This window comes from Cinclus cinclus, chromosome 11 (genome assembly GCF_963662255.1).
Source record: "Cinclus cinclus chromosome 11, bCinCin1.1, whole genome shotgun sequence".
Classification (NCBI taxonomy): domain Eukaryota; kingdom Metazoa; phylum Chordata; class Aves; order Passeriformes; family Cinclidae; genus Cinclus; species Cinclus cinclus.
In genome coordinates, this window is record NC_085056.1 from 14297428 (window position 1) to 14410186 (window position 112759).

Below are 112759 nucleotides of genomic sequence, written 5' to 3' on the forward strand. Positions count from 1 at the left end.
ATAGCATTATTACCTAACAGACCTGATTTTTGCTGACCATCTTGACGTACTGCCCTTTCTTTTGGGTGATGGAGGGGAATGTACAGGAGCACAAATATATGATAGTCCATAAATATAACACTCCTCACTTAAATGATCTTTTCTAAAAGTAAAAACTTTCCTAAAAATGCTTCAATACCATATAATCTATTTCATTCCCTCAGTAAAAGCAGAAGCAGCTTAAAAATTTCAATAATTTTGTGTAGAATATTCCCAAGCAAGTCATTTGTATGCTGGATTTCCACTTGATGCAATATGAAACCACAGAGATACCTTATCATACTCCAAAGGCTGACATTATAAGGCACTACTGGAAATATTGCAGAGCTCTGCATAGCAAAGAACATTCAGCCAAGCACCTGGTGAGAGTCCTGTGTACTTAAACATGGATACCTTTGCTGCTTCAGTATTATTACTTCAGGAGACCAGAACCTAGCCCATAATATTTATATCGTTTTTAAGTGTCATGGGGGAAAAAAATTCCAAAATGAAGGAAAAAAAAAAAAAAAAGCAGGGGTTTGAAAAAGCAATCTAGCTGGGAAAGCTCCAGGGACTCAGTTCTTGCATACTGACATTTTCTCCACAGTGAAAGCTTCTTTTAATGCTGGGCTGTGCAAACAAACAGAGGGATGCTTCTGCCTTAGAGAAATTAGAGGCTGATCTGATCTAGCCCATCGTCTCTCTCACCCCAGCAGAGCACTTGCACAGGGTGCTGGCAAAGGCAGTGTCCCCAGCATGGCAGGTGGGTGGCACTGGTGGCACCATTATCTATCAAAACACAGTGTAAAAAAAAAACCCAGGGCTGATCTCTATAAACTGCTGGGTTTCGTACAAGGTGTGGGTTGGTTCTGAGTTTTTGTCTTTCTTCCTTGTCTAAAACTTGATATTTAAATTGTGGCTTCCTTAGGGAAGGCTGCACTTCCAGATACCTCTTGTTTTCAAGTAAGATCTCAAGCTTTTATGCCTGGTTTTCCTGAAGCCTTTGGAACTGGATATGATTTTCCCATGGAATCAGAAATAGTGTTTATGTAGGTTTTAAAATAATTCATTTTAAAATATCTCCCAGTGGCTAAGTCCTTTGCTTGCAGATGATAAGGAAACATTTTTTGCTGGATGTTTACTGCTGTTTTTACGGCTGTATGAATCTAAGCTTTAATTTTTCTTCCCATTTGTGCTTATGTCCAAAGGTGTTAAAGTTGAACTATTGTAAAACTAATTGCACTGGGAAACACAGTGTTATTTTTCACCCATATCTGATGCTCATATCGTAGCTAAGGGAGGGAGGGAGATGGAAGGGGAGGTTTCTGAATGTTGTAGCAGACAAGCTGCTTGTTTCCTTCACTGATAAAGAGAGTGATTCCTTCAAAGTGGAGTAGAAAGATGGCTTGGGGCTTTGGCTGTGAATAGCATCACACACAGCTGCACCAGGAGCAGAGTCAATATCATGCTTTGTGGCCTCTGAGTGTCTGGGAATGAATGCTTTATGGTCACGTTTAGAGCAGGCTGAACCACATCCAAATGAGCAAAATATTCTGAAAACTCAAACCTTTGCAGAACGCCTTATATATTCTGTACTAATAAGAACTGTAATAAAAAATGACTCTGAAGATGTACGCTGACACATAAACACATACAGATGCTAATGTGTATAAGGAACAGTGGAAAAGAGGAGCCAGATTTAGATGTGAATGCAGGAAGGAAAAACTAAACACAGTTGGACTGTTGTAGCCAGAAAATGAATTAGTACTGCATTTCTCTGCCAAACACAGAATATCCATCTCATTTTTAATTTTTTCCTGAGCCATGGATATAGAGCTAAATAGATGTGATAAAAGGTCAGGGGTTTTAAACTCCACACTGAAACAATAAAAAAGACAGGACTAATTGTCCTGAGACCTTTTGCAGCTCACAGGAAGGACAAAGACAATTTTGGTGTGGTAATTTAGATTTGATCCTGTTTCATGGAGTTCAGGGAAGTATTGCCCTCATCTTGTCCCTCAGAGGAAGAGATTTCATCCTCACCTGGACAAACTTTCTGCTCCAGTACTTTCCAGGCATGACAGGAAGTTACAATGATACTGCTAAACTTGGTGTGATTTTCAGACCTCCCCATCTTAATTATCAGAGTCTCTCAAGATTTATTTATATCTTGAGGCTTGCTGTTTTCTCAAAATCTAATAAATCCCATTCCCCTGCCAGTAATGACAAAACTATAAGGGGAAGAATGGGATGGGGTGGGATGGGATGGGATGGGATGGGATGGGATGGGATGGGATGGGATGGGATGGGATGGGATGGGATGGACCAAAAAAACCCACATAAAATAACACTGTGAAAAAGTAAAGGGCCAAAAGTCCACACAAATTTCTGAGATTATAAGAGTTGTTCCTCTCTGCAGACAGATTTACCCCCAGCCGCAGAGAAACCACGAAACCATAATCTGGTTCTTCCACTTGCTTGTCGAGGGCCCCAGCTCTCCTTCCCCTGCTGCCCATCCCAGAGGGTGTCTCATGCCTGGGCAGTGCCTGTCTCACTTGCCATGACCTTCCCCTGATGCCCAGCTTTCCCCTTGCTGCTGCCTCCCCACGGGGCTTTTCCCCTGCCCATTGCCCCTGCACAAGTGCTGAGAGTTTGGCAGGGCAGAGGGGACAAGGCTGGGCTCTGTCCCACCTTGCTGGCCCTGGAGCGGGTCCTGGCTGGACCTTGGTGTGCTGCCAAGGAGAGGGAGCTCGGGCAGACTGTGTCAGCTCCATGGCAGCACGCAGGGCTTGTTCTGCTCCAGACTGCTCTAATAAATGTGATTTATGAGGGCTTCTTTTCCCAAGATGGTTTTGAAGAAATGACGTTGATATCTATATCATATATAAAAAACAGAGTGTGGTGGTTTTTTGTTGTTTAGTTTTTGTTTGATTATTTTTTCTTAATATCAGATATCTCTGTGGAACAAGTACAGAATTTCTCTTTTTTTTTTTTTTTCTGTTTTTAAAATGTGGTCTTATTCCTTGGATTAAATTTCAACATTACCATACAATATTTCACTTATCCTGTGCCATGTTGCAGTGGTGAATACTGAGATAAAGCCACAGAAATCTGAAATCAAGAAGTTTTTCATCTATTTTAAAACTGCTCAAAGTCATTCTAAAGTTAGGAATAAAGAAGTTATATTCTCTAGAAAAAGAGCAGACATTCACCACAGTTTGTTTATTCTTCTTTGTTTGCAAAATATTCTTCCTTTCACCTTAATAAATAGAAGAATTAATGGAAGCTTTTTTTGGCACCCTGGCTATTGCTTGTATATAGCCATCAAAAGGAAATGTGAACAGGATTGACAATTTCATTTATCTTTGTGATAGAAATGCAAAGTAAAGAATTTGTAGCAAGTTCTGTGCACTTCATAATAAAAGGGCAGCAAGAAACCCTTTTCCAGCCAGTGCAATTTATTTACCTCTTTTCAAAATCAACTTCTTATTGTGTGCCTACAAATCTGCCTGCTCTGAATACGCATTCAAAGGGAAAGAAAACAGGGCAACTTTCAAAAGGATATTACATAGGAAATTGCAAAAAGTACTTTGTAATTAGTTGGAAGTTTTGTCAAATTGGACAGTTCATTTTTGTGCATTTCAATAAGGTATAAAAACGCACTCAGCTGATGACCATGGGAAAGGGAGCCAGCATGAGACCAGCAAGGTCCATTCCTGCCTTCAGCAACACCAGCTGCTGTGGCCATCCAGTGTCCATCCCCAGGAAAGGGGCAAAGGCTCTCATCTGCACAGGGTCAAAGAACAGAGGAAATGATGGCTCTGAGGCAGAACTGATTCATATACGTTGTGATTAGATACTGCTAAGTGAAAAGGAGCCTAAGATGAAAGAGCTGAAATGAAGACTTTGAAGTCTCCTCCATCACAAGGGCTTTTCCCTTTGCATTCCCTGAGGATGGAGATTGTTAGCTGTCTACTGTGGGTGATTCCAAAGAATCAAAACCACTGCTTTAAAAGACACACTTTTATACAATAGCTTGGAAGAAATGACCTAAACCTATCTGCCCCCACCTGCTGTGTCCCACCTGCTCAGGTACACTGGGTGTGTTGGGTCCCACTGGTGCAGGCAGGGGCTGCAGCTCCACGTGTGCATCTGTGTGAATTCCTGGCTCATCCAAAGCTGGGGGAAGGCCCTAGTGGGACTTAGCCAATATCTGGTGCCCTGAAAGCCATTTCTTGCTAAGATGGCTGGGGAAAGGAGCCATTCAATTCTATGAGCAGGTGATTCCAGCACTTCCCAATCAGAACAAATGTCAGTAATAACTTTTATAAAAAATGTAATTAGGGTTTGTTACAGGAATGGAAGAAAAATTTACTTCTTGGGTTGGAGAGAAAATCATCAGCCAAAGTTCTAGAAATAATTCATTATGGGCACAAGCGAGTTAAGTTTTCCAAACACAAATGCTACAGTGCCCATCGAGCAACCTGCCAGGGAATTCCAGATAATCAGCCATGAGAGGTGACTAATGACAGTGAGCAGCTGGAGGAAAACAACACTCTCCATGCCACTCCAAGCTGGTATTTCCACAAGGTCCTAATCAAAGAATGGATCCCCACCACTACTGTTTAACTAAACCAAAGGTTTATGTGGCTCTTTGTCGTGGAGATAAGGTACAGTCTCTTCACAGATATTGTTAAACTCAACTCACAAAACCTCCAGTCCAAAGACAGGGGTAAAACCAAAGGCATTGCTGAGTCCAAGAAAGAAAAGATTCTTGGCATTCAGTTTGGCAGCATGAGCATGTGGTATCAGGAACACCTTCTTCCTTTCCTCTGTCTCTAAGCACCAGCACAAATCAAATGTGGAAAAAAATAATTCTTCAGTAGAAACAACACTGTGTTTCATGTGCTTTCTCCATTTGGCATTTCATTGAATTTGCAAAAATCTGACAAATCTAACCAACCATTAAAGTGTGTAATAACAGTGATAACTAAAAAGCATGCTTTGAGGGAGTATACACAAGCAAATGCAGACGATGAAGAAACATAAGTAGAATTTTTGACTCATGATGAAGAGATTAAATAATTTGGTCAGACAGTTTTAGTAATTCGTCATTTATTCATTAGCTTGTACTGCAGCATACTCCTATTTATTTTGAGTGCAATGGCAAAGAACAGCTGCACAGAATGTAGGCAGGAGCTAGATAAAGGATAGTTTTAGGACAGGTGCTACCCTAGATTTATAAGCAGACATTTCTATAATTAACAGTGGATTCACCACATCCAAAACATTCACTTGTGTAAAATGCCCTCATATATTATCAAGGTTATACTAAAGCCTATCAATAACTTTGGAGAATTTTTTAAAAATTGTAGGCTAATGTATGTGTAGACTAAAAGGTGAATTATTAGGTTTATCAACAAATTTAACTTTATTAATAAGACCTTTTCTGCAGACTATAATTTCTAATCACGTATCTATAGAAATTCATGCTATAGTATTTACATTTCATAAACTACAAAGGTGGTTTTCATTGTGTGTGGCATATTGTGTCAAACTCTCTGTGCAGTACAATTCAATAGCATAGAAAGTTGTAGGCCAATCACTTGCTCAATATTTTGGAAGCAGGTCTCTGTCAAAAAGTGCAACTTGTTTTTTCTACCTGAGTAAGCCCCATGTTCAAATGTGATCAGATGAACATTTTAATCTTAGCTTAAAGTCTCCCATTAGCCAAAGAGTCTGGAAAGCTATCAGCAGTTCTCAGGAAAAGGTCAGAAATAACTGCCATAACTGCCAGCAGCTGTGGCTGGATATATAGGTTGAACCAAGTGCAGCCAAAACAACAAAAAGGATCTTGGAAGAAAAACTAAGTACATATGACAGTATCTTCAAAATGTAAATTGTTTCAGTAGCCACATTAGAGGAAAAATCCACCTGCTTTTTTAGTCATCTCTGGTTATTAATTTAACCCTGAAAAGGTGAGATGTTTTGGAGGCTTCATGACAGCAGTGCTGGGGAGGCCACCCTGGCCTCACTGCCTGTGTCCTTTTAGCCATAATTGTCATCACCAGTTTCAGGCATCTGCTTTCCACAGATCTGCTTTTGACTTGACGGCATCACGTTGACAGAGAACTGATAGACAAAAGAAGAGCTTCCTAATGCAAAAATATATTGCTTGTTTTTATCAGAATTTTCAATAAGCATGTGATTCACTGCCAGGAACTTCACCATAGTCTCATCAGCCGGCCAGTCCTGCCAGTCCTTGACTTGGCTTTTCTAACCCACAAAACAAGGCCATGCAGTTGGACTTTAAAAGACACCTTTCCTGAAAAGGAAATCTTTTTGTAGAAAATCATAAGCAGCAGTAAGGAATCGTCACCCATGAGATAAGAGGATGCTCTGTGAAGCAGATAATATAATCCTAGTAATCGGGATAAGATGAAGCATGGTGAGGTTATGATTTGAAATCCAACGAGAGGTTTCCCATTCAGAGCTTTCCTTGAAACGCTGGGCATAGTGTATATAGCAGATACCATGGAATAAAACACAGACAACATTTTCATGGAGGTTTTGGCTTTAGAATACATTTTGGTGAGATTTTGGCTTTTAGGAGCTGGTCTCAGAGGCACAGCTGGGTAGTTCAGGCAGAGTAGCCTGGGGATTGTCCCCAGAGGGATGTTCTTTGTCCCCAGAGGGGTGTTCTTTGTTCCCAGAGGGATGTTCTTTGTCCCCAGAGGGGTGTTCTTTGTTCCCAGAGGGATGTTCTTTGCCCCCAGGGGGATGTTCTTTGTTCCCAGAGGGGTGTTCTTTGTCCCCAGGGGGATGTTCTTTGTCCCCAGAGGGGTGTTCTTTGTCCCCAGGGGGATGTTCTTTGTCCCTGTGCAGAGCAGTGAGGTGTGCCAGCCCCGTGTCCCTGCGAGGGGCAGCGTGTGCGCCTCAGTGCCCAGGTACACAAAAGCATTTCTGACATCTCTCCCCACTGGTTCCAGCCACCATCTGGCCAAAGGACTTGTTCTGAGGTGTAAAGCACAGCTCAGAGAGGCTTTATTGCCGAGCAAGAGGCAATAAAAATAGGTAAGCAGAAAACATCACACGTCGAGGTTTTACACAGAATAACGCTGGGAAATGACTGAACTTCACATATGGAGGTTTAAGTTGGAAGCAGTGGAACAGACTGCAAATGCACACCCAGCTCTAAGAAAAACACTGGTTTTGCTGGGATAGAAAACTCAATCAGTGCTTAGGTTTGTCCTCACGGTGTTCATCTGCTAATAGTATTGTGGCTGAATCCATTCTGGTTATCACCACAGTTAACGTCTTCATAACTTCTTCCCAGTTCCCTCCTGAAAACCTGAACCCCACAGTAGCCAAAACTAGTGAGTGGTGGCAGGATCACAGCTGAATGCAAAGAGCTCTAAGAGAGAACAAATTTTGTAGTCAACTTTATACAGGATTATGGAGATTATCTCCTAAAAATATATCAAAATAAGGCAGACCTTATGAACAATGGAAATCTCTAACTAGCAGTGTGGTCAATTATTTAAACAAATGTCTATTTTTACATGGTGGATTAATCTCAGATTAGTGAAGTGAAAGCCTTAATATTTAAGCATCTGTAAACACCTGAATTCCAGAATTTTTACAAAGTTGTAACTGTTTGAGTCAAATACCTTTCTGCTCATGAAACCTTTATCTTTCCCTGTCACTGCAAAGCACTGAAGGCAGGTGAGGCTCTGAGCAGGCTCTGGACCCTGGGCTGGGCAGGACATTCCTGGACACAGCTGGGCTGGAGCTGCACACCCCCAGCATTGAGACCATTGCCCTGCAAAGCCTCACAAATGTCACCCACACAGCCCGAGTCCCAAAAACCAAATCAATTCCCAGCATGCCGTGGAGCCTGTCCCTCCTAGTTCACCTGGATACCTGCTCCACACTGAATGGCTGCCTGCAATGAGCTGCACATGGCTGAAGGGCAGCCTGAGCATTCTGCTCAACATTTGTCACTGTGTGGAAGGTCTAAGTCAGGAAAAAGTCACATCCAAGCATCAGGACTCTCGTTCAGATAAGAGACCAGGAAGGGAGAAACACGTTGATGTGTTTGAGTTCTGGTGTCTATGTGTTATCACCTAAATGAGCCACCTGACAGGAGAGCTTTCATGGAGGAGCACCTGAATTCAGCCACACGCTTATCCCTACGAGCAGCCACTGTGAACAACTGTGTGTCACAGGTTTTTTCTAAAAATCTGAAAATAGAACTATTTGTCTGTGAAACTCTTTGTTAGAACAATTTGCTCACCTCTAAAAATTCATTTAACGAAGACATTTTGTCTCAGACTCTTCCAGGACACTTTTGTAGATTAATTGCTGGGACTTATGTATTTTTGCAGTGGTCATTATTATTTTAAGCTGACAAAACCTTATTTAAAATTTTGTAAAAGTCAAACTCTTCTGGGCATTTCCTTGAATCCATCTTCCCACATGTTAAATATTTCTTCTGAGTATAGGGCTTTGTCTACAGCCAGTGTTTTCCGCCCACCCTTTTTGTATCTAACATACTCCTGTCTGATGAAAATTAATAGTTACCAGTCTGTAATGCAGAGCTTCTAATCCACACCTACCAAAGGAGCTGCTGAGATTAGGTTTTGGTGTTTCCTACTAGAATCTGTACAAAAGGATGACCTGTCAGAAGTTAACCACTTCAGATCTTGGGATAAGGGAGGTGAGAAATAATTATTTTTAATCTGATTTCCCTGAGAACACTGAGAAAAAACATCAGAGTCTGCGCATGAAGGATGTGGAATCAAGAACAATCTGCCTTTTAGTTTCCATCTTCATTCCTCTGCTTTTGGCAGTATCTCCCCAGGTCTTCTAGTGCCACAAACTCTTTGGCAAATGGGGAAAGGATCCTCTTCCTGGAGGTTGCTGATCCTTTGGGGCTCTGCAACTCTTCTTCTTTGGAAAAAATTCCTTTATCCTTTAGGGCCATGGGCTGCAGGAAAATTATGCAAGAGCAAATTCATCCTGGCCAGGAGTGGGCTCCAACCTTGCCAGCCAGAAGTCGAGAGGCATCCCTCACATCTCAGTCTCCCAGGGCAGTGGCTGAAGCTCTGAACCCAGCCCCTCCCAGCTGAGTGCCAGCAGCTGCCTGATACACCCCCCCCCAACCCCGACCAGTTCCACTCATTTTGGGGGATAAGCAGTTCAGTTTTCTGGATGGATTTTTCTTCAGTCTGAGTCTTTTCTACCACAAAGTATTGATGTGTCAACAGGCCATTCCAAACTTCCCCAGTGTCACCTCCCAGTCCAGCACTCACTCCTACACATCCATCAGCCATTCAGCTTTGCAGCTAGAGTGGGCACTGAGGACACATCAGCAAGTGATTGATCCTGCTTGGGCCAAAGGGTCATTTCAGCTCTCATTTAGGAGCCGTGGTCTCTCACAGGCCTGGCACAGTGGGTAATGGATGGACTCACCAACACACTGAAGAGGCACGCTGATATCTGCAAACTGAAAAGCACTCGCATTCCCTTCTCCTTTCCACAAATGCATGCTGTGATGGGAGGGGTGTGGAGGGAGCCCCTCTCATCAGGCTGCTCCATCCACAGCTCCTGAGAGGAATGAGAACAGAATAGGGAATCAGGGCCAAATTTTCTTTCTTTTTCCTACAAAGAAAAGTAATATAAATGATTAAGTCAGAGCATCTGATTCATCTGTACAGCATGAGGTCAGGTGTTTCGCTTGATAAACGAAGACATCGACTTATTAGCTCAGTTTTGGCAGAATTATTAACAGCGTGTTTACATTCAAGCTCATTAAGAGAGACATCTGAAACCAGAAGCATCCAAAATTAATGGATACTTTTTGAGACTGTTGGCTTCAATGAGTTGTGTTGCATTCTTTTATTAAGTGGATAGGTTTTTGTGGTTTAGGCAGAAAGCAGCTGCAGACAGCTCCTTAAAAAATATAAATGTATTCTTGATCTGTAAGGGAAAATTAACTGAATACCTAGAAGCCTTTCTGTGCATCAGTCCACATATTAGCACCCAAAATGATTTCCCATGTTGTATGTGTTTAATGTGTACTATAAGATTCTTGTGTTACTTGAACTTTTCCTTGCACTCTGATCTTTTGTGCACTAGTATTAATTGGAAAGATGGGATTTCTGTACATTACCTGATTACATTGATTTAACAAAGGTTATGATTTTGGCTTTACCAAGTGACCAGATTCGCACTGTCAACACCTTTTCTCTTGCTGTCTCACTCACCCATGATTCAAAGACATGGTACATTGATGTGCTCTGGACTTAAACCCCAAACTGCCAGCTGCAGTAATCCACATCCATTTGGACTATTCCCTTATGCTCTCACAGCTTAAGTGCCATTTATAAAGGTATTCAATATAGAAAATCGTATAAATCATTTAAAGCACAACAACTCTGAATACCACATATATATACAGAGACACTATGTCTCTCTCTATAAATATAGATCTACATAAAATAAAATGTATCATAAACAGATTTTAAAACAACTGGTGCTGGTGAAAGGCCCACAGGTGAGCACATGAGGGTTGCTGTACCTGTACCTGGGTGAGGCCATGAATCAGAGGCCATCACGCTGCAAAGGATGCTGCAAGTCCTGCTGGCCCATCTTACTCCCTGTCCTCTGCAGGAGCAGATTCCTCTCACCACAGTGCTTCATTTCTGAGCTACCTGGCAGCCACATCAGGAAACCTAACTCATCCATGTTTAAACTAAAAGCTTTTCTATCAATTTTAGTTTCAGCTTGACCAGAGGGATGCAAGAGATGACTTTCTAATGGCAACTGTTTCCCTTCCAATTGTTTATCAAGTATTTATTATTAAAAAAACAAAAGGGAAAGGAAAATAAATCATGTATCTTAAGCAAATAAAACTCACCTCCCCACTTCTACTCAATCAGGCTTTATTTTCTTAGTATCTGTGACGTAGCAGTAATCATACTAATTCTCCAGTCATTCACTGAATCTTTCTCAAAGAACTGGATAGATGTGACTTGAATTTCTAATCCTTTAGATTTTCTAGCTTTGTACTAGTGGAGTGCCCAGCATGGTGTGATCCTGGCAATGCAAATAACGTATAGGAAAGATGAAACAATCTTAGCTTTTTTAGAAAGTAAAGGCAACTCCCTGGTTTAATACATGGGAAAACATACATTCTTCTTTGTAATATTGCACAGCAGGATCATCTCCTCCCCCTTTACATTTGGTTGAGGTTGTTGAGACATTTACATTTCAGGTCACAGAAACACTTGCAGAACTGACAGGCCTAAGTGTTTCAGAGTTTGCTGCAGATCTTGTCTGATCTCTTGGTTTCTTACGTGGATTTCTTTCCCTATGAGGTACTGGGAGTTCTTTGAGGTCAAATATATGTTGGTTTTCTGTGGGGAGATGTTATGAATATCTGTGAGCACAGTAGGAAATACAAGGTATTGCCAAACTCAGTGGTGTTCTCTCTTGGACTTAGATATGGTGATCTAATATAATTTCTAAAGATCCTGGAGTTAAGTAAAGCATTTTACTCCCAGAAACTAACCACAGTGTGTAGGTAGAGACATTTCAGATTAAAAAAGTTTCACCTCCGTTCTGTTGGGCACTTCTGGGACATCTTGGAGTCAGAGCTTCTCATGGTAACATGGAATTTTGGCTGCTACCCTGTATTTAGCATACTTCTGCAAAGCAGAGTATTTTTTCTAATTCCCAAGACTGAGCTGGGTTGGCTTTTACTCCACTCTGCCTCTGGGTGATCCACCTCATTCAAGCTCTTCCCAGTACATTTGCTCAATCCCTTTCATATGCAGGGGTTGCACTGAGCAGTGGAGGAGCAGCAGCTCCCATCTGCTGCAGGTTGAGCTGCCAAATGCCAACCCCATGTGCTGATGGACCTGGCAGATGACAAATTTTACATGTTTTCTTCTCATGCCATCTTATGTTCCTGTCTGTTAGGCAGACAGCATCATGTCTTTTATCAAAATAGGCTGTATGCTATAAATTTCAGATGCATTTTACCGTGTGGAACAACCTGGCTTTCTGATTGTTTTTGATTTTGTTGTAAGCATGGTATACTAGAATGTGAGATTTTGTTGCATTATTATGAATATGTTGTCTTCTCTTTCCATGTTTCTGCACAAGTGTCTCATCCTGTTAGATCATTTAACAAAGAATGTCAGATAAGAAAGCAAAAGTAGAAACTAAAGTTAATTAAAAACACATTTGGTGCATAAAGTGAGAACCCTGCCTGGCCAGAATGCAGAAATATGCTTTCTACCTTAATCAGTTTCAGGGAAAGTTAAATGGAGTTTTGTGGTGGAAAGGTCACTTGTCCAGAGTTAGGATAAATAAACCAAAGAGGTAGCACAGTCTGCCAGTTTTAACCCTGAATTTCCTCATATGACACCAAACAGTTCTTCCTCTGATACTGACTTAGACTTCTCACTATCACCTGGATCCTGGAATAACTTCAAGGCAGCGTAGTCCCTGCTTAGAGATGGGAAATAGGAAATTCATGGGGCATATTGAAACCAATCCAGCCCTTTGAACTTGCAGTTTTTATGACCTTTTACAAACTCCTTCCAGGAACACAAATATGTTGTTTTTATTTGATCGGGACCAAAACAGAGCTTGTTTTGGGGCTGATCAGGACTGGAGTTTTAGGGGGTGGGGAGAAGGCAGAAACGAGGCAATTATACCTCTTGATTTGATGTTAAACCAGTGACATTTTAAAGGCAACCAGGGTGGCAGTTGCCAGGCTGTTTTTATGAGCTGCTCTGAGATAGAAGCTCCACAGTGAAGGTCACTGTGCTGGAAGCAGAGATATGAACATTTTAGTATCTCTCCGCTTTTGCTTTTTCGGGTCTCTTGACATCCAGTATTCTCTTGCACCCCTCACCTATTTTCTACAGAAAATGCAGTTTGCAGCAGCCCCTCAGCATGCCATCAGCATGCTCGGGTTCCAGGGGGGCACCCCAAGCCCCAGAGTGGGCTGGAACCCCTCGTGTGAGCTGTGAGAGACACCACTGTCTGCTCCAGCCCTCCATGTCCACAGGAGTCATGTGCAAAAGCATCTCCTTTCTGTGACTAGAAGCAAAATTGGCCCCTGTGACTACAAAAACATGTCAGCCTAATGAGAAAAATGAGAAGGGGAAAAAAAAAAAGCCTGGCAAAAGTCTAAGAATAGAGTGTTGAACAGGACTTATTTCTGCCAGAGGATTTAGGGGAGAGATGAATATTACTTAAATATGGTAGGAATAAGATGTCACATCAAGTATGTTACAGTGCTTTAACATCAGCTCAAAGTATGTCTCATCCCACGTGCTTTGTGTGTGTAAATTTGGATGTTTTTTTCAGCTTTCTTCTTTCAAAAGGTAATCTGCACTGTCCTAATTTCTGGGTGGATTAACTCCAAACAGGAGTGAAGGCTCCTCAAGCAGCCATTAGAAAGTATTTTGGTCATTCAAATAGAGGAGCTGCTAGTCATTTAAAAATATTACAGGAAGAATTTACAGACATTCTTAAATGCAATCAGCTACACAGTGCTGGAACCACTTAGGGGATTTCATGAGTTCCTGTAAAACACAATCCAGCAGCATCAAAAGAGGTCTGCCACTACCAGCCCTGTGAGTGACACTGTCTGCCTAAAGCAGCAGGCACTTATCCATCCCCTCCTGGGGTCAGTGGTGCTCCTGGATGTCATACCAGGTGGATTTGGGTTCATAGTGGAGTATGAGAATGGGACTCAGAGATGACAGAGATGGCTGTCCCTTCAGGAGGAATTCTGCTGGGTTCACCCAATGCTCCCTTCAGACTCCTCCTGGATTACCTGGAAAGATACTCAGGAGTCAGGGAAGGGAATTCAGAGCTTTCCCTGCCACCATCCCCTCAAAGATGGCCTAGGAATGAAGCCACTTGTACAAAGTGATGGACAGTCCTGTTACAGAACAAATGCTCCTGTGTTTTGGTCTATCCTACATTAGAGGGATTTTTTTCTAGTCAAATCTGATTCGGAAGTGAAATGCTATGGAAATGCCATCGAATTTCTCCATAAAAACAACTAACTTTGCCCAAGTGTAAAATATTGTTACCTGTCTGCCATACAGACAGCTGCAGCTAAAAAATAAGGTCATCAACTAAACACGGCCTTTACTTTAAGCACCTGAATAGTTTCCCTGGTGTCTGAGAATTGCTGGATGATGCTGCAGAATCAGCTACTGCAAAGTGAGCTTCTCCCTATGACATTCCTGCCATTTATCACCCGTTTGGGGTAAGAGCGCAGGCAGGTGAGAGCTTGTGCTGTAGAAGTCCCTTTTGCTAGCAGGATTGAATCAATAAATGACTTCAAATGATGTTATGATCTTAAGAGCAAGATGATTTGCACAGACCACTTGCTACTGAGTGCAGAGCACCATAGTCCCTCATTATAGTTTTAGTAGAACAGGAGAACATAAAAACAGTCTTGAATTACTCTAACTTAAGACTGTGAAAAACATGCTCTTGTGTTTCTTACTCTTTACTTTAATTGAACACAAAGATATCAGCACTTCAGTGTCAGCTGCTACACATAAAATCAAACTTGGAGGGTAGTAAATACAGCAGAACTGAAGGTTTAGTGTTATATATTGAGAGAACTATTCAAGATAGAATTGTCTTAACCAACACTAATGCTACAATAACAACCTTAAATTTATTAAAATAGAACTAAGCTTAAATGCATTGGCCTTTCCTTTTCATTTTTATTACGTATTTTTTATCTCTAAGAAACAAAACTCACTTAACATAAACTGGGTATTTTCGCTTTCCCAGCTGTTGTAAATTTTCACAATGTTGCAATCTCAGAAGAAATTTTTAAACATCAAGTTTAATAAAAACTTGAGCAAAAGTGTTTAAAACTTGATTTGTCACTGGTCATTTGATATAAAAATTACGTGTTTTGATCCTGTTTATCCAATAGGAGCTTTCTAATCAATCCTTGTGTGGAGGACAAAGTTGTGGAATTGCCTCTCTAGCAGAAGACCAACTTAACCCATTCCTGGGATTAGGATGAAAGACTTGTGCTGTTGTGCAGACTGGCTGCTGGATTTTGTTCCTGGGGTATGTCTGTCCTAATGGTCTTTCCCTGCCCTCTTCATGTCCTGGTAGGTGGAGCACTGTGTGGGGACTCTGGCAAAGTGACAATAAAACCCCCTGCAGTGGCAAGTGGCCTGAGGCCACATGTGAAAAAAGAAATAATGCTGGATGAAGCACACTGAGCTTTTGGGTGAAAAAGCAAAGTGTCAGTAAATATTAGACGATTTAATTAAATGGTGTTTACTAGTTGCTACAGTAAGTTTCTATGATTGACGGGGGCTAACTCCACCTGCCAGGGGAACTGGGCCCTGCCTGGGGCAGGATTTTGGCTCCCAGTAACCAATCTGGAGAAAGGCAAGTTGGTCTACAGGCAAATTGTCATAGACCTGCCAGAGGACTGTCACAGGATTTAAGTCATGGTAAGATCAGTAGGAATGGCTGAAAATGCTCTGAAGAAAAAAATTCCAGCAAGAAATATTGATTTGATGCAGTTTGAGTATTCTTCAAGACTGTGTGAATTTCACTGGAACTTCCTGAAAGAAATCTTGCAAAGGTGGGTTTTCCTAGCAGGGAGCCAGCAGCTGGCAGGGTCCAACCTCCGCCAGAGATTTTTCTGACAGGACAGGGAGGTAGCTGGGGAGCTAGAGACTAGATCAAAGCTGGTCTAATTTAGTTATTCAAACAGTGAACGTTCCCAAATATTTTGTTCCATAGAAATCTTCATGTATTCAGTTAACACATCATGCATCTTTTTTATGGTATAGAATAAAACCATTTAAAATAGAATGGAAATTTTCTGCAGTTCTTGAAACACACGTCTCAGGCCATCACAGTGACTAAATAAAGTTGTGGCTGAACAAAATGGTGACTTTTAATGGCATTTCCGGGGGGGGGGGTGGGCAAATGTTTTAGAAATGCACCTCAAATTTATTAAAGTACTGCTCCCTCAGATTACTTACTGAAAACATCAAAATTCTGCTTGTCATTTATACTCACTGTAATGACTTTACTGATGACTTTTGACGCTTCTATTTTTTTAATTGGGACATTTTCCTGAGAAACAGCTGATCCACGGAAACGTTTTCTTGTTATGATACTGTTTTCTACATCAATAGGAGTGGTTGGGGGTTTTTTTGTGGGTTTTTTTGTTTTGTTTTTTTTTTCTCCTTAATGTATTTTAACAAGTAACAAACACAGTGAGTTCGGAAGCCTGATAGCAACCGAGCAATCCTCCGCGGGCACGCAGCCCAGGAGGAGCCCCGGGCGCGGACGGGGATGCCGCAAACAGCAGCGGGTTGATTGAAGCGGGCTCCGGCGCCGCACAGGTACTTCCAGCGGCAGCCGGGGGCTGGAGCGGAGCGGGACGGGCGGGGAGCGAGCCCGAGCGGCCCCGCAGGTCCCCGGGGCTGCGCCGGGCGGGGCCTGGCGCGGGGGGCGGTGCGGGACGCGGGCGGGGCCGGGCCCGCGGGGCAGCTGCGGCCGGGGCCGCGCATCCATCGGGTCCATCGGATCCATATCGGGTCCATCGGGTCCATATCGGGTCCATCGGCCGGGCGGGGAAGGCGGGCTCGGGCTGCCGCCGCCCCCGCCGCGCAGGGGCAGAGCCCGCGACGGGCGCACGGCGGGCGCTGCCCGGGCGCAGGAAGGGAGGGGAGCGGAGGGAAGGGAAGGGAAGGAAAGGGAAAGGAAAGGAAGGGGAGGCTCGTCCCCGCTGTCGCCGCCGCCTCGCTGGACCTCGCGGCGAGCTCCCGGCGCGGAGCGCTCCGTGGGATGGGGCTCGGAGGGGCGCCCGGCGCCGCCTGCTCGCTCTCGGGCTGCGGGAAGCCCCCGGCAGCGCAGGGCAGCTGAATCCCGCCCGCGGCGGAGCGGAGGAGCGGGACGCGATTTATTGCTGCATTCCCAGAAACGTCGCTTCCACCTGCGAGCGAGTTTGAGCAGCCGGCCGTGGATTTTATATTTGCTTCTTCGCAAACCGAGGTCAGCCGGGAGGCTTTGGCTTTTTGGGAAGGAGCCCTGCCCCGGCCCGCTGTGTGCGATGGATTGAGGCGTGCCCGGCTGCGCGCCCAGCCAGGTCCCCGCCCGCAGCCCATATAGATGCGATGGAAAGTCGGGGGCTGTTCTGCACCCTCTGTTACCTGATGTTCAACGCTCCTCTGCTGTTCATTGTCACCGGTGAGTAAGAAACTTCGGCCTCTTCCCGCGGCGATGCGCCGCTCCGGGCACAACTTGGCGGCGGGAGGCGGCGGGGCCGTCGGGGCTGCGGGGCCGCCCGTCCGCACCGAGCTGCAGCCGCCCCGCTGCTGCCAGGCCCGGCCTCCCCGGCGCGTTCCCAGCGCGGGGCTGGGAGCAGGGAGCAGGGAGCAGGGAGCAGGGAGCTGCCCTGCCCGGCGGGCTCTGGCAGAACAAGGTGGCACTGTTGGGCCGCAGCTGCCGGCAGAGCGCAGCGGAACGGAGCGGGGCGCGGCGGGCGCGCAGCCCGGGACGGTCCCGGCGGGAAGGGACAGTGGGACACCGGTGGCCCTGTTGTCAAACAGAGGGCTTTCTTAGAAGAACCAGGGGATTTTAAAGTCCTCTGCAAACTTTCCACTGAAGCTGCGGCTGCAGCGTGACGGGGCCCGGCTCGGCCCTGCCCCGGGTGCACAGTCCTGGATGCTCTGTGGTACCTGGGCTCCAGGAAACCTGTGTCGCGGTCAGCCCTTAGCTCTTGAGCTGATGCAGCTCACGTTAGCCTGAAAAGGACTGATCTTGTCTTTTAATCTCTCTCGTTGACCACCCCTTGTAACTCTATCTTCCCCCTCCCCCAGCTACCTTTACTGAAGTTCCCAAAGATGTGACTGTTAGGGAGGGAGATGATATTGAGATGCCTTGTGCTTTCCGAGCCAGCGGATCCACCTCTTACTCCTTGGAAATCCAGTGGTGGTACCTTAAAGAACCAGCCAGAGAACTTGCACACGAATTAGCCATCAGTGTCCCCGGCAGCAGGAGCAAGGTAATACATTGCTATGGAGATATATATCTTCATCAAATGCAACATGCTTAGACAGTGATCAGAATAAACAAAGCATTCCCAGAGTGCTTCCTCTGCCCAGTGCCAGCCACCAGTAGGAAAGACCAGCGTGCCCAGGCCCTCCAAGGAATGCAGGAGTACAGGGCATGCACCATGAGGGACTTCATGTCAGGAAAAAATCATCAGTGCTTTAAGGACTGTAAACAGGAAATGATAAATGTTCCACTGCAAAATCAGCAATGAGGTCCCAAGAAAAGCTGTAGTATGAAGTGTGGACAGGCAAAAACCAGTGTTTCTGTGGACTGAGCTAGGAATCACTGTAAAAGGTGAGAGAACCCCTGCTCAGTGATAGTGCAGAGAAAGGCTCGCGAGATGCACCTCTCTGTTAGTACATTAACGTGGTATCAGTCTGCATCTACAAACGCACAGTTACTTGTACACGTCCACACTTGTGTCCATCTCTGAAGCTCAGCGAGATGTTTTCAGTCAGATGTAGCAATTAAAATGCATGAGGCAGAGTTAAATCTTGCGTGCCTTTTCCCCTCCCCCTAGGAAGCCGCTTGGTGTAAGGGTAGGCTTTAGACTAAATTTTTCAGCTGCATTTCCCCAGCATAAGCCAGTTTATTCTACAGCCCCCCCACCAGAGCAAAGACAACTTGGAGGTGCCAAACGGGGCCGTACACGGAGCGGGGTAAAGCAGGACTTTGAGGCTGTGTTGCCCTACTGTGCAGGACATGTCATCCTGTCCAGCCCCCGTCCTCTGCGCCAGCAGGGTGGCCCGCAGCAGCCTCTGTGCCTGTGCCAGCTCCCCTCTCTGTGGCACGCTTGTTTTCCTGCAGAGCTCAAATAGAGATGCAAAGCATATAGACACTGAGCTAATGCGATGCCGCCTAGCTAGGGAAAGTGTAAGTCAGTTGTCAGACTGGGAAATAAATCGCTTGGATTTAAATGTCTTCTTTAACCTTATATAAAAACTGTGAGCTGCTTTTACAATAAATGATGACAGAGCAAGCCTGGAGAATGATGACCATCTCCCTGAGAGGCGTATCAGTGAGGTCTGAGGCATCACTTAGGTTTACAGTGGTTGGCTGGAGACAAAAACATAACCAAATATGAAACCTGCTGCGTGATACCTGCTCCCAGGGAGTTTCAGGACTGAACTCTGCCCTGAGCCATGCAGGATCCAGCTTGCCCAAGCCCTTCACTGCTGCGCTGCTGGAAAAGCATCTTCCCCAGTGTTTGTCAGTGACTGTGAGCAGCAGAGCATGCAACAAGCATTTCTTTGGCTGCTGTTCACACCCCTGGGGAAGGTGCACTTCTGTGGGCCAGCATGGGAACTTTACCAAAACAGTCCCCCCGGCTGAGCACTGGTTTGCTGCCTTCCCCGTCACCCGGAGGACTGCCCTGGGCCACACAGCTGCGTGAATGGCGAGCGGAGAAAGTTACATCTATCCATGTCCTGTCCTTCCGCTGGGGTGGGAATATGAGCATCCCGTTGATGTGCTGGCAGCACTGAGTCTAACTGCCCTTTTTTTCTGTTCTTTTAGGTAGCAAATAAGGATGCAACCAAAATCAGTGTAAGTGCAGCTCGAGCTGGGTGCACACCCCTCCTCCCCACGCACGTGGGATTTACTGCATGCCCCCCTCATTTCCTGACACACGAGTGCAGCTGGTCTCACTGGCAGCCGCGCTCCTGCAGCACGGCGGGAGTGTGGCACGTTTCCCCTCCTCGGTGTGCCGCGGCTCAAGACGTTGTTACCATCTGTTGCTGGTTTTGCAGTCACGTCTCATTGCTTGCAAATCCAGAGGAAGTGACGCTGGCCTTACAGCCCTTCCTTAGCCACGTTGGAGAAGGACTGTGGGCCAAGTCAGAGGAGAATCTTGCATTTTCCCCCAGCCTCCTGCAACCCCCAGTCGCCTGAGGCGGCCCCCATCTCTGGCTGTCCTGCAGGAAACACGCCCCTTTTCCTTTGATGCTGCCCGCTGTCTCTCTCCGCGGTGCTGAGCGCACGGGGCAGCTCCTGGAGCCGGAGAGGGGCTCTGCGCCCAGCCGGCCTTGGCTCGCCGCAGCCGGCGGGGGGCGACCCCGGGGACTGCGCTTTCCCCAGGGAGGGAGGGGGGCTCGGGGCGGTTCGTGAGACCTGGGGGCTGCCAGAGCCCTGGGACCGGCCGGGGGACGAGAGAACACCGGGGGAGAGAGAACGCGGGGGCCGGTGGCACAGCGCGGGTGGTGACAGCTGGGAGGTGGCGTGGGGGGACAGGGGCTGGTTCTGGATATGCCCCGAGAAATGGAGCTTTAGCAGCGAGGTGCTGGGCTCCGCGTCCGCCGATTCGGGGGAATCGGCCCCGGCTCCGTGCTCTTGGCAGCAAAGCGCACGGCGCCGGAGCCGGGGCAGGGTCGCTGCCTCCGCTGAGGCCGTGCCGGCCGTGCGCTCTCTTGCAGACCGTCCGCGTCCAGGGCAATGACATCTCGCACCGGCTGCGCCTGTCGGGCGTGCGGCGGCAGGACGAGGGCGTCTACCAGTGCCGCGTGTCGGACTACAGCGACGACGAGACGCAGGAGCACAAGGCTCAGGCTCTGCTGCGCGTCCTGTCCCGCTTCGCCCCGCCCGACGTGCAGGCGGCCGAGGCGGTGTCGCACATCCAGAGCGGGGCCGCCCCGCGCCGCCACGGCCCCGCCGCCCGCCCCACGCCGCCGCCCGGCCCCGCCAAGCGCCCGCCGGACCCCGCCCCGGGCGGCGCCGCCACCGCCGCCAGCGCCACCGCCGCCACCGCAGCCTCGACGGCCGCCGCCGCCTCCTCGGCCTCGCCGCCGCCCGGGCAGGCCGCCATCCTCCGCCAGCAGCACGGGTCAGGTAGGGCGGGGGGCGGCAGGGGACCGCTGCTCCCGCACGGCACGGAGCCCCGGCACTGCCGCTGCTTGCGGGTCGGGCGCCGTGAGCCCTCTGCAAGGGGGGGTCAGCTCCCACGCTGCAACTGAGCGGTCGCGCCCGAGTCTGTTGAAAAAGTGTGCTTAGGCTGTCCCAGAGGCCGGGAGTGGTGCCTTGCCCCAGCCTGGACAGCGGTGAGCGCAGGCACGGGGCTGGGGAGGTGGGTCCGAGTACAAAGCGTACCTGCATCCCTTTGGTAGGTGCGGTGGGAGGCCCCACGTTCAGAACCCGCTTGCGGCTTTTTGGGTGAGGTGTTTGAAACGGTAGCTGCAGCCTCAGGTGAGCGAAATGCCATGGATGTTCTGCGGAGAATTCAGATCAGCGAGTGGCTTTACAGGGCTGGTGGTCCCAGGCGCATACGAGGCCTGTGCAGGGAAGGGTGCAGATGGAGAAGGGAAATGGCAATTGCTGTGTAATGAGCTCCACATCTGAATTAATGGCAGGATAAGAATTGGAGGTACAGTGGTCTATAATGTTTTCCAAATGTAAACATCATGCTAATACTGATTGCCTATCAGTTAATACTGTATTAAGTTATTAATGGCACATTACCATACTGTGGTTTGCCAGAGAAGGCAGTTATAAACCTTTTTTTATCCAGTGGCAGGAATGTCTGGGATAAAGAATATAGTCTTAAATCTGCATTGCAAAAGTATTTCAAGCTTCAGAGGTGTGGTGCTGCTCTGGCTGGGCTTCAGCACAGCTCTCAGCCACTGTCATTTAGCTAATGTTGAACAAACTTCCTGCCAAGTTTTCTGGGGAAGAAGGGAAACAATTTTATGCCACTGACTGTGCAGGGAAGGTCCTGAGCTCCCCTCTCTGTTGAGTCTCTTCTGACGCAGATTCATGATCTTCACACAGGGATGTTCGCGCTTCTTCCCGATACCTCTTCACACTTTCTGGGCAAACAGTTGCAGGTTTTGGCTCACTCTAGTGGAAATCATTCCTATCTGGGTCACTGTGACCTGCTGGTGCTTCACAGGTGCTGTGTTTCATCTGGCTACTACCTTTTCCTGTTTGCTGAATAATTTAGTTTCTTTCTTCTGTAGAAATACATGTGAAAGTTAGAGTTTACTCCTTATCATTCCCAAACTGAGCTGGTGTCTAGTGGACAGATAAGGAGACAGTTCCTGAGATCTAACTACAGGTGTTTGTGGGCATTTAAAGAAGTTCATTTTGCTTTTGTTGAATCCACTGACCCCAAGAAATTAAACCGAACAGTGTAATGCTCATGATCTATGATTTTTTGCTTGGAAATACTTGCTTTCCTCCTGGGACCCCAGGGCTGGAGCTTGTTCTCATGTTTCCTCTCCACTCCATGACTGTGAGAATTCTTGCAGTGTTTCCTATGCTGGCAGTAGAGGCTGAGTTTAGGACTTGCAGCACTGTGCACCCTGCCTGCTGAACCCAGAGCTTATGTGGTGCATATGAGCTAAAATCAGGACTGTGGAAGTGCAGTGGGCTCGGTTCCACATCAACAGATGGATGTGAGCATGTGCTGCCAAGACAGCATGTCACATATGCCTGTTAGGGCAAGACCTCCTGCCCAGATCAGCTAAACTGCTGTCTGTCCCAATTTTTTACATGTCTGTGGTTTGGAATATGGCACTTCTGCATCATTTCTAGGCTGCATTAAATTCTGAAAATAAACTGGTAGCGTTGGGGTCAGCAGTGGAGGTAATAAAATTATTTAAATCGGTGAAAAAGGTAGCAGAATACCGAAAAATATCTAGTGGAGGTCTCCAGGTGGAGATTGATGCTGAGAGCTACAAAACTGGCGAAACAAAGATTTGGTGCTGTGAGCTCCCTGTTGGGCACACTGGTCTCTGTGAACAGTGCCACTCTGTGGCAGCTCCAGTGCTGGAGAAAGCCAAGTCAGACTGTTCCTGTACTGACTTAGTAAAGTGTAAACCAGTACCTGCTTTTGTCCCCGTAAGAAGGAGGTAATTCGTGTACCTTGGTGTGGTCCTCTTACAGAAATAATGCCTTTTTACTCTGCTTGCATCAAGTCCTCCCTGAATAAAAGGCTTCTCCATGTTTTGTTGTAATTTCTGTACCTATGGTAGTTTGGAGCTACCTGTAATTATGAATCAATAGAACATCAGTTACAGCATGGCTTAGGACATTTGCAGCTGAGAGACTTCACCCTCAAAAATTCTTGATTTGGGTGCCTTCTGGACCAGAACTGTCTGAGTCTTGTTACCACGAGATGTCTCTTTGGCTGTTTCTGTGAAGCAGCTCAGTCCCCATCTCCTGGGTATTTTAGAAAGGCTGTCTGGGCCAGGGATTTGGTCTGAAGCAGAGAGACAGCTTGGTGTAGAGGCAAGAAGTCTCCATTAGACATGAATGTTGCATAGAGACCTGGATAAAATACTAACGTGGCAGTCAGTGTGATGAGGGCTTGCAAGAGTATCACCTGCTTTTGTGAGGAAAGGGAAGACTGGGGTCTCCAGTGCTGCCAGTCAGGTTGGATAAGCACTAAACTTCCTTCAAAATGTCCTAAAAGACCTTCTGAGTTTCCCATTTGTATGTTAAAGTGGTGTTCCTTAGCGCTACATCAGGTACAGTGATTCCTGTTCTCCATAAATAATGCAGTTGCTTTACAGGAAATGGGTTTTTTTCCCTTTTATTTACTTCTGGGAACTAGAAGCCCTGTTTCAAGTGCATCCCCCAGCCCCTCCAAGGCAGTGTCATAACTGGTTTTCCACTCAGTAGGGCCAACAAATCCAACCAAGTCTTTGTTCACGTGTTGTTTGAGATTGCAGGACCTAACCTTGTGTTACTGGATGAGTTACATCTGCATAGCAGCATAATGCATACCCTTCATTATCCTATTTTGAGCTCTGTAACACAGATAAGTACTTGCACCAAACCTGTGTCTAATAATTGAATAGTCTAATACATTTAAAGTATTTATCATTCCTATGTCTTTTCATTGTACACAGAGACATTTCCTCTGTATAAAAGCAGAAACATGGTCAAATAATGGATTTGCTATCAGTGATTAAGAAACATCCTCATTTAAGACACTGGAGAGCTCTGCCTAAGAGCATGGCACTAGCCAGAATGTCCTGCATGAATTGGCCTCTAATCCTATTTTCCTTGCAATAGAAATCTTCCCAGTACTTTCAGTGTAGTAAGAGAGGGCCTCTATGTACTTGAATTCCAATAAACATGATTATAGATCAAATGCTACATTGGGGTGTGCCTCCAGGGCTCTCGTTGACTTTGACTGCTGCTCCAGTCATGCACCCTGGAAAAGTGTGATTCTTTACATCTTCTAAGTGAACTGAGAGATGAATTTATTAGGATAAATGTGTCTGTTACTGAGATTATCTAAAGAGCAGAGAGTCTCATCGGACAAGCCAGGTATAAATAGGAATTCCATTGTTTTGGACATCATCAGAAATGGTATTTGGCTGAAGTTTGTGTCAGCATTATTGTAGATAAGGCAATAGATCCATGTAACTGAAAATTTACTAATATGCCACAAATATTAGCTACTTAAACAGAATTTTATCTGTGGTGTTTGAACAACCATATAAAAACTTGGTGCTGTGTTCTCATGAGTCAGAAAGAGTAGCTTGTCTGCCAGCAAAGAGAACTGAAGTGGAAACCTAGAAAATGGGATTTGGGCTGTGGGGAGACAAAGATCTGCTGGCAAGACCACTTTTAACACTATCAGAGAAGCAGTCATCCATGTGATTCTAAATGAAATAATATTGAGCTTTTAGCTTAAATGCTTGTACACAAATGGAATCTTACACTGTGGTCAAAAAAAAATTGGGGTGAGCAAGTGAAAGTGTGCAGAGTTGTTTCTGTTTGGAAGTGCTCCTGGTTTTTGCTGGGTAGGGTAGGGGGACGCAGGAGCATCACTGGATGAAACGCACGGTATCTCTGTCTCAGGAAGTGTGTAGTCCAAGTGTTTGAGACAGATAAATGACAAAAGAACAATAACTGACTTTGTTGAGTCGTGTGACAGCTGTGAAATTAAATATGAAAACTTAATTTCAAATCTTCTAAATTTAAGTCCAGTGCCTTAGTAGTGAGACCAACTTTGTCATCTGATGGTAAAGTAATAAACAAGGATCTTCATCGTGACCTCCTGGGAGGGAAATTGACTGCATTATATCCTACCAAATGGCCTCCAAAATGAGTGTCTGTGTATTGGCTTGGGGGCAATTTTTAGCTTAACTTCTGAGCAGAATGTAGATCAGACATTGCAGCTTCCAAATTCCCTTTTATTTGTTTGATCTCTAGCCTCAAAGCTCAGAAGTGAAAGCTTTAAATAAAATAAACAAAGATGGGAATGTGAAACAAGAAGCTCTAGGAGGGACACAGGCTGATGTGTTATGCTCGGATGAAGCGGTCATCGCAATGAAGAACATAAATCTTCACTCCATGCCTGTCCCTCCCCTCCTCAAAGCCTTTCATGTCTGAGGCAGAAGGAGCTCTGCTCCTGGGCTGCCTGGCCAAGATAAAGTAGCAGGTCGCAGTCCTGCAGGCTGTGTGCCCATGGTGCTCAGCAGAGCACAGCCAGCCCACCTTGAGGCAGGAGGCCATGGGGAGACTCGGATCTGAGACCTGAGACCTTGCAAGAGACCTGTCTTTGCAGCTTAGAGACAGCAGAGGAAGGAGCTCAGTGCTTGAGTGCCAAGCTGTGGCTGCTGAGGGGGACTCTGTTTGGAGGGGCTGTGATTGGGTTGGGACTAACTTTGGGTTAGGGTTTGAGTTCAGGGCTCTCCTGGCTTTGTCAGAGCTTGAGTGACTCTCTGCTAGTTCGAGACACAGCCTGTGGAGCTCGTTTATGTTTGATAGATGAACATTACATGAAATAGCAAGAAAGGAAAGTCTATGAGGCTGCTCAGCTCAGGCTCCCTGCCTTTCCTACTCAGTAATGTCTGTCTACTCCACTTCCCCTGTGCTTTTTATGAGACCATGTATGAGCTCAATTCTGTTGTTACTTGTAGTTAAATGCAACCTGGGTCACATCACATTTTCCTTTACATTAAATAAAGTAGCAAGACAGAGGCCATAACTGAATTATCAGGCTGACCTCCTAAATGTCACTGGATAATAAACATGCAAAAAGAATTCTCATTAAACACACATCACTAGCACTTTAATATCTAGGCAAATTAGACTGCTTTGGGGACAAGTGAGGTCAAATATCTTCCTTTGTGTCTGTGTAATATGGATTAATTCTCAAACTGGACAGAAGCACTAACTGCTGTACTGTGTCACCTCATTATCTAGGGCAGAAACAAGCTGTGCCTGGGTGTTTCTGTACTGTGGAAATGCAATTTATTTGAGTAACCTCCTTTCAGTGGTTCTGGCTTGTTCCCCAGAGGACAGACAAAACTGTACTAACCTATTCTACTCCAGCCTGTTCAGTGCCCTTGAAGAAATCTGAATATTATTTGAATTTCTTTGATATCTTTAAGTTATAGATGAAAAAATCTTCTAAAAATATTACTAAACCAAATGAAGGGGGTATTCCAGATCTTTTTAATGAATGTGGAAGCTGTACCTAACCGTGGTGTAGATTTCTATATAAGATTGATTAATTAGTGAGTGAAGATTAGAAATTTATGTGAAGAAAGGCTCAATGCACCCACATGTGTTTTTGCATGAGCAAACAGCATTTGGGGCAGGAATATACATATAGTGCTAGCTCTTTATACACTATTTCAATAGGTAATTTGCAAAAGGGAGTCTTAGTTTGCAGAACCAGCTAACTTTGCATCTTTTACGAGAGGCAGTAATTGTTATGCACTCCCCAGCTCTGCTATACTGGTGCAGCTTTACTGATGTATAAACTAATGCTTGAACTGTGTTGTCGATTTATATAGGTCCCTAACAGTTTAAAACTTAGTAGTCGTGGCACAAAGAAATGCCCAGCCAGCCTTACTGGTACTGGTTTTGAGAAGGCTTTTAGTAGTGTGGGCTGTAGTTGGAAAGCAAACACAAGGTAGCCTCTGTCTGGAAATTAGTCTTACAGTAGTCCTGTGTAGGTGTTTCTTTTTTACTTAAGAGAGCCTGACAGGACTGTGCTGGCAATAAAAGGAGGCTGCTTTGGATTTTGATTTAACTTTGCTAAAGCAGTAAGAATGCTGTCAGGCTCACTATTGCTGTTTACTATGTGTTTTTTTAAAATTAGATAATGGTAGAGCAGTCCCATATGTCAATAATAAACAGTTCAAGTAGGTTTGTATTGGAAAAAATGGGGTTGTCAGCAGAATGGTATTATTTGTCACAACAGCAGCTAACAACTGAGCACTTTATATTGCTAGGCTGTTATCAGCTGGGAGGCAATTTTATTAGCTGGAAAGAAGAGAGGTTTGGCAGAGCAGCAGCCGTGCTCAGCAGAGGGGTCTGTGTGAGCCAGCACGAGCTGGAGCAGGGAGCTGTGCTCACACAACAAGGGACCCCGAGCACTCCCTGCAGTATCTGCTCTCCCCTGCCCCTCATCCCTGGCTGTGCAGGGAGAGGCTGCTGACTTCCAAAGCAGGCAGGGCACAGGCAGGTCTCTCATGGACATGGTCTTGTACAGCTGTTGTTTTGTTACCGTGCTGCTGGAGGTGTTCAGGAGATGTGGGAATGTGTCACCTGAGCACACGGGTTAGTGCTAGACAGCGTGGTGGTGCCGAGTTCATGGCTGGACTCGGTGATCTTGGAGCTCTTTTCCAGCCTCGCCAATTCTGTGATTCTAAGGGTAAAATTCATCAAAGTGACATAATTAGAAATAGTTTGCCGCTTTATAATTTTTTTTAATTGGCTTGTTAATCTTGTTAGCTGGAGATTTCACATGTACAGAGGGTATTGAGGAATATCCCATGTCCACAGTTTGGCCAAATAACCCCTTGCAACCTTATTCTACAAAGCTTGGCCTCCCTTACATCTAGGGCATAGCAGAGTCTTTAGTTACCTAACACCTAGCAAATATCAGTCATTGGAAATGTTTGGAGTATATTTGTGGGTCAGTCCCATAATGCTGATGTTTGCAGCAAAAAGGTGATCCCTTCTCTGTGGGAATCACAGGCTCTGCTTTTTTTTTCAGGCACATGGCTCTCAATACAGCCATTTTTCATGTCTCATCATGCATTCTGCTAATGCACTTACCTCTGTTCTTTAAGTATGGACAGGGTTGGGTTATTTTTCAAAAAAATCCTTAATCTGCCCTTGCATCTGCATAAGTTTAGTAATTCTGATTGGAGATAATTGCAACGACATTGGTAGCTTGCTCCTAATGCTGATCAAGTCAAGAATACTCTAAAAACAGTGAAGTGAGAACCACAGTGTCATTGCCTTTATTTTGGGGTTGCAAATATTTACAGTTTGTGTTACAGGATGTGAAACCTGTGGTTCAGTCCAGTGGAACTTTTATTGTAAGTCTTTTCATAAAGTTCCAGCCTATGGAATTGTGTGACCATATCTAGCTTGCCTGCTTTTCTGCAATATGACTTTTTAGTCCTCCTACTTACAATGAAAAACCTGAGAATATGCCTGAAACCAGCTCCCAGTATTCTTCATTGCCTTGTGATCTGGGCAGTTTGAGTTGTGCTTTTGCTGCTTGTGATGAATATGCTCTGGAATTGCTCACATAATGGTACAGAAGAAGGAAGTGTAGGACTGGCTGCTTATTTGCCACCTGAACTACCACTAATGCAGTTGCTTGTTTTTCTCTGTATTTTAGTTTAGAATTCATTTTACACCAAATTTCATTCCAAAGAATTTTGTATCTCTTGTTATTCAACTTTCAGGGAATGAATTAATGGTTCTTGGTTTTGTTAAATTAATTTTAGATCATGGAACTGAAGAGAATTCTTGAAATTAAAACAAATTCATAGTTGTATGGTTTGAGTGTCTTAATAAGATGTTTGGTATCTTATTGATACCAAAGCAGAAATCTGATTATGTGAGGGTAATACAAAGTAGAGACCAGCTGCAGGTCTTAAAAGAGGAAAGTTACTGGCTTATTTAAATGCAAACCAATAGAAAGTATTTAAACTGTGTAATCTATATACAATGAATTACTCATTTTAAGCATTCAGGATGCATGTCTATTCTCCATTGACACCATCTAGGGCAGTGTTTCCTTTTGGAACTTTTTATTAATTACTGCTGGTGTTGTCTTGAAGTTCCTCTTTAGTGTTTCCTGAGTACTTGGAGTGGTTGAGTGGTCTGTTTGGCTCTCTCCAGTGCAGAAGAGACCCCAAGAGCAGCCCCTCAAGGGCCTGGCTCCCTCAGCTCAGCTGCTGCTCTGCATGTGGGCGCTGCCTGCCCTCAGCACAGAGGTGTTCACAGGCACATGCAGTGTTTGAAGAAGCAAAGGGAGGCTTAGGTAAGAATGCTGATTGCTCTGTACACTTCTGGCTACCACAGAAGGGAAAATATCCCCCTATTGTGTTATCCCTGTTTCTTGTAACTTTAGTGGAAGATGTTTTTTTGCCAGTCTTTTGGCAGTGAAACGGCATATTTCTCTGGGAACCAAACAAACAGAAGTATTTCTTTGTAAAAGTAGAAGTATTTCTTGCTTCATAGCAGATGCATTTCCCTACATTCATCAAATCCACGAGTTCAGCAGATCCTCTCTGATAGCTGTGGCTAATGCAAAAATGTCACGCCTTGCAGACCTGCAGCAGCTGTGGAATGGCTCAGATCAATTGTCCATGTAATCCTCTACCTCATGTCTGATGATGTCCTTGTGATCCAGGAGAGGGAAGAGCCCCTGTAGAGGATAACAGAGCACTTGGCTGGTCTGTGTACCATGAGCGTGTTTGGCAGGGATTGTCAGCACTAACATTTTAAGGAAAATTTGGCCTTAATGTGACTCAGTTAAAATGAGCTCTGTTGAGATCAAAATCCACCTCAGTAGTTGCAGGTGCCTTAAGAAGCACATCCTGAACTCCTCTGCCAATGCCTGTGTCTGTCGTGTCCCACAGGCACTCACACATTGACTTCCAGCAGAGCACTGCAGTGCTTCAGAAAATCAATACTGCAGAAGAAATATTTTTCTTCTCTTAGCTTCTCATCAGAACCAAACTTTTATTTCTGCATCATTTCCTTGCATGACTACACCCCTCTCTATCACCATCCAATTTATTTGCTTTCTAGTCCGTAGCCTTCCTGCTACCGTGCTAAAACACCAAAGTCTAAAACATCAAACCACTAAAACACCAGTTTTCTGTCTTAGGTGAGCTTTCTGAGTTGTCACATCAAGAACAGTCAAAATTAAGGACCAGGCTGCTACAAGGAACTGGCTTTTTCCTCAAATGCACATATTTATTTTTCTACCTAATCAGGAATTTTGCATTATGCTGCTCTGTATGCAGCTTCTGGAGAGCTTTCAAGCCTTAAATTCTGCCTCACCTCATTGTTTTCAGGTGAGTTTAGCCTAGCAGGTAAATAGGTACAGGTGTGGTTGAGTAAGACACGTTCATTTCAGGACTGCTAAATACTCCAAATGCAAATGGAATCTTATTTGAAACACTAAAACCCGTTGAGTTTCTCAAATGGAGACAGGGGAGGCTTTTGGTTACTCTTGTAATGGGGGATTTTGGCAATTCACCTCTAAATACAGGCCTGAATATTGCAGTGGATATCTTGAGAGAGAAGGTAGAGAAACGGTGAAACTCAGGTGTATTGGAGAAGACCTAAAACGATGGCAGAGTTTTACAGAACTCTGGTCAGTGTCTTCTGGCCAGTAGAATTGTTTTCATGTTCATGGAGAGTTTGAGGCTCTGGTGTGGATAAGCAAAGTGAAATGTGGGCAGGAACATGAAGAGTGAGGAGGGCAGTGCTGGTAGTTTCACCTGGCTGTGTGAGAAGATTTACTCCTGACCTTAAAAACCTTGATGTCATGGATGAAGAAACATAGCAGAATCACAGGCTTCTACCTGCATGGCTGTGTAGAAATAACAACATATGCTGACTTCTGTGAGGCATTTTCTTAAGATGAGTTATGGAAAGCTGTTCCAAAACTCAGTGAATCATAAATAAAAACTGTAGTGGATAGAAAACTAATTTTGTCATCATGCCTTCTAGGCAGGTTCAGTGGCAAGCAGATCCCATGCAGTTGCTCGTAAGTATGTGGGTAGTCACCACTGCTGAAATTAGATATGGCAAAAGGCAGCTGAGGAGCTGTTTCTGGTTGTGCCCGGGCAGGATGATCCACAGCCAGCCAAAAGGCAGGAGCAGTGGGAACACCATAGTTCAGTGGTTTTCTGTGGTAGCAATACTTCTTTGAGCAACACCACCTCCTGTTCCACGCAGTGCTCTAGGGTTGAGCTGGGAGGGTCTGCTAAAGTCAGCACAGGCTGTGCATGCACTTCTGCACAGCATCCTGGAGAATTAGCTCTTGGGGAGGAGTGGGAATTTTAAGGCATTGGGTACCAAAAAAAAAAAAAAAAAGATAATAGCAAGCAAAAATGCAGTGTGTGGATTGTGCTGGAAGTACTTAAGAGTGAAGTGTGCAGACAGTTTATAAGATCTTGTCTCAAAGTGTGGAATAGTTCTAATGGGGTGTATCTTATTATCTCTTTGGTTCAGCAAGTGTATAGTGACTTTTGTAATTTCAATTAAAAACTTCTAAGAAGCTCTTAGGTCTGAAGTTGCACAAATTCCCTTCAATTCAGTGCAAGTGCTCCAGATGTATGCCAGTGAGTGAGAAACTGTTTTATCTAGGAGGTTATTGCTTGTAATGATCCTTGACCAGCAACCCATTTTCTATAGATACCAGAACAAGAACATGCATCAAGCATAGTCTATAGTTTCTGGACTGAGAGAATAGATCAGTCTATGTGGTCAGTTTGGTCCCTCACCTCTTAATGAGATGCCAGGACTGAGGGCTTTAATTGGGCATTGTTCTGTAAGGAAATAGGCCAAGGCTAACAGGTCACTGCATAGAAGGCAGTACAGAGAAATGTCTCGTGACACTGCCAACCAGGGCCCCAGCTCCATCATCAATAGGCAGTCAGATTTTAGGTGCTATCTCATCTTTCAAGGAAAATAGGCTACTGATGTCTTTCAGCTTTTTATTATATGGGCCACTGCATTTTACCACCATCTCAGAAAGAGACATCAAAGGACTTTTCAGATTCTTTCTAGTAAGAAAAATAGGTGACTGCTGGAAACTGTGGGTTTTGACCATTGGTTAAATATAGCTTGTAAAAGAATCATCCCATTTTTTCTGGGTGTCACAAGTCACTTGGCTAATTAATGTTTGTTTTCGATTTAACTGTTTTAAGTCAAACTATGATTAATTCTGGCATTAAAAAAAAAATATTAAATAGAAAATTGCAGTAAAACACTATTATGTCATAAATCGCAAAGAAGGATGAATGATGCCAGAGAGCAATTCACCATACACAAAGAGAACAATTTGTTCTTGTTCTGCATGGTGATAGACTTTCCCTTTTGGCCATGGGCATATAAATATTTTAAAAGCAAAGTTGTAAGTCTGTGTAGTGATAAATAAGCTTGTAATAACAGAACATCAAATGAATATTCAAAATATCAGTGAAATGTTTTCTTGCAAGTGTCTGTAGTTTGCAAGTAACTGTGTACTCCTGATTTAGGGTGTCTGGATAAGAATCCTCTGTTCTCACACCTGGGTCAATCGTGTGTCCAGATTCTTATGCTCAAGCCCAGGTTTCCTTCGTTTACCTCTACAGATGTAGCAATTTATTAATTAAAAGTCAAGGCTTCCACTACAGCAATAACAGCTGAACTGAGGATACTAAGTTCAGTTTGTTTATAATCAATGATTCAGGTTAACTTATCAGGGAGAAAATACTGGAAATTATTTTTCTAGTCTGCTTATATTTAGAGGGAGGAGAATTCTGAAGTTTTGTGTGTCCAATACTGTCTGAAGTCTTAGAGCAGAACAGTACTGAATCAGTATGAAAAAATAAGCTTGTATGTGATGTTCTGTAAGAATAATTGCTCTCAAACAATTTTTTAAAAAATATATTTCATTTAACTGCTGAGATTCTGTTAACAGAGTCTGAACCCACATTCTGCCGTCAGAGAAGATGGAAAATATAGGTTAAGAACAACAGTAGTTTCTACAGAAGGAAAAGACAAAATTTGGACTGTTGAATTCACAGTTTTGCATTGAAATTTAAACTAAAACTAGTACATAAAGGTAAAACCAACATAGGAATGATTTTGATAAGCAGGCACACAGGTGCTGCAAGGAGTTGTGACTAATACTGCTTTCCCTTCAAAGCAGGAATGATGCTAAGCTGGTGTTCCCGCAGCCCTTCAGCACCATGGTTGTAAGAGCACTTGAGCTTCAAGAGCCCATTTCTCCAGGTTGAGTTCCTCAGTGTTTCCAGGGGAATTCCCCCTCACAAAAGCCCATCTTGCTGTCTGAGTAACTGGCAGCATCTCAGACTCGAGTCCTGCTCATCGCAAAAAGTTCAGCCCCAGCAGGGAAAGAGGTTCTCAGCACCCTCAAGTTTGAGAATAATAAATATCCAAGACCAGCTCTTCCCTGCAGTGCTGGGCAGGTGTGAATTGCCACCAGTTTGGCACCATTGAGCTGTGTGCAGCTGCCAGGAGTGTTGGCTGCTGCCGGGCTGCCCCTGCCATCGCCGGGCTCAGGGGACAGTGACAGCACGTGGGGACTGTCCTGGGCTGGCCTTCCTGCAGCTGTGCCATGTCCCCAGAGAGACGACTTGCCTGCACACATTTCTAGTGTCTTTTTGCAATGAGTTGCAACTAACTCCTTTAGATGCTGGAGTAAATTGTGTTTATTAATGATTTTTCAACTTTCAAATCAAAAATCCTGTATTTGTCTTAATACCTTGCTGTTGCTTAGCAGTCCTTAGCACGTGTTTGTGCATGCAGGGATTTAATTAAAACCTTAATAACTAAGTAATCACCACACAGTCTGGGCGTCTGTGAGATAGCACTGTGGGGACACCTCAATTGCACACCACATTGCTATGTACTATTTTTGATGCTGGGTAATCGTAGTCCAGCATTGCTGGTGAGGTGTACAGAGATTAAGAGGCAGCTGGAGCAGCGAGCCCGAGAGCAGTGCTTTGCTCAGGCAGTTTGAGGCATTTCCTTTGATCGTGCCACAGCTGGGAGGCTCTCACATCTCCTAGAGACCAAGACTAAAGTATTCACATTACAGTGCCTGAAGTGAGTTTCCTCAACAGAAGTGCCCTGATTACTTTTCCAGAGATACCAAACACAGAAAACTCATTTTTAAAGTTTTCGTGCTTCGCAGAGTGTCTCTCACGGTCTGGGTGGCAGTCAGTGTTTTTGGCCATTGGTTACTCCTGTAGGTCGGGCGTTCAGCAGAGAGGAGGTCTCTCCCCAGGTGCCCCTCTGCACTTCAGCTGCAGGGCAAATTGCCCCTGGACTCCTGCTTTTGCACGGCAGTGTCCCACATCCATCACGTCCATGCTGTGCTGCTGGCAGCCACACACACTGGTCCTCTCATGGCTCGGGAAGGTGTCCCTGGGGGCATTTGGGTCCAGGCGGCTGCAGTGGCCCAGCACGACCTTGTCTGTGTGGGCACCTGTGTCCTGCCCTGCAGCGGCGGCGTGGCGGCACCGGGGCTGGACTGACTTTGCCTTTCCTTTGCCTTTTGCCTATCCTTTGCCTTTGCCTTTCCCGTTGCCTTTGCCTATCCTTTGCCTTTGCCTATCCTTTGCCTTGCCATTGCCTTTCCCTTTGCCTCTGCCTTGCCTTTGCCTTTGCCTTTCCCTTTCCCTCTGCCTTGCCTTTGCCTTTGCCTTTGCCTTTCCCTTTCCCTCTGCCTTGCCTTTCCCTTTGCCTTTGCCTTTCCTTTGCCTTTGCTGGAAGCACAGCGGTGACACTGCAGAGGTGGCACAGCCAGAGCCTCGTGCCTGTCTCCTTCTCTCTTGGCTGAGTATTGCTGAGAGACCTGGGCCCTCCCATGCCACAGAGAGGGGCCACACCAGGGTCACACGGCTGAGGGAGTACCTGGGTATGAATGGATGTGAGGCAGGGACAGCCTGGGCAGCTGCAGCATGGACGTGGCTGCCCCTGGTTGCTGTGAGCAGTTGCCTCAGTGTGTTCTGCCCAGGGAGAGCTGTGTCCTGCCCCATGAGTTAGCTGACAGGAACAGATGTGTTCCACACCTGACCTCTGTTTTTCTATAGCTCCTGAGCACATTTTTAATTTAAAATTCTGTTCTTTCCTATAAAAGGTAAAGAAGATGTCAAGGGCTTGCTGTTCCCATTCCAAATGAAATGGGTTCATGTCCTGTTAATCAAGAAGTACAGATGCAGCATTTGTCATTTCCCTTTAAAGTAATGGGTGGTTGATACCTGTCATTTCTCAAGAAGCTATATACCAGATTATGGTGTATTTATAGAAATCTCAATTGCTGGTAACTTGGCTGAAGCCAAGTTTAGGCATACCATTAGTAACACATAATGAAATGACCTAAGAGGAGTCAGATTTGCAAGGGGGAGGAAAAAGCTATTTGAGTTGGATAGCTTGAGGATGCTGTTTTACTATTAAAATTAAGCTTCTGACCCCTGGCACTGAAGTGATAAAAATGAATCTTGCTATATTTCTCTTCTGCATTTAATCTTCTATATTGGATAAGATAAAAAAATCAAATCTCCTTCTCTCCCTTGTCTCTTTCTTTTCTAGGTACAGGACCTATTTATGCTACAGACCCACTCCTATACATGTCCCTGTTAATACTGCATAAGCTTGTACATTTATTAGTAAACCACTGACGGACTGCTCTCTCCACTCCTCCTCAGCCAAACAGAAAGGAACCTATTTAATAAAAAACAAAACCCCTGACAAAGACATCCCTGCCATTTTAAAGATGGACAGAAAGAGACTGAAAGAAGCATGATAAATTCTACATGGGGGGAAAAACATATTTTTGGGGATGCCACAGAAAAGTAAACCACATAGAATAATGCATCTAGTTTCCAGACTCTATGGTGTAAAGCCCTGCTCTGTGCATGGCACTTATGATTTCTCTATTTTAATGTAATATTTTTTCTTTTCTAAACCTTTCCTCTGACTCTTCATTTTGCACGAACTGTTGAGCAGTTATCTTTATGACAATATGTAAAGATGTTGGGTCAAACCTTTCCTAAGAAAGGAAATATTTTTAGTAGATTATTGTGTTTAGGTTTTTTGGATTTCCTTTTTCTTTTTTAATTAAATTATTTCTTTTGGAGACATTAAAAAGATACATCTTACCATAATTAATATTCACTGTCAATAATATTTATTTTTAAATGAAGATTGGAAACAAGGTAAGACATTTGTTTATAAACTGTATTGTATATTGCTGAATAACAGTTGAATAAAAAGATTTTGAAATAAAGTTTTTACAGATGTGTGTGCCTTTCCCTGTGTCCTGAATGTCCCTGAGAAGGTTTGATGGCTGCCTGCCTTCCCTACCTTGTCACAGCACAGAGACCTGAAGAGAGATGCAGCACAAACAAGATACAATTGAAATCAGTTATTTTTCAGACACCCTGATGCCAAAGCCCATAGCAGAACATGTAGGCAGCCAGTCCCAGCCTGCAGCTGCCTTTTCCTTGGTGCCACCAGTTATCTCTAAGCAGTCAAGGCAAGAACTGGCAGATGGACAGTGGGACACTGTGTGGTATTCAGTGTAAATTGCTTTGGTTTGCCTGAGGCCTTTCTGAAAAAAGGAGAATCAAGCAATGGAAAACCAAAATAAATGATCCTGGAATGCTGTGTTCCCTAGTTGCAAGGTTTGTTTAAAATATGTTCAGATTTTAAAAAATGCCTAATTGTGTCACGTTTCTCATCCAGGTGAGCTCTCTCTAAAGAAGCTTCTTTACAGTAAATAGAGTAGTTATTTTTCTGTTGCTAAATGCCTATTTTTCAAGCGACCCAGTAAGGTGACTTGGTAAAGAAACGTGACCTTCGTTAGCTGAATTTAGTGAAGCACCTTAAAATTTCCTGTGCCCGACTATGACTCTTACCCTGTCATTTGTGTGGCATTTTAGAAAGGAGCTTCCCTGTGGGAAAGGCAGAGTGACAGCTCCAGTGGCAGCAGACTGTGCCTGCAGGAGCTGCAGGGCAATCGCAGGACATGCCACTGCCTCACCTCCTACCCGAGTCCTGTTCTAGAAGGAGGGCAGGAAAGGATTGGCATTTCCCAGCTGATCAGGATTTCCTTTTTCTAGGACTGCCAGTGACAGCCAGGGATTTGTGCCACTTGCACTCGCTGGGTTTGGGACCAAGCAGATCTGTGTTTGGTGTGTGTACTGCACTGTGGTGGTGAAAGCCTCTTGCACTGGGGCAAACTCACCATGGGGATCCAAAGGGGATAAAGTCGTCACAGTGATGTTCATCCCTTTACTGCCAGCTGTAGGACTGGGGAACAAGCCCTAATCCTCCCACAAAAAGCTGAACTGCTCTTTGGGAGAACTTGGGAAGAGGTGGTCATTGTGAGCCTGGAAGTGCATCAGAGCATGAGACACTGAAGAGCACAGTCCTTGGCTTCCATGTGCACAAGGGAGGGCTTCCAAACCTGGAAAGAAAAGATAGGTGGAAAAAAGATTTGCATGCTGGACCATGTCTAAACAAATATGAGCATTCCTGTCTGGGAATTTTGTCAAGGACACTTACCCCAGCAGAGGTGTGCATGGAATCTGCAGTGCCAGGAGAGTTCTAATCCTTCCACCAAGGACTGGTCACACAAGTGAAACCTGCCTGTGTTTGGGCTGGGGGTCCTCTGGCCACCTCTTCATTGCTGCTGCTGCTGTTTTCTCAAGGGCAGAGAATATTTCAGAGCCTCAACTTCCTTCCAAGGGAGAAAACTAAATTTTTTCCACAAGAGGAAGAAAATCTGCCTAAATTGATCTAAATAAGTAGCAGAGGAAGCAGCGAATCAAGTCTATCTAAGAGTAGCTATGCTTCTATTTCAACTTCAGCCCTATCCCACCTGGTGTCCAAATAAACAGGTATCTGCTTTGGTTTGATACTTTTGTTACATCACTTACAGAGTACATTGGCTCTTGAATTACAGACTGTGGGGTTTGGAGGAAATGTATCAATCATCTTGAGTTTGCCCTTCCCTTCCTTTTGTAGCCTGTTACCTGCAAAGGGATGCAGCAGCAAGTTTTGTATGCAATGACAGGAGTAGAATTACCAAGGTCTTTTAAACTTCAATCACATTAAAGGTGAAAAAATATTAAATCTACAACTAAAAGTAATTTTTTTATCCTTTCTGAGATCAGAATTAAGTGTGCCACAGTAGGAATAACAATTCTTATATTCCAATTCACCACAAAACCTCAGAAATACTAAAAAGCAACCTGAGGATTTGATGAAAAAATCTCTTCTAGCAAGAGCAACAGGCATCTTTGCTTTCCAGTGAAGATCTGTACCCAGGCAGAGAGAGCTCATTCCCAGCACACAGGAGAACTTCAACAAGTGAGATTGCCTTGCTTTACCTTTACCTCCCCCTTCACTATATGTCTGCCTTCAAATATGTGTAAAATGAGTCCTTCAGGTTTTGGGGCCATGGTTTCCACATTCAGCCCAGCTTTTAATTTTTTTTTTCTTTTTTTTTTTTTTTGCAAAATACACAGCCTATAATTTGCCCCATATTCCTGTAGTGCAGGGAAAATAAGTGGCTAAAGAGAAGACTGCAGCTTTCAGTACAGTATTTAGTCTTTAAAAAGCACTTAAAGGAATGAGAAACGTTTTGAAGAAAAATTGTAAAGAATTTGGAGCCTTATTGCTTGTGAGAGTGTTGAGAGCTTTTGCTAAAACATCTGTCCTTTGAGAATGCTCTTTCTTCTGAAAAGGGCAACTGCCTCACTTCTGGTGATTGTATTTACAAAGGGCAAAGCGAGGTTTTGCCGTACCCTTAATGGACAGAGGCTAGTGGCAAATCTTGCTCTTTCATAAATTTCAGCATTCCTCGTGGTGTCTGCTGTCAGAATCGATTAGGAGTAAGTGCTTGTGCTGCAGAGCCGAGGAAGGTGGTGTGGCTCCTGCAGTGCCCCACGGAGCTGGGCACAGAGTCCCCCAGCACCGCGCGTGGGGCGGGTGATGCTGGGGAGGCGCTGGCGACAGCACAGGCTCCTGGCACAGCCAGCGAGCAGGGAAACATGAGCAATGGCTGCTGGGGGCCACAGCTGACTCATCTGTAATGTAATCATAAGGAAACACACGTTTTTCCTGAGAGAAAATCAATAGAACTTTGCACTTTTCCTTGTAATATTTCCAGTCTGCGCCATCAGCTGCAGCTTGCTCACAGTTATGCTGCCATAAATTCACTGCGAGTTAATGGATTTCCACAAAAACGAGTGGATTTACAGCGGTGTAACAGCTGGTGCAAGAGCCATGCACATGTAAAAATACATGGAACAAAAAGTAGTTTGATAGCACACAGGTGACCTTCAAAGTGCCAGGACCTAGTAAGTAAAAAACAAAATTACCCAGTTTGTGGTGTGCTCCTTTTCTGGCAAAGTTCCCAAGGAAAATGGAGCTTGCAGTGCTGAAAACCTCGCTGTGCGTGGCAAGAGGGTCAGAGCCACTGAAGGGAAGATGGGAGACAGAGCAGCTTCACACTGTGATGGAGAGTGCAAAAGACTGTCTGAACATGTCATTTGTCATTTCCTGCATAAAATATTTTGGAGCCTAATCTCGCTTAGAATTGGCAAGTAAGTAAATAATGTGCTCCCAAAGTTGCGTGTCAAAACTAGGTTGGTTAATGTATGAGCTGCCTTTGTTGCATTTGTTACTCCACAGCAAATTTCATGCTTAGCCAGAGGCTGGCAAAGTTCATTTATTCATTATCCCCAAACTTTGGGCAGTTATTATTCAAACTCCCCTAGTACATCTATTTAATAAGAAGAGAACAGAAAATTGATGGGATCAGAAATGTTAAAGTCTTAATTAATGCTTTTAGCAGAGACTGATTGGAGGGGGGTTGTTGTGAGAATATTAATGCGCAGCAAGCGCTTTCTGGCTGGTGTCACTGGGCAGGGGGAGGGCTCTGCCAGCCCTGCCCAGGCTGCTCTGTCCCCGCACCCAGCGAGTCCTCCCTCACCTGCGGGGCCCCACCTGCATCACCCGGGGCTCTGCGCCTCCAGGGCAGGGAGAAGCAGTGCTGCGAGCCTTGGGAGCGGACTGAAGTACCAAAATGTGCCACGTACCGCTGCTAATGGGCGTCGATGGTAAAACGTCCGCTTACAGCAGAGTAAAGATGGGGCATTCTTGCTTCTCTGCTGTTCCTGAGCTTTTCGTGACGTTGCTGTGCAGCGCTGCAGATCCTGTGCTGCAGTGGGGGCTTTGCTGTGGGCGCACGGGGACCAGGTTTGGGTTTTGTTCAGCTATATTATTCCACAGGAAAAATGAACAGGTCTTGAAACAACGAGAACGAGAGGAAGGCTTGAAGAATTCCAGCAAGGCAGGCCATAAGGAAGCCCTGCAGCAGCCTGTCCTGCCCCAGCACAGCAGCAGCTGCTGTGACAGGGATGGGCAGGAGGGAGGAAGGTCGAGAGGGGGGGTGTTGCTGAGTGTAGACCATGTTTATAAAACCCAGCAACGTCTGCTGAGTAGAGATGGATAATATTACAAATGAGATGGATAATATTATAAATGAAGCCAGTCAGGGAAAATATGTACTTGATCTAAAACAACGACAATCCCAAATTTAGCTCAGAGCAAGGTGGTGTTTTTTACATATCTGTGCTAATGCCAGTGATGGACTGAAATCTCCGGTTTCTCCTCTGGTGATTGCCTGCCTTCCAGTTATAGCAGTTATGGACATTCCAAGTAAAACACAGTTACATTCAGAGTTGAATCGAAGAGGACTGTGATGTAGAGTTAGTTAATGGATTTCCTTATTTGTTGCATATAGACTTCCTTTCCTATAATTATTGAACTGTTTCTTAAATCTCATATGGAAAATCATCTGTAGTGTAATACAAACTAAATTACCAAGATCTTCATAAATAATTCAGAAATATTTACAGTTCAATTGAAGACTATACTTTTTTAACAGGAAATTTTTGGGATTTACTCTGGGGAAGATGGGAAGGGCTGTGTCACTTTTTTTTTCTATTCCATGACCACATCTTTGAAAAACTTTCATTCATCTCTGTGTTAGTATTATCCTTGAAATAGGAAGCAATAGGTTAAGTCTTTGGGAGTATTATACAGGATGAACAAACAGATAACCACAGAAATGGGCTCTTATTTTTTATTTTCTTGTAATTTGCTTGAAAATCGGAAGTAATTGATTTATTTTAATAAACTACATTAGGAATTCTTAATTACTAAAATATTTTTCAGGCTTTGAAGTTGCTCTGACAATCCAGTGAGTATTGTGACTCGTTTTGGGTTTTAGAGTGACGACATAGTACCTAGGCATCTGTTGATATTTAGGCTGGCAGTCAAAGTCAAGTGTTTGGAAAAAATTAGTAGCGTATTTCGAATTTCCAAGTGTTTTATTTTTATAGTAGGTTTTGGTTTTTTTTACAGAGTTCACCTGTATTAACAGTCTACATTAAACATGAGATTTAATTCTAAATTCTCATGGCAGAGCCTCTTTTTAATGCCTATGCTGTAATTTATTTACTTACTGTTCTGGACTGTTATATTTCAGTACTTCCAGAGTTGTCAGAGTTGATCCAAGTGATGGATACCTGTCAATATGTCACTAACCAACTGTCTTTGCAGTTTTACAAATGTGTCACCAGACCCTCAGGGAGAGTGTCTGTGCTCTTGGGCTCCGTGTGAGGAAGGTTGGTGCCAGGACTGTGACATCCTCTTGGCTTTGCTTCATCCTTCCCTCAGGAGAGCAAAGTGGTGGTGGCTGTGACCCAGACAGGAGCAGTTTGGCCAGATCTTAGCCAAGGATCTGAGAACGAAATCCCTCCTTGGGAATTAAAGTGCCCTCTCCTGGCATCAGGCAGCCCTGGGCTGGGGGTTAGTCTGTGCTCTGAGAATCAGAGTCAATTCTCTGGAGCCTGTGGAGCATCACCAGCATGATGAGGACTCTTGATTTGTCCTTTTCTGCAAAGCACTGAAAGCAGGATGGCAGGGACTGTATTGCCAGGCCATCAGAGCCACGGCCAGAGCAGCTCAGGAAAGCTCCTGCCCAGTGTCCCAGGGCACAGCTCAGCTCAATTCACTCTGGTCTGGCAGGACAGCCACTGCTCCCTCTGCTTTGAGCAGGCAGGGACAGTGGGAGCACAAGGAAAAGCCACCCATCACTTCCTGAAGGGACCCTCAAGTGTCTCAAGATTTAAAAGGCTGTTTTCCCTAGAGAAAGTCATCGTGTGTCTGTGGCAGGAATTGGGATGCTGCTGAAACACTCCCCAGTGCTATACTGAATTTACAGTGCCCTGGGAAGCCAGCAGTGCCTACCCAGTGTGTCTCACTCTGTCTGAGCCCAGCAGTGCGTGAGCTCCGGAGCTGCACTTGCTTGGGAATGTTGATAAACTTTTGGACAAAGACGCAGTGTGCACATCTCAATCCACGTCAGGCCAAGGAATAACTGTACTGAGTGATGATGGAGGCTGAACCATGTCTGTCAGTGATACCTGATACCCTGAGGGGAATGCAGCACTTGAGAAAGTGCACAAGAGAAGCTAAAGGCAACAAAATCAAATGAGACAGTGAAAATTTACCGTTTGATTATGGAAACATCAGTTACTTTATGGTCTTTACCAAATACACTCGTGTTTGTTATTCATTTATGCTAATTCAGTGCAAGATAGTATAAGTACAATCATTCAGTGCTACAAATAATGATAATAGTGTAATCCATTTACAGAGTGCCTGGATATAATTTCAACTTTTATAGTATAGTGGTATGAAAGTCTCAAGCTAGTTAAATGCACAGCAAGGTGCTAATTGCAATCCTGGTTAGAATGAACCTCCGTTTATGGTTAAGTCACTGATAATGACTTTGTACCCAAGCTAGCCAAGAAGCAGCAGTCGGGCTCCTTAGGACATCTTTTAATAATTAATAGCCCTGGCATTTCAGTCTCCAGAGAAGCAAGCAGGGTTTGACAGGACAGGAAGACCAAAACGGAGTACCTATTAGTGCTTCAATCCTGGAGGAATCTGTGGGTGCGGTCACCTTGCAGCTGCCAGCACTAGGGAGGGACAGAAGGTGGGCTCTGCCCTTAGGGCAGGGGCTCCAGTCCCAGCACAGAGCAGTCAGCAACCACACCAGGCTCCTGCCAGAATGGGAGCTGTAACATGACTTCAGTAACAAGACCGAATAAAAGGTACTAAATCCAGCTTGCAATATATTTTTAAGAATGTAAACTCCCTTTATGAACCTGAGTTAATTATTTAATGACCAGAGAGGTCTTACACTAGACTAAAGCATTTCACTCAAGAAAACCAACTCAAAAGCATATGTGAGGAGCTTTGATGGGTTCAGAAAGCGTTTGTCAACCTGCTTGTAAATATGTACGGAAAAGTCAGCCCATTTTAGGCTCATTACCCCGGGTAATTCAAACCTTTTCACAGCAAGGTTTTTGGAGCAGAGCAGCACCACAGAAAGCCCTGCTCACGTTCAGGACCATGAAAATGCCATGTGTTCACCCAGCACGTTTCCTGCCATCCAGTGCTCATGGGGATGCTGGCATTTCCTGGGCTTGGGACAAAAGTCATCCAGTTTGTTGTTTACAGCCGGGAGTGCAACTGCCAAGCGGTGAGGGGACAAGGTGGTGTGGGGAGCCTTGGGGACATTCACCGGGTGAAACAATCTCAGCTGCTCTGGGGCTCAGGACCACGACACACACCTGCTGCACAGACTGCTCGGGAGATGCGCTCAGCAAGTTCTGCGGCCTCGCTGAAGCCATTTATTTCTATTTTAGCAACACTTAGCACTCCCAAAAGAGCCGGATGGAGCTCAAGGACACAGGTAAATAAGCAGGAACAGCATGATTTGACACAGCTCGAAGTTTCACTCTGCTCTAAAACAAGCTTTTTCTCCGTGGGGGAAAAAAAAAAATAAAAAAAAATAAAAGTGTGTTTTTTTCTTCACGTGCTGAACCAAGAAGCAAAATAAGGTGTTTTCCCACCTAAACGAACTGATAAGGGGTTTCATCATGCATCCCTAGCTAATTGGGGTGTGATGAAGTGCATAATTCCAAAGCTATCTAGCTTGAGGGCTTAAAGAAAGGCTTAACTGTGCCTGCAAAGCAGAGTGGAGATAGCTGGTGTGACAACTGCCTATCAGGAGGCTGCAGGCTTTCGAACCAGCCTGGCACAGGGGCTCTATCTGATTGCAGCTCGAATTCTGCCCACAGTCCTGCTGCTGGGTTCAGCACTTACCCAATGGCCTATAAGGCATTAAAGAGCCACAATGTACAGCTTATTTCAGGGGGAAATATTTTAACAGCACAGGTGACTGTCATGCATGCATTAAGAAAACCAGGACACAGCATACTAAATTAAGTTCAGCTACAGTAAAATAATTGTAACAGAGCAATGCTGACCCCAACTACTAAATGGTGAGACCTGGCTTTTGCTGCACAGGTGAGATTAGGTTTTTCTGTTTTGTTTTCCTCCCTGTCTCCTTGCATATATAAATCACATATATAGTGTATATTCACAGAAATATAGCATGTATTTACTATTCAGATGTTTGAGATAAAACCCCAATTTCTTTGAGAGAAAAGTATCCTTCAAGCTCTGCAGCACAAACTGCGGTCTCACAGAAATACAAACTGCAGGAGGAAAATAGCCCCTACTGTGCAACTCTTTCACTTTGTTAGATTGCAATATATTTTCTTATTTTCATGTGTCAAGTTTGTGTGACCCTGCCAGTATGTAAAAATGGTTGTTGACAGTTTCTTTGTTTTGGTTTTATTATAATGTAATTTATGGGATGCTGAAAGTCTGCAAGTACTTGTACTTGACTGACACTTCTCTGAGAGTCAAAAGATTGCTCTGTATACTTGACTGAGATTAAAATGAGTAGACTGCGTATAGCTGTTTCCTGCTTTGAAAGTGCAGGATTGGAAGGCTTCCATTAAATTCTTATTTTCAGTTATTATTAGCTCCTAAATCAGTTAATATAATTCCTTTCCCATAATGAATGCACAGCACTGTAAGCCTAAATGCCATATTTTCAATTGATCTATTTCCACAACCTGTTTAGTGAAATAATTAAAATGATTTACAAGGCTGACCCAATATCTTAGTGGTTTAGTAAATCACGCTGCCATGTGGGAGGCTCAGCTGGTTTTAAAGCACAGCTCGTGGCAGCAGCAGGACCTGGCAGTGAAGCTGCTGTGCCGCACCTGGAGAGACGCGGGGCTCTGGAAACGCCTCCTCTCCTCAGGGAGAACAGGGGCTTCAGCTGCTTTGCTCAGTCATCACCTCTGGCCAAAGATGGGGAATGTCCTGGTGCTTCCCAGCGAGAGCAGAATCTGAGTTGCAGGGAATATAACTGCACTGGCAACTGGAACATCCCCATTTTTTACCCCAGAACTGACTCCGTATATCTGTGTGAGCACCAAAAGTGTCTCAACTGTGGAATTTGGTATTTTTACATGCATGACCATGAGGGAAATTATTATTTCTACCTTCTTTTTTTTTCTTTTTTTTTTTTTTGTTTCAATTCATAAGAAGAGTACAGCACACAACACACAACATATATGTTTAAATGTAAGGGTAATGTACAATTCAATAGTGTCAAGACAAAGACATATTAAAGCATGCCCCACAGTCCCTTAAAATCCCTGTAAGTCAGTCCTCAGGGGATAGGGAGGGTTTCATTAAGATGATCCCTTAGGGACAGGAGCCCTTCCTGTAATGACATGAGCTCTCCTGACTCCTCCATGTCTCCCACAGCTCACACAGGCAAACACACAGGGCTGATGCTGGAAAGACCTCCAGGATATCCCTGGGTTTGTTCCCAGCTCACCTCCTAGTGCTATGGAAACACTGAGAGCCCTTGGAGCAGGGGCAGAAGGACACTACAGCAGTGCCTAGGAGGAGACACAGCTGCCACACTGTGTAGCAAGAGTGGCAGGAGCCAACTAAAAGTGCCATTATCAAAAGTGGGTAACAGCTTTCCTCATGAAGAGTGTGGATTTTGACAGCTGCAGTCTGGAACAAAAAAGATCAAAGTGACTTCTGTGCCATCAGGGCAATGGCTGTTAAGCAAGGAGTGTGCAGCCAGGGCCGGCCCTCATGGGGTCCCTCAGGGTCCTGTCCTGGCCAGCCATGCAGGGAGGACATCCTTTAGGGACACGTGTGTGGGCAGGAAGGACCAGACCTCCATCCTGGAAAGAGAGAGCCCATAACTCTGAAATCAGCATCTGAGACACCACTTACAATGCCTCTTCTTGCAATCTCTGAGCAAGGCTCGACCTTGCTTTCAGCATCTAGTACTTTTTTTAGTTCTATTATTTTGCATAATTACAGAAAGAAAAGAAAAAACATCCTATATAAAAAACTTTAAAATTTGAAGACAGTTGTGGGATGCAATTTGCAGCAGATGTCATTATCTTCCTTCCCTGACCCCGACCCTCAACGATTTCTATTTTGCTTTAAATTATACTGTAATTTCACAATATGTATTCAGCTGGAAGTATTCTTTTTGTTAAATAAACTTTATCCTTGTGCTGACTGCTCCAGGCTCTGAAAAGAAACACGTCTTGTGACTGTTACAAAATGTAGGTCTGAAATTCAAAAAAAAGAAGTGTTGGTAAATGGGCTGTAATCATACTGAAGGGCAAGCGAGTATTCCTCCTCTAAGGCAGAAGAAAATAAAGGAAAATCTGCTTTGCTTCTGCTGCCTCAATGCTGATAATTTTACAGATCAGAGGGCTTTTTTTAGAAAGAAGCCTGCTGTGCTGCAGTGTGTGTTTCAGCACTGAGATACCCATAGTCAAGCTCTTAATGCCACACTTGGATGTGTAAATCAGGGCCTCATTTTTTGTCCCCAGCAGCACCTGGTGCTGCCAGCAGCAGAGGACCCTGGCAGACACCACCTCAGGCACGGCAGCTCCAGACTCACCAGGGGCCTGAGCATGCACTGGGAGCAGCATGTCTGTCCTCAGCTGTGCACCTGAGAGCTGCAGGGGTGGTATAGGAGAGCTCGGTGCCTGTGACAAATAGCCCCGAAGTGATGCAAGGTTCAAACATGACCTCAGAGAGGGACAGTAACACACAAACACCCACCTCCTGAGAGCACAGCAGAGTCACAGCCCTCTGCCACAGGAGAACATCTCCCCTATTTCAATGTCTGCCTGGCCTCAGAGTTAGCTTTCTTCCACAACAGGACAAGCACAAAGCAGAAGTAGCTGGGCAGATCTGTGGTCAGTGTGTGTCACACAGCTAAAGGTGACAGGGTCCTGAGCAGTGACTTGCTCACTGCCCCAAGCTGCATGGCACACACATCTGTGGTGATTACCAATTCTGCTGAACATTACCAGCTCTTGGTAATTACCAGCTCTCTCAGTGATTACCAGTGTGCTTTTACATACAAGTGTGTCCTTTCCTGAAGCTTCTCTGTACACTTGCCAAAGCATCCATCCTTGAGCTTGCTGTAGTCCCAAATAACTGCTGTTCTTCCTGTAGTGGGATCCACCCCTGCAGCACTCCTCATTTCACACTCTCGTAACTCAGAAATCCTTTAAACCACAGCAACATAGAGCAACTTGAGCTACCTGCCTAACTAGGGCTCTGTACTTACTGAGCTGTGGCAAAGCCAAGGAGCCCCTGGCAGCTGTCTGCAAGAGTGCTTTGGGTCAGGTATAAGCCTGTGAGTAGTTAATTCTGTTTAGAGAATGTACTTATATTAAACATATTCTCTCTCTCATTTTCACACACTGTTCTGGTTTTAACAAGTATAAGGTGCTTAATAATCTCTACCACTGGCAGGATGAAAGCTCTTCCCCTCCCATCCTTGCCATTTCGTCCCACTGCAAAATGTATAAATTAATCCCATGCTAAAATTAACATATATTGCTGAGGCAAATGAATTGGCTTCTCCATGTGTATCTATTAGCTTCCAGCATTTCCTGAGAGGGCTTTCATTTAATTACCAGCCTGACAGCCTAACTCACTCCCAAACTGCAGCCACATTTATTACTTTTATCTCCTTGGACACCTGCCCCTCTCCGTGGTTTATCAGATTTCTACTGAAGAGAGGGACAGAATATTTTCTATTGCACCAGGTTATTGTTTCTTTAAAAGGCACTTACTGACCTCAAAGAGGGGGTTGTTTTGGTTGGCTTTGGATGGGCTTTTTTCTTTTTCAATTATCAAAGGGCTGCTGCAGCGTTAACCCACTCACTGCCCCACCACACTCCAGCAGTCCTGAAGAAACAGGATTACACACAGGGAGCTGAAAGCCTCATCGCCAGCTCCGTACAAGGAGCTGACCTCTGCTCATAAGGACCCTGCCTGGAGCAGGAGTCCAAGCCCTCAGATGCTGTGATTGCTTTTCACACACCCATGGATGAAAACTCCAGGAGTCCTGAGCATAGCTCAGTGCCCTCCACTGCATTTCAGGGAGGGGGATTTAGGTGAATTTCCCTTGATGGTTTGGGTTGCACTTTATACAGTCACTTCTATAATTGTTTGATAAAACACCAATGTAGAAATCCAGGAACGTTATAAAAGTAATGCTGCCTCCATGCATTACCAACATGGTCCCAGGCAGCGTTATGGGTTAGTAGCACCCTGTGTGAGTGTGCACCACTCCATACCAGCTGGAATCACAGCTCCCCCTCAGGCAGCAGCTCAGGACACTGCTAGTTCAGGTGCTGACTGTGCCAGCTATGCTCATTCAGCACACTTCCATCAGAGCTCCCACTTGTTTCTCTCTGGGTCACTCTACCTGAGACACACAGGTCCCCCTGGCAGGGCTCTCGTGAGCTGGCGTGCCGTGACGGACACGTTCAAACCAGCGGGACTGAAGCTGAGTGCTGCAGAGGAGCCCCTTCCAGTGCGTATTCAGCAACTGCATCCTTTCGAGGTACGCAAGCACACTTGCTGTGTTGAAAGGAATGGCTCACTCCTGACAGCCTCGCACACTGCTTCCAAAGAGTCTGGCAGCAACGGGGCTTTGCTGAGACTGATGCTTTTGAGAAGGATGCCTCATTACAGAGGAAAAATAAGAAATTCGTATCTGTTCAATTAATGAACCTCCTCAACTTCCCTGGGATCTCACAGCACTTGTAACTCCAGGCATGGTGGCTGTTTGGCAGGAAGCAGCTGCTGGCTGGGAGCTGTGCAGGAGGTGGGTGTGCTGTGGACACTGCCCAGCATGGCTGGAGCCTCCTTCTCCCTCATGGGTTGGGGTGTCAGGGGCAGTGCCCACGGTCCCAGCCAGAGCCCACTGAGCTGTAGGGTGCTCTCCCCCTGCCTCTGGCCCGAGCACCTGCTGGGAAACACAGCAAAAGATGCTTCAGGGAAACACAAATTCTTTTAACGTACACCTTTTATTTTCAATACACCTGTATTATATTCAAATTTGAATGAATTACGTTAAATTTTATGTAGTTTAACCAAAACCAGATGGAATCCATTAAACTAGTCAACCTGCTGTAATTCTAATGACTATTATTACTTTCTAATTTACTATTCTTAATATTCATTTTTGCATCATACCTCCCTATCACACACGAGCCCATGTTAATTAAGTTTTAAAATAGAATATTCAGCAAGTTCTAAATGAGACTCAAAGCATAACAAAAGTAATGACTGTGAGACAGACTGTCATGGAATAATACATGAATGCTGAATGCTGGTATTAATTAGTAAATACAAGCTGTTCAGGAGCAGAAGTGGTGCCTGTCATACTGATGTGTGTTTGGATCATACGTGATCCCAGCATTCAGGGAAACCAAACGTCAGCTGCCAAAGCCTCAGCTTTTCTGACTGCTCGTTACTGCTTTGGGAAGCAAGTGCTGCTATTTTAGCACTGCTGTGTGCACCAAGGCTGGGTATTTGTAGTTTGCAGTAGTTATCTCAAGGTATTCCAGGGTTGACCATATTTTAAATATTTTAAGACGGATATAGCGTTTTATTTTGATATAAGAATTTATTGGTGTTTAAGAAGTGGCCTCCCTCAACTTGTGATGAAATTGAATTCCTTCACAATCCTCTTTTCAATGACACTGTGATGCAGAAAAGGTTGGTATACGGAGGAACTGGAGTTCTGTATGCTAAACGAAGCTGCAAATGGGCACATTTCTTCCATAAAAAGACACAATTTGTAAACTTTTTTTTTTTTTTTTTTTTTTTAAACTCTGAGACAGTGAGCTGAATTCCAACAGCACTTTACAGACAGTGTCGGGCTGCCCTCTAGTGTGAGTAGCTGTGGGGATAGGGCACAGCCTGCAAAAAACCTGCCTTGTATCAGTTTGTTTTTTAAAACACAGCTATTAAATCATTGGGATTTTCTGGAAACATTTTTAGATTTTTATTTGCTTCTGATTTTTGTGCCACTGAGATCTATTTGGACTGTGCTTCCCAGTGCTTTCTTGTTTCTATCAGGCACAGACAAGTCAGTCTTTTGTCTGTGCCCTGGAGCAGCAGCTGCAATTCCGGACGAGAAGGAGCCAGGACTGCAAGAAAATAATGACCCTTCAGCTGGGAAGGACAGTTTATCAGCTTGGGGTGGGGGCAGAATACTATGACAAGCCATGATTTAAGGTAAGCTGATAAAGCAGAAAAAATAATGAAAAAATATATGGAAAATAAGCATTTAAGGGACACATGTACTTCAAAAGATGCTGCTCACCAGTCAGCGACAGCAATCTAAAATCAGTCAACCAAGCCCCTAATGCAAGAGTTTGGGTTTACCTACACAAATACTGCACACCTTCCTCTGGCATACCTACACCAACACGAGATGAAGATTCTGGCTACCCATGCCAATCATTCCATGTACCTGCCAGGCTGGACAACAGATTTCACCCTGCCCACCCATCCACCACCCCCAGACATGACCCTTTCCTACACAGGTTTTTCCAGGGAACCCTGAGTACTGACTCTCTGGACAGGTCCTGGCTGCACAGCCAGTGCTGGGAGGGAACAGCTGTGTTGGGTATGGTCAGCCACTAGCCCTAAAACTGCAAGCAGGGGGCTCCCCCCAGGCCCAAAGCAGATGTCAGGAACAGGATGCCAAGGCTGGGTGCAGGCAGAAGCTGGTGGGATGGTGGCAGGGCTGACATGGACTGGATGGATGCTGCTTCAGTACAGCCATGGGAAAGGGGTGGGAATCGTATTATCTGGATAAAGGAAATCAGATCAGAGGGCTGTAAATGGAAATTATTTTCACCAGTACAGATGTCCCTAGGGACCAAATTCAGCTGCTAATACAATTTGGCCAAGAGAAATAAACTATATTGATCCTGAGAGCTCAAATGCTTGCTGAGACAGTCCTTCTAGAGAATCACAGTATTTATTTCCTGCATCACTGTCAGCAAAAGTATAACAGTGATTACAGCCTGGTGACATTTTGCACACACCAGTTAACTTCACGCTCATCTCTCACTTCAGTTCATAATTACTCTTTTTTATTTTCAAATCCCTGATCTGCTATTCTTGTGTTGCACAAACATCTTCAATTATACTGTCTTTGGTCACTTCACATCTCAAGTTTTAGCTTTCTGTGACTGTCACAATAAAGTTCATTCTGTAATTGCTCCACAGCCACGCACCTCTCCCAGGACACTGCTGTTCCCCAGCCTGGCCTGTACATGGGTTCTTGCCCATCCCTGCAGTTCAGCAGCCCCTAGAGGTACAGCAATATCCTCCCCTCGGGCACACAGCTAGATTGTGTCCATGAAAGGGATTTGCATAGGTGTGAGCAGGCTGTTATTATTTTTGGAGAGCAATAAATAAAGCCATACAGATTTAATTGGATAAGAAAGACCAATGTTGGCACCTATAACAAGGTATTAATAATACATATCAGGGAATCTTATCACTACAAACCTATTCCAAGGTGAATTACTTGAAGTAAATAGCTTCAAAACTGTAAGACACTAAGACAGGATGCTGCACATCCCAAAACATGCATTACAGTTATTTGTTGGCATATTTCCACATTACCATACATTGACATCTTACCCGTCTTTCTTCATTTCTCTGAGCCTTCTTTTTCTTATCTACAAACTGCCTTTGCCTATTCTGTGGTTTCTCAGTTTCTTCACCTATTCTTTTTCATGTTTATTTGATGTCCGTCTCAACTCCTGAGGCAGAGCCTTCTTGCTAGGACACACACTAATGCACTGATCTCGCTCCCTCAGACATTATATCTGAAGATAAATTGGGAAATGAAGATGTAGAGCTGTTGGAAGAGACTGGTTTCCCCAGGCGCCAGTTTAGCCTGGATCATTGGATTTACAACACCAGCACTGCCAACACTGATTTGACTATTAATCCCTGAAGTGCCCTAAGAATTGCAGCATAAATCCAGTGAAGGGGCACTCATACGGCCCTAAAGACCCATAGCGCTTATTCTGGAACTCCATTCATGAAAATTGATCTTTTCGTAGTAGCAATGACAACTCAAGGAGTCCATGCTTTGTAAAACCAAGAGATCTACTTGCTGTGGCAGCAGAGTTAACTGCCCAGAGATATACAAACCAACTGCTGCTCATGCTTAATACTGTGCAGAGACCAGCTCTTTCTCCTTTACACACACCCAGAGAGATCTACTATTTCATTCTCTGTTAGGGATCACTTTAGTACTTTTGTGCTCCACAGCAGCACTCCACAAAATCACCATGTTTCCTATACCCTCCCCAAATATCCTTTACCAGGCAGTGCTTAGTATGTGCTAAGCCAATATCATCATGTGACAAGAATATAAATCTTTTCTGTATTTGGAGGAAAATCGTGCCTGAGCAGAGGACTGGAGGAGTTTGGACTGGGCTGGCAGGAAAAGGAATTGGCCACTGTGGTTTCAAGACACTTCTGTGTTGTAAGTGAGCAGGACTTTGTCCTACCCCAGGAGGAAAGAGGCCCTGATGTGTCAGAGCATGTAAATGTCACAGTGAGTGGCATATTGCTATGTCTTGACCTTGGTTGCTTAGAAACATGAGGGATAATTTTAACCAAAGATCTCATGTTGCTGGGTGTGCAGTTCCAGGAGCAGATCTGACACTCTGAGAACAGAGCCAGGCACTGCCTGCAGCAGCAGCCAGGGCTATGGCTGGAGAGGCCTTGTAGGGCAGGATGGGGCTAGGAAAGAACTCTGTCCTGCCAGGAGAAGAGGGATGGGAGGAACTTCACTCGGGGCAGAGAGGACCTGCGCCTGCCGCGGCCCCCAGAGCCTGGGCAGCGGCTGCCTCCAGCACCACACTGGCGAATCTCGGGGGCAGGCAGATCTCCACAACAAATGAGGCAACTAAAGTGAGGGGTGAGGAAACTGCAGGATGGAGAGGTGGAAATGTATATCCCAGCATCTGTGGCGGGAGTGACTGCGGGATGAGAGGGAAGTGAGGACTGGCACGCCAGGCTGCCCTGAAGAGTGTCCAGACTCGGCTGTCACCATGGGAAGGACACCGACATGTCAATGCTCCAACACCAGCCTTGTGTACTCTGCGTCCCTGACCATACTCAATACTGCGGATGAGCACAGAAGGAGGTGGCCTGTGTTACAGAAGGTACGATTGGCAGAGCTTTTCAAAAAGAAACTCCCCCGTGATAGTAAATGAGGTATGCGTTGCTCAGTGTCTCCCAACTCACTGAATTCATTAGTACAAGGGCAGTAACACCCAATAACTACAACACCGTCCCTCACGGGGCCCCGCCGGCTCCCGTGGGCGGCGGCGCCACCTTGTGGCCAGGCCGTGAAATGCTGCTGTGCGCATGCGCGCCCGAAACGCCATCTGTTACGTCATCGCGCTGCGCCGGCTGCGCCGCGACGCCATGGAGGGTGAGGGGACAGGGGAGAGGGAGAGAGGGATCGGGGGAGAGGGAGGGCGGTGGAAGGTGAGGGATGAGGGGTGGAGGGCCGGTGGGCGATGGAGGATGAGGGATGGGTGAGGGATAGAGGGCGGGCGCCGGTGGGCGATGGAGGATGAGGGATGGGTGAGGGGTCGGTGAGGGATAGAGGGCGGGCGCCGGTGGGCGATGGAGGATGAGGGATGCAGGATGAGGGATTCAGGGGGAGGGAGGGGGCTGAGCACCCGCCCCGGCTGACCCCCGCGCCGCCGTGCCTTGCAGGGCATCTGTACCGCCGTCTGCCGCCCGAGGAGAGCGGGGAGCTGCGCCTGCAGGTACCGACCAGCGCCGGCCCGCAGGGCCGCGGAACGCCACGCCGGTGGCTGCCTGGCGAGTCCCGCTCCTACACGGCCTCTTAAAGCCCGTTAGGCACCGACGAGCCGGGGATGGGTTGTGTCCCCCGTTTCCCCTGTATATCCCGCTCGGACCTCGCCGTTTCGAACGAAACGCACAAAAAGGGTTTTTCTTCCGAAATGTGAGTTGGAGAGAGGGCCAGACACGAGGGCCGGGGTGTGCCCGTGCTTGGCACTGCGGCAGGGATTGAGCGTGGGGACATCTCCTTTCACTGGCACTGACAGGAAGATCTCCCCACGGAGGTCTTGCTGACCTGATGAAACCAATGGTCAGCAGCACGTTCTAATTTAATTAACATGTGTTATTTTAAAGCGTCCTTTCACTTGTCTTTAGCCCCAGGACTCAGAAAAAGCCAAGACATTTGTACATGGCTTCCTGAAGCGTAGCATGCCCAAAATGAAAGATGAAGATATCCAGGATATGTTAACCAGGAAAGCTATTGTTCTGGAGCATTATCCCAAGAAAAAGACCAAGCAAAAGAGAAAGAAGACAAAAGGTTTTACTGCCAAGCAGAGGCGAGAGCTGCGTCTGTTTGAAATCGAACCTGAACAGCAAAGGTAAGACTTTAAATGTTTTCTTTGTGCAGTAAAGTGGAACTACATCAAAAGTGGGTAACAGCAGCAGTATGTGCATGTGGAAAGGAACGCTCCAGTGTGTAAAGTCAGTCTGAAACACTGCTTGTGGCATTTCAGCATAAGAAAAGAGTTCTCTTGTCTGCATAGGTGAAAGATTCATTTCTGTTGAGTTCATTTTGTGTACCTAAATATGACAAGAAATCAAACCCAGACACAATTCCCTCTGGTTTCAGTTTGTAAAGTTGGACTGTCTGACCAGAGAGTCAAAATTCTGCTTAAGGTTCCTTGAATTTATCAAGCTCAATGAAGCCCCTGCTTTGCTAACAGAGTAAGCAGGGAGATAAAGGAGAGGGGAGAAAAAAGGAGAAATCTTTTCAGTGTTAGCCTGATGCCCTAAAACACATTACTGTTTTGGGCTGGTAGAGAGGAGCACGCTTTGTGCTTGTTTTATAAAGTAAACCAGCTGTTTGGAGCCCGTCACTTTGCAGGGTAACTTAAGCTTGTGTAACTTAAAAATGTGAGTCTTAACTCTGTGAAAATGCAGACTACTTCAGTAGTCAACCAATGGATTTTTTTATAACTAAATTTTGTATAATACTTTTATCTTTTTTACTGCAGATATGCCATCTTTCTCCCACTCCACGAGCTCTGGAAACAGTACATCAGAGACCTGTGCCATGGACTCAAACCCGACGCGTGCGTTGACATATTTTAATTTTAGTCTGGGTTTTATACAGTAGATACTTCCAGTTTTATTCAGTTACTGCTTGAAACACTGCTGTTAGCTGATAAGCATATTGGTACTATTTCACAGAATTATCCTGATAACAGTAGTCATGGTCTCATTTTGTAAATCTGACAGTTCATATGATTTTTTTCCCCTTCTCTTTGATCCTGTTCTCTTCTTCAAGGCAACCCCATATGATTCAGACCAAACTGCTCAAAGCTGATCTCCATGGAGCCATTGTTACAGGTATTATGTTTGTTTGTTTGTAGAACATCATCTGAAATTCTAGATGCTCCTGTAGTTCAGGAACTTATTTTTAAAAGTTATTTTATTTTAACTTTTTTTATTTATTTTTATATACCTTTCAGTATCATCAACTCTAGAATCACACAGTTGAGATTGTATTTCTCTCCTTAAAAATGCTCATTACTTTACAACTACTCTTGAAAATCATGTTGTTGGTTGCAAAGGTTAACTACATTATTTCAGAACACTTAAATGTTTGTGTTTGAAAAATGTTTAAAATCATGAGGCAACAGGAGAAGAGCAAATAGAATATTTTCTAATACATACTTCTGTTCTTCCAGTTACAAAATCAAAGTGCCCCTCATATGTTGGGATAACAGGAATCATTCTACAGGAATTTAAACACGTCTTCAAAATTATCACTAAAGAGGACAAATTAAAAGGTATATAAGGCATTCTTTTTCCATTCTTTTCACAACTTGAATAATAAAAAAATTCTTGAGCACACTCTTTATTTTGTGCCTCTGAGTACATTGGTTTATATCAGTTCTTTTGGCTCTTTGCATAGAGTGGCCTAAGTCACCGCCCAACAGTCCAATATCTTACCAAAAACACATCTCCTTAGAGATGAGCAATTTTTAAAAAGTGCAACACTTAACTGTATGCTCCTGCATGAGGCCTGACTGGGTAATTCCAGTTAAATGTGGAGACTTGGGTTATTTTTCTTCTCTTGATAAAGTATAAAAATGTTGAAATGTGTCAGGGCTCACATCTACCGGTGAATAACATGCCCTGGTATGTCAGTATATTTCTGTAACATTGCCTTATGTTAGCACACTTTGTTCAGTTTGTGTCCTTTTGCATTTCAGTTGTTCCCAAACTTAACAACGTGTTTAGCTTGGAGCTTGATGGATTCATTTCCTACATCTATGGAAGCAAGTTCCTGCTCAGAGCAAGTGAGCGATCTGCAAAAAAATTCAAGTTGAAAGGAACTATTGACCTGTGATTTCATGGAAAGTAGGAAGCATTCACAGAAATGTCTGCTGTTTTCCTGCAGTTTAAAGAGCAGGTTTTCTGGAGATAGAAAAAGGAACAGCCATGTGAAATACTTACAGAGTGTTCTTACTGAAGAAGGAGCACTGTCTGCTGTCTGTAAGCAATCTCACCAACTGCTGAAATTGGTTGTGTTTGGTTTTTTATTTGTATATAATATTCTGTCTTTAATAAAAGTTATATGATTAATATTAACTACCTAACTTCTCTTTCAGTTTATAAATTGTAAATTTGTACAGTGAAAATTATATTTTGTAACTCTGAACTCTGTAATAAATGTTATTATTGCCTTCTGTATAAATTTGGTTTAGCTGCCTTTTATGTGCTTGCAGTGACACTGCAGGTGCTGACAACTGCTCTTTATAATCATCATGCCTGAATCCACATCAGCGGCTTGACCTGCTTGCAGGGAGGTGCAAAGAAATTGTTTTTCAGGCAGATTTTACCTAGAGTATCTCCGTGCCTGGGGTTGATATTGTTACAGGTACCTGGTGTGTACAATGTAACCAGCTGTTAATGTAAATCTGTATTAATGTGTAATGTGACTACACCAAGCATGTCATGCAGCCCTGCAAGCCTTGCTGCCCAGTGCTCACAAACACCCTGCTGCTTTCAGGGTAAATCAGGTATCTATCTATCTATCAATAAATAAATCAGATATCTATCAATAAATACACATTGGCATGGCACAGTGCAGGGAACACAGCACGGCCCATAAGAGGGAAGCACTTGAAGCTAGAAATTCACAGAGGGAAGTGACCCCCATTCAATCTTTTATTTCAATTACCCACAGAATTGTTTTATGAATATTTAACCTCTGTCCACTGAGCTCTTGTGCTTTGTCTCTCCTCGGCCCCTTTTTTATTTTTTTACTGTACACTTAATTTGTGATTGCCCAGACTACAATCTCTCATTGACTGGGCAGGTTTGACATGTTTGGAAGGTGGAAGTGACCCCTGAATTTAGATTGCTTAACATTTTTGTGTTATAAAAGTGCTTTTATGGTGGCTTTAAGTATAATTTTCAGGAGCTTTTCATCAATTTCACTGTCAAATGAAAGACTTGTACCTAGGAAGAATTTTTCCCTCTCGCCATTCAAGCATTTGTAACCAACCAGGGTCATTTCTTTAAAGAGAGCACAGCAGTTGCTCACACAATCCCACCCCAAAGCTGAGTAAGTGGGGCTGGGGAGGCAGTCAGAGCATTTACTTGCACTGGAGGGCACACAGGGCAGGAGAGAGCCAGAGCTCATCGCCACCTCCAATCCCAGTGCTACACAAACACTTTCCCGGCCTCCAAAGCTCCCACTTCCCTTCCTGACTTGTTGCTGGGAGAGGTCACAGGGGAGCTGGCATGAGCCCTCAGGCACAAACCACCTTCTCCATCACTAAATGGATGAACTCAGAGTGGGCAATACTGGTGTTCAAGAACAGATCCTTTGGGATCAGGAAATAGAAGCAGTTGGTATAGAAATAAAAATGTTTGTTGCAATTCTATGAAGCTTTGCCCTTGAGATGGGAAACACAGTGTTTTTGCCAGGGGCAGATATTTCATATGGGGAAATTGTAATTTCACACCAATGAGAATTTTTTATCTGTGAAGTGAGAGCAATATGTGTTCAAGTTGTTAGACATAAGTTATTATTCTACCTTGCACACATTACTCCTTTCAATGTTCTCTAAAATTAAAACTCTCAGTTTCCTGTAAGACATCAGAAGGAAAAACAAACAAAGCTGTAGAAGCCATAAATCATAGCAGAAACTTTCCTTTCAGGACAATGACCTAGTTTTAATTTTGTTCATAGCCTTCAGTGTAACATCCAATTAAGACATCTGTTAAATGCCTATAATATTAAATTAATAGGGGGAAGCTAATAGAACTTTATTGGCATAGTCCTGTTAATTGACATTAAGGGCCTTTAATAGAGAGCTGAAAGAGCCATTAATGGGGATGCCACACAAATTGGAATTAGGGACAATCGTGTCTCATTGTGCTGTGAAGGACAGAACACGTTCTACCGTATGGACACATAGATGAACACAATATAACTTCCCTTAGCTACTGGCACCTGCATTTTTAAAACTATTTCAGCAACCACAAAAACAAACACAGACTGGCATTGCCTTGGCAAGAGCAAGGCTTTCGATACTTACCGTGAGGAGTGATGGAGATGTCAAAGAGCTCCCCAGAATAATCCCAGGCTGGTGGCACAGAGGGACAGGTGACATATGAAGAATAAGGAGAACTGAGCAGCCCAGGGATTCAGAACCCTTCAGTGCAGCTGGTAAATCAGCTGAGAGGCCTTTCTGCAATGCCTCCAGGTGTTCCAAGCAGCCCCCTAGCTCACTGCAGCTGAAGCACCCTGCCTAGCTGGGATCACTGCCCACCCCCGGCACATCGAGCAAATCCCACCGGCATGGGCTCTGTGCTCGCTTTCCCTGGAGCTCATTAAACTCCCCAGTGCTCCTCGAGGAACTTCCTTAGAAACTGGGAAAGTGAAAATGACACCTCACCAGCCCTCCCCTGCCCATTCATGGCCATTCCCTGCCTCTTCACTAGCTCAGACAGTAAATACTTAATGGATTTAATATTGGAAAATTGGAGAACTAATCACAGCTGTCGCTAATTCGCTTTTCATCCTTCATCTGTTCAACTCTGAATTGCACTCAGCACAGACTTTTTTGTAATGATTTTTACACCTAAATTCTCACTAACCAGGGAATAATGAACAGCAGTGAGCAATGTCTCACTACCTTACACATATTTCTGCTTCCCTATTACTGTGTATGTATATTTATAACTAATATGAGCTAAAACAATTGTAAGCAATTCAATTACTGAATTTTAACACTTAAGCAAGAATAAAAAAATCCCATAATTTCTGTTAGAAACTTTAACATAATTCATTTTAGGAAATGTTTGAATTGAAGCCAATTCACATCCAAGAAAACACACAGAAAATTCTCTTTGAGGGGGACTTCCTCTAAAAATGGGTTAGACAGCAACAGAGTGGAAAGCCCCAAAAACTGTCTGTGACTCTGACAAATTCATGTTAAATCACTGAAATAACAGCAGCAAGTAGCAAGTGTTAACTCTATCTATTCAATTAATCCAGCGTTTTAGATAAGTGCAGGAGAGAGGACAAAATTCTGATCCAGAGCATGCTTTCAGGAAACAGCAGCAGTGTTTTGTCAAATCCAGTGTGGCCCTGATTTAATCTGAACAGGGCAATCCCTCAGCCCCCTACCAGAACACTCCCATGTGCACATTCCCCATAACAAATGCTCACCTTTGTTCCTGCTGTTAGACAGCCCAAAACCTGATCAAGCCTGTCATCCTACAGCATCCACCAGTCCATGGCACCAATACCAAGTCCAATTACACAGCAGCAGCTGATTCCATGGAATTTCCCAGGGATTTGACCTGCCTTTGTCTCATGCTCCCCATCTTTAATTCTGTCATTCCTATGGTAACTCCAGTTCTAAGTCCCTAAAGTGTGTGATGAAAATGTATTATTTTGGTAAGGCAGAAATTTCCCTCAGTGTACTGGTTTAATTAAATCAATGAGCCAACATGAAGAATAGAGGATCTATAAAACAGAGGAGCAGTTACATCTGGCAAACACAAACCTCCTGGGCTGCAGAACAAACAGTACCTGCAGATGGGTTTTGACACCTACCTCTGCAGCCTCTGCCTGCTGGATAGGGATTATGGAGAACTACAGAGAACCCAGCAACATTTAATACTGAATTAAGAGCTCTCCCTCTGAAGAAAGCTCTCTGCTGCTTTCTACTGTTAGTCAGATAAGGTACAGTAAGGTACAGTACATGATAACTATTGAGAAGAGAAAAAAAAAAGTATACAATTAGCTAAAATAACATAACTAATAGAAAAGGCACATTCTAGACTTTACATTCCATCCTGCCCTGCTCCCCAGCCTATTTTAGGCTATTCCTTTTTCATTCTGCTAAGAACTATTCCTATATTGCCAAACCACACTGACTGAAAAATTATTATTTTCATATACTTTCAGCCACTGACCAATCTTCTAATAACCAATCCCTTCTATAGGCATCTGAACAGCATGGTAAAGATCTGCATACAGTCCTGTTAATAGAAACCTCTTTCTGCTATATTAGTTAACAAATTCAGCCTCATTTCTTTCAAGTCTCAGGATAAGCTCCTACTCTCATGGTATATGTACATACTTTTGGGTGAGGAACTAATCTTAAAAGGTACAAGAATATATAATAATATAGTTAGAATGTTAATGATAATAGTAAAATCAAAGGACTTTGGCTTCATCTCAAAATTTTAAATCAATAACCAAAACTGAATATAAATGCTTTATTGCTCATATAATTATTAAGGGCAAAACACTTCAAAACCAAAACCTCAGCATGACTGCACTCATTTTCTGTAGGTCAGGGCTTTTCAGCTGAGTCTCATGGCTCCATGGCCCCAGGTTTGTAACAGAATGTGTGGGGAAATGTGCTTGCTGTGTGTCTGTGTGTCCAGCTGCCATCACTGGCCTCTGACTACCAGCTCCTTGGACATTCTCTGGTGTACACACAGTACAGCCCCAAAATAGGCTCCACTTTATAGCACCATTATTCTGGGAGGGAGGGAAGAATAGGACTATGCACTTCTTGTAAATGTTAAAATAATTCCATCAATCTGAATAAAATTAATTTTTTTTCTTGGTGAAATTGTCTGCAACACTCTGCCATGCATATTCTTCCTCTACAGGATTATTTAAAAATTATGGACTCAGAAATGCTCAGCTGGATAGTTCTTGGGTGGCTGAGGTGCTCACTGAAGAATTTAAATGATGTAATAGCTATTGAACACCCCATTATATGGCTGCCTAATTAATGTGAATGATAGTTATGTCTTACTCACAGAAGATTATTTTACACGGAGGAAAATCTACTCACTGCCACAGTAGGCATTTCAATAGTTTTTATAGGAGCAGTTGCATTATGGCTTCATTGAGTAAAAGGTAAGTAGCCATCCTAAATAATGAAGATGGAAGGTTTAATAGTCCCAATAAAGAATCCTGCAGGTTTTTTATTTCAAAAATTAGAGTTTGATTGCAAGCGTATGATAATGAGAGGGAAAAGAGCACTGGCACGTGGAATCCTTTTGGCTCCTTGGGAACTTCCATTTCTTCTGTGCAGAAATGCAGAAGAATAAGGAGAGCAAAACAGAAAATAAGCTGTTCTTTACTTTTCCTAACAGCATGTCCAAGCTCCAAGGCTCTCCCTGTGGTAAGGATATTTCTGTGGGTAAGGAAATGCTGGACTGTGCTGTTCTACTCAGAGGGCTGACATTCCTGGAACAGCTGCACATGGCTGATCACGTACACACAAATAACCTCAGATAATGTGAAGAGCCCAGCTTAGACCCATTTGAATGATGATATGCAGACATAAGCCAGTCTTACAAACTTGTCTCAGAATTGCAGCCTATTACAGCAACTCCTTTTTGCGAGGCAGTAGTCAAGGGACTTGGCATTTCTGTTACGAGACCCTATTTCCAAGGTTATATATCAGAGATTATAACAGCTATAAAAATTCAAATGAGATTTAAAACTTGGCAGGAGCAGTCTCACTTGGGATCTAATATTTTTTAAGCAAATCTTTACAGGAAAAGCTAAAAGTTTACTTGTTCCACTTGTTATTTTAGGTCTCCATTGGTGCATAATTCTCAGTCTACACCTTATACTCTCCCCATTGCAGAACCCAAGTAATTTTTTTTCACAGTTTGTATTTTCAGAATGGCAATTCAAAGACAGGACAATTGATTTGACATTTGTTTCTCCAAACAGCAAACTTTCAGGAAGGGTTTTAAAAGAACTTCTGTTCCAAGGCAGCCACTTTTTTTTTTTTTCTTAAGCAATAAAGAACCACATGTGTTTTAGCAAGTAAAAAGTGGCAACAACATTAACCTGAATTATGGTAACAATGACTGCAAAACAAGCTGGCTGGGGATTTGCAAACACAATCTCCAGATGTCTGCAAAAGATCTGATTTATCAAACACACTATGGGTTGGATTTGTACTTCCTAAAAAGATAAGTCTGTAGTATTTATTTAATGGTAGTGCCAGTGAAAGGTGCTACCCTTGTGACATCTTTCAGAAAGGTGAGTAGATCCCTTTTGAATAATCTACAGGATATGGAGAGAGAGACAGACCCTAGAAATTAGAGCTTGGTTTCACCAATGAGACAGGATGAAACTGAAGGTTAAATATAGGGAGAGGTGAAAAAAGATTGCAGGAACTGGAGGCAGCCTCAAGAGAAAAACCTCAGGTAGTGCCAAGGGGAAGTCCAATATACCCCAGCCTCAGGGAGAGGTTAGAAACATTAAATACCAGCTATGGGGGTTCCAATGGTATTTTATCAACACAGCCTGTGGCCATTTAAAAAGTTTCCCTCTGTGTGGGGCCTTAAAAGCACCACAGTGAAGAGTAAAGGCTGGTTTCACCTCTAGTTTTCATCCTCAGCCTTGCTGCTGAGGCTGTGATGGGAAGCCTTGGCTAGTGTTTACTTTAGGAATGATTTTTGTGATGTGATTCCCTGCCATACAGGAATGCACTCTTTCCAAGCAGGTCTCCACAACCCTCCCCACAGATAAATGCTTCATGCAAGTAACTCATCACTCACTTTAGTGATCTTAGAGTGGCACAGGCACTGAGGTCATTAAATTTGTATTCCCTCACCTCCACTGTCACAGTACAGCCATGAAGTAGTTTGGACTGAAAAACTAGTACTTTATACAAAGAATTTAGTGTCCTTTTATCCTAGGCTCACTATCCATGGGAAAAAAAAGAATAACACACTTACATATGTACACAGAAGTAAACCAAATAAAACACGTGATCCAAAGTTTTTATTTTGCATTTACATAGTGGTGCCTCCGATTTGCAATGACTTGCAAACAACAGCTTTAGGACAGCACCTCAACAAGATCATCACCTTTGGCTCTGATTCGTTGTGTTGGGTGTTGTTCTAAAGCAGCAAAGCTGGGATGATTCTGTAGGATTATTCAGAATACCCATGGTTTACCCAGCAAATGATAACACCTCCTGGTCTTGAACAATGACTTACTTCTGATTAAACCAAAATGAGTTACTAAAGTGAACAGATTGAGTAATCAAGCTCAATTAAGCATGCGCAATATGTGCTGCAACAACATTCACTGTTTGGTGAAGTCATAAAGCAGCTTTATTTTCTTTTGACTTCTGGCAGTCTACCTCCAGGAGCCATTCATTCCTGCTTCTACCCAGCCAGCATTTCCATGAGGGTGCATCAGGAATTTTAGCTACTTTGCCAGAGACGTTGTTGAAGAGGGAACAAAGAAATCCATCCTAGAGCCACGAGCAGGAGATCAGCACCTACACAGACAGGAGACTTCACTGGGAGAGCCCACGCTGAGCAAACACCGCTTTCACATAGGAGAGCAGTGTCGTGCTTTAGAAGACAAGCCACCTGGGGGCTAAACATCAAAGAGAATGTTTCAAAAGGCAGTTTTCTTCCAGCAGAATGGCTTGTAGCTTCAGGAAATCTACATTAATAATTCGTACCTTGGCTCTAGGGCACGGGTATTTTTATTTATTATTCTTATTGTTGATGCTGAGTTTGTTGTTCCTCTAGAAGAAGCTAACATAAAAATTATACAGAAATCTCACCTCTGTGTATATCCAGAGCACGCACTTTGTTTTGGTACCAGAAGATGGAGCCACATGCTCACAGTTTTAAAGTTTTGGGTTTTTTTTTGTTTTGTTTTTTTTTGTTTTTTTTTGGGTTTGCTTTTTTTTTTTTTTCCCCTTCTTGTGCCAGAAAACCCACCCAGGAAGCAGACAGTGCCTGGAAACTGCTCCCTTACCTTACATGAACTTGCTGTTTTAGTGTGTCTGTGTGTACAGCGAATCTGGTGCCTGCCTTACCCCACGTCAGCTGCCTCACTCAGATGTTTCCATAACAACTCCGTTTTCCTTGCTGCAAATGTATATTCTGAATTGCCTACCATGTCAAAATGAAATCGGAAAACAGAACCAAACTAAGCCAGGCATTTCCAACGTCTAAAGTATCACACTCTTCATTTCCTCAGTGGAAGAATATACTCTTAAAGGGAGTCATAAATATCCCAGAACCATCAACATAAAACTCCCGACTCCTCATCTTTAAAGGCCAAATAAAGGCAGATATAATTTTTATTCTGTGTCCTAAAGCTTAGCTGTACGTGCTCAGATGACAGAACAGGCTAGGTCTGTGCTCTGCCAACTCTTCAGCTCTATGGCAGTCAGAGTAAGGCAGGTATTTTACATGACCAAGGTGTGCCTTTGCCCACCCTAGCAAGCCAATAAAGCCCTGGTTCTGCTTCAAAACCCATTTGCAAAAAAAACCAAACCAAACAAAAACCAAACAAATAAATAAAAAATCAAAAACAAAAACAACCCCAAAAAACCCACCTAAAAACCAGCCATGGTAGGGCACTTCCCACTGTCTGTTTAGGGGTTTTTTTGCAGTAGGTTTTGAAGCAGAATCATTCCCTGCCCAGCATCCAGACTGTAGCAGTGCCAGTGGCTGCAGCTCCATAGGCAGGGCAGGCAGGGAGCACTGCTGACCCCTGGCACCTCCACCCTGGGCAGGACAGGGGGGACAGGGCTGGGCAAGTGAGAGCCACTCTGCCAAACCCTGCCTTGGCCAAGGGCTGTGCTGGTCCCCATGCTGCCAGCCATCTCCACAGGCACATTAAGATGAAAGGGGCCTTTGTAAAATGACACACATCTGATGGGAAAAGAAACCCTTCACTAAAGGTATTAAAGTCCATTAGGGCTTTCCTTTGTTGGCTGCTCGCTCTGTGTCTGCTGTATGAGCAGCCAGATCAAAGCAAGATAATGGCACTCCTAATAATGGCAGCACGGATCTTTCAGGTAAAAGTGTTTATTGTTCAAGAACACTGTCAGATCCTTTCACCTCCTTTTCTGACCTGGCAATGTCCCAGGTTAGTACAGAACTGTTTTAAATACACAGTTTTAATTGTTCTTTTAGCTGCTCTTGCAGACTGCTCTCAGGCAGCAGAAGCAGGCAACAGTTTACTCTCATCCATTTTCTCACTACAATGCTGTAACCTCTTTATAACAAATCCTCCACAACAACATTTAACGTCTCTCTAATGGCACAATTAAAAATGAAGCCAGCAAAGCATTCTATCAAAGTGTTCACTAAAAGGAACCTTCAACTAATTTTTTTTTTTACAAAATTTAAGTACAGAAGAAAGCAGGCTGCCTCTATAACCCCAAATGCTGCAGTAGATACACACTGCTTCCTTGGGGAACCCCCATTTGATAGGGAAAAACAGAAGGATGTGCACAACACTGAGTGGGGCCACAACAGGAGAGACTGACACAAGTGTCATCCTCTATCCTGAGCTTGTAGATACCATGAGAAGGCTCCAGCATCTGGAACAACCAGAGTAATAGTTACTACTAATTCTGAGCTTTCATTTTAAAAATTGTTCTTGCAAGATTATCTCCATCAATTAAAAGCAACTTGAGCAAAATGTCATATCAACCCTCTTTGTCCTCATTTATTTCAGTGGTCTGGCTGAAAGCCCGACAGCAGCTTTGGCTGCCATGACTTCTGAGCAGTGGCTCCATAAATGCATGTATAATATTCAGATAAACAATTAAAAACTTGGATTTGCTTCCTCTGCCTTTAACATGTCTTTGGGAAAACACACCACCAGAGGTTTGTGTCCAAAAAAGGAGACAGAGAAGTTCTGTAATTTTATTTGAATAAAGGGGGAGGCCACGGGGCATCTTCCATGGGGTTTCTCAAATTGTTGGGGGATGCAGCCCCCTCTTTGCCCTAAGTTCCTGGCCACATCACCCTTTTCCTTTCCCCACTGGCTGAGGAACTCTGAAGGTACAGACTCCCAGAACTGCCAACTTCATGCCCCACTGGAATACACACTCCCCTTTATTTTTTCATTTAAAACAAAGCACTATTCATAACTGTATTAAGCCTTTGTTCTTTTTCTGTAAGTTCGGGAATTTAACATGGCCTTGGCTGAGCAGCAGTCTGTGTCAATTAGTAGCATTTTCTGGAACTGATGGTTTCTTCCCTCACTTCCCTATCTGTAAGTCCCTGGCCCTATCTACAACCAGATTCTCATGCTCAGTTTGTAAGGACACATTCATCTTATTCTTTTCACATGTAAACAACACTCAGATCCTTGGGGCTATGAAACCACTCTGCAGAGGTGTAAGGGAGCCCGGGCATTCCTCTACAGAAACTGGAAGGGCTTTCACACCGTTCCCAGGTGCAGTCTGGGTCCCTAGCAGAGCAGGGTCCCTCGCACAGCTGTAGCAGTTTTCCCAGTGAAACTGCAGGACTTGGGGACATCTCAGCCACAGCCAGTGCAGCCTGAGGTCAGCTGTGGGCAGCAGCAGAAGTGGTTAAACCACGCACCTACCAGGCTGAATCCCTGCTGGGCTGCAGAAGGCACACAGGACCCGTGGACTGCCTGAAAAACAGCACCAGCACTGCTGCGCTCTGCTCACAGAGCCATGGCAGTCCCAGACACAAGGACAGCATTCCTGGGAGGTGCTGCCCTGAAATGGTGCAAGCGGGGGAAATCTCCAGGAGGAAGCAGAGAAGCCCCCAAAGATGACTGACTCCTGTGTCTGCAAGATGGATGAGAATTTGAATTCCTTTGTAAGGGACCAAACATATCACTTAATAAAAACAAGGCATCCTACAATGAACCTCTCTTTCCCTTATTTATTCCTCTCTAAACACAGCAGTGCACAGATTATAGGAAATGGTTTTACATTTAACTTCAACCCCAAGTGGTAAAGGAACGGATTGTATCTCACAACGTAAATTTGCATCTACCATCATTTAATGGATGTTTTATACATGCTATGTACTACTGTGTTTTTATGGAAAGGCAAAAAAATTACTTGGGAATTTGTTTTTAATTAAGCAATAAGGCTCAATGGGGTACTGCTATCATGCAATAAAACCACTCCTGGGGTGTTGTGAGGCATTTGGTCCAGATGAGTGCTTCAAATCACCCCCAGATTGTGATTAGATGATTACTCCCTGGAGTTAATATTAGATGGCTCTCTCTAGAGTTGTCTTATTGCTATTATAAAAAGTCCTCAACATGGGGAAACTAAGTAGCTTTTGTGCTTGAAGAAGATGAAGTTTGCAGTTTTGACTGTTGAGTGGCTGTGTGAGCTGTGAGGGTCTCATAGATCACTTCACCTATTTAACATGTGTGAAAGATCGTCTCGGGCATTTCTTTGACCCAAACAGTTTTACAATTAAGTGGCTTTCTTTTTTCTCCTAGAAGACGGAAGGATATAAACAGCAAAAAACTCCAAAATAAAGCAATCCCAAGCCAAGACACTGAGGAATTCGATTCAGAGATATGTATTACTGGCTTTATCTTTTTGCTGGGAATAATGAATCCTAATCGCTATTATGCTAATTGTATTAATGAAGGCTAATGCATGCAGTATCGGCAAGAGATTCTCTCAAGTTGGGTCCATGAGGAGGTGCATGGCCTGAGGTGTTTGTGAGGGCTCCCAAGCTAATGAAATCAAACAACCCAAATGGTACAGAGCCAACCTGCAGTGCCTTCCCCTGCCTGCCTCCAGCTGCTCTTCAGTTAGAGAACAAATAGTTCATTCTGAGAACAGATAAAACAAAAACAAAAAAAAAAAAAAAACCAAACAAACCAAAACACAAACAAACAAAACCAGAATCAAACTGAACTAAAACAAAACCAAAAAAGAAATTAAAAATAAAACTAAACCAAGGCTTCCTGCCTTTCAGTACACCAGTAAGAGAAATCTCAGGAAAACATAAACTCTTGCAAAAACCTTCCCAAAAGGCAGAATGGTACCACCTGGATATGGACAATTCTTGCAGAGCTTGAGCTGAAGTACAGAGCAGAATCCTCACCTTCGCCTTCAGATGCCTCCCAACAGCAACCACACACCTCCTATTATACAACATCCCTCTGTTTTCTCAACCAGACAAGAATTTTAACACCTCACAAATTACGGTGTGATCCCTCATACATCCTCCGTGTCATGTCTCATGCATCCTGCCCAGCCCAGGCAGCAACACAATCTCTATAAGGCAATAAACCTCTCCTGCCTCAGAAGAAATCCCAATTTCTTGTTCAGATCAGCACTTTCCACTTAAATATCCAGCATGTCAATGGATGGGGATTCCAGCCAAGCTGAGGTTTGCTCTCTTGTTTTCCAGGATGTCAGCAGAACACCTTGGGGAAAAAAAAAAAAAACAACCAAAAAAAAACAAACAAAAAAAAAAACCAAAAAAAAAAACCCACAAACACACCGTAGCTGTATTCCCTTATATTTGAAGATAATGAAAGGAAACAAAGATCTCCTTTTTTGTTCCCCTTTCACAGAGCTCTCCACACATTCACTCAATACATGAAACTTCCCCAGGCAATGGCAGCAGATGCTTTCCTGCACAAAAGACACTGATGTGGGGCAAGATCCCTTAGGAGACCCCTTAGGAGAAGGTTTTTCCTTTCTGAGCAAGACATACATTCGGCCTGGGTAGCAGTTACAAAGGAAAGAAACCAAAGCATGTTCTTCACATACATAGAAGCTATATCCATAGGTTAAGCAGGGTTCAGGAATTACACTCTTTTATTTGTCTTCGACTAATCAGTCAATCAGTCATTTACATCTTTTTGCATTAACCAGTGATTATCACACTCTTGTTCCCCATGCTTTTTCCCTGTATCAATATTTGAAATGGCTAATCTACCTCAGTTTAGTCTTTGAAACACTTGCTCACCAGTTATTTGTTCACCATGATTTATCTTGTGCAATAAAAGCACACTGAATACGAGATCACTCTTCAGACAGAATAGCAGCAGTAGGAAAAGAGTTCAGAAGAACGTGCACAGAATGGTGCCTGCTGGAAGGGAGGCTGAGCTCAGAAGGTGCAGCACTTTCTCACAGCATGCTGAAAAATGCATTCAGTAGCTTTTCTAGACACCTCATTTTTCCCACATTAATTTCATACATTTTGTTCTAATATTACATCCCTCTCTGCACTGAACACCTGCACCTTCTCACAGCTCTGGCATTTTATATTCTCTTACCTCAGCTTTTCCTCACCTTCACCTTTTGTATTTCAACTCGAGCCTGGTCCCACTACTAGGGAACACTACTCAGAAACAGGCTGGCAGCATGTCAGAGCTCCTGCTTGTTTATCAGTATGTGCTCACCCATCCTGCTGCCCAGGAGAGCTCAAACTTCTGAGCTTCCCCTGTTGTGAGTCCCTGCTCTGAGCAGTTCTTGGGCGTAACCTCGGAGACTCATCACAACCAACCCACTCGATCCACTCAAACTATTGATCATTACTGGTTATTCAAGACTGAAGTTCCAACTCTACAGCACCGTACTCCTGTGACCCAGGAGCAGGGCTGAGGTCTGAGCAGGGAAAGGTACAACAAACACCAAGACAAAGTTGTAACTTTAGAATCTGCAGATGCGAGAGGTTTTGTTGTCCTTGCACACATCAGCTCTTGTAAGGATGGCTGAGGTTCGTGAGCTGGGCCATGGTCCTGAGGTGAGGCACATGGGGCTGTGAGTCAGGAGCTCTGGGGCATATTCCTCAGCTCACAGGTGACTCACTCTGAGCCAGAGCCCGTGTCTGCTGAGGACAATAGCAAATAACCCAGTGTTGGTGACCAAGAACCATGCGACCAAATGAAACCCTCCAAGGGTGGAACCCCCTGTGAGAAGGGCACAAACCCTAACAATTATCAGAATTTATGCTGCACTTCAAGATCCTGAGAATAAAGTGCTGCACACACATGAAGAACAGCAATGCCTCTGTGAAAAACAAAGCATATTGATTGAGTATTGCTTTCTGCAAAAGGCAGAGGAGCAAGCAAAGGCTGCTTTCAGGAATACTTCCATCATGTGGACAATCATTTTGCAGCCAGGCTCCCAGAGGCACTCAAGAAGTGGGTAATTTCCTGCATGAGGGTTGAGAGCTGCCCTAAGGGCACAAGAATCCTCTGAAACAGGTTTGCTGGGCAGCAGTTTCAAGGCACGTGGGCTAGTGAGAATTTGGAAACTGGCACTCTAAAGTTCCAGCCTGTACTAACAGAGCTGAGCATGGATGTGATTTCTGCACCGTCAGTCTTGGAACAACTCATTTCTAAAGCAGGCAGATGAAGCTGGTAGGGCTTCAGAGACACAAATCAATCATGGCAAGTCACACATTTCTAGAAGAGGCTCATTAGCTGAATCCCCTGGGAGCCAGATCAGACAAACATTCATGCCCCCCACACCACTCTCACCCAGGACAGAGGTCACTCATGCCTACACATAACCTGTATGATGAACACAAGTTGTCTTATTCCTTCATTAGGTCACAGTATACCAAGCTCAATTCGATAAAATCTCCATTGCTAAAAGCTGTCTTATCCACTGATTAAATGCCCCATGCAGTCAATCCGTTAAAACCACTGTCTATCCTATGATTACCGTGGGTTCCTAGCATCCCAAACTGAATCTAAATATTAAGTTTTACTCAAAAGAATTTTATTAAATGCCCAGGTTGTTTTTTCTTCTTTTTCAAACGTGCACTAAACATACACTGAGCTGAGAATTTAACAGATGTTTTTGTTACTATTATAATCTAATCTTTTCCTGCAGGCTGTTGTAGTAATTTTGCCACTAGAAGATAATAAAAATACATTTTCTCCCCTGCAGAGCTTACCTTTGGCTGACTCAGCTGAGCAGCTGCAGTTTCCTTCACTTGCTTGGAAATTATTGCGTCCCAATTGGGCAAGATATTTCTGCTACTGAGAAACAAGTGGCTTTGGAGAAAATGCCAGAGGCAATCAGATAAAGTCTCTTCACCTTGCTCTAGTTGCATTAAAAGCTGGTAATTTGGGCTGCAGCTTTTTCAAATGGTCCTACAAATGTTTGGTTTTACAGCCAGGAAAAACAGAACTCCTGAGTCTGCCTGTCAAATAACTCTTAAGATTACTGGTGAAACTCCCAGTTTGTATCTCGGTAAAGAATTCAAACAAGTGTGTAAGAGCTTCCAAAACAAACAAACAAAATACCAACAAAAAGTCAGCTCTCAATTGCAACTGCTTAACATTGTAAGCACAAAGTGTATCTTGGGACTTCCCTTGCTTTATGCAACAGTTGCCTGAACACACCTCCACTTCTGACTGAAGAGGAACAAAGGAAAAAACCTTCAAATCCCAGCTGCTTTTGCCAACCGAATGCTGATGTTTTGCTGATGTGTTGTCCAGGGGAGCATACTGAGAAACAACAAGAAAAATAAACTAAAGTATTACATCTCAGTAATAAAGACTATGATTAAGATAACATGAGAGCAAATTCAGAATAATTTTAGCATACAGGAGGAAAAAAAAACAGTTTCAGAGTAATGATCTGTGGCTGGTTAGGTCTGAATTAGTCTGACAGCTAAGACAAACTCTGGCATATTTAGTTCAGTGCTTTGTCTATTTATAGTTTACAGATATTTACAGATGGATATTGCTAAAACAACAACAACCATTAAAAAAAAAAAACAGCATTCTGTAGAGAATTAATTTCTAAGGTGGTTTGATGTCCCCAGAGTTAGCAGACCCCGAGGCAGCGGGGACAGAGAGAGCTGGTGTGCCAGCTCAACACAGACCAGTTCCCAGGTGTGGGATCTAGTCTGCAGAGGCAGACCACGCTCCTTTCACCGACACACCACTCAGTCCCACAGAAAAGGTGGGAGGACTGAAAAGACCCCACAATAAAGCCCTAGTGATAACCTGAATCCGTTCAGCCCAGCAGCCTCCCCTCTGCGCTGAGCTTTCTCCCAGGTTTTCAGGGCTTTGTCAGTGACCCCATGGCACTCTCTGTAACCCTCCCTGCCACACTGCTAGGCAGCCACATACTGCACTGAACTTAGTCCACGTCCCCATTTATCTGCTTGTCTGAAGAAATAAGAAGAAATAAGGTCTTGTGGAAACTCCCATGATTGCCAAGCGCTTTAGCTCTAAAGTGCACCATGAGCTTCCCAGCCCACATTATTATTACAAAAGAAAATGAAAACCTGGAAAAAAAAATATTTCTAATACCTTGACAGGTCCATCACTTCCCATTAAAAATAGAAAAGCTATTACAGAAAGTGAGCAAGCACCTGAATTATGCATCAGCACAGGCCTGTGGTTGTGTGACTGCACCTGGCAAGGGCCAGAGCTCGGCTCCCCTGCAGCACCTTCAGCAGTGCTGAGCGACACTCGCAGCCTCTGCCCACCAATCCCACCGCCCTCCTGGCATGTCATGGGGGAGGGATGGCTGGCTGCGAGAGAGGAATGCAAAAGATTTCCCTGCAACGCCAATTTCGGTGTTAATAGCTTGTTCTCTACACGAACATCTGTACCTGTAATCACAAAGGTGGTTAGAAGATGTGATCCAAAGCTTGGGAAAAAGTCTGGTTTCTGTTTTGGACCAGTGCAGTGTGTAGCTCTATTTATATCCCTCTTCTTAACTGTAAAACACTGGAGGTATTTTATCTCTGAAACAATCTTTATACAATGTCATCCATGTGTACCATTCTGCTCGATGGAACATACTGTGAATAGGGGATGATGAAACCTGAAACTTAAAAAAGCGAGCAAATGAAAGACACTGAGTTATGCTTGTGGGGCCAAGTGGAGAGTGCAGGAGGGTGGCGGATGTCAGCAGGGCACATTCAGCCATGAGCACAAGGCAACCGTGGGACACACGCAGGCACAGGACACAGGCACCTAGGGACACACTCAGAGCTCCGGGCACAAGCGGACACAGGACACAGGACACACTCAGAGCTCCGGGCACACGCGGACACAGGACACAGGACACAGGACACACTCAGAGCTCCGGGCACACGCGGACACAGGACACAGGACACACTCAGAGCTCCGGGCACAAGCGGACACAGGACACAGGACACACTCAGAGCTCCGGGCACACGCAGACACAGGACACAGGACACACTCAGAGCTCCGGGCACACGCGGACACAGGACACAGGACACAGGACACACTCAGAGCTCCGGGCACACGCGGACACAGGACACAGGACACACTCAGAGCTCCGGGCACAAGCGGACACAGGACACAGGACACACTCAGAGCTCCGGGCACACGCAGACACAGGACACAGGACACAGGACACACTCAGAGCTCCGGGCACAAGCAGACACAGGACACACTCAGAGCTCCGGGCACACGCAGACACAGGACACAGGACACACTCAGCCCCGCTCCCCCGCAGCCCCGCCCGGCCCCGGGGCCCCCATTGGCCGCGGTGGGCGGGGAGCGGCAGCGAGCCCGGCCCTGCAGAGGAGCGGAGCGGAGCGGAGCGGCCCGCGGGAGCGCTGCCCGGGGCCGGCCGGCAGGTACGGGCCGAGGGGGTTCGGAGCGGAGGGGAGAGCCGGGGTTTTTCTGGTGCCGGGCCGGAGCGGAGGGACAGGAGCGATCTGGCGGCTCCGCTCCGCTCCGCCCGCCGTGGGACAGAGCGCGGTGATGGGTGGGGGGATCGTGTGCGCCGCCGGGGCTCGGCCCGGGGGGGATGTGCTGCTGGTCCGGGGGTCCCGTCCCGTCCCGTCCCGTCCCGTCCCGTCCCGTCCCGTCCCATGGGAGCCTGCGGCCCCGCGGTGTCTGTGCGCCGCCCGAGCGCAGCTCCAGGGGGGCCAGCTGTGTCGGGGGTTTTTAGAGGGGCCAGCTGTGCCGGGGGTTTTTAGAGGGGCTCGTAAAGTTACCAAGTTTGCCCGTGTACCAAAGCCCCGGACAGTGGTCCCGCTCTGGAGCTGTAAGCGGGACCCCGCTTGGTTCGTGCGCCTGTTCCAGAGGGGCACACGAGCTCCCAGGCGCTGGGGGGACAGGCAATTGTCGCTTCCCTCGGCGGCTCCCCCTCGGCAGCCAGCCCGTGTCTGTCGCTGGTCACGAGTCCGGTGAGCAGCGGAGCGGGCGGAGAGCCTCGGGATGAGTGCAGGGACAGGGAGCGGGGGGGACCGAGGGGATAAGGCTCTGCCCTGGGTTTCATGTTTTTTCCCTTCCCTTCCTCCGCTGCTCGGGCGCTTCTGAGCCTGGCTGGCACTTGTGGCAAGAGCCGCAGCTGAGCCCGGGCTGCCGCTGCCCGGCCGTCCCCTTGCTCTGCCGTAGGCCGAGCAGCCGCGGCGAGAAGCTTGGTGGCTCGGTCAGTCCATGTCCCACTGGGACTGGTGACATTCTTAAAGGCCTGATGTGACAGCCAGTCCCAAAATGTCCACGTGCTGAATTGGGTTCCTCGTAAGCGTGGCTGGAAGGGTTACCAGAGCCTGCCCTCCTTACCCCAGCAGTTACAGCATGCCGGGAAAGAGGGAGAAGCAAGCTGAAATGCCCTCAGGCAGGAAAAGGAGAGGAACTCTTCTTGCAATAAATGCCTACTCAGGCAGCTGTGTCCTACTTGCTGTCCCTGGTGAGCAAGAGCCCCAGCCCCAAGAGAGATTTCTCAGAGCAAAGCAGAAAGAGGGAGCGAGGGAAAGCTGCAGAGAGATGAGGCTCGGGGCATTTTCTGCTGGCAGCTCTCAGTAGTCAGACGGGACTGTCATGGACCATCCCATGTGTGGTATGCATGAGGTATGCAGTGGATGCCAAGGCTGTCACTTCTGCCTGATGGCAGGAATGGAAGGATCAGGTAGAACAGCTCGCTACATCAGTACACCTAAGCCTTAGATACATACAGACTTGAAAAACATACCCCAGGCTTACTGACCCATGAGCTTAAGTTGAAATGCTGTGCCTGGCAGGCATCAACATGGCTGTTTATAATCACAAGTGAACAAGCACTCATTGTTAAGTGTTGTGGCATGCTTACTTCTGGAGTGGAGTGCCAAGCTCTGGTTTTTTTTCCTTTGAACATCAGTCATATTCACTGCATAGTATTTGATCACATGCAGAACCAGCAGATCTTGATGAAAAGAAACAACCCCAGAATTTGCCATGCCAAAAACTGCTGTGAAAAGCAGCACACCAGAAAAACAGATCTTGCCACCCTAATTTCAGATGGGTAAGCTGCAGCATGTAGTACATGGGTACATATAGCACTTGGTAATAAGCACTGTGACCCTGCTGACCTGACACTGCAAACTTGAGCAAACAGAAAAAAATAATTTACCAAAACAAATAAAATAGATTAGACTTCATATCCTCATTTTGTTCCAAAGGGAGAGGCTCTCATCTCCCAGGAAAGAAGACCATAGTGTCCGACACTCAGCAGCTATCTTTATTTACCAGATTCACAAAGTGTTTGAGTTCCAAAGCCAAACTGTGGATTATTTGCAGTGAGTCACAGTATTAACATGAAATTAGGTTTTATGTGGTCAGTCAAGCCGAGCGCTGTGTGGAACTCGGGGCAGGATGGATCTGGCCTGTGGTGGGATGTGATGAGTCAGACAGAGCTCAGATGGCTGTTTCTTCCCCCCTACCTGAACAGGGACCACACAGAGGGATAGTGAGTTGTCCAAGCCTGAAGGTAGGCACTGTAAATCCCACTCCAGCTTTTATTTACTTATTTTAAACTTTTTATTATGTGTGGGTGCTGTTCTCCCGTCACTTATGCCTGAGGAGGGAGAGAGATGGAAGGGAAACATTCTCCTTTTGCATCCCAGGAAAACTCCTTCAAGAAATACCCTGGGCTAAAGCAGTAATTTATCAGTCTCTGCTAATACTAGCAATTTTAGTCTTATCAGCGAAGATTTTCCCATGACAGAGTTGGCTTTTCTTAGGTTAACTCGTGGTGTTTTAACTAGGTTGCAAACCAGAGGGTGGAGGAGTAAGGACATACCTGCATGTAGAAGTCTGATGTGTAATGGGAGCTCTCACCTTCAGGGTTTTTTTCACAGTACAGGATTGTGTCCAGCCCCTTCTTCTTTTGCTCCACGTAATAAATCCAGGATCTTTCTGGCCTGTGCAGGGATCCAGGTCAATACAACAGCCAAACCTTTCACAGCAGCAGAGCTTACACTCCTCTGAAAATGAGCTTGGGTTTTCTGGCTCTGTGCCAGCAAGGTTTTTATACCTGACAAAATATTTTAGTTTCCATTGGAATCTGGTGTGCAGAGATCCCTAGAAACAGAGTCAGGTCAAGTACCATAAGTTTTTGAGAGGTTGGGCTATGCTTCTAAACTATATAAAATAAAATAGGTAGGCTAAAAGCTCCATAACCCAGAAGCATGAGGAAAGGAAACTGGTGGGACTGCTTTGGTTTATCCCATTTGGTGTTGCTGGTGCCAAAGGTTCTTGACAGTATGTTATTGCATTCACGGTCTTTGTACACTAAGGATCCCAAGCTGTAATTTGAGTTTTTCCTTTATTATTTGTGTGTTCATCTTGCTCTTTCACACAGGAACTCCTCATCCAGGGATTTGTGGAGAGACCACATCCCAGGATAGGTGAGAGTCTGGGTAACCCTGCTCAGGGAGTTTGGTGCACAGTTATGGACAGCAGTTTGCCTTGCCTGATTGTTCTTCAGCCTAATTTTGTATTTAAGAGGCAGAGAGTGAAAACACACGGTTATTGCAGCAGGCATCTCCTCTCCATGCACACAGATCCATGTGGGGAATGGAGGCTCTCTCCTCTCCAATGACAAGTAACAGAACTTTGCCCAGCTGCTGCACGTCTGTGCCATGGCAGGTTGGTTGGGGTGTGATTTCAGCCCCTGCTTCTGGAGTCACCCCCTGGATTCCCCCTCTGGCTGCAGCCTGGCCAGAGCAGTCAGTGGGTGTAAACTGCCCACCCACATGAGTGGATGTGCCCAGCACTGCCCAGCTCCATCCAGTGCATTCAGCAGTGCTTTGAGGTCCTGAGGATTCACATCTTTCCCTCCAGCTCCAGGGGCACCCTGACGAAGGCAGCTCTTCAGGAGCACTCACCACTCAGCACCTCTCAGTAAAAGCTATTTCTGCAGAGTAGGTCACTTCATTTAGGTCTCCCATGGCTAAACCTGTGTCTCGGTCTTGTGCCTTTTCACCCTAGAGAAGGAAGTCCTGGGAACTCGGAGGCATTGCCCAGTCTGTCTGCCAGATGGGTCAGGTGAGAGGTACACGCTGTGCACAGCTTCCAGCAGCAGCTCTGTGGTTCCCCTTCCACCACAGTAAAGGGGTGATTGGGGTGAGGGGCAAGGGTAGGATGTCCTACACACACAGGACCAGGCATATTGTCATCCTCCTCTGCCCCTTCCCTCCAGCCTCCTTGGAAGCAGGGACTCTGGGCAGGGAGCACAGGGATAGCTGGAGAGCAGCTCTGCGTGAGTGGTTTGATGAACCATTAGCAATAGCAGGGTAAGGACGCATGCCCCTGTGATCTCGGAGCTGCCTCGTGATGGCTGAGCTACCTCGCTGCAGGAGGAAATGATTCACATTCCCATGGCCGGCTGGCCTCGGGGCAGCACCCTCCAGCCTGCAAGGGGCAACCAAAAATCAACTTACAGGGAGCGCCTTCCTTACTGCAGACTGCCAAGAGCAAGCAGCTGCTTTCACTGCAGTTACCCTTACCAGGGTTTCCTGTTAGAACAAAAATAGAGCACACTATCAAACCCCCAGACTGTGTGAGAAGGAGGGTGCAGAGGTGTGGGAGAGATGAGTGTGCTGTATTCCACTTCCCCTTCAGCGCAGCTCACACTGTTTTCAGAACGATGTGTCTTGCATTTGGAAGCGCCATCAGCCCTGGGATAATGGAGGAAAGGCTTAGCTTGTGTGGGTTTATTCACATCATGACAGCTTTTATGATTTCTTTTTTTACCCTTTTTGTCATGCATAGAAGACCAGCAGGAACAGGTGAAACCACAGTTTTCTTTTGTTCCTGCCTCAGCTCTGACCCAAAACAGAGCTGTGGGGGGTGTGTGTCTATACCCAATCCTTGAGAAAGCAGGTGTACAGTCAGAAAAGGGAAGCTTGCTCTCAAGACCCTTTTATGTAGATCTATGGATATGCATAAAATCAGGTTCAGACTAAGCAGATTTCTTTTCTAAGGGCAGACAGGGATACTGGTAAAAAGTACAACCAGGCTCTGCCTTCAGGGGTTTCCATTGCTGCAAATTGAGCCATCCCAGTATAGCCTGGGCTGTTGCAATATAAGGTCAGAAAGTTTGACCATTTTATTTAGAAAGGTAATAAACTAAAGCTCATGAGATTACCTGTATCCTCAGATGGCATTAGGAGCATCTCACCTGTTGGTACACTGGTTACTCACCTTCACCTTGGTGCAGATGTCTGCAGTTTCACCACTTCCCTCTTTGTTTTCCTCTCTTCAGAGTGAGCTGGAGATGGTGGACCATCTTGCAAACACCGAGATCAACAGCCAGCGCATTGCTGCTGTGGAAAACTGCTTTGGGGCTTCTGGACAGCCCTTGGCCTTGCCGGGCAGGGTTCTTCTGGGAGAAGGGATTTTAACCAAAGAATGCCGCAAGAAACCAAAGCCTCGCATATTTTTCCTTTTCAACGACATCCTCGTCTACGGCAGCATAATCATCAACAAAAGGAAGTACAATTCCCAGCACATCATCCCCCTCGAAGATGTCACTTTGGAGACGCTGCCAGACACCTTGCAGATGAAGAACCGCTGGATGATTAAAACCTCCAAGAAGTCCTTTGTGGTCTCTGCAGCCTCCCTCACGGAGAGGAAGGAGTGGATCAGCCATCTGGAGGAGTGCATCAAGCACCTGCTGACGAAGACGGGCCGGCAGCCCTGCAGGGAGCACGCGGCTCCCTGGATCCCAGACAAGGCCACGGACATCTGCATGCGCTGCACGCAGACCAAGTTCTCCACGCTCACCCGCAGGCACCACTGCCGCAAGTGCGGCTTCGTCGTGTGCGCAGACTGCTCCAGGCAGAGGTTCCTGATGCCCCGGCTGTCCCCCAAGCCCCTGAGGGTCTGCAACCTGTGCTACAGGCAGCTGCTGGCCCAGGAGAAGAAGGAGGCAGAGGCGGACCGGAGGCAGGCGGAGCCGATCCGCTCCGCCATCCAGGGCTACGAACCCTCCAGTGGCGATGACAGCGACAAGTCTGATGATGACAAAGCTGAGCAGTGGCCAGCAGACACGGAGTTTTATAACTCAGAAGTATCCTGGTCATCTTTCCACAGCTGACCTGCCTGGGAGCTGGTGGTGTTTAGACACTGGGAAGCCAACCTCTGGCCTCCAATGCGTGTCCTTCTCCGTGCTTTCTCTGAAGGCCATGCCTAGGAAGGTGGATCTTGGCCCCTGTGTGGTGTCAGAGCAGAGGTGAGGTTACCCCTCTGAGAGCGTCTCATACAATGTGAGCACAGAGAGAACAGCTCAGTCAAGAGCACTGAGGACTGGGGCAGTGCCCTGTAGATCAGTCTTGGCCAGATGAGCTCACCTTCAGTGCCTTGTTCTTCCTCTCTGCTAAAACACAGCAATGTGAACTTCTTGTTTGAAATGTTTTGAGATTGGCTCTTGGGAATTGAACACATTTGCCTGCTCGCAGTGTTCCTCTGTCAGGGCAAGGGCCCTGGATGCCTCTCTCCACGAGCATTCTGAGATTCTTACTGCAAGCATGCCAGCCTGAGGGAACAGCTGCTCATCCCTTCACAGTGTGGCCAGCACAGGCTCCCCTATCTTCACCTGCATCTCTCAAGACTGGAAACACTAAGAGAATGGTACTTGGAATGCAGGGAGCTCGGCGTGAGCAGCCCTAGCAAAGCACTGGAGCATCCAGCTCTCTCACATGGAAAGAGGCCATGCCAGTGGTACGGGGCCAGGAGGAGGAAGGAGAGGGAAAAGGGACAGGGAAAATTACACTGAGCAGTGAAATATGGAGGGAAAGAGGTACTGCAGTTCACTCAGTTAAGTGCAGAGCCCAGATCTCAAACACAGGCAGTTATACCAGATTACTAGAAACTTGAAAAACCCAAGCCAAGGTAAAAGGACAGCCCAGGGAAGACTTGTTAAAAGTCTTTAAAAATCCAGGGAAAATCCCCAGATTAAGATCCTGAGAAATACAGCACTTCAACTTCCCCTTCCCTCCTGGGCTGCTGCCCAAGGCATTGGATTCTCACTTGAGGGCTCACCTCCTGCCTTATCAGTCTCACAAGTCCAAAGTTAAAGTCCTTCAGTACTTCAAGGATGGGAGCCAAAGACTTTACTTGAGATCAACTTTAAAGTTAAAATTCACTTAAAAATAAACTGTGTTTGTTCAAGTATTCTATCATAATGTAGCGTGGGAATAAATATAGAGGTAATCAGACAACAGCAATTGTTTTGCAGCAGACATTTCTACAAACTCCTTTATTACTTTTAGTATATTTTTGTATTGTGTATTTTGTGGTCTGGAAGAGCAACGTGGCTGGGAATACACTGCCAATGTTCTAAAAATGTTTCCTTACCATGACCTGTTACAAGCAGTGCATTGCTTGACAGATGGCCATGTGGTTTTTTTAAAATTTCAGTTCAAGATAATTATTCTTACTGTCTTTTGATAAACTGCTACTGTTCCAGTGAATTTGTATCACTTGACTGTGTGTGAATAAAGATATGGCCAACAGGAAGGAGCCAGGAAAACAGGACAAAAGCATGTTATTATTGAACAAGAGTCTTAAGAAGAGCTGGGATCCAGGCCTGGCCAGCCCAGCACAAGTTGTGGCTCCTCAGCTGTGGGGAGACTGTTCTGGTTTCTATTTACTGCTTCAAATTAAGGGCATCAAATCTGATGCTTCCTTTCTATTTATACCATGGTGTCGTCTGACAGACTTTTCCCAAGTTTTCTGCAGTCCCCTGCAGCAGTCTGTATTAATTGGAACGGTGTTTTTCCGGTGGGGACACAGCTCAGAGTGGGCCAGCAAACCTTATGACCTAAGCAGATGTTTTTGGGCTTTAAAGCAGTAAGTACACTGAGTTCTGTTTTTTCCATCCCTCTCCAGGCTTTAGTTCCTAACTCTGCACAGCAGTGATTGTTTTTACAATGCCTCCCACCCACCAGAAGGGTGTACATGCTATCCAAACAGAAAATGACCTTAAAAATAAACAGCCATTAGAGCGGCTCAGGAGCCAAAAATAGCCCAGCTGCTGAATCTGCATCCAGTCAGAAATGTATGGCAGTTTTGAACCTAATCCTTAGCTCTATTAGAGATCAGCTTACTTGATATGTTCAAAGGTCTTACTATTGCCAGCCCCAAAAGACCTATGAACTGCTTTTATGCTGTTATGAGGGTCAGGCACGCCTCTAAAGAATGCCTTCTTGGTGAGCAAGAGCTTTTCTTAATCACAGCAGAGAAAAAAACCTGAAAAAAACAAACCAACCACCAAAAAACAACCCAGCCCCTTTTTTTGGTGCGTGCTGCTGATGGCTTTTGGGGCCATCACACCTTCCACCGACTGGAAGCCCCAAGAAACCAAGAAGTTCTTAAACTTTTAATGCCTACGTAAAAGGATCCTGCCCAGGAAAACATGGGGAAATTCAAACAAAGCCTCTCCCCCACTTCCTGAAGTTCTGTTGTGGAGCTCGGCACTGGGATTAGAGCCTGAGGCTCCTGGCTTCTGGCCTGCTGAACACATGGGTTTTAAATCACAGGCTGTGTGCTGTTACAGTCCAGCCTGGAGTTTTCCAGCCTGATTCTATCTCCAGTGCATTAATAGGGCATTTCCTGACGGTTTGTGCTCTTTCTATTTTAGCTGAATAAAGGCCTTACCAGAGATTCATTTGTTTGCAGCCCCACGTGGCTGGGAAGAACAGCAGCTCCAATGCTCACCTTGGGAAACATCTGCAGGCTGGAGGGGTTTTGGGGTCACAGCCTCCTCCTGAAGTGCTCCCAGGCATGAAGTATGGGGATCATTTGCCTGAAGAGGTTCTTTGCTGAACTCCTGCCTGAAGGTGTCACAGCCCAAAGGGCACAGCAGGGTGAAGGTGTCCCCCCTGCACACCGTTCTCTTCTGCTCTCCAGAGTTGGTTAGAAGGGGACGAAGGGGATTACACTGGTGCAGCAGCCAGTCATGAAAGTTTAAAAGAAGGTAATGGGAGATTTGCTCTGCAAATAAACTGAAAGGCTCCAAAAGGTTCAAGGAAAGCTGTGTGTTCTGCTGTGCCAAGGCACAGCTCAGGCACTCACCAGCTCACAGCACCGTGCTGACTCAGCACTCACAAGCACTCAGGAGGGAGAAGTGAGCCAGCTGCTCCAACCCAGTCTTGCTCCCAGTTACTCAAACACTCAGTTTCTATCCAAGCTGGTTTTCTGGCTCTGTCACAGGTCACAGCCCTCTTCCAGCTCGCCACTGCTGCAAGGCAGTTTCTCATGTTCCTCATTCAGCCTGGATTTTTGATTAGGAGGAGGAACTGAGGAGTGCACATGGTCCCAGCTGCTCCTGAGCTGTAAAGTGGTGTCTCCAATGAAAAGTACAGGCTTCTGTTTCTCACTCTTTCTGCTCCAGGCCATGGACCTTTAAGAATGGTGCTAGCAGGAAGGAGATGTTACCCTGCTGTCCCATCCATGGTGGACACAAAACAGCTGCAAGAAACCCTTGCCCAAGACCTGTGTGCTGGAGATGGTGTCCTGGGCACCCAGAGAGGAGCACAGGCTGCACAGCAGGGTGTAAAGCACTGCAGGGGCAATACCCAGCCAGCTCTGCTTTATGTTCCCTGTCACAGGCAGGAACAGCTCCAGTGCCAGTATGGGAGGGAGCCTCTCCTGCCTGTGACCTTGTTCATAAAAATCTCCAAACACAGCCAGTGCTGTGGTCCTGTGCTGCAGGTAGAGGAGAGGAGACAGGCAGGGAGGTGGTGTGAAGTGCTGGTGAACCCTGAGCAACACCAAAGCTGGCATTTGACTTCAATTCCAGTGAGGACTGGAAATGCAAAGATGCAATGAGCAGGATTTCTGTGGACCTCTTATGGAGAGGTTCACAGCCCAGAGCGAGGTACACAACCTCCCCAGTCTGTTACTGTAGGAAGGGGAGAGGAAAAGAAGGAGGGCAGCTAGATAAAAGGTTTTACTTTGGCCAAGCTCTATTGTGCAGTCCGTTTTGTTGCACAGACCCTGGGGCAGAGCATCTGCTGCCAGCAGCCATCCTGCTACCTGTGATCCTGCTGCCCAGACTGCCCCGTGCAGCAAGGGATTGCTGAGCTTTGGCCAACCCCTCCTTTTTTAAAATCATAAACGCAATGTGTTTTGGTGACAACCAATGGGAAAAAAATGGACTTGAGAAGGAAAAAGCATTAACCAATGCCAGACAGGTCTCTTTCCTTCTAAAGCAACAAGGAAAAAAATTTTCACATATTTTTTACAGGAAGAGTGTCGTATAAGGTAAAACCAGAGCCTTAGTGGCTTCATATAAAAGATTTCCAAAGTGCTTTCAGGAGTGCTCCTCACAGTCATCCTCAGGTGGCTCAGACAGCTCCAACAGCAGGGTGAGAGCCAGAACCAACCCACCAACCAGAGCCACCAGCAGCCAGGTCACAGCTTCCTGGCTTCCGTCAGAGCCTCTGGCTCGATGAGCGCTCAGCAGCAAGTTCCAGGCAAACTAATGTGAATCTCTAGATCCTCCCCAAAATGTCCTTGAGCCCACCTGTTTCCCGTTTGAGCAGCTTCTGAGAGCCAGGCGATGCTTAGAGCCCAGAATCTTTCTCATGCTATCGTAGGGCTTTGCACACCCTGAGAGCCAGCCCTGCTCCCCAGGCACCCAGTGCTGGTCTCTGGGGCTGGGCTCACAGCATCCTCCCCCTGCACAGCTCCGGGGGCAGCAGGGAGCCTCACACTCCTTGCAGGGCTGTCTCCTCCCTGGGCCCGGCTTTTTCTGGCTGGCTTGGCGGGATCCAGCTGCTCTCCCCGCCACACTGCTAACCACAGCTGTGTGCGGAGCCCAGGGGAGCAGAGGCAGCAGTGATGCTGTGCATTAACCCTGCTGGGGCTCTGCAGCACAGCTTTCTGCTGCGGCTCCAGCAGGGCAGATGCCTTCCCCCGGAGCTCAGCTGAGGCAGCCTGGTGTCAGCACATCCGTCCCCGGCAGGGTGAGAGGCTGCAGCCGCATTTGTTCATTCGCCAGCACCAGGTTCGAGGCAGACACAGCCCCTGTGGGCTGAGCAAGCCCCTCTGTCTGTGCTGGGTCCCACAGGCACTCGGGGTGTCACACTGCAGCCATCTGTTTGCAAGGAAATAGCTTTAATGATGAGAGGTTCTACAGAATCCACTGGCAAAGAGCTGTTAATCTGGAGGGGATGATAAATAGAGACTGTCACACTTGGCTACTTCAGGACTTAGTGCTGCTGCTCCCTGTAATACAGCAGTGGAGATGTGTTACCTCCATAAAAACGGGCTCTGGAACGCGGCTGATGAAGCCCTGGGGCAGGGGCAGCCCTTGCAGCACACCCTGGAGCCCGAGGACAGCCCTTTGGAGCAGCAGTGCTGCAGGCACTCAGCAAGCAGCAAGAAGGCAGCGCTCACACCAGCTGACATCCTCCCTGTCTCCTCAGGGGCGCTCAACAGCCAAAGCCCAACCACGGCTGTGTCACTGAAGGGATCCAAGAGGATGTGTTTATTGGTTGAGACCTTACAAGTTAGAGCTCCACAGAGCTTTCCCCCATTCCAGCACCCTTCAGGAGAATCATCTGGGCAGTGCACGAAGAATGGGGGAGCCCCGAGCACTGGAAATGCTGCTCGCCTTGGGAAATGGGGGAAAAGTTCTGTGCTGAAAGCTGACAGAGGAGCTGGTCATTGCCCAAGCATAAGCAATGCAGCACTCTGGACACAGACCTTGACAGGCTTCTCTAGAACAGATGTGCTTGTAAAAGCTGTCTGGAGGCTCATCACCTCCTATTGAGCTCTGCCTCCCACTCAGGGCACTGGAACTTTCTCCTCCTGCTCATTCTCCCCACCAGAATTTGCCTCTGGAGGCTGGATTTTCCTGGGGCCAGCTCATCCAGCTACACTGGGATGAGGTTGCTGGGAGCAGGGCCTCCCTCCCACCTGTACCTGTGCCCTGGAAAACAGGCACCTCTGTCAGCTGGAGAGCTCCTGACTGCAGGTTTAGGAATGACAGCAAGACAGGGGAAGAGAAGGAACTTTTTAAATATATAGAAATATATATGTATATAGAGAGAGAGATCCTGCAAAACAATGCAACAACATGACCATATCTTAATGCAACTTCCACTTTACAAGGGTGTGAATAAAGATTTCCCTCTTTAAAAATATGATCTACTACTTTGGGTTCTGGTGGCTTAAAGACATTTTTTCTGTGGTGCAAGTAATGAAGGCATTTGATTTAATTTCTGATATTGCAACTTTGAAATCATGAAGTAACTGATTGCAACTGATGGACCAGGAGAGGTCAGGTCCTCTGCTTAATCACTTGTTTGTACATGGGAAAGCAGTGAGAGAGGAAGGCTCCACTCCTGAGCAGAATAAAAGACACAAAGGCAAGTAGGCAGGTCTTCCCTAGCACAGGAAACCCTTTTTGTACAGCACAAAAAATGCCACTTTTTTCAGAATGTGATTGCTTTGGCAGTTCATACGCTGTATTTTACTCACAGTAGCACGTGTGTTGGCACAACACTGCAGGAATTGGGAGAACGTGAAAGCAACCTTAGTAACCCAGAGCCAGAGTTCACCTATCCCAAAATCATGAGGAACAGCATCTAAGAGGCACCTACAGAGCAATACTTCTGCTGCCTTAATCTCTTGTCAGCCTGGTGAGAAATTTGTGGAGCCGTGACCACTCACTCTCAATCTGCCTAATCACCTTCTGAACACACTTTTGTTTTGGCACTTCCAGCATCCTGTGCCAATTAGCTCCAAAACTCCCTGTCACACTGTGTGAACGAGCACTTCCCCTCACCTCTGCCAGTTCTGGGGATGCACCCTGCCTTCCCTACCACAGTATTGTTCCCCCTATTCATCTCTGTGCCAGTCACAGCTGTGACAAAATCTCCCCCCATTAGTGCCTTTTCCAGGAGGAGCAGTTTAAAGCAGCCCATCTCTTTCCACATGTGCCCTCCCATAGAGTGTTATTCTTCTCTGTATCCTTCACAGCCCTGCAATGCTCTCTTTAGCTCCAAAAGGACAAACGCCAGCGGACCAAGCAGGCTGCACAGACTATTCAAGATGTGGATGCTACCTGGATTTGTTCAATGACCTAAATACATTTACTTCTTGGTTTCCTTTCCCATCTGTCCTAACCTTCTTGTTACCTTCTGACTCACTGCTGAGCACTGAACTTGTAATGTCAGAAATCTGTCCGGTGACCTCAAGCTCCTTCCTGAGAGAAAATAGGTCAGCACTGTGTAGTCAGGGTGATCCTTCTGGTGGCACTTACCAGTACGCAGGGTTCTGCTGACTGCAGGCTCATGGCAATGCTTGCAGCTGCTGGCAGGCGCTGGGGTGCTGTGGGAAGGTGGCTTTGCTGCCCAGTACGGTTCTGATATCTTGCAGATAAAGCAGAGCATCCCCTCTGTTCCTCGCCGCAGCGGCACAACACAGTGTGACCTTGTTTTCCTTTGCGAGCAGTACACACCAGGACGATCCTGTACTTAGAACCAGCAGCACACAGCTGAAGCTCTTGGGCTAAGCCCAGCAGTGCCTGGGTTTAACTCGGGAGCATCCTCTGGGCAGGGTTGAGGGATGGTGAGGCTGGAAACGGAGCTGCTGCAAAACACTGCAAGCACATAAACGCTTGGTGTGTGCAGCTTTCCATGAACATCCGAGGTCCCACGGACAAGCCAAGGCTAACCAAAGGGCGTGGGGCAGCTTTGAAGCTGGCTCTGCTGTTTGGGGTGTGAGCGGCCAGTAGCTGGTTAATTGATTTCCCGATTGCTACCTGCAGACACCATCCAATTCTGATTTTTGCGTAACAATGCAGCACAGTTACATTAGGCACAACACAAATACATACCTTTGTCACAAGGCAGCTTAATTAGCTAGTAAGAGCAGAGCACTTTGAAGACGCAAAGCACTACAAGAGTGCTCCTTATTGTCCTCGCTGGTACTTACCATTAGCGGCACAATGTTAAGGTTAATCTTCACCCCATACTCACCGGGGATGCTCTGCTGCCATTCTCAGCAGCCCCGGTCCCACGGGGCCGGGTTGAGGACAGGAAAATCTGAAATTAAGATTAGACTCAGAGTCAGCACAGGCTCCTGCAGAGTTAAACTTCAAACAGCAGAAAGCCTCAAGTATGCAGGCGGCTGCCAGGCGATGGGAGGCTGTTCGCTGTGGTTATGGAACAAATATCTTTATACACAGATTCCTGGAGAGAATGGATGGAAAAAGCATGCGAGCCCCTCTCGTGGAAGTCAGCAAAATCAGATCCAGCAGCCTTCCTCACCAGCACCCTAGTTATCCTTTTATTACTGACTTTGTTCCTGCATAAGCCATTAATAAACTGCAGTTCGGTCAAAGTCTGCTGCATGAATGATGGCTCTCAGACAGGCACAGAGCAGCTGATTCCTACTGATACTTCAGCAAGTATTCTGCTTCAATCAACCATTTTTCTGGACCATTTTGCCCTATCCCCTGCTTTGCTGAGTAACCAAGAATTTGCTCTTGCACTTTGTCTCTCTCAAGCCTAAATACTACATTCAGGTTTTGTATCTTTTGCATCTTTCACTGCTCTAAAAAGGAGCAAGTTTTTAACTTAGTATTTTGAAAAACTGGTTAAGTAGGGCTTAAAATCTACCTGGAAGAACAAGGCAGGAAAATGAGATGGCCCCTTCATTTTTTGCCCCTAAAGGGTAGGATTTGTAGGCCCAGAGAGGTTTGGGTAAATGCAGATATCAGACAAAAATCAGAGCTTGAAGAATGCTTCCATTAGTATCAAGCAGCATTGTCTGCCAGGGAGAGAGCAGAAGTGGAGAAGAAGTATCCATTGGACAGTTAGCTGGGTGAGAGCAAGAACTAATTTTGGCAATCTATACCAATGTCAGGGGAATGAGCTTACCTACACCCAGGAGAGGCTTTACCCACTTCATAAGGAGAGGCAGATCTCCTCCAGCTGTGAGGGAATGCCAGCACCTGGGGAGGTGTAGCTGAGGCTAAACACACACCTGCACTGGCTCCATGGTCTCTCCCACTGCAAACACTCAGATCTCTGTAAATGTGTAGGAGTTGATTCTAGTTCTCTAATTATTTTGCCTTAACATCTCAGCACAAGGAGCTGCTCAGGGAGCTGTAGCAGGGCGAGGTAAAAATAAGACCTTCAAAGCTTTTGAGTTTTTAGAATGAACCCAAATTACAAAGATTATTCATCATATCTCACTGACTGATACTGAAATAACAAACGCTTCATTCTGTCTTCAGATTACATGTACAAAGTAATCTGAGAGTGCTCTACTCCAAAGCAGCATGTCAGAGCATAGGACAGATTTAATTTCACCCTAAATCACTCCTGCCTACTGAAGCTGAGCAGGAAATAAGGAATACAAAACATTTGCAACCTGTTAGACACTCCTGTACAAGGTCTAATTAGTTAAGGTCAAACATCAGTGCAAATCTGCCACTAAGAAAGTAGCTACATTTCAGAACTTAGCAGTTTCTTCTTTGTCCTGATTGCTGTGAACCTTTACTAACATTTATTAAATTCCTTCTTTGATGCTCATGTCCTGACTGCAGGATCAGAGATTGGTTAGCTATAGAACAGTGCTATCACATTTCTGTAACACATCATTTCCTACTGATAGATTACAAAGTGTTTAACAAAAAGCACATTCAGGATCTAGATGGGAAGTTACTCAAGGTCACCCAGCAAACAAGCAGAAGAGCCAGAGAAGGTGATAGATCTTCTGAGGCCCAGCAGAATGGGCTTGCCTCAAAGCCACGCTGCTTTCCCTGCTGACAGCTGAAGGGTGAGCTCGGCTGAAAGATCAGAAGTGACTCAGAGGGAACTGCAAATGTACAGGTGTCCAAATGCATTATCTGAACTGAACATGTAAAATTTAATGTGTTACGTTCACGTTAAATTCTTCCTGCTGAACAGCCATCCAAAGAAATGAATACCTTCATTTTTGCAGACTTCAGAATAATTTTATATATTTACCTCATAGGTTCTTCTGGAATTCATAAATTACACTTAATGAGAAGTATTAGCCCACACTTTCTGCAATTACATGATGAATATTTGATTTCTGGCTTACAGCCTGAAAAATACATAGATTTCTGGGATCTCTAGAAAGGTAAAGATGAAGCCTCATGTTTTAATTAGGGGCTAATAGCTTTAGTTCCCTTCAATGCAAAGGTCTTTGGTTTTTTAAAAGCTTTCCAACTCAGCTGAAAGGCTGCTACTCAATTAGTCTGGAGTTATACATCAGCTGATCAAGCAGTGACAGCCTAAGCTATTGCTTTCTCTGTAAGAGCTTTTAGTTGGGGGAAAAAGACATTGCTTTTACATCCTCTGGCTGCACCAGTGCTGCCAAACTGCTGATGAAGACTGAGCCCAGCAGGTCCTACCACTGCAGCTACACAGGATCAAACCCCTGAGCCTGTCCCTGTGTCACTAGTGAGCACTGCTGGAGCTGCTGCAACTCTGCAAGGAAAAAACAGGAACATTTAATCTCCACATGAATCTGCATAGTTTTTAACAGGAATATTAATTTTGGAATAAGTGATTGGAAGTGTGTGTATGTGAAGGCACCAGAACAATTAACAGAGAGGCCTCTCTGGGTAGTGAGGGATGCCATCCCATCAAATAGAGGATTCTTTCCTGCTGTCCAGCCCAGGTGGCCCACTGGTGAGAACACAGCACAGGCAGCTCCTGAACAAGACCCTGCACTGACAGCAGGACAGTGCTCCATATATGTCAGTCCTCCTGTCAGCCCAACAGGCCAAGGGGCTCACAGGAAGGCTAGCAGGAAGGCAGCAGCAGTAGGATATAAAAGATACCCTAAAGGAAATTAAAGATTTGTCCAAAAAGTTAGCTAAACATTGACAATCAGGAAGAACCAGGAGACGAAGTGAGGATTTGACTCATCCTCCATGTTGTGCACAAGCAAACCTGGCCAGACCTTCTCAGCAGGTGGGCCAAGAGAGTATGGCTCTGTAAAATCAATTTGCTTAACGAATTTGAATATTAAAATCCCCTTCCAAATATGTTTCAGTGAGTTTTGTAGCCCTAATTTCCCACAAACCAACCAAAGTGAGAAAAGGCGTGCTCCTCTCCACTGGGTTGCATTCATCAGAGGGGTGTCATCTGCAAGAAATGTGGACACACACAATAGCTTTATGCCATGTGTGCTAAACAGAACCGTGCCTCCAAAGAGCAGCTACCCTGGCTCACCCAGCCCTCTGAAGCACACTTTCCTCCTGAAGAGGTGAGTGTCAGTGGGAGCAGGTGATGGCAGTCATTCCATGTAACTTTTTGTTGTGTCCCCTGCCCTGCTGTTGTTGGGCAGGGGAAAGTTCCAAGGTTTGTGAGCGCTGGCTTTTCAGGCACTCAGCTTCTCACAGAAACCTGTACTTTCCAGCCAGCAGAAAAAGACCAGGAGAGCAGCTCAGACTTTTTCCACAGGCTTTATTATCGTCTGTGAAGGGGTCAGGCTACAAATCCAAAGATGGAGGATCACACATGTACTTTTATAGGGTTTGGGGGGTTCACAAGTAAACCAATGGAAAACAGGGTTAACACATTTTTGCCAACTACATTATCTTTCAATAATATTCTAAAAAGATAAGAAGAAGAGCTTACATTTTTCTAACATGAGTCATTCTAGGCAAGTAGTTTTTCTTATCTCAAAGGAGGTTCCAGGGGGCTGTCTCAGGGGTGTTTGCAGAGGGATTAATCTCCGCTACAATTCCACTCCACCTATGCCCCACATGCTGGAGCACATATGGCAGAGCTGTAAACTGTGACCTGTGAGAAGGACAAGAGTTCTGCCAGGGCACAGCAGCCTATAGCCAGGCAACAGCACACAGTACCACACCCCACACTGCTGGAACCATCTGAAATTATGCTGAGAAACAATCAAACACTGCCAGCATGCTGGTGGTACCACACACACTGTTACTGTCACTCAGCTCACCAGCTGGGTGCTGTCCTCACCCCCTCACACCAAAGCAGCTGATGGGGGAGCTGGGTGAGTGTCCCAAGCCATCCAGCAAGCTACTGCCGCAGGAGGATATTCAGCCTCCGCACACAAAGCAGCTCTCCAGCCTGGCCTGCCCGCAGCCAGCAGGCACGGCTGGGCAGCAGCAGCCTCGGGGAACGCCAGCCCTGCCCGGGAAGGACAAGGACACACGCGTGTGCCCTGCACAGATGGCCGCACGGCACCCCTCCTGCCAGCAGCCCTTGGGAGCCTCCCGGAGAGAGGAGGACATTGTCTGCTTTGGGAATGGTCTGCGCAGCAAAGCCCTCTGCAGGTGCGGGTGTGCAGCCCTGCAAAGACAGAGGCTGTCCTCGGAAGCGCTGCCCGAGGAATGCTAATCCCTGTTACTTTTCATACTGCCTAAGAGGTGAGAGATGATGCCACAAATACGACGTGAACAGGCAGAGCCAAGAGCCGCCCTCCTTCGTGGGACACAAAGAAGCGCAGCCCCCCCAGGTAACAAACTCCTCCCTGGCTTGCCAATTCTACCGTGGACAATCTGCCTTTGCAAACCGGCTGCTGCTCAGCTCACAAAATCCAGTCCTTCAGTAATCAAGAACTAAACTGCCCTCCTCTGCCTGATTCTGTATTTTCTCACTGTAATTAAATGTGACATGCAGCTGCAGTAAATATTTGTGCTGTCACAGCCCACATATGATAATCACCAAAGAGCCAACTTGCAGGGAATGCATATAAATTCTAGTCTGGTCTGTAGCTGGGCTGATATTTTTAGTCTCATATAAATTCACTAAAGCTGGAAATTTGACAGACTAAGAGAAAAAAAAGAATGCAACCTTACTTTTCATAGAAAAAGGTAACTAACTTTTGGCCAGATACTGAGGCAGCCTTGAAAGGCTGAGTTTAAGAACTAATCTAATTGCCACTAGATGGCACATCTCAATTATTAATAGGTATCTGAATTCAGGACTGCCTTTAAAAAAAAACATATATATTCCCTGTCCTGGCTAACAAAACACTTGATGTTGCTTTCTATTTTTGAAATCAGAAAGCTTAAAAGAAAAAACAAATAAAAAAGGAGAGAATTTTTAACTAAAAATACACCATCTGCCAGGGAACCCAGATTTATTCTGTCCCATCTACAACCAAACCAGGTTAATAACCAGCATCACAGATGGTTTCTTTATATAAATATGTACATCTCCCCATAGTGACTCTTTCAGCTGCTTCCCAAAACTGCTGCCACTGCCCTGCCTCGTTTCCTAGGCAATGGCTGTGCCTCACACTCAGCCTGGACATTATGCAGCTGGAATGGATTTCAGAAGATGCCATCCCTCGCCTGTGGCTATTTCCAACACCAACAAGGGATACAGTGGTGGACAGCCATGTCTCTACCAAAGAGCAGCAACAGATGGATATTAAAACACTCTCGGTGCAGCTGCTCTTCTGCCTCGGATGATCAAATCTGCTGAAGGGTGCTCTTAACCCGCCCAAATTCCCACTTAAAGCTACAGACCAAATATCATGGTGACCTTGATATGACAGCATGGGGCTGCAGTCAGAGCACTAAAGGTACAATTTGCTCTTCCTGCAGCATCCAGCAAAATAAACTGTCACAAACCACTGAAACACAAACAACAAAATCTTTGTGGTTGCCACGCTCATTTTCCCTCAGTAGTTAAGTCTCAGGGCATCCACCAGGCATGGTCATTTCCTAATTCTCCTAAGTCCAAACTCAGATGAGAGATGAGCACTTGAGTTCATTTCTGTTCTTCCATTGCCAGCAGTGAGATGTGTTTCAGACCAGCCTGCAAACATACCACTTTGAAAACAGGTACCTGCCACCTTCCGAGGAGCAAGAGTCAAACCTGTTAAATGAAGATCCAGAGAATGAACAGAATTCACTTCCTTTCTTCTGGTACCACTCCAGTCATCTGAAAACCTCTAGAAATTAAATTTACTGTAATGACTAAGAGCATACTCCTCTGTGGCATAAAGCTTCTCAGGAGCTCAGCAGCCGTGGGGCTTGACATAAACTGGGACTGGTCTGTGCAGAACTCTGAACTACTTGGACCCGAGTCCTGTTGGCATCCATATGCCACATACCCCTTAGTGAAGGCAAAAAGAGTGTAGTTCTAATTGGTTTACAGTTTCTAAGGGAATAATAAAAAGCATTTCAAAGAATACTCTCAGAGTATCACAGGAGAGCAGAGGATCAGAGTAAAATGATCTAAACTCCGTCCACTCCTATTACACCGATACAAGGGATAAAAATCAATTCACTACCTACCTTTGGGCCCAAATTTATGAACACCTGTAAAATGGGGGTCATGATATTGATGTCTGAAACCACTGAAACTTGTTAAGGTCTGTTTAAATACTAAATGCTATTACAGATGAGCTGGAACCCCCATTTTTCCTATGGCCTTCTTTACAATCACTTGTCAGCTCCGTTCATTCTGGGTTTGAACAGCTGAGCACAGGATGCCAACTCCATCCCACTGGATCATTCAATCATCTGCCACTGCTAGCAGTGTGTTATTTCACAAAGACTGAATTTAATTTGTGAAATATCCAGAAAATTGCACATCAAAATAACTGGATTCATAAAAAATAGTATTTTAAATGGATATAATTAAAAAAAAATCTTTTTAAATTTGCAGTGTGTGTAATCTGCCAATGAAACTGAAACCCCACTGATTTCAGGCTTGGCATTATGAAACTCTGACAAGGTTAGGAGTGCCCACTCACCATTCATTACCAGCTTCTTTTCATTCACATCACTTAAAAAGTGTTATCAAATGCTGAGAACAATCACTGTGCTGCACTCCATTGAATTTATCAAAGACAAATGGTACCTGCAGAAGCAAATTAATCAAATGCATACAACAGCAGCTTCTGAGTTTAAAGTTTTGCCATTTCAGCCTTAACTTATAGAAACCTCATCATACACATGGAGATAGATCTTTATTTTAGGCAAAAAATTGAACTTGTCAGAACAGTTTCCCTTGTCTTTATATAAAAGAAGGCACACCTGCACATTTTTCTACCTAAAAACTTGTCTTATGAGTGCCTTGAAATGTGAACAACTGCTTGGGACATTCAGCACCATGGCATTTGGTGTTTCCAGTAATAATACAGCTGGCACACCACACCACCCCACAGCGCTGCTGCTGCCAACTGCTGGCTGCCCACTGCAGGCCTGCCTGAGTTCTTAAAGAGTTAATTTAATTTTAAGCAACACACAGATCACTGTGAGTCTTCTTAGGAATATTTTAATGAAAACAGAGGACCAGCTGTACAAACTCAGTCAAGAAACCAGTGCTGAAATGACAACCTTAATCCTGGGGCTAATATAAAACTGGCAGATTCAGCTCCCCATATTTTTAATGCTTGCCACACCCTCCCATTCCAGGGCACAGGAAGTGGGTGAAAATTGAATTGAAAATGTTCAGTTTGTTTTCCTGATACTTGAAATCTTAAGTACTTGCTTCACCTCTTACATAAAAAGAAAACTCAAAAATTACAATAAAAATGTGACAAAGTATGGATTGAGTCCTTTGAGTTCACAGCAATGTACTTCCTTATAACACTTTCTTTTCCAGGGTTGAAACAAACAACAGGTAAAATTCTTCAAAGTGCCCCAGCTACTTTGGCACCTTAGGTGTCATTCACAGGGTGAAAAAAGTTAAAGCACTTAAACAAAGATAGTCAAGTCTCCTAAATAAAATGAAATGACTTTGAATATTTTCCTAAGCGACACATCAGCCTAAGAGCAGTATGATTCCCTTTAGCAATTTGAATTAGTCCTAGTGCAGAGCAATCCAAAATTACATAGCAAGTCAGTGTCAGGGTAATGCAGTAATCTAATACTATCTTTACAAATCCAAAAATGATAATAAAAATTTAAAACCACCAAAACTGAACACCCCAAAATTACTAAGATCAGCCTATATTTATAATTAGTACTGATAACTAGTAATTGTTGTGTTAAAGATTCACAGCTATTGGAATAAAATTCATTCCAGCATAAAAAGCCTGCTCTGTAGAGGATTATTCTCCATATTTTATTTGTGCTTTTAGCTCATTGGTAAGGTAAGTGGTCAGCACTCCTAACACCTTTTCTGTGAGAGTGGAATTTGACATTACAAGAGCAATCAGCTGAGCAGCATCAGTCCAGTTCAGGTTCTTGACAACACCCATGGTTTCAGCACAGAGTTTCTGCTTCTCAGCAGCAGGCAATTCCATTAAAATCTGAGGGACTGACTTGAACTGTCCAGAAGTTATCCATCCAATCAATCCACCCACTGCTCCTCCTAGGAAAGACAGAGATTCATTAGTCTTTACCAGTTAATGTTAAAGCCTGAAATTCTATCCACCAACAATGTTTCCACCTTGATTTGAAATCAACATAGAATTGTATGTGTCTGCTTTAACTAGATTTATACACAATATTCAAGGCACCAAAAAAGGACTTTAAAAGCTCTTTACGTACACAGCAGTCATAAAGAAACCCTTTATACAATCAACACTAATAGCTTCAAGGCAGAAACCAGAAACAAAACACTGTCTGGCACACTCCCTTAGGGTAAGCTCTACTACTAAATGAAAACTTGCCCAAGAGAAACACCAGACCAACAACTGCCTTAGCAGTGTCATAATCTCTTACTAGACACTCCCAGACTGATCAAAGTTTTCTGCTTCTTTAAGAGTCACTCACTGCAGCCTCCTACACACATGAAGCCCAGCCCTGCAGGTGCTCAGAGACCAAAGCCATTAGACACATTCAGGCTTTCATCCATCACAAGCACAGCCCACCCACCCAGGGTGGACAAGATAGGCTGGGTAAGTACCCAGGCATCAGGGTAACAGCAGAGGGATGGATCATCTACAGCTGATGTGACTGTGGCTGCTGAGAAACCAGCCCAGCAGCCCTACAGGGCTCTCCTCTATCAGCAGTCTGAGTGCAGCACTGCAATCCACAGGACTGACAGCATTGCTGGAGCACACACATCCTGGGATGGACAGAAGGAAGGAGAATCCTCACAATGGAGAGGTGGCAGAACTGACCCTGCCACCAAAACTGCCACCCCCAGCGACTGTTCCTAAGAAGTCATCTATGCACTCACAGGGATGTAGTTTTTCATTAGACAAAAATTCTTAATTTGCAGCTTTTACTCAGTTAGCAATTTTTCCCATGATACCACAGAAATACTTGAAAGCCTACGATGGCTGAATTCATCTTCAAGGGACTTTTATGAGAACATCAATAACTGATTTAGGGGCACTTATTGCAAAAGCCACTAGAAGTATTGATGTCTAAGTTCCTTGTCCATTGAGACAAGATTTGTTGTACAATCACACTTTCCCCCCCAAGCAACACTTCCCCCCACAGTCCACTCTGCTCAGAGCAGGCAGTCTTTGGGAAACATGATGACTGCAAGCTTCTCCAGCAATGCTGCACATGGCAGGAAACTCATCCTCATTCCTGGTGCAAAGCAGCATGAGGGACAACCCCTGCCACCCAGTCCCACACCTACCCAGGCTGTTTGAGCAAGTGAAGGTGCACTCAACTGTAAATGTTTCTCTAACTGTCCTAAACTTTTTGGCTTATTTACCTTTTCAATATTAAAAGTTAAATGAGAGGGTTATGATTTAGTTGCACTGTAATTGAGTTTAGTTAGTACTTATTTCTTTTATTATATATGCTTGTTATTGTATACTTTCAGTATAAAGTAATAGGTATACTTGTTCCTCTGCTTTCCTCAGTGGCTGAAGAACATCAGCTTGACTGGGAGACACTATGAAAGCTCAAATGAACACTTAAAAGAGAAAACACATCCAAGAATAACTTCATTAGCTCTCTTCATCTCACTCAAAAATGAGGCCACTTACATTATTACCTTTACTCCAGATTTTAAGCTTACATATTTCTTACAAAAGCTTCATTTCTCTTCTTTGTTCCTCATAAGTTCAGTCATATATTTGTGAAAATACTATTCTGGCTATTAATTAAGCTTTGTACCTGTAACAGGAGTAAATACACAGCTTCAGTTTGCATTTTCTGTTATCACTCCTCACAAATTATTTGCTTGCTTTGTAACTCAACTTGATGGAGGCTCAGTGCAACTCACTCCAAAATCAGTAAGGCTGTGAAATTCCTGCAACAGCTCACAGAAAATTCAACTAGTCAACATTCAAGGGCCAGAGCCCACATGCCTTCAGTGACAAGGCAGCTTCCCAACTAGACAACTCTTAATTCCAGAGTTACAGAGGAGAGAGAATTCTTTACTGTTAGACCTTGGCTTTCCTTAACTTTCCATAATAAGATGAAAAGCAAAGAACAGGGAATGACGAATCCCAGTGGAAAAAAAAAATAAGTTCATCAGGATGTGGATATCAGGAACTTTTAAAATACAGAAATAAGCACCATTTTTACTCAGACTATTTGGAAACTGATCTTGCCCCGTGTTAAGGCTTATTCACCCTCACCCCCCAACACAGCAGGAAATCTCTGAATGCCCCTTGCCTTCAACCCACACCTCCTACACAGACCTCCTCATTGCTTCACTCAGGGATTCAACCACCCTCTTGTTCCTAAAGCAAGGCACACTTACCTACAGCGATTCCAGGTGGGCCTCCCAGCATTCCCCCCACAAAGGCTGATGCACCTGTCAGCAGTGCTCCCCGGCCAGAATGTGCCACTGCAGCTTTCATGCCCTTCACCTGGGCGACGTGGCTGAGCAGCTTCATCACATCATCAGCATGGATCGGCATCTCGGCCACTCCAAATCCTGCAAAAGATCTTTTAGATTGGCTTTTGACCGCTGCAGCCGAGACTAAAGGCAGCTGCTGAGTAAGTCTGGGAAGAATAAAACCCTGGTGTTCAAGGACAAACACAGGAAGTAACTGCTTTCTCTTTTGACTCTTGGAAAACCACCCCTCACAGTAATTGCTGAAGGTTAGTGAAACTGCCAATGAAATCTCAGTTTAGACCAGAGGGGGAAAAAAAAAAAAAAAGGGTTTATAACAAATTCAGAGACTCTACAGTATTAAATTCTTCAGTACATTGCTTTTGGCCTGAGCAATTCCCATGTGTTCAGCTTCACACACAGCTCTAGGAAGAAGTCAGAGCTTCACTCTACCACAACTAGCAGATTATAATTGACAAATCTTTCAGGCATCTTCTCATTGTCCTAATTTTCATCACAAATCAGTCAATTATTTTCACAGATCAGCTCTTCCTGGTTTTTTACATGTTTAAACACTTCCATGCTCATTTCTGAAGGCAGGAGGCTGTCTGTAGCAACCAAGGAGTCCCTGAGGAAGTGTTGGAGGAGAGATCTGGCACTGGGATATTTAGTGCTTGGGGTGCTCTGGAGTCAGGCCATCAGAAATGTAGGGGTGGATGGATAAGGCAGTCAGGACTCAGGGCAGAGATGCCAGAAGAGTCTCATGTAGGAGGAAGCAGAGACACAGGACCCCAGCTTGCAAAATGCTGTCACATATCCTCAGCAAGGGACAGAGACCTGTCCCTGAGAACAAGCACCCTGAGACCAAAACTTCACCTCATTCACTTCCTGCTGCTGCTCATTACATAAATACTTCCCATTATACACACCAGCTGAGGCAAGGGCTTCCAGGGGTAATTAAAAACAAACAAAAAAGTATTAATAAGATTACAAATATAACCACATATACACAAGTTGCAGATTTCTTGTTGTACATGCAATGTCAGAACTATAGAATACATGAGCATTTGGGTTTTTTCAGCCCCTAGAAAATCTTTTATCCCAGTGTGTGTGCAATACTTTCTCAGCCCAAGCCAACATACTTTAGAGTCTTCCCTGAATATATCTCCTCAGTGCCACGTCAAAGTGGAGTGGTACCACATTATTTTTCATATTAAAAATTAACTGCTGCAACAGAGAAAGCTTTCTTTTGCACTAAAATAGCCAACTGCAAATCATCCATGCCACTGCAGGATGCAAGCACTGCTGACATTGAACAAAAGTCTGGGTTTTGGGAAGGCACCACATATGTTCCATATCTGCAAAGAGACACAGTAGGAAAATCATCAAATAGTTGATTTCTCTCACTACTTCATTCATCTTTGTGCCAGTCTAAAGAAAACATCCAAGTTCATCATTTTACCACTGTTGCTTTTGGGTTTTTGGCAGGCTGATGACACAGCAGTGGCTCAGAACAGCAGAGCCACACACTCTGCTTCCAGGGTTCCATATTATCTCATTCAACAGGGCTCCAGCTCCAGGTAAGGAACAAACGGCTGCTCTGTCTACCCTAGAGCAGCAGCAGGGAAAAACCCCCAAAATATACAACTGGTACAGCTCCCACTGTCAGGCCTGGGAATGATGGAAAATGAGACAATTAAGTGTTTGTTTTTACCTTTCTAACAAAAGGTGAGAAGCTTTCTACTCAGTGACATTCACACTAGCCCCGAGCAGTCTGAGGTGGTGCAGGATTCACTCCCTCCTCTCAGACACTGATTTGTGCTTGTGCTTCACCTCCGGGGCACGTCCTTGGACTAATCTAATGTGCTGAAAAAAATTCCCATCTCCTCTCTGGGCTAAATTCAGTGAATGTCTCACACAAAGCCTCCAGGCTCTGCAGCATGGGTGGGACAACCCAAGTTGGAGAGCTGACAGCACTAATAGTAACATAATCAGCTTTGCCTCCTCAAACGGAGGGAGAGCTACAATTTCCTAAAGCAATCTAACTGTAACAGATGTGAAAGGATGGTGTATGAGCAGAGATGCCTGCAGCTGAAGCAGGAACTTCCTGCACTGGGTTGAAGCTGGCTGCCCAAAGTCACCTGCATTACCATCCTCCATATGGCCAATACTGCAAGGTGTCCTCATGGTGACATGGCAAAGGTGACACAGTGCAGAAGTAACCAGCTACCTTTGGTTTTTCTGGGTAAATAAATGTATCTTTAAGCACTTCAAAGTGCAGTTGAGTTGAAGTTAAAAAATAGCCAGACGATAATGAACATAGTAACCACACTGTTTCTGGCAGGGTGGGAATCTGGGGCAAGCAAATATGTAACTCATTAATCACTCTCAGGATAAAGCAGAAACTTTCTGGGGCTCAAGAAACAGGAGTAGTTTTTCCATATGACCATTAACATTTATTTGGGCTTTTTTGGCTTGACTGAACAAGGTTCTTGGCATAGCAGAGTGGTTCCTCCTTAATTCTGGATATGAGCATCACAGTCAAAACTCTGAGAGACTTTACGAGAAGCACTAAACTCTTACAAGTATTTTTATGATCTCTTGTCATTCTTAGTATAATTTAAGTCCTGCAGAAAACATTAGTAAACACAGTACCTGAGGCACAGCACGTGCAAGGTTTCTTTTTTTTTTAACTGTGCATACAGAGCACTAGCGGGAGCACAGAAACATAAACCATGTCCTAACATGTAAAGTAACCCCAGATTCCTACATTCAGCACACAGAATTGTGAATTCCTTGAAAAAATTCAATTAAGTTCCAATTAAGAATCAAGATGATCAGTCAGGCAATTTTCAGAGAGCATGTATTTGCTTAACCACACACCACAGGCCATTAAAGGATATTTTGACAATGCACTAACAAGTTGCAGCACAGAGACACCACAAAAGTGTTTAACCTGCTATTACGGTAAGCAGTCCCCACCAAAAACAAAAACAAAGTGTCAGCAGCCAGCCAGCTCACTCAGAAAATCAAACAAAAGGCCTACAAAGCCCTGCAGCTGCAAACCTCTAACACCTCACAGACTGGTAATGTCTGTAAGAAAACAACTGCAAGAATGTGGAGCATGAAGTTGCATTTTACATCAGCCTACTAATCAGAATCACAAGCAAGCAGAAGAGGAAGATAGGCATGTTGAAAAATGCTAGTGGTGCTACAAAGGAGCAAAGATCCTACCCCAGAATAGCATAGAAGGAGCTGTAAACTATTACAGGTACAAACACATGATAGCCAAAAACATTTATAAACTCTGATGATGTAACTGACAAGTAAGTTAACGTGCACTTTGATTCACCAAATTGTTCCCTACTGAATTCACCCAGACATTAGGAAACACCAGGATTGTAAAATACTGGATTTGGTCTAATGAAGGGAGAGAAATACCAACATCCATAAAATTGTGCACAGCTTTCAAAGATGCTAAGTTCCCACAGCTGCTACTGGCTTCACACAGTACCAACAACCTTCAGCACCTCAAGAAAAAAAAACAAACCCAAGAGCTGTACAGCATGAAGTCACAGAGAAACCAAGCTTTGTTGTGCAAAGTTCCTGTGCTATTGCAGTTCAGCAGCAGCTCTCCCTGTGTCTTTGTGGTCTCCCCAAATACTCATACAAAGTCTTAGATTTTGTGCTTCAGTTGATGCTCCCTCCCTCACTTTCATCCCAAAGACAGGGGAACAAAGTAAGCATTGCTCCTGCTCCCCCTATCCAAAGGGAATGGTAAGATCATTCTCAACTTTGGACCTATAACCAGCAGGTTTTCTTAAGAAGAAAAATGTCATAGAAAGAATGAAAACGGCAACATAGTAACCAACTCACTGAAAGTCCTGCTAATACAAATAATTGAAGAGGGTCCCCAGAAAACTCTATGGTGTGAACCTCATTTCAGCTCTTTGCAGTTAAACATTCCCATCTCATCACTCTACTTCCCCCTTCACCAAATGATGACTTCAGACAAGCAAAAGCCCTTCTACCCCTGCACTCACTATCCCACTTAGAGAAAAATGAGCCTCTTCCCAAATGACCACACAGGAGACATTCTCACCAGCATCCAGCCTGCCCCACCACTGAGCTATCCTCACCACTCCTTACAGCTTCTTGCTTCTTGTAACTGAGTGAACATCTCTGCCGTGTGCATGTACATAGCACAAAAACCCACCCACACAGCACACTGCAAACCCACCGGGCTGTGAAGATACAGAGCTAGGTCCTCTTACCTGGAGCTGTCTGCATCATGGTGGACATCATGTGGTGATGAACAAGAATGCGATGTGACAATTTCTTCTTTCTCAACTGTACAGCAACCAGCTCTGCATGTAGTGCAACCTTTTACAAGAATTAAGAGAGCAGTATTGAAGCAAGGTACTCAGACACTAAGACAGACTAAAGAACACAACTTCACAAACAACAGTGCGCAAGAAGATGTCACCTCATTAATGAAATAGTCCAGAAATCCATAAATTATTTCAATAATTTAAAGGTGGTGGACAGAGAGGGACTCAAGATATTCCCATCTGCAAAGGAGGACTATCTCATCGCTGGTCCATACACATTCTGTAAGTACAAGCAGCATCTGGCTTCTAAATCATCACTTTCTTAAAATCCTACCTTTAGAGCCAGATTCTAGTACTTGAAACCTGCAGAGCAAGTGACATAAATGATTAGCATCATCAGACAGTAAATATACCAGTTTTGAACCTGTTTGGCATTTGCAATTTTCTTTTATTTTGCTAAGAATGGATTGACTCCTGCTTTGTGGCATAAGAGTTAAAATATGCTTACAGCCATTCTCACCTCAGCTTTTGGTACTCTTCTTTCCTAACCATGAGGATGCACCATATCTACAAATACTTACAATAATAACATGCTACTGACTATATATTTACTCAGATTTCTTTTTGTTTCAAGTATATGAAGAGATGATAAGAAACTCTTGTATTTGCTAGACAACCTGAATTCAATTGAAATGCATAAAAGAGCATTTTAATATTGTTTTGTAAGAACTGAAACCTTAAGAGTATTGCTCTTTTTCTGTGTATTTATCAAAGCATGCAATATAATCAAAGCGCTTGATTGGTTTATTTAACACAAGAGGTAACAAATTTACTCATTAGATGAGCAAACTACTTCTAGGAACCTAGAAGCTGATTTTACAAGGTTCTTAGATGCCTAAAAATGTGGGTAAATATTCAATGGGTATGATCTCATTCCCCTGAGATAAAAGGAAATTTGGCACCCAGGATACTCAGCTTACCTGGTCAGCTAAATTACAAAGCATCTGTGAAAGACTGGCAATAACTCCTTCTGCCCTTGAATTTTTATAGACTTAAACATTGTCCTTCGAATTACAAACTAAGAGTGATTTTTTTTCCCCATTTCCTAGCCAGTTTCTCCATTTTGAAGGCTGTATTCAAAAAACTTACAGGTTGCTTTCATGAGCTAGCTGATACTAAAGCCAATAATCAGATTTTCAGTTAAGAAAGAGAAAAGAGTGACACTCAGAAACACAAATAGCAGAGTGTTTTCCCTTGTAGATATATTTAGATTTATTTTTTAAATTTATTAATTCCCAGCAGAGTGGTTCCCTTGTAGTGGTATTTAGCACAACACACAGCAGTGATATCTTCAAAATCTGAACTAAGCCTAAAAATTAAAGACCTTTTCCCTGACTCATTGCAAAAGCATAAATCTTCATCTCATTGAAACTAATCAACACGTTCTGAATGTTTTAAAAATTATTAAAAATGCTATTACTAAAATACTCTGAGCATAAAATGCAATTACAAATCCTTTCAAATAGCCGAGATTTAATCACACTATAGTTATTTCTTTATTTCTTTTCCTGTCGATTTCAGGTTTACTACTGCTGAAGCATTGCTCCAGCCACAACGTGACTTGCAGAAATGAGCAATGAGATGTTCCTTCCAAACCCACCTAGACGCACTCCTGTGTCACCTGTGCCCGGGCAGGAGGGTGGGGCTGGATGATTTCAGAGCTCCCTCCCCACCATAATGACTCGGGGATTCCGTGCTAATTACGGTGGGGCGGGGGGGGGGGGGGGGTTCAGCGGGGCCTGAAGGTTTTTAGGGGCACTAAAACCCCGGCCCCAGGTCCGGGCCCGGCCGCAGGGGCTGGCGCGGCTCTCCCAGCGCTCCCTACCCGGGGAGCGGGGCCCTCACAGACAGAGTCAGAGCCGTGCCCTTCCTCCCTTCCCCTCCTCCCCTCTCCGCCTACCTCCGCCGGCAGCGCCCGGCTCTCCGCCGGCCGGCAAGAAACAGCGGCAGCGCCGGAGGAGGGACCCGCGGAGCGCCCGGCCCAGCCCGGCCTAGCCCGCCCTCAGCTCCGCCGGGCCTGGGCAGCGCTGCCTGCGCTCTCCGCCGCGGCCTCCGGGCCCCGCTCGGTGCCTCCGGGCCCCGCTCGGTGCCGCCGGGCCCCGCTCGGTGCCGCCGGGCCCCGCTCGGTGCCGCCGGGCCCCGCTCGGTGCCGCCGGGCCCACCCGCCCCCTCAGCCGGACACGGTCTCTGTGCGGGGCGGCACACCCTGTGCCGGGCCCGGAGCACGCACCGCGGTGCTCAGCGCCTCTCCTCTTCTCCTGCTAGGAAAGGCGGGGAGGGTTGAGGTTGCTCAGCCTGGAAAAGAAGCTTTGGGGTGGCCTCACAGCGGCCTTCCGATGCGCAGGGGAATTTAGAGGAAAGATGGGGTAAGGCTATTTACTAGAGCATGTAGTGAGTGACGGGACAAGGGGGAACCGGTTCACGCTGATGTAGGGTAGGTTTAGATTAGAGATTATGTCAGGAAATTGATTCACGATTCCAGAGGCTTATGTCCAAAAAGGAGATAGAGGAGTAAATGAAGTTCTGTAACTTTATTTGAATGGAGAAGCCGTGGGACATTTCCCATGAGTGTCTCTCAAATTGCTAGAGGATGCAGACTCCTTTTTATCCTAATTTATTGACCTCATTTCCCCCTCTCTTTCCCCAGTGGCTGAAGTACTTGAGAGACTTCCCAAATTGCCTAATACAGAGCCTCTTCTAATGTGTATCCTGTTCTTTTTCTCTAAGTCCAAGAGTTTAGCACGGCCTTGGGTGAGCAGCAATGTGTGTCAATTAGTGGGATTCCTCTGAAATTTTGGGTTCCCTTCATTGCTTCTTTCACCTATCAGTATCTGGCTTTATCTACCAGCAGGCCCACAGTTTGTAAAGGCACCTCCCTCTCATTGCTTTCATTAGGAAAAAAATTATTTGATTGTGGGTGAGGCATTGGAATAGGGAAGGACACGTATTGTGGCTGCCCTTGGATCTGTGGAAGTGTTTAAGGCCACAATGGATAGGGCTTGGAGAAACCTGGGATTGTGGAAGGTGTGCCTGCCCATGGCAGGGGGTTGGAACAAGATGCTCCTCAAGGTCTCCTTCTAAGCCAAACCATTCTCTGGTACTGTGATATTAGGAACAGGGTTGTGGAACAGAACATCCCAGTCCCACTGAGGTGGAATAAAGGGAGAAGAAAGGGGCTGCCTGTGACAGAATAGTGTTAGGATATGCCTGGCCCTACTCTTTAATCTCAGAATATTTTTGTATGCTTGTCATCCAGGTTTGTTTCAGTCACCAGCTCAGTAAAATGCAGTGTGCTAGTCTGATAGAGCACCAGGAGCAATCAAATGAGCATTAAAACAGCTGTGTCACATATGGCTCCTGAAATATCACACTGGTTCCTAATACCAGTACAGTCTTGGAAAAGTTACTGCCAAATGTTAAAAATGCTGCCATTTCCTCAAGAATGGTTTAATAACAGAGGATTCTGGCTTTATAAACTGAGCATTCAGTATGATTTCATTTCTGATTTAAGATAAACCATCTCCCATCAGTTCCTTGTTCAGAAATTGAAAATTCAGGATGAGAAAGTAAAGGAGAAATATAACTCACATTTTTTGTCCCTTTCCTGTGGCTACGCTGGAGACTTTTTAGCCTCCCCATGCTTTATATGATCACATAAAATAACTCTCTGTGTAACAACTCAAAATGTTACAGGTCTACTGATGCTCTTGATTTTTATTATTTGGATATAAAACACAAATGTAATTCCTAAAATGAGAAAATAACCTAAATACCATGTACATTTTAAAAAGTAACACCCCAAATTCCAGCTGCAAGCAGCTTTCCAAGGGGTAAAATTAAAAGCAATGAAGTCTGCTAACCATCAAAGGAAGGAATTTTTATGACTGTACCAAACTGAATCATTATTTCACTACTCCAGTTAAAATTACACACAGATTATTAAGGCTACATCAGTAGGTATTTAACAGGTCTGTTTTTCAGTATAACAGAAATCACTAAAATCGAAATGTAAAATAACTGCAGGGTAAATAGCCTTCAGTGCCGTACGCGGTGTTGCAATCGCACCACGCTTACGCAAACGCTGACAGCTGCGGTCAACAAAAACCTGGTTCTTCACCGGAATTTGGTTCTTTACAAGAATCTGGTTCTTTACAAGAATCTGGTTTTTGCAGCCGGTGGGTTAAGATACGATTGTGCCCGCGGTTCCCAGCCAGGATCTGATGGAATGTGCCTGTTCCTCTCCTGGGTGAACCCTCCCCATGCTGGAGTACCAGCACAGCTCTCTCTGGGGGGCTGATACTGGATCCTGGAGCTGTTTCGGCTCCCCCCGGGATGGGTTTTTCCGCGCCCAGGTCCCGCTGCCCGGCGGCTCCATCTGGCGGCAGCCGCACCTCGGGAGAGCCCGCAGCTCCTCCCGTGGGTCCGGGGAAAATCCGCACCTCGGGAAGGGCGTCCTGAACACAAGCAGGGACAGGTGTGCTCCGTGTGCTTTTTAATTCTAGGAGCTGGTGGAGTGAGAGCTGTTCAAGGCAGTCCTGCTGCACAGCCGATTCTCTCCATAATCTCACTGTATTCTCTCCATAATCTCGCTGCATTCTCTCTACATTTAGGGACTGGAGCATCTCTCCTAGGAGGACAGGCTGAGGGAGCTGGGCCTGCCCAGCCTCGAGGAGACCTCCTCCCTGTGTGCCAGTGTCCAAAGGGAGGTGTCAGAGCATGGACCAGGCTCTGCTCCCTGGGGCTCAGCACTGGGACAGGAGGAACAGGCAAGAACGGATGCCCAGGAAGTTCCCCCTGAACATGAGGAAGAACTTTCATGTGCACTGAACAGGCTGCCCACGGAGGGTGTGGTGTGTCCCTCCCTGGGGACATTCCAGAACTGTCTGGACCCAATCCTGGGCCACCTGCTCTGGAATGGTCCTGCTGGAGCAGGGAGGTGGGGCCAGATGACCCACTGTGCTCCCTTCCAACCTGACCCATTCTGTGATTCTGTATTCACTGCAGTGAGCTGGGCTCTTAATAAATACTAGGTGTCATTGCTCTTTCCTCATCCCTTTTATCAGCATTGATTCACTATTTCATTTCCTGTCTCTGGATGTTTTATATATTTCTCCTTTTCAGGTTACTAGGATCTCCATGCTTTTAAAAATCAAGATAAAAACCACATTCCCTTTTACTCCAAAAAATCCTCATTATGTGTCAAAAGCAGGCATCAGAAATCAACCACAGTAGTAGTGCACTGGCATTCTGGTCTGATGAGCCACTTGGCAAACTTCTGTCATGGGCTTCTCTAACATACAGCAGTATCCAAAATTACTCTAAGCCCCTTCATTGTGTCCTCAGCCTCATGCTTGCAGAGCTTTTGACATACTAAGAGATAGGCCAAGGGGCACCAAAAATTATTTCAGCTGCAGAAGGGCTGTTGCTACCAAAACAATGATTCATTCTGGCTTTCAGCCTGTCCTTTACTACATTTTGAGAAAATGCTTATCAGAAGCAGGGTCAATCTGGAGAAGCTGTCCAGAAACACATGATCCAATTACCTGAAATACCTATTACCTTCACAGGAAACCCTGAGATATATCTATATATCTATATATATATTAAGATGAGAGAATCTTGTTGCACAGAAAAAAAAGTTGTTTCTCTACATTTTTTTTTTCTGTGCTAGAGAATCTCAGAGAAAACATGAGGATTAGGCAACTGTATGTGATAGAATTAGTTTTATCATTTCATCTAGATGAACTTTTTTTCCCCCTTAAAATCTTGAAATTTTTTTATCATCACAATGGCAGGACAGGACAAAAAAAAAATCCAAACTTGTGGCCTGCATGAAGTAATATTGATCTGTTTGTCTAAGTTTGCACAGCACCTAAAAATACTCTCAAGGTTTCCCTTTTGTGTCAATGCATTGCTTGGATATGGGTGAGGATGGTTTTATTTACAATGTTAGATCAAAGGAAAGAGAAAGGAGGAAAAAGGAAGAAATGTCATGTGTTCTCTAGAGCATGTGGTGGGAGTGGTCCACAGAGAAGAAAGAGGATGGAAGATGTAACAAAGCAAGTTTCTAATCACATCCCAGTTTAGAAGGGTATGAGATTTTTGTCATTTTCCCCCAAAGTCTGGAAACCCCTGTGCTGCAGTGATGAAAAGCTGCTTTGCTTATCCCTGTCTCTGATGTCTTGGGCTCCAGACAACTTTCATCTCTCCCTAGGTACTGTAATACCCTGGTATGTGTGCTCTTAAGAGTGTCACAGCAATCACAGCAGCTGTTCTGCAAGAGTCTGCCACTTCTGCTTCATATTACAATGATCATTTGAACCTTCCCTTCTTGACAACGCAACAGTTTTATAACTTCTGAGCTCCTCATATTATACTCAGGATTGCCAGGAGAATGGCGAGCCTTCACAAGATCAAACAAGGCACAACCGTATCAAAAAAGAAAATGAATATGGAAGTAATGCTACAGCATTTAAATCGTCAAACAGAGCTACTTAGTAAAGGAAATTTGCAACTGCAGAGTGGCTTTTTAAAAGGAAGGAGAAAAGGCAACATTTCAAAAAGCAGGAATGTAACTCCAGTTGTCACCTATTAACACTCTTTACCCCTGAGCTGGAAGGTGTAAATAATGCAGTAGAGATGACCGAATCACTGCAGGAAGACACAATAGAAGGTTACTGAGATCCACTACAAGCAAAGCATATGCTTGATGGCAAATCTTTTCCCATTTCCTACATTAGATATTCATCGGGGTCTGACTTCTAATTGAATGCAAATAAAGAATAACAGGTTTTTGCATATGAAGTGAAGCTATAGAACATCTGCCTCTTCACAGCCTTTCAATGTACCTTATGTGATATTAAGCAAAGAAGAGGTTTGCCTCATCAGCTTGTAAGAAACGGTGGATTTGAAGAACAGTGTGACAGAACTAAATCATTCCACTGCTGCTGTAAAAGGTGTCTCTTTGATCTCCCCACGTACTTCTAGGTGATAAAATGCCAAGTTGGGCAAAATCAGTTTCAATGCCAAAAAGATGGACTACTGGTGCAGAAGGTCACAAAACACTATTAATTGCCTTATATCATCTCAGTCTTGAAAGATGATCCAAAAATATAGGCTGGTGCTTTGGAACAGAGCACACATTGCTGGCTAGCACTATCCAAGCAAACTGTTAAAGGTACTTTAGGCATGCTCTTACCTGCAAATGGAATAACCAATCTCTTGCTCTTTTAGCCTCTTTTACAGTAGTAATTTATGCTGGTTTTTTACTTCCTCAGCAACTTAATTCACTAATTTTGTTTACTGGTATAGTCATTTCATGACCTTTTCAGAAAAAAGCTACAGCAATCTGAATGTAAAAGTCAGGGTCCTGAAATTAGCTTACATGTTTATAGGTTATAGCATGGACGAACACTGATGTGGAAATAAAAACCTGGTTAAAAAATTGCTACACAAAATAGCAGAGAGGAACTTGAAAGATTCCCAGAGAAGAGCTAAAACAATTTCCCTATTTCCTACAGCCACTCTTTTGCAGAGTGTGTCTAACCTCAGTGCACCTGAGGTTCTGTCAAAACTCTAATTAAAGGACATACTTAAAGTAGACAAATGTCAAAATCAGATCTAAAATGCCGATTGTACATTCAGTTAAGGAACAAAACATTCGAGTATCAAGGATGGATGACATTTGAAGGTGTCTGGAATAACATCAGTGATACATTCCCATGCTTGGTACTATTCAGTGGTGTAAGAGATGTGCACTGGTGCTTCTGGAGTCTGAGAACATTAAGTGTCCAGCTGTGTGTAATTCTGGCCCCCAACACACCTTACTTTGAAGACAAACTCTAAGTGCAAAGAAGCTGATTTCAGTCCCATCAGAGCCAAGGGTCCTTGGCTGACTTCACTTCCAACCTTACACCCATTCCAGAGGTGCTGAATGAGAGTTTTCCAAAGGAAAGACAAATCATTCCCTCCAGTATTCCTGGGTATGAGTTCTGATAATGTGGCAGGCAGGAGAGAAAGGCACAGGCATCTGCATAGTAGAGTGAAAAAGGCCATCTTGTACAGATTACATACCTGATTTTCTTTTATTGTGATAAGTTGGAGGCAAAAAGACTAGGAGGTGAATTTGAATCACTCTCTACAATGATGGACCAGATTTGAAGCTTCCATAAATCACTGAAAATACTCAAATTAGTTAAAATTGGATTTTCAGACTTACAGTTTAGCAGATTTTAATATTGTCTCCTGGGTCACCCCTCAGTGTCACATGCAAGCACAAAGGTGTCACCCTTTGGGATCACATAATGTCTATGTGGCTGCAACAGGGTTCTCTGAAGAGCTAAGCTAAAGGAAGAGTAGGGCAGTATTTATATAACATTTATATTGTCCTCTAACAGGAGCTAGACGTTGGAAACAAAATGAACTGGAAACCTCGCAAACTACAAAGGGACCTTTTACTGGCTTTCTGCAGCCCTCATCTTGGGAGCCACTGCTTTAAAAATGTCACAAATTACTGTGTCAGGCGTAAAATGATGTGCATGCAAAACCAGTAATGGGCATTAATTTGTAAAGAACAGTTAATACTGAATGGCTTTATGGACAACAGTGTATGTATATACAATAACGAGAGGCAAGTGCCTCTGGAAGAGAGGGCACTGCCCAGGCAGGTGACTGAATGCTAGAAAGGGAAAGGACTGGGCAGCTCTTTCTCTATGTAAGTTCCAGGAAATTCTTTATTCCTCCCTAAGCAGACAAACATTAAGTTTTCAAAGTCTGTAGGAAAGACTCACAGCAGGATGTGCCAATTGAATCAATACCATGGAAGAATAAAAGGCCAGACTTTGCTGCAGTTAGAATAAACAACTGTCCTAAATTTCTGACAAACAGTAGCTGTGTCTCTTTGCTAGTATTTGAGATGTGTATAAGATGTTAGGGTACACATCCACTGCTAGCATCATTACTCTTTTTTTTCAGCCAATACTCTCATCATGTCTCAGAGGTGACAAAAGGAAATACTGAGTCTGAACCTGACAACAGACTCTTATGAAAGCAAGAAATTATGCCATCTACTGAAGAGATTTTATTCAGAAAGATCACAGGTCTTATGCTTTAGTCATGGCCCGTTCCTTTACCAACAGGTTCACTGCGAGCTAAGTGATTTCTTTCATGTAAGCTGCTCACAAGGACTACAGAAACCTCCAGGCTTACAGTGCACAAACAATGGGAGAAAAGCTGCTTCAAATAATACACCCAGACAATGAAGTTGCCATTATGGTAGCAATGCAAAATATAGACAGGGATTTAAATGAGACGGGTGATATCTGTATATTTTGGAGGGCTCACATGTGCCAAATTTGGCAGCATGAGTGTTCATATTGCTTGTTGCTCCACCCCTGGAACAATGAGGCTAAACCCCATATGTGCAGGAGTTGGTAGAGCACAAGCAGTTTTGCTAATCACGCTGCATGCAAAAGCAAAAAGACAAAGGAAACTAGTAATGCTTAGACTAGCATTGGGAAATAATTAAGCATGAATGAAATATTGTATGTGGATTTGAAATGAATGTTCTCGGAAACAATTGTGCTATTTCAGTTGTGCTGCTTTCCCCCCTAAGTTTCACAAAGTAA

General features: G+C 45.0%; 4 protein-coding genes across 5 annotated transcripts; 3 read left to right on the top strand and 1 right to left on the bottom strand.

The window, feature by feature from the left end:
- Nucleotides 1-16739: 16739 nt before the first annotated feature.
- VSTM2B (V-set and transmembrane domain containing 2B) lies at nucleotides 16740-36459 on the top strand. Its single transcript, XM_062500073.1, has 5 exons — nucleotides 16740-17292; nucleotides 17925-18109; nucleotides 19675-19704; nucleotides 20571-20982; nucleotides 35701-36459. The coding sequence occupies exons 1-5, from the start codon at nucleotides 17220-17222 to the stop codon at nucleotides 35787-35789; spliced, it is 789 nt and encodes a 262-aa protein (XP_062356057.1). The 5' UTR covers nucleotides 16740-17219; the 3' UTR covers nucleotides 35790-36459.
- Nucleotides 36460-53871: 17412 nt separating this feature from the next.
- POP4 (POP4 homolog, ribonuclease P/MRP subunit) lies at nucleotides 53872-57256 on the top strand. 2 transcript variants are annotated; one of them, XM_062500015.1, is made up of 7 exons: nucleotides 53872-53938; nucleotides 54229-54281; nucleotides 54694-54917; nucleotides 55554-55631; nucleotides 55847-55908; nucleotides 56250-56351; nucleotides 56778-57256. In XM_062500015.1, the coding sequence occupies exons 1-7, from the start codon at nucleotides 53872-53874 to the stop codon at nucleotides 56912-56914; spliced, it is 723 nt and encodes a 240-aa protein (XP_062355999.1). In that variant the 3' UTR covers nucleotides 56915-57256. The 2 variants fall into 2 exon arrangements, with proteins under 2 accessions (XP_062355999.1, XP_062356000.1); XM_062500016.1 differs by lacking the exons at nucleotides 53872-53938; nucleotides 54229-54281 and adding an exon at nucleotides 54288-54481.
- A 22081-nt stretch (nucleotides 57257-79337) lies between these two features.
- On the top strand, nucleotides 79338-80159 carry PLEKHF1 (pleckstrin homology and FYVE domain containing 1). Its single transcript, XM_062500210.1, has one exon. The coding sequence runs from the start codon at nucleotides 79338-79340 to the stop codon at nucleotides 80157-80159; it is 822 nt and encodes a 273-aa protein (XP_062356194.1).
- A 15944-nt stretch (nucleotides 80160-96103) lies between these two features.
- Nucleotides 96104-99307, bottom strand: C11H19orf12 (chromosome 11 C19orf12 homolog). The gene is made up of 2 exons (XM_062500149.1): nucleotides 98668-99307; nucleotides 96104-96366 (listed from the first exon to the last, which is right to left on the bottom strand). The coding sequence occupies exons 1-2, from the start codon at nucleotides 98825-98827 to the stop codon at nucleotides 96104-96106; spliced, it is 423 nt and encodes a 140-aa protein (XP_062356133.1). The 5' UTR covers nucleotides 98828-99307.
- Nucleotides 99308-112759: the final 13452 nt, after the last annotated feature.

Excerpts from the sequence above, each read along its gene's own strand:
- VSTM2B (XM_062500073.1), top strand. The coding sequence starts at position 17,220 with ATGGAAAGTCGGGGGCTGTTCTGCACCCTCTGTTACCTGATGTTCAAC. Across the intron at positions 17,293-17,924 it reads TCTGCTGTTCATTGTCACCG|CTACCTTTACTGAAGTTCCC; the intron begins GTGAGTAAGAAA and ends CCCCTCCCCCAG. Across the intron at positions 20,983-35,700 it reads CCGCCAGCAGCACGGGTCAG|GTACAGGACCTATTTATGCT; the intron begins GTAGGGCGGGGG and ends TTTCTTTTCTAG.
- POP4 (XM_062500015.1), top strand. The coding sequence starts at position 53,872 with ATGCGCGCCCGAAACGCCATCTGTTACGTCATCGCGCTGCGCCGGCTG. Across the intron at positions 54,282-54,693 it reads GCGGGGAGCTGCGCCTGCAG|CCCCAGGACTCAGAAAAAGC; the intron begins GTACCGACCAGC and ends ACTTGTCTTTAG. Across the intron at positions 54,918-55,553 it reads ATCGAACCTGAACAGCAAAG|ATATGCCATCTTTCTCCCAC; the intron begins GTAAGACTTTAA and ends TTTTTACTGCAG.
- PLEKHF1 (XM_062500210.1), top strand. The coding sequence starts at position 79,338 with ATGGTGGACCATCTTGCAAACACCGAGATCAACAGCCAGCGCATTGCT.
- C11H19orf12 (XM_062500149.1), bottom strand. The coding sequence starts at position 98,827 with ATGCCGATCCATGCTGATGATGTGATGAAGCTGCTCAGCCACGTCGCC. Across the intron at positions 96,367-98,667 it reads CCCACCTGGAATCGCTGTAG|GAGGAGCAGTGGGTGGATTG; the intron begins GTAAGTGTGCCT and ends TGTCTTTCCTAG.